Source organism: Dipteris shenzhenensis, chromosome 13 (assembly GCF_047967505.1).
Source record: "Dipteris shenzhenensis isolate YYH24624 ecotype China chromosome 13, Dip_SZ_1.0, whole genome shotgun sequence".
Lineage (NCBI taxonomy): Eukaryota > Viridiplantae > Streptophyta > Polypodiopsida > Gleicheniales > Dipteridaceae > Dipteris > Dipteris shenzhenensis.
Genome location: NC_141608.1, coordinates 52,980,255 through 53,124,433, shown reverse-complemented (window position 1 = coordinate 53,124,433; position 144,179 = coordinate 52,980,255). Strand labels below are relative to the sequence as shown.

Below are 144,179 nucleotides of genomic sequence, written 5' to 3'. Positions count from 1 at the left end.
ACCCTGTGGCATGTAACTGTGCGATACCTTGCTGCGCAACCTGCCTGAGTTGACGGAGGCTACGGGAGAGCTCGCGATGGGCTGAGCAGAGAGTCAACGGGATGAAATGTCCACTGAGTGACAGACTGAGTGATGGCCTAAACGATGGCCTGAGTGACAGGCTGAGCGACGACCTGAGTAATGGGATGGAGAGCGACGACCTGAGTAATGGGATGGGCTGAGCGACGACCTGAGTAATGGGATGGCCTGAGTGACGAGCTGAGCGACAGGCTGGAGCGATGACCTCAAAAAAGGGCTGGAGCGACGACCTGAGTAATGGGATGGAGAGAGAGAGAGAGAGAGAGAGAGAGAGAGAGAGAGAGAGGCCAAAATGACGGAATAGCAACTGTAAATTTCCAGGGATACAACCACTGCCAAGGGGCTGGCACAGAGAGAGAATGCTCCAAGAGAAGCCCCAATGTGAGAATCCAAGATATTGGAGAGAAAGCCCTATTTATAGGGCTGTACACTGGCCCACTCCAAGGGCTGTGTCAACCGACTCAGGTCAGGTCAGTTGACCCAACCCAGGTCAGCCAACTTGGGTGATCCGAAATGCTCAATTAGATCAAGTTGTGAGCACGCAAGCTGAGATGATTGGTAACCTGCAACAGAGAGTTTGACTTGGAAGAAAATAAGACCATACAACAGCAAGGGATGCATTCTGTTACTTGGGCTGAGATAGCCAAGGGTACAAATACAGAGGGGCATGGAAGCAATCAGGAAATTAGTAACAAAGAGGTGCATATTGAGCAAGGGATAGATGCAAAAGAATGCATTGAAAGGGAGAAAAGAGCACAAAATAAAGTCATACGAGGTATGACAGAAAAGGATGCAGAAACACCCTTGTCACTAGCCAAGGAAATTACAGATTTCTTTCAGGAACATTTTGCTATGCAGGATGTGACTGTTTTTGGAGCACACAGGGTTGGCAAGAAAAAGGAAGAGAAAGACTACCACCGGGCAATTGTATGCACGATGATGGATGCAAGGAAAAGAGCAATTATATTAGATAACAGCAGGATATAGCTACGAGGAACCTCTTACTTCATCATTGAAGATAGAACGCCCAAGCAACAAGCCGAAGGACGCCAATCCTACGAAGCATGCAAGAAGAGACAAGAGGCAAAAGAGGACACCACCCTCTAGGGATACGCGGCTCATGGGACCCAGAAGGAAATCAAAGTAATGTTTTGGAATTGCAGAGGTTTCCCCTGGCAGAAGGGGGCAGGCCTTAATGATGTGCTTGAGGATGCAGATGTAGTCTTTCTTGCAGAGACATGGGAGAGGGATACGCATAGACTACCTCCAATCAATGGATACGTAACACATTCAATATGCCAAACACACACTGGTACAAGAGGGCAAGGAGGAGTTGCATGCCTATACAAAGAACACTTACGAGATAATATAAGCATATGCAAAGATGACCCTCATAAACGGTTCATCTGGATCATGGTGAAAGCAGAGCCCCTACCACTTTACATAGTTGGGTGCTACATACCGCACTTAGGGTCGACGTACTATCAACGCTATGATAGAGATGCATCAAATCCATACGGAGACTTGTGCCCAGATTTGGTGGAATTCAATGCCAAGGGGAGAGTATTGATTCTAGGAGACATGAATGCACGCATTGGGGACACCCAGTTTCAGTCACTTATAGGGCATGAATATGACAAAGACAAATAAATTGAGATAGACCCCAAGTGGCACAGACACTCGGAGGACAAGGAAGTAAATGCACATGGAGAGGCATTGACAAGCCTAGTGAATGGGCTTCATATGATTGTGCTGAATGGATCAGACCTCTTTTCACATACAAGAGTTCCCACATGCTTTCCAGCTAGTGGAGGATCAAATGTGGTAGATTATGCTTTAATTTCACTTGATGCAGTAAATTTGGTACATGATTATTTAATTGGCCCAAAGTATCCAGAATCAGATCATACTCTCCTTTATCTCAAAATGCACATACCCCATTTGGCAGAAACTCTAGTCCATGCAGCAAAGAATTGGTCTTTTCGTATGGACATAGACAAGAGGGAGAAGTATGCGGACACTACCAATGCTCTTATTAAGGAGGTTTGCAGGCTGAACTGGAGCGAGATGAAAGAGACTTTACTCTCAGCTGCACATACAATCATGGGTCAAAAAAAGATCAAGAGAGTATGCACGAAGGGCTTACCACAAAACAAATGGTTTGATGATGAATGCATAAAAGCCAGGCTGAAAATTAAACAGATGCCAAATGACATGCAACGTAAAGAGGCTGAAAAACACTTCCATGCACTCACTCGGAGAAAAAAGAGGAAATATCAGCTAGACAAAGAGTGGAAAGATGCCATTGAGTTTGCTAAGAACCCGAGAGGAACGTGGAGGCAAACTAAAGGGAGATCAAAAGCAATCATGGGAGATTTCACAGATGAAGAAATGCTCCAATATGCCAAGCAACTCTACACCCACCCACATGCCTTACCTATGTCCACAGACATAGCTCACTACAATGGCCCACATATTTTCTGTCATGTGCACGGATCGGTATCTGACGTGTACTAGGTACACAGAACTAGCTCAGGTTAGCCTGGGGAGGCTTAGAGCTAGGCAGGCTTGATTCTCGGGTTGAGTGGCAAGGGTATGAACTATTTATAGGTCTTCGCTATTTTTGGCGCCGGGGCCCGAGTCTATAAAAGAGGCCCAGGGGGTTCAGTTCTCAGTGTGCAGATGGGAGCAAGTCTCGTTCCTAGGTGCTAGGTCTGATCCTGGATTGTGTCGCGGACGCGCGCCTGCATCTTAGCGTAGCCCAAGGCCCAGTGGCAGATCCAGGGCTTCACAGCGCCACCTGGTGGTATGGGACACCAGGCTGGTTGGGATCTGATTGGGAGTTCGTGCCAGTAGCTCAGCTCGTGGCTCGGGGGGACATCTTCTGATTCGGGATCATATCCCGTAGATGTCACGGTTGGGTGGTGAGCAGCCTGCTCAGTTCTGATGTTGTGTGTGGTTATTTTGCAGATCAGGGGTTTCAGGAGTGCTGGGATGTGTCAGTTGGTATCAGAGCCAACTCCTGAGGTAGGAACTTCTGATACGAGAAATTTGACGGATTTCTCTTCCAGGTATGCCCTAAAATTCGAGATTTCCTGCTGCGTGTTTTGCTGTCTACCTGGAGTAGGAGGGGTGAAGAGATATCTGGAAAAGGCAGGAAGAAGGAGAGACCTGATTTCGAAATTACTGAAGAGCCTAAGTGAGAGAGGGAGTGAAGTTCTAGCTAGGAGAGTGGAAGAGAGGCGAAACAGGGCTGTTAAGTAGGAGATGGAATCGGGATGCTGGTCAGGGCTGCACAGAGGTAAGTGTCGCTGGTAGGTGAGGCTGAGGAGTGCGCCATCTGATGGTGCAGAAATTGGCCCAGGCAGGGGGTGCGTCAGGCCGAGCAGGGTGCGCTCAGTTGCATCTAGGGGTGGCTGAGGTGCGAAAAAGCACCACCTTCCAAGCTTGGAAGGTGGCGCAGAAAAAAGCATCGACCCTCCAAGATTGGAGGGTGTGCATGCTAAATTTAGCCCCAAGCCCCAATTTTGGGAGGCCAGCTTTTCTGGAAAGCGTGGCTAGGCTTTTCTAGAAAGCACAGCCTCCAGAATAGCTGTGCTATCTTCTATAAAGACAGGCGAGACCTCAAGTCCAGCCATAGCCTCAAGCTTGACAGCGCAAGAACAGCCTACCCCTACCAGAGTTTCGCCATCTAGTTACGGCTGCAATAGCAGCAGCTCTGCGACCTGCCTCTGCTTGAGATCCGCCTCCACGAAACGGCTGCAACAGTAGCAGCTATTCCGTACTGTACGGCCTGCAGCGGACCTGCAGAAGGACCCCATCCCCTACGCGCGCTGATCGTTGGTGTACGATATCTTCTTTTTCCAGCCAGCTTCTCTGATTTCGCCACATCTTGGAGGGACGGTTTCTTTCCTCTACTCTTCTCCTTCCAGTTTCGATTCTCCCAGCTATTTCTCTCAGCCTGTAATCGAGTTAGTATTCAGCCATGTCTGATGCTCCGAATCCCGAGTTCATTATGGGAGAGCAGGAATTAGATTACACTCCAGTGGGAGAGGATGATCAGGGTCTCTATGACGACCTGATCACTAAGAAAGCCTTCAGTGAGTTCACGACTGCTCTAGATGGTAAATTTGAGCAGGTCAACGCTAATCAATTGGGGTTGACACAGCAACTCCAAGGGATACAAGCTACCTTGACTCTTCTGGCTAGCACGGTTCAGGCACTCACGCATGTGGATGCCATGGCCTCCGTGCTAGGCCCGAATATCACTCCGGATCCCTTTCCAGGTGACCAGAAATCAAGAACAAAGGAGGTGGTTGACACTTGGTTGCACAAGTGGCAAGTACACTTCCAATTTCACCCCTATCCAGACGAGAAAAAGATTCAGCTAGCAGCAGGGTTTATGTCAGGTAAAGCCTTGCTTTGGTGGAAAGAACTCCAGCCTAAGCCTGACACTTGGACAGAATTTGAGGGTATCTTCAGGAAGGAGTTCCTGAAGAAGGAAGATGACTACGATATCGTCGGCAAGCTCAAAGCCCTCGATATGTCAAAATTGAACTTAACTTTTGAAGTCTATCTTCAGAGATTTAGGGATCTGCAAACCAGGGCCACCAAAATGGATCCTGTAACCTTGTTAGGTTTTTTTGTGGATGGTTTGCCAGACTCCTATAAGTTACAGATTAAAAATAACAAGTGCACAACATTGCAGGAGGCCATGACATATGCGCGCATATATGATGATACCATGGCCGGAACCAAGGCAACCACAGTTACCGAGACCAGCGGAAAGAACAAACGCAAGTTCTTTCAGCATGCAACTGGTATTGGGGAGACGAAGTCTACGGACAACGCCTCCAGGAAAAGCTTAACTCCTGCGAAGAATGGTAAGGCCCGTTTCCTTCGCACTCTCAGGCTCAAGAAAGAGGGCCGGTGTTTTTATTGCGAGGAGCGGGGCCACACGAAGAATGAGTGTCCTAAGCGGAAGAACCAGAAATTGGTGCTAGGACCGAAGCTCCAGGCAGGTCCGCGTACCGCAGCCAAGGGAGCCAACCTGGTTACGATGACAGGTATTTCAGTAAATGTCATTACCTGCCCCCTTTCTTGTAATTGTACCTTTAATACTTCGTTGTTTGGTTCCCATGATCTTTTCCGAGTTTATGGAGAAGTTAGGGACCAACAGGTTCACATTCTCTTTGATCCGGGCAGCTCTCACAATTTTGTTAATTACAAATTTGTGCAGAAGATGGGGCTGTCCACAGTACCTAGCGACCACACCTACGAGGTGCAGCTTCCAGCCGGGAAGCAGTTTTGGGATCGCAAGGTTGAAGCGCTTCCCATCCGGATTCAAGCCTACACGGGAGCTCTCACATGTTATGTTATGCATTTAGAGCATGTAGACTTGCTGATCGGGATAGAGTGGTTTAAAACCCACAATATCCAGATCGGATGGACGGAGCATACGCTTTCTTTTGAAGACAAAGGCACCCAATTTTGTATTCAGTGTGATAAGATTATCCCTTCTCAGGGGCCTATTGTATCTGCGATGCAGCTGCGGAATATATTGAACACTTCTCATTATGATGTCTATCAGTGTGTTTTGATTCCACTTTCTACATTTGTTGTTTCGGTAATTAACAAAAATGACTTAAGTGTGTTTGAACACCGAGAATTGAGAATGTTGTTAGATAATTTTAAGGACGTATTCCCAGCTCAACTGCCGGAAGGGTTACCTCCAGAAAGGGCAGTAGATCATCGCATAGACTTAGTCCCAGGGGCTCAACCTATCAGTGTACCACCGTATAGGATGAGCCAGGTAGAGGAGAATGAGTTAGCTATCCAGCTTCAGGATTACCTGAATATGGGCTATATCCGCCCAAGTAAATCTCCTTGGGGTGCACCTGTCCTCTTAAGAAAGAAGAAGGATTCTTCCTGGAGGATGTGTATAGATTATAAACGACTAAATAAAGTTACAATTAAGAACCGCTATCCTTTACCTCGTTCTGATGATTTGATAGACCGTTTGGCCGGAGCGAAGTATTTCACTAAGATTGATTTGCGTACGGGTTATCACCAAATCCGTATCTATGCTAAACACATAGATAGGACCGCATTCCGGACTAGGTATGGTCATTACGAGTTCCTCGTATTACCTTTTGGTTTGACCAATGCTCCTGCTACTTTTCAGCAGATGATGAACGATTTGTTCAGAGATTATCTGGGCAAATTTGTTGTCGTGTTCTTAGATGATATCTTGGTATATAGTAAAACGCTTGAGGATCATATAGGACACCTTCGGGTTGTCTTACTTGTTCTAAGACAGCATAAGCTTTATGCCAAGATGAGTAAATGTGACTTCTTTATGAAGGAGATCATTTACTTAGGACACAAGATTTCTTCTGAAGGTATTAGCATTGATCTGGATCGTATCCAGAAGGTTTTAGAATGGCCTATCCCTCAGACTGTGAAACAACTTCGCTCTTTCCTAGGATTTACGGTATTTCTTCGAAAGTCAGTCCGTGATTATTCACAAATCACGGTACCCTTGACCAACATATTGAAAGGTCGTGGACGCAGGTCTACTCAACCGATCCCTTGGAATGATGCAATGAACAAGGCTTTTGAAACCTTGAAGTTATCTATCAAGGAAGCACCCGTTCTTGCATTACCCGATCCTACCCGGCCTTATGTTTTAGAGGCCGATGCGAGTGATTATGCGATTGGGGCAGCTCTATTCCAAGAAGGTAGACCTGTAGCTTTTGAGAGTAAGAAGCTAGACGACACTCAGTATCGTTGGCCCACACTTGAGAAGGAACTTTATGCGGTAGTGTATGCTCTCAAGGTTTGGCGACACTACTTGTATGGTTCAAAGTTCCTTATATTGACTGATCACCAGTCAATTAAGTATGTGTGTGATGGATCAGAATTGAGAGGAAGGAAAGCTAGATGGGCAGAGTTAATGCAGGATTTTGATTTCGAAATACGTTATCGTAAGGGTTCGTTGAATAGTGTGGCGGATGCCTTAAGTCGAGTTAAGTTTGTAAATGCTTTGTCATTTACGGAAATATCCTCAGACCTATTTCAATCCTTGAGAGGGCTATACGCAACTGATAGTCATTTCAGTTCTTATTGGCAGAGAGTCCAGGATGGGAGCTCCATGGTTGACCAGGACTCAGGGATTGTGCCACCTAGGATACAGGCGGCGGGAGGTCAGTGGATGATTAGGAACGGCTTGCTGTTCCGGAATGAAAAGATTTGTGTGCCTGATGTTCTGGACCTTAAATCCAAGATTCTCTGGGAGTGTCATGATGCTCCTAGTGCGGGACATCCAGGTATACATAGGACTCTGTCTCTTGTGAAGCATACCTTTTATTGGCCTAAGATGCGTGCATTCGTAGAGAACTATGTGGTAGGTTGCCGAGTTTGTCAGGTTACTAAGGCTGAACGCCTTAGGAGCGCGGGCTTATTACAGCCATTACAGATTCCAGGTAATAAGTGGGAAAGTATTTCCATGGATTTTATTACTGGTTTGCCTCGAACGCGCAAGGGTCATGACTCTATTTGGGTCATAGTCGACCGTTTGACAAAAATGGCTAGATTCTTACCTACAAGAACAACTATTTCAGCTGTTCAGCTGGCTCACGAGTTTGTGGACCACTTGTTCAAGCTGTATGGTTTGCCATCTGACATAGTCAGTGACAGGGACTCAAAGTTTACAAGTAACTTTTGGACACTTGTATTTGAGAAGTTGGAAACTACTCTAAGTATGAGTTCCTCGGATCATGCACAATCCGATGGCAGTACAGAGAAGGTCAACCAGTTGGTTGAAGACATGCTTCGGGCATATGTATCTAAGAGACAGTCTTCGTGGGAAGATTATCTACCCATGATTGAATTTGCTTACAACAGTGCAAAGCATTCTAGTACAGGTTATAGTCCTTTTATGCTTATGTACGGGTTTCAACCTAAGTCACCAGTTATGGTTGGATTAAAAGGGATTCAAAATGATGCTGCTAAGAACTTCTTGCAAGACATGCAGGAAATGTTGCAGTTTGCCAAGGAGTCTATTAGAAGTGCCCAAGATCGGGACAGATTTTATGCTAATAGACATCGTTCACCTAGAGAGTTCTCTGAAGGAACGATGGTATATTTGAGAATTCCTAAGGAATCCAAGAGCCTAAGTATTGGTTTGGTTCCGAAATTATCCCCCAGATACTGTGGCCCATTCAAGGTCATTAAAAGAATTGGACCAGTTGCATATCGACTAGAATTGCCTCCTGATGTTAAAGTACATCCAGTCTTTCATGTCAGTAGACTGAAAGAAGTATTGGGTGCAGATGATCAAATTGTTTCTCCTCATGAGATTATAGAAGTTACAGATTTAACTTTTATTCCTCACGAACCTGAATCTATTCTTGAATTCCGTGAAAGACAGATTCGAAATCGTACTATCACGGAATACAAGATTAAGTGGAAGGATCGTGTTGAGGAGGATGCAACATGGGAGACATTACAAAACCTCCAAAGAACATTTCCCGATTTCTTAGCGAACTCAGGAGTGAGTTCTTAGAGGAGGGGGAGTATGTCATGTGCACGGATCGGTATCTGACGTGTACTAGGTACACAGAACTAGCTCAGGTTAGCCTGGGGAGGCTTAGAGCTAGGCAGGCTTGATTCTCGGGTTGAGTGGCAAGGGTATGAACTATTTATAGGTCTTCGCTATTTTTGGCGCCGGGGCCCGAGTCTATAAAAGAGGCCCAGGGGGTTCAGTTCTCAGTGTGCAGATGGGAGCAAGTCTCGTTCCCAGGTGCTAGGTCTGATCCTGGATTGTGTCGCGGACGCGCGCCTGCATCTTAGCGTAGCCCAAGGCCCAGTGGCATATCCAGGGCTTCACAGCACCACCTGGTGGTATGGGACACCAGGCTGGTTGGGATCTGATTGGGAGTTCGTGCCAGTAGCTCAGCTCGTGGCTCGGGGGGACATCTTCTGATTCGGGATCATATCCCGTAGATGTCACGGTTGGGTGGTGAGCAGCCTGCTCAGTTCTGATGTTGTGTGTGGTTATTTTGCAGATCAGGGGTTTCAGGAGTGCTGGGATGTGTCATTTTCTCTGTGGACGATGTGAATGAGGGCTTGAAGAAAATGGCCAATGGAAAAGCAGATGACACATTGCATATAAAGGCTGAGCTACTAAAATGGGCAGGTGACTACACACGAATTTGCCTAGTTTCTTTGCTTAATGATGCAATTGCTAATGGTTTCCCCCCAGAGTGGCAAGAAAATTGGGTGAAACCAATATATAAAGGTGGGGATCGTAACCAGCTTTCCAACTATAGAACCATTATGGTGGGATCCACCATGGCCAAGCTCTTTAGCACAATCGTTGAGACAGAACTTAGTCTTATGGGCAGAACTGAATGGAAAGAGGGCCATTGGACAAGCTGGTTTTCGAAGAAACCATAGCACTGTGGATCACTTGGTCACATTACGGGTTCTAATGGAAGAGAGCCGGCTACAAGGAAAGCCTCTCTATTGCTGCTTCATAGATTTTAAGAAGGCATTTGACACAGTGCCTAGAAACAATTTGTGGGAAAGAATGGGCTACTTAAGAGTGCCAAATCACTTGAAAATAGCAGTCTTCAGATTATATGAGAGAGTAACTTGCCAACTCAAAGGTAGAAACGGATTGTCAACTACATTCCATAGTAATATGGGGGTTAAACAGGGTTGCCCTCTGTCACCAACATTATTTGGACTATGTATTGACAGATTGGAGGAGTTGGTCAAAGAAATGATGCAAGAGCAGCAACTAGAGAGCCCCCAAATCTGTGCATGCACCGTACTACTGTTGTTATATGCAGATGATGTTGTCTTTTTCTCATACACAGCAGAAAATATGCAGCGGATGATGCACATTCTACACAAGTTTTGTGCAGAGAGCGGCCTCATGGTAAATGTCACCAAAACTAAAATGATGATAGTAAAAACAAAGCAGCCTGCAAACACCCCAAGTATTATGTACAATGAGCAGGAAATCGAGAGAGTAAACACATTCAAATACCTGGGAATAGATGTGCCAGCAAATCATAGATGGAATGATTGTGTCCACAGAAGGATTGATGCCGGGTGGGGAAAATATTATCATTTTGAAAATGATTGCAGAAATAGTGACACTAAGAGATGGAGCATCAGACGGATTTTATTTGATGCTTATGTGGTGCAAACAGTCCTATATGCAGTAGAAGTATGAGGAGGTACCATCTCAGCATCAAAATGGAATGATATTGAAAAAATACAGAAATCATTTCTAAGACGGCATCTGGGAGTTATAATTACTACACTATACTCAATCATGCTTATTGAGACTGGTACAAGGCCCATTGAACTGAGAGCACTACGAAGGGTTTTCAAATACATAAAGAAGGTCAAGTCCATGGGGTCGCAGAGATTACCAATGAAAGCATGGAAAGCAAGTAAAAGGCCTCAAAAGACAAACAAAAGCAAGATGCTATCATCTGGTTGGTGGCAAGACATATTAGAGATGGTTCCAAAGATGGAGAGTAACATCCTACCTGGAGATGTCATCCGGGGAAATGGATGAGAAGGCATTTCATAAAGCTTTGTTGGGAGTATTGCAGCAAAAATGGCAATCAGCTGAAAAAAGGGCTAAATATGAGTACTATTGTACGCATGTCAATCCCATTTATTGGGACACCTACTCCAAGGAGGAAGAAAATGCACAAAAATAACCTGCAAATGCAAGGAGGAGCATTGCACTCATCCGCACCCGATCACACACTCTGGAGATAGAGAAAGGTGCTTGGGAGAGATGTTTCAAGGGAACAAAGATTTTGCAAGCTGTGTGACTTAGAACAAGTAGAGACAGAAGCACATGTCCTCCTTACATGCACATGGTATGCCTGCATAAGGAGGGACTTTAACAATATTACAGAGGAACACGACACCCTAGCAAGCTTGCTCTCACATAGCCATATAGCCACTCTGGGTAACTATATTGCCAAGGTTCTTAAATATCGTGAATGTTGTATTACTCAATGTATTTCAAAATAATTGTTCTCCGTCCCTTTCATAAAAGGAAGGAGACACTTGTATCGTGACTTTTATGGGTCCCATGGGTCGGTATTTCGGCCCCCAGAGGACGGTAATACATTCTTCTTCTTCTTCTTCTTCTTCTCTCTCTCTCTCTCTCTCTCTCTCTTTTCTATACGCTTCTGCACATGCACAACTCTGACTAAAACCACCTTACCAAGAACACCATAGGTCCATTATATTCTTCCTAGTTCGCCAACAGAGCAGAGGTCTTGCAGAAGATCCCTAAGTGCATCTATTATGAATATTATGATATGATGAGAAAGCAACCTTCTATTTCATCAATAGGACTCCTATGTTCAAGATCTGTAAATAATGCTATGAGTGCACGACAAATACACTCTTTGTAGAAAAGGGTTAGAAGAGAGAGGAAAGTTGGGGGGGGAGAGAGAGAGAGAGAGAGAGAGAGAGAGAGACGTCCTCGAGAGGCCTCACCGGCCTATGGGGACAAAGTACACCAAGAAGGAAACTCATACAAGCCTCAATGGGCTGGAGCAAAGGGTGCGTTGGGGTCCTTGCTGAGTACTAAGCTATGCTAAGCTAAAGAGCTCAAGCAAAATCAAATACAAATTGAAGTGAATTGAGAGCTGAGACTCAAAAGCTGAAGCCCGGCATCGTGGTTCCTCTCCAGTGAGTTGTGAACATATCTTGGATCTACGTGTGTTGAGCTGTCTCACATTGTGGCAGGGGATGTGGTCTCCTCGATCTATGAACCGGCTGAGCTTTGTTCAGAGTGACTCCTCGTCTCTGGCGGTGTGCTATGAGGAAAGTTGAGATAAGCCGGACCTCAATAGTGTGTGCTCTAGTCGTTCTCTATGTCGCGTGTGCTCTTTGCGTCCCTCTCTTGGTAGCACCCCGTCGGCTCTCTTTGCTGATCCAGACTGCCCCATATCAAATAGCTCCTCCTTCTCCACTCCGCTGTGTCCTGGAGCTGACTCAAATGCATAGAAGTATGTGACGTATCGCTGTGCTTGGTTTGCCTCTGTATCCTTTGGCCTGGTCGTCTTCTGTTGCTCTCATTTGTCGCAACAGTGTCCTTGTGTCAGCGCATCTCAGTTAGATAGAGCCCAATGCATGCCTGACAATGGAAGTGGATCAGTTGTGAGAGTGGACCGAAGCTGCTCCCCTCGTGATAGAGACTGTGGTATTGCTCCCGGAGCTCATAGTAGGCTGGGCAGGCACATAGAAAATGCTGTTTTGTCTCAACCCTCCCCCAATGTGCATAACGTACAGATCCGCTGCTCTCTGGGTATACCAGCAACTCTCCCTGCCTTATCCTCAGTTGATGGGACGAGAGTATCTATCCAATGGCGATCTTGAGTGCATGTGACACTCCTCTGTCCTCGAGATACGGGGGTATGAAGGTGAATCCCTCCTAAAATACTCTCAGGAAGTGGTCGCGATAGAAGTGGATCTTAGTATGGAACTCTTGGTTCCCCCCCAAGTTCGAGATGTATGCAGCTGGAGGAGATCAAACCCTATGATATGGTTAATCTCGTCTTGTGGGATCGACTAAGGTGGTGCGTCCATGCTGTACTGAAAGGGGGGAAGCCTATCCATCTGAATATTGTGCCTAGCAAACCATGTGGATATAAGTGCATACCATGTGTCTGCCCCGCTCTCTGCTACTTTAAGGCCAGCCTCGGTAGTCTCCAATGAGGTAGGGCCCGAACTCTGTGGATGAATGTCACTGCTCCTCTGCTGAAGATGATATAAGGACTATATCGATAGTGTATAGCAATATCTGTATCATGAGGTCAGCCAAAAGTGTAAACCCCCCCCTTCCCCCTAGGCGATCTATGAAGGATGTGATCCCATCAATGCAGAGTCTGAAAAGAGTCGGCGAAAGGGAGCAACCTTGCTTCACCCCTATCGTGCTCTCGACCCAATCCGATAAGCCTCTTGGGGCACGAACTCTTTCTTTGATAGACTCATATAGGCTCATCCCAGTCTACCGATCATGTAGTGTGGAAGGCCTTCCGAAAGTCTACAAAGCAAGCATAGACTTTTTGGCGTTTGGACCTCACCTATCTCAATGATAGTCCTCTAAGTGAAGATGTGATCTAGAGTGGAATGCTGCTTCTTGAATCGTGCTTGTCCTAATGTCCGCTGCCCTCGAGCCTTTGTATGACTGCTGATCTCCCTCTCTAGTACTGATCCATAAATCTTGGCCAATGTGTGGCTAATCATGAGGGTGCGGTTGTTCCTAGTATCCATGGGGTCTCCTACTTTTGTGGATGCTTTGGGCTAAATATGCAATGGCACAACGCATTTTCAAAACACGGGAGGGTACATATGCAAGACAGCTCAAGAATTAAGTGTAGTTGATTATGTGATCACAAACTCACATGCAAAGCATATGATTGATTACATCAAGATAAAGGATGAGTCTCTTGAGTCGGATTATAGAGCAATGCCTATAGGTATAATGGGGACAAGGAAGGCTGCAAAATAACAGAATGTTGCTGCACATCCCAGGCTAAGAAGGGACTAAAAAAAAGCGCACGTTCATGAAAAGGAGATAGACGCGGCAGTGGCACAATGGAAAATGCCTTCAACACGCCAAGAAATGAGCAAATACATAATTGATATGCTGCTATCAACAGCCCAAAAATGTTTCACTAAAAGCAAGTGCGGGGATGCCATGTAATCATTGGTATGACCAGGATTGCAAGGGTGCAAATACAGCCTGGAAAACAACAATTACAATAGGAAGGAGGCCAAAGCTTGAACATATAAACAGATGGTAAGGCACAAAAGAAATAAATATCTTAAGAGCAAACAGTTTAAGAGCTTTGAGGAGTTGAAACAAAATCCTAGGAAGTTTTTCAGAAACTACATGGCAACAAATCTTCTTAGTTGGTGAAGGCCTTTGCATGAGCAGGTTTCTCTTTAAGCTGGAAAGGAGAGCCTGCGAGCACATTTGGATGCACTGAGAGAATTCTGCAAACACTCGGGAATGCATGTCAATATGGACAACACAAAGGTAATGGTGATCGGGACACGTAACAAACAAGTGGATTTCACATTTGAAGGGCAGCCCCTGGAAACAGTCAACTCATAAATATTTAGGATTGGATTTCATGGACAACTACAAATGTAACGCATGCGTGGAAAGGATCTGTGGGATTTTAAAGCTCTACATAGCTTCCAAAATAAATGCGGGAAGGCGCATCTATGGAATTGGGAAGTGAGAATTTTTATGTACACCATGCGTGAAGTGGAGCCCCTGGAAATAATCAACTCATATTAATATTTAGGATTGGATTTCACGGACAACCACAAATGGAATGCATGCGTGGAAAGGATCTGGGGGATTTTAAAGCTCTATATAGCTTCCAGAATCCAAAATAAATGTAGGAAGGCGCATCTATGGAATTGGGAAATGAGACTTTTACAGCATGCTTGTGTTGACAATAATCCTTTACGGATTCCTTGCTTTGGCATCGGGGTTCTCTAGGATATACTGGGAAAGAATACAAACTTTAGATAAATAGTTTCTGATAGGGGAGTTAGGATCAAAAGCACAGACACCCTACTTCATCGTGCAGGTATGATCATAGTTGCCAGGAGTTTATGAAATGGCAGGTTTGAAACGGGTTTCGAAAAATGAATGAAACGGGTTTCATTCGGAATGTGAAAATATGTGCATTCATACCTAGGGTATGCATCATGCCATATACAAAAATGTGCAAATAAAGATTGTAAGTGACTCCATAGTGCAGACATGATACAAAAAACATACATATCAAGTATATCCTGAATCCTGATCATACAAAAAGCTAGTCATCAATGATCATACATTATACATATTAGAGTACTCAATGATCATCTTCACACATACATACTGAATGATCATACATATTGATAATTGAATCTTGATCATACTGATCACACATACTGAATACTGATAATAATAAAAACTAGAGTCATCAATGAACCTCCCAAGACCTCCATGGTGATGGACCATGAAGGTAAAAAGGTCAAACTACAACTGGAATTCAAAGTACTGTCTATCAATAATAAGTGACAAAGTCACAAATCAAAAGTCAAGCCTCATCATCAATGTCAGCGTCTTCCTCCTCAACCAAATCCATGTCCTTATCAGCCTCCTCCTCACTGCTATTGGAACTCCCAGAAGACTCATAAAAAGCATCCTCATGAGATGCAGGTGCAATTGAAGTATTGGCACCAGCTGCCTGGGAGGATTGGGTGTGGTGAGATGAAGCGGTGATCTCCTCGTACAACATGGCGTAGATATCCCCCTCCTCAGGTGGAATCACCGGCATCTCCTTGCACTTTGTGATGTCGATTTTGTAGGGATTCACCTGTCGAGGCTCAATGGGGTAGTTCGTTTGCTCGAGCAATCGTAGATTGCAGTGGCAAAAGACCAACCTCTCCAATTGCACAATGGACAATCTGTTCCTCTTCTTGGTATGGAGTAAGGCCCATGTACTCCAGTTTCTCTCACAAGGTCCAGAGCTACAGTCTTGTGAGAGAACTCACATCGCTATGCGTCTCTGAAACAAAACAAGAGACATTCTCAGACTTTACAGTTTAGTGGCAGCTTCCAATTGCTGAGCTATACCCACATGTTTTCAAGTAATAAGAAAGTATTGCCTCTAGGGTTAAGTATTACCAAGTGGGGTGTCTCAATGCCATATTTTTCCCACCAAGAAACTGCTGCTAGCTGAGTCTCCTCTCTCTGTGCATTGCGTGATCCAAAAACACCGCTTCGGTTGCGGAAAAGAAGACGCTCATCCTCCAGCTTCAAAAGCAAATCATCATCATCTCCCACGATCTTGCTCATATAAGGTGACCACCCATCCTCTAATTCTCTATCGAGATATTGCTGCTCATTCTTCCATAGAGGATGAAGGATATGAGCAACAGTATGGATTGGCCTATTAAACCAATCCCAATGCGTCTTCCAGATCTCCTTAAGGTCTTCAATCCTTCATGAGAAATTGAATCAAAGGCAAAACCAATAATGTTTAGAAAAAATGAAAACATAGATTAAAAGGAATTCTAAGCATGCCACTTTGCTAATTGGAAAAATGCTAAACTTCAAAGGATGACTCATGAGTACGGGATACCTGTCTGCAGATAGGTGAGTACATGCATCAAGGGCTTCCCCCACTTTGTCCATGAACTCATAGAGAAGCCCAATGGTGCTCCCCTCCATATCTGTCAATCGGAGAACGTTGTACATGGGGTTCATTGTCTTCACTAGAGCTGCAGCCTCCTCCCACCATGCATCTCTCATGACCATGTGGCTGAAACCAATTGCTTTGGGCTCATTCCTATCCCCCCGTTGCTGCCAATCACGGGAAACAACTGTACGCAGCAAGCCATGCCGCACTTGAACAACCCTCTCCAACATTATGAACATATAAGCAAACCGTGTCTTTGAGGGCTTTAAAAGGTCGAGGTCACTATTTTCCGTGAACATGCTCAAGACCTTGGGTCGTTTGGTTACAAAATTTACCATGCTCAAAGCTTTAGAAAATATATGAGAAACAAACTTTGCCATGTCCTCAATGGCAAGATCCAAATTATGAGAAGCACATGGTGTCCAAACAATAGTGGGAAACTCATCCTCAAGCATCCTTCCCATGGACACACAATTGGAGCCATTATCTGTGATCACCTGCACCACATTTGCTACACCAATCTCAAGAATAGCTGTGCGCAAATGAGACCATATATATGCACCTGCACAAAGGAATTGAAGGTGACATTGCTCCACAACGCACTACCTTTTCGAGGCAGCTTCTTGCTTGCAAAAAGCGATGTAGAACAGAAAAAGTAATTGCAGCTTTCTAGCCTACATCATGCATGCAAGATGAGTAGATGAATCAAGAGAGGAGCGTTAGATTTCAGAAACATCAGAAAGAGCAGATTTCAGCCTGCATGAAAGGATGCAGTGCCAAATTCTAGAAGAAGGGTAGACTGTAGAAAGGATGATTGAATGCACATTGGGGATGATTGGGGGCACAAACCTCGAGAATGAGCAAGAGGGAGCGTACGGGCTGCACGGATGGAGCGTACGGGAGTACGGAGTGCACGGGTACGGCGAAATGCGTGAAATGGCGATTTTGCCCCCTTTTGAACCCCACCCAAAAATTGGAGCTGTATGAAACGTTTACATGTTTCATACGGGTTTCATACAAGTATGAAACGGGTTTCTTATGCAACTATGGGTATGATACCTCTAGATGCAGAAGCATTGTGTCAATTCACGGCTTACCTCAACAGAAACCACACAAGGCGATGGAAGCTACACAAATCATGGGCTAGCATAGAGAGGGAATGAAGTGGATGGAATCATAGGGTATAAAAGCCGTTGATATACTAAAAGTTGCATGTGAAATAAGGAAGATTGTGACGCAGAAAATGCTATGGAAACTATGGCAAAACATATAAACAGGAAATTACCTCAATGGACAGCTATGGAATGCAGAAATACCTCGAATAAGATATATCAACATTTAAAAGGCATCTAATCTGCAAAATCAGAACTAGTTCACAGGATCTCGAGGTAGAGAGGGGTAGATGGGCAAGACCAAGGATCCCTAGAGAGGAAAGAACCTGCAAATCTTCCCCACAGTGAGGTAGAAAATGAGCAGAAAATGAGCAGCATGTACTCTGAGATGTAGAGCCTACACACACATCATAGAAGGCTATGGGGACAGTAGAGATCATGTTGGAGCAGCTAGCCAAAAAGCTAGGAAGCTACAGGAAAGAGATTTTGGAACACTGCAAGAACAAGGTACTTTGGACTAGCACACAAGCTAGCCCAACAAGTACTAACTACATGACAAGTTTGTAATATTTTCTCCCACTAGATGTAAGGGATCACTATTAGTTGATAGTGATCGCCAATCACACAGATCGTGAAGGGTCTCACGCGGACTTTAGTACACTCATATCATATCATCTCTCTCTCTCTCTCTCTCTCTCTCTCTCTCTCTCTCTTCTCTATCTCCATTGTTTTGGTGCGAAGGCCAGCAATATGGTAATCAAGAGGGAAGCATGTGCAAGCATACTCTACGTAAATCTTCTTAAAAGTCTTGATTCCTTTCTCTTCCACCTTGACATGTGTAGCTCTTTGTGGGATTTTTAAATGGTTCGATTAGTGATCTGCTGGTGTTCTCACTCCAGCACCAGGCATCTACTACAGCCCAAAGTAGCTTGGAAAGCGATTGTACCATTGGTGACCAATTTCCAGCATTCTCTCTTGTCTCGGCAATTAGTTTTTAGATCAGCATCATCTCTACAAACACAATGTATCTGGAACCGTCTACACCCTAAGCATGCATCACCTTAGGAAGTCTTGTCCACTCCACATCCATTGCCACAAGGGATCCCATGCCTTGGATGATGACAATGTCAATGCAGATGCAACAAACAAAGATTGCTAGGTTTTAGGCATGCTTTAGACACATATCATGCTTGAAGGGATCGATGCAAATCAATAAGAAAAAGGAGGAGAAGATTGCTATATTTAATGGACTATTTTACTAAAAAAACATGAGTCAAGTCTTCTAATCCAAAGAAAAGGTTAGGATAATTTAGACCAATCAAGTACCAAAATCGATAAAAAAAGTAACAATCTGCAAATATTAGATGCATATTGGTCTTGGTCTAGTGAGCGAAATTGCTTCCAAAGGATTTAATGCTTGCAAAAGAATGCTTGCCAAGTTGTCTACAAGCAAGGCACTTATCAGGAAGGTGAGTAGATAGTGATGAGGGGAATAATCTTTCCAAGGCCTACTCAGGTGAGGCGGTTCATGTAGCGTACACATTCTAAACAGGATGAAGACCAAGGTGGTTGTGTACACATTCTAAATAGGATGAAGACCAAGGTGGTTGTAGATATGACCCCTCATTACCTTTTGATCAATATAAGAAAGCTATGAAAGATGGACTATGTTTTAAATGTTCTAGTAAAGATCATATAGCTGCCAATCGCCCTAATTAACCTCATTGTAATAAAATCCCTTTGGATAAGGGTAAACAACCCATAAAGCAAGTCCACAGTGTACAACTTTTCCTTTTTTCTCAACACTTGGTATAAGAAACCATCACGATGAAGTGAATGCTTGCTTCTTTACTTCGGTCATATGGTAGTCTAGTTTTGGCTTCCATGATTTGTTAAGGATACCTGGAGTCTTTAACAAGGAGAGGTTTAGAGTTATGGTGGATGAGAGTGCCATCCATAACTTTTTATATTAAGAAGTGTAAGTTGCTTGAGAGCTGTATGGTACATAAGTATACAGTCTCATTGGCTAAAGATTGTGACAAGAAAGTCTAGGACACAATGGTTAATAATGTAAACTTGAAAATTCAATAACTGATGTGGCTTGGGTAGGGAATGGCTGTATGGGTTAGATCATACTTTAACAAAGAGGTATTTGAATAAGTCCCTCACCTTCCAAAAGATGGAGAGTTGATCCATCTTCAAGGTGAGATGCTCCTCTCATTAGTTGTATGCAGCAGGAGCACTTGGTCAAGCTGATAATGCCCATGTATTCCTTTGTGATTTTGGTTTTATTTATGATATTCAGTTGAAAATAAAAATGATAGTTTGTTGATACCTTACTGTTTAAATAAAACAGAAGAGAAAGAAGTAGGGCGGAATACCTTAGAGAAGTGGAAATTCAGCCAAGTAGTTATCCTTGGGTTGCCTTAGTTCTTTTAGTTAAAAAGAAAGATGGGGTCTATACGTTTGCGCATAGATTGTCGTGTCCTTAACAAGGTAACTTTTAAAAATAAATATCCAGTGCCTCACATTGATGAGCTCTCTACTTTGGTTTAACTAATGCTCTTGCTACTTTGATGAACAGTGTGCTTAGATCCTATCTAAGCAAATTTTTCATTGTCTTTTTGGATGACATTCTTATCTCTATTCAGTACGACTAAGCACACGCATTTAGAGCATCTGAAATTAGTGGTGAATTGCTCCAGTAACATAAATTGTACGCCAAGAAGTCCACAACCGTGACTTCTTTTGTAAAGACGGCAAGACATGAGACGATTGTCTCAAGGATGTATTCATGTGAGATGATCATCTTAAGAAAAGGCATAGTTAAATGAAAGAGGGACAAGGAGGGAAAGAGCAGACAAATGCAGTGGTATTGAAGGAGCGATGGAAAAAAAGCATTAGCGGAATAGAGAAGTAGAAGTAGAAGTAGAATTTATTAGCGTCCTCGGGGGGCCAAAAAATGACCCATGGGACCCGTCTCGATACAATGTAAAAAGAGTCTCCTCAAGGAGAGGGGAAATTATATACCTTTGTAAGACTAGAGAGAACATGGCGAGGGGAAATTATATACCTTTGTAAGACTAGAATATATCCAATTGTACAAATTCATGTCTAATGAGTTGTACGGAGCTACTCCCCATCATTTCTCATCCAAGCGATGTGTCTCTATCTCACTCAGAATAGACTGATTCTTAGGGTGTGAGACTGAAAGGAGAGATTCGATAAAAGATCCTCAATCTCAGAATCCATGGCTAGTTGGAACTTTAAGTAAAAAAGTTGTTTTGGGAATAGGTTTTACTGAGGGAGGAGATAGAGGGGCATTGAGAGAAGGGATCAAGGAAGAGGGCCTTGGAGTGGTGATCATCAAAGAGAGAGGAGTGCAAGTTCGACAGGGCATGAGATTGATCAAGTGGTTTTTATATGTCCACATATATTGTATCTGGCCTAATCTATTCTTTCTATTTTGTACTTTGGAAATGATTTCGTACAAAATAAATATCTTTTGTGTTTTTACTTGAACAAACTAGGCTTTAGAGTATTATCCTTTTTCATGGATGAAATCTGCCCTCGAAGATCATGCAACGTTTGTGCATTTTTGCATGTAAGGAGGCATGTAGGGTAAAGTAAAACATGTTTTGAATGTTGCATGTTTCAACAGAGTGATACAGGAAATGAAGTCATGTCAGGCAAGGATGTTGTCATAATGATAAATTTTAATTTGAAGATTTATTCCATTTCAACTTGGTGGGATTTGTCACTTAGGGCAGTGACTGGTTGTGCTATTTACTCTTGAAAGGCCCACAAATGAATCAGAAATGAATTATGATACAAGTTTTCCTGGAATTGGTATAAGATGGGTTCAGTGCTGATCTAGATTTAATTAATATGAATTGCTGCCAAAAAATATTTACTTGATTACATCATTTAGACCTAAAAGCACAAAATGCAAGTTTCTTAATTTGAATGCAGTGCTTGAAAATTCTTACTAATATAAAGGCGTCATTTACCCTTGTGTAAGATGAGAAAGGACATGGTTATTCAAGAGAGAAACAAAATATTGGTTTGATTGTCTGGTTGTGCAGCCATGGTCGGGGATGTGAATTTGTACATGAACGATATGGATGACACAACAACAGCAGAAATTGAGATTATGATAGCAGAGTCACAGTGGTATGAATTTTAATATTTTGAGGGTATTTCATGTGAGTTCTATTCATACATTGATCTGAGAATTTAGTATGGCTTTTATTTCTCATCGATCATACATTAGTTTTGTTTCAGTGGTCGTTAGTGAAAGTGGTATTCCTCGACTCAGCTGTTGTTTATGGAATTGGAGTGCAACTGTTGTATGATTGTATTGATGATCTTCCTGGACATTTATATGAAGCCAGTGAGGTTAAAGGTCCTGGTAGAGAATCTGTGCTATTAATGATGGTGAATGAGCTTGAACATCTGAACATCTGTTTGTTTAACTGTGTATGATTGTATTGATGATCTTCCTGGATGTTTATATGAAGCCAGTCGAGGAAAAGGTCTTGGTAAAGAATCTGTGCTATTAATGATGGTGTATGCGCTTGAACACCTGAACATCACAAGATTTGTAGCTAAGATTGGTGACTCGAATGTCATTTCTCTCAGTCTGTTTAGAAGTCTGGTAAGCTTTTTGTTGTCATGATGCTAAAGTTTGGTTAAGTTGCAATACTTGTACATTAAAAAAAAAACTTTTACATTTTTAGTCAGCTTGTTTCATTTCTATTACAGGATTCTTTTATTTTGGCATTTTGATTGGTATGCTGATGTTGTTTGAGGCTGTATCACCTTGTGCATTGCAATTATTCAGAATTCAGCTTTTGGTGCAGGGATTCAAGGATGTGAGCCACAGTCCTGTGTTCAACCAGGTACTATGTGTTTTCCATCCCTGTTCCTGAAAACTTGTTAATAGAACCTCTTTTGCCTCAATTTTGCGCCCTCAAAAATCTGAAGCTCTGTAATATGTTTTTATATAAATCTAGGCTCTAGCCATGTTCATGGATAGCTCAGGTTGTTCATGGCAAATCCCGGGCAGGATCCTGTTGGAGGTCAACCTGCTGGAGGTCAACATCTCCTGATGTCACCATAGAGAGAAATGGCCTTTGTTGTGGGTGTGCCCGCCTCCCTTGAGGGTAGAGTAGGATAGAGAGGTCCTTCCGGTGTTACGCTCAAGTTGAGGCAACATGACGTCGGAAGGGTCAGTCGACATTTTCCTTTAAAGGATCAATGCTTCATCTCCACAAGATGCAGTTGCAGAAGCAGGCGATAAACTGAGCGGGGGAGCGTGTAGAAATGCGCAGGGACTTTCTCCATGGCCTAGCAACTACATACGATGTCAAGAGCGTTGCTTCATCAGTTGCTGGTCGGCAGCTTCTCCAGATCTGGTGGGTGTGGAAGATAGGCATAGAAGCAAGTCGGCATCAAGATGGAAATGTGTCGATTATCTCCAGGCAATTCGTGCTCATGGCTTTGATACCAATTGTTGAAAATGGGGAGAGGGTGAGAGACACTCAATCACATGATTGGAGACAAGAGCTGAGACACGAACTGATGTTGATAGATGGTGAAATCATAGCAAGTACATGGCCTCATTTATAGGCTGGGCAAGCCTTATCTTCCCACACTGACACCTCATAGATGAGGTCACACACAAGAGAATCTAGGGGAGGAATCACACCTACCACATGAGGTGGCACAAGTGGCCTCAAGACTTCTTCACACTCACACAACTGTAGGACACTCCTAGGACTTTAGACCACACACATTAGGACTCCGATAGTTCCAACAGTTGGGTTGGCCCTTGTGGTCCTGCCAGGTCGGCCTCCAGGACAGACTGAGTCGGCCTATGGGCAGGAGGGGTCAGCCCCTTTGTAGGGCTGTGTGGCAGCCACTATGGACAGCATGGGGGGGGGGGGCGGGGGAGTTCAGCCCTACAGCAGGTGGTTCGGCCCACCTAGGCATGTTGGTCGGCCCTACCAAGACCAACTGACCGGGGTTGGGGCTATATATAGGCCCCCTTCTCCCCTCATTTTCCATCTCCGCTTGGAGCAGTTTTGTGCCTTCTTCAGCAGCATAGTTGCCAGGAGTTTCTGAAATGGGAGGTTTGAAATGGGTTTCATACGTTTGAAACGGGTTTCGAAAAATGAATGAAATGGGTTTCATTCGGAATGTGAAAATATGTGCATTCATACCTAGGGTATGCATCATGCCATATACAAAAATGTGCAAATAAAGATTGTAAGTGACTCCATAGTGCAGACATGATACAAAAAACATACATATCAAGTATATCCTGAATCCTGATCATACAAAAAGCTAGTCATCAATGATCATACATTATACATCTTAGAGTACTCAATGATCATCTTCACACATACATACTGAATGATCATACATATTGATAATTGAATCTTGATCATACTGATCACACATACTGAATACCGATAATAATAAAAACTAGAGTCATCAATGAACCTCCCAAGACCTCCATGGTGATGGACCATGAAGGTAAAAAGGTCAAACTACAACTGGAATTCAAAGTACTGTCTATCAATAATAAGTGACAAAGTCACAAATCAAAAGTCAAGCCTCATCATCAATGTCAGCGTCTTCCTCCTCAACCAAATCCATGTCCTCATCAGCCTCCTCCTCACTGCTACTGGAACTCCCAGAAGACTCATAAAAAGCATCCTCATGAGATGCAGGTGCAATTGAAGTACTGGCACCAGCTACCTGGGAGGATCGGGTGTGGTGAGATGAAGCCGTGATCTCCTCGTACAACATGGCGTAGATATCCCCCTCCTCAGGTGGAATCACCAGCATCTCCTTGCACTTTGTGATGTCGATTTTGTAGGGATTCACCTGTCGAGGCTCAATGGGGTAGTTCGTTTTCTCGAGCAATCGTAGATTGCAGTGGCAAAAGACCAACCTCTCCAATTGCACAATGGACAATCTGTTCCTCTTCTTGCTGAGCTATACCCACATGTTTTCAAGTTATGAGAAAGTATTGCCTCTAGGGTTAAGTATTACCAAGTGGGGTGTCTCAATGCCATATTTTTCCCACCAAGAAACTGCTGCTAGCTGAGTCTCCTCTCTCTGTGCATTGCGTGATCCAAAAACACCGCTTCGGTTGCGGAAAAGAAGACACTCATCCTCCAGCTTCAAAAGCAAATCATCATCATCTCCCACGATCTTGCTCATATAAGCTGACCACCCATCCTCTAATTCTCTATCGAGATATTGCTGCTCATTCCTCCATAGAGGATGAAGGATATGAGCAACAGTATGGATTGGCCTATTAAACCAATCCCAATGCGTCTTCCAGATCTCCTTAAGGTCTTCAATCCTTCATGAGAAATTGAATCAAAGGCAAAACCAATAATGTTTAGAAAAAATGAAAACATAGATTAAAAGGAATTCTAAGCATGCCACTTTGCTAATTGGAAAAATGCTAAACTTCAAAGGATGACTCATGAGTACGGGATACCTGTCTGCAGATAGGTGAGTACACGCATCAAGGGCTTCCCCCACTTTGTCCATGAACTCATAGAGAAGCCCAATGGTGCTCCCCTCCATATCTGTCAATCGGAGAACGTTGTACATGGGGTTCATTGTCTTCACTAGAGCTGCAGCCTCCTCCCACCATGCATCTCTCATGACCATGTGGCTGAAACCAATTGCTTTGGGCTCATTCCTATCCCCCCGTTGCTGCCAATCACGGGAAACAACTGTACGCAGCAAGCCATGCCGCACTTGAACAACCCTTTCCAACATTATGAACATATAAGCAAACCGTGCCTTTGAGGGCTTTAAAAGGTCGAGGTCACTATTTTCCGTGAACATGCTCAAGACCTTGGGTCTTTTGGTTACAAAATTTACCATGCTCAAAGCTTTAGAAAATATATGAGAAACCCAAGGCAACTTTGCCATGTCCTCAATGGCAAGATCCAAATTATGAGAAGCACATGGTGTCCAAACAATAGTGGGAAACTCATCCTCAAGCATCCTTCCCATGGACACACAATTGGAGCCATTATCTGTGATCACCTGCACCACATTTGCTACACCAATCTCAAGAATAGCTGTGCGCAAATGAGACCATATATATGCACCTGTCACCACTGTCCCTGAAGCTGATGCATCTATAGCACGAAGGAACATAGTTCCTTTGCAAGAGGAAACTAGAATGTTGTAGACATTTCTTTTCCTCACATCTGACCAGCCATCACAACCATACTTCTTCCATGTTCCCTTCAGAGGCTCTAGCTCTCTCATCAATGCTTCTTTCTCATGGCGAAGCTCTTTTGTACGCAATGTCTCATAGCTCGGACCCTCCCACTCACACCCAATACGCGAGATAGCTCGCATAGTAGACTTCCAACGAGCGGTTCGAGTAATATTGAAAGACAATGCACATTGCACAAACAACTTTGTTACCTCTCTAGTTGCCTCCTTCATAGCTGCCTTTTGCATGGCTGCCTTCATATCTCCTCGCTTAAACAAGGGAAGGGCACTTCTTTTAGCTGTGGGCGTGGAGTCTGAAGACTGCGACATCTGCAAAATGTCATTCTCCTCCCTCATTGATGTTGGAATAGCAGAGATATTTAATTCAAGCTCATCCCGTGCATTGACTCTATCAATTGGAATCCCTAGCATTTTAGCTTCCCAGGCCTTCAAGCCATCATACACCTCCTTTGGCACACGAGAACAAGGGCCAATACCAAAGCCCTTTGTTCGAGAAAAGTGAGCCTGCAATCTCTGAAATGTCCCATGATGCGGCTCAGCACAAAAGTTGCATGTCCACTTGCCTGTGCCACTCTTATCATAGTGTGCACCAAAGGCATTGAAGGTGACATTTCTCCACAACGCACTACCTTTTCAAGGCATCTTCTTGCTTGCAAAAAGCGATGTAGAACAGTAATTGCAGCTTTGCAGCCTACATCATGCATGCAAGATGAGCAGATGAATCAAGAGAGGAGCGTTAGATTTCGGAAACATCAGAAAGAGCAGATTTCAGCCTGCATGAAAGGATGCAGTGCCAAATTCAAGATGAAGGGTAGATTGTAGAAAGGACGATTGAATGCACATTGGGGATGATTGGGGGCACAAACCTCGAGAATGAGCAAAAGGGAGCGTACGGGCTGCACGAACGGAGCGTACGGGAGTACGGAGTGCACGGATACGGCGAAATGCGTGAAATGGCGATTTTGCCCCCTTTTGAACCCTACCCAAAAATTGGGTCTGTATGAAACGCGTTTCATACGTATGAAACGTTTACGTGTTTCATACGTATGAAACGTGTAAACGTTTCATACGGGTTTCATACAAGTATGAAACGCATTTCATATGCAAGTATGTTCAGTAGAGGTTTTCTGCAGCAGGCTGTGGGGTTTTGGGCTGAGATCTCTTGCATTCTGCTGTCCTTTTCTCTCTCTGTGAGCAGTTTGTGTGTGATGTTCAGATTCTGCTGCACTCTCACATGGTATCAGAGCCAAGGTTGGCTAGAGACCCGAGGGAGCGAGGAGCCAACAAACTGTGTAGAGGTGTAGGGTGCTGTTCGGAGGTGTTCGTGAGGAGGAGTGTGTAAGTTGTGGACTGTCTGGCAGTATAGGAAGGTACGCAGACTTTGAAGGGTGTGTTCAGATTCGAAGGGAGATTATCTGAAGCGTGGCATGAAGGTCTTGTAAGCTCACAGCCTCTTCTTCACCATATCGAGCCTCTTCCCCCCTTCTTTCCGTCCATCCCCTTCTCTCCTTCTATCCCATCCACTCTCTATTCTCAGTTTCATTCATTCCGACATGGCGACTTTGTCCGAGATGGCAGAGAACAAGACAAAAATTCCAGTTTTGCCCACGTTCCTGTTGATTGCCAATTGGATGGACTCAATTACGGAGCCTGGTGGGTCATGATGGAGTCTGTGTTACAGTCGTATGATCTTGCGGACTTCATTTTGGTGGGAGTTACCAAACCTGATCCCCTTGCATTCAACCTTGGCATCTTGGAGCAGGAGGCCGAGAACATGTCTCAGCTCTGGAACCGTGTCAATGCAAGGGTAAGGTTGTTTATATTTGTTAACTGTATCCCTCAGGGGATTAATCACAAGAAGCACATGACGGTGGCTGAGAGTATCTGGGAGCACTTGGCGTCCCTGTATAATCGAAGCTCCCCCATGAAGAGGGTTCCCTGGACGTCCAGATGAGATTGTTGGATCCCCAAAAGTCTTCATCAATGCGGGAGCACATGAACAAGTTACATGAACTTCACCAGGAGATCCTCCAGACAGGGAAGCAGATATCGTCCGAGGACATGGCCATAAGTCTACTGTCTCAGCTATCCTCTCATTATGGTGCCTTCTATTCGTCCTTGATAACAAGTGGAAGGATGAATGCATTGACGTAGGAGGAATTGGTCCCGATGGTGCTTGACCACGATGAGAGATTTATAGATTGTACCTATGAGCGTCAGTGTGAGGCTTTGGCAGTTGAGCAGAAAGGACAGAAGTAGTTGATAGCTGAGGAACGGGAAGCACTCAAGGCGTCACACACTTGTAACCGATGTGGCCAGAAAGGTCATTAGGTCATTATTGGCGGTAGTGTCCTCAAGGAATAGTGAGGGGACCAATAACCAGCAAGACCGTTAAAATGTTTATTCCAGCCTTCTAGTAGCACGCGGAAGGATGCGTTGCTAGCAGGCTTTGTGGATCTAGATAGAGGATTGCTTGCTTGCTTGTGGCAGCGGTACCTGCCAGACAAGTGCAGTAGGAAGGGAGTCTTACACCGAGGTAGGATTTCAGGCAGGACCTCGAGCCATGAGGAGCTTTTCCTGCTGACTCACGTGGCAATATATTATTAGTATGTATTTTGTTTGGACGTTATGACCTGGCAGATCCATAGGGGGTCTCTAGTGTTCTGCTACAGCTATTGTATGGTGAGCTGTTGGAGATCCGGATGGGTCAATAGATTGCAAGTGTGGGAATCCAGACACAGTTGATTGTTCCTTGTGAGCTGTTATATGCCCATTGAACCACTAAGGTTCATCGATCTAGAGTCAGTATACCAGTTTGGACCTGAGAGGGGGCTGAGATATAGGTGCCCAAGCAGGGAAGTAGACCTTGTGCCAAGGACAATATCAGTTGGATTATTGTTCTAGTACCTTGTGTTGGAGTGATGTACCAGTACCAGCAGTTGGATTGTTGTACCAGATGACTTATTGTACCAATTCCGGACCAGAGGAGTGTATCTAGCATGGGAGCAACAATACCGGGTTTCTAGTGATCGTGTTGAGGCGGTTCATGCCAAGAGGGGGCTTCTTCGACAGTATGTGTGGGCTGTGTGATGGAGTATCACACAATGGATTCCTCCAATTGTTTCAATGGCCCGGCCAGCTCCCTGGCGCTAGTGTTATATCTAGGAGCTGAGAGGGGGGTGTTGGAGGTCAACATCTCCTGATGTCCCACAGAGAGAGAGGGCCTTGTTGTGGGTGTGCCCGCCCGGAGAGAGGATAGGTTAGGGTATAGAGAGAGGACCTTGTTGTGGGTGTGAGCGCCCCCGGTGAGGATAGAGTAGGATAGAAAGGTCCTTCCGGGCCCACTTGCTACCTCGTTTCAGCCCCATGTGCAGGCGCACTGCAGGTAGAGGTTTCCAGGCAGGGGACAGGCTCTCTGGGTCAGCCTATGTGCTGCATGGCAGCTCTCGGAGGCGCCTAGGGTTGCGGGTCAGATCCCTGCAGATCAGGGCACCTCTTGGGCTTGTTTGTGTGCTGTGTGAGCAGCCCCTGGAGGTGTCCTCTGCTGTGCACTATGGAGAGCAGTGTGGAGGCCTTGTGTGGCTACATGCCCAGCATGATGTATTTCCGCTTCGAGCTTGCTCACGTGGGTTTCTTTCATACTTAATAGGGGCCTTTTTCATGGAAAAAAAAAGTGTGGCTGAGGTAAGTGATGATTTAAAATGAGATGTCCATTTGCATGAGTTTTGTTGCAAACTCTACTAGCATGATAACTATGCAAGATGGACTGTTTACATCATATGAGTCATGCAAGCAACATGACTTGTAGCCTCTCAAACCTAGCATATAATGCATCCTCTGTGTGTGTGTGTGTGTGTGTGTGAGAGAGAGAGAGAGAGAGAGAGAGAGATTAACGTCCTCGGGAGACACGGGCGTATGGGACAAAGCACACACCAAAAAAGATGACTTACAACATCTAGATACACCACAGGGTCGAGGAGTGCACATGGCGTCTCAGCTTGAGGTTATTATAGCACACATCTAGATTCTAGTATTATGATAAAAATGGCCTTTATTACATCAGTTTAAGACTGAGTGTCTTTGGGTTTGGATTTGAAGTCTCTAATAAGTGCTTTCCCATCTCTGTAAACAGCCCATTACCTTCCTTGCGAGCTTCCTTCACTTTAGTTAATTCTGTGGCTTTGATCTTGAGTTGAGTCAGGGTAAGTGAATTCTGTGGCTTTCATCTTGAGCTGAGTCGGGGTGAGCTACTCTGACATCCATATCTTGGTGCCTCTTAGCTTGTTGGTTTGCTTGAGAAGTTTACTTGCTAACTTGTCCTTCAGAACTTATTGGGCTTGTGTCCCTTGTTGGACACCAACCATATCTTGAGAGTCCCATTCAATCCGGGGGATTGCTCTGTGACATGTTCCAGCTTTTCTGCTATGCTCTCATCATGCCAGCCCACGGGTAATCCTCCTATGCATAGAATCCATCTGTTATTGGCTCTTTTCTCCTGTTCTTGTACTTCTTCATAAACATCCCATGTGTTGATTTTGTTGTCCATTTTTTCTGTAATTTGCTGTTTTACTGATTTGGCCTGAGTGGTAACTAAGTCCTGGACTTTGGTTGACAGCTATGGTTCGAGCGCTACTTCACTTTGTATCTGTAATACTTCTTGTATGATTTCCTGTTTTCCATATTGAAAACTTTCATCTCCAGAGAGGCGAGTCAAGCCTTAGCCTCTCTGAGTTCTTGTTGTAGATAATAGGCTTGTTCCTGTAGGTTCAAACCTGTGAGTTTACTTCGTTGCCTTTGATAGTTCTGATCATAAGGAGAGGGAATTTGGGGCAAAGCCAGTGATGGCAGCAAAGGAGAGTTTTCTTGTTGCAGGGGTTGAGGTCTTCTCCATGGTGGCTTGGCTGTAGAATGACTCTCCCCTGCTATACTCTAACCCCTAGAGCTAGGCTGGGGGAATCAGCCCAGCTCAGGGTCTGAAAGGTGTGCGGAGAGAGAGAGAGAGAGAGAGAGAGAGAGAGAGAGGTGTTTATTAACGTCTACGGAATGCCAAAAAAGCCTGAGACCAAAAAACTGAAGTCAACATGAGAGTACACAAGGTTGTGAGGGAAACTGGAGGTATCTCTCACACCTATTATATAAAGAGAGAAGGAGAGAGAGAGAGTAATAGTATTTTTTTCGTTTTTGGAGGTGTGAGAGATACCTCCAGTTTCCCTCACATATATTATATAAAGAGAGAAGGAGAGAGAGAGAGTAATAGTATTTTTTTCGTTTTTGGAGGGGTGAGAGATACCTCCAGTTTCCCTCACAACCTTGTGTACTCTCATGTTGACTTCAGTTTTTTGGTCTCAGGCTTTTTTGGCATTCCGTAGACGTTAATAGAGAGAGAGAGAGAGAGAGAGAGAGAGAGAGGGGGGGGGGGGGCATGACTCCGTGTAGTTGTTACTATGTCCTAATATGGATTATGTGTCTAAGCTTCATATGGGTCTGACTAGGACCCCATTGAGAGTCCTGACGTCTCTGGAACTTTGTCCGAGATCTGCTGTTGGCATCCTTGGCTCCTCTTCATAGGATGTACTCGAGAGCGGCGTGAGGCTGCCTGCTACTGAGATGCTTCAATGATGGTACCCTTGATAGGACGATGCTCACGAGGCTTGTATCAGATCTCCTGCTGACCTGGCATACCTGAAAATCAAGATCTCGGTCCCAACCTCCCCAGACCACTTTCTTTCCCATGAAAAAGAACTCCATGATCTCTCGTTGTCTAGGGCCATATCCTATGATGAGTCCCATGAATCGAGAGTGACCTCATATACCAAGATCTCTGGTCTAGGTAGCCTTGTTGTCAGCACATCTCTAGTCTAATGTAGTCAATGATGCTGCCCATATTGTGTATCCATGGGTGAAAAAGCAATCCAATCTGATAGTATTCTGGACATCATCAGGACATACTCCTCCGGCTCCTCCTCGTGAGTCACAGAGTGTGTAGAGTCTCAAGTATCAGCAGTATCAACTAGATACAATCTCACACTGTGCCTCAATCTGGAATCTATGGAATGAGGTCATGAACTGGCCCTGGTGATCCATATTTCATGAGAAAATCGTCTCTGTAGATACCCAAGTGCCTGGATGGATCCATCCTCATTTAGATGGAGGAAATGCTCTCCATAGAAGGCCATCTTGGTTGCGGGTGGCTGCAAGAGAGAGACTCATGTCCTGAGGATGTTTACCTGCCATAGATCGTCTCGAATTATCTGATGCTGCTGCAATGAAACTCTGTAAACGATTATTTGGCCTTAAATACTGCATGGGTGTGCACTTGTGCATCAATGCGTGATCATTAGCTGTGTAACAGTTCAAGAAATGCACATCGCTTGGGAAAGAGACACCTGTAAAGTTTCTCTGTACTTTCCTTATATATTTCATGTAGACCATTTTTGTGTCGTGTTATTTTCCTCATTTCCTGTTCCTGTACGTCCTCCCATCCCCCGTCTTAGCTTGCTGTCCACATTCCCATTTATGATCTTATGCAATTATGCCCAAGGTTGGCCTATACATGTTTTCCCTTCTTGTACTGAGTGCGTGTCAAGTTTCTGCATACGTTTTTGAAAAAACCCTCTTTCCCCCTCTACTCACTCTCACACACACACACACACACATTTTTTGGGTGAAATCCATTTGTTATCATATTACAAAGAACAGTCCTAAAGAATGAGACAGGCAAAACATCAGAGCATATCATTATATGACAAGAAGGCACGATAGTCTAGATCCCGTGCATAAAATGATTGTCGTAGCAATGCTCAGCAGAACTGATATTTAGACAGAGAAGGCAGGATAGTCTAGATACCGCGCATAAAATGATTGTTGTAGTGATGCTCGGAAGTAACTGATGGCGGTCCTTCCATAGGGTCCATAGTGCCCAAAAACGAACTCAATAAAAAAGATCATATCCCTGCATTACTGGACGAAAGCCAAACAGCCATAATTTTGTGCCAAAGCAACCATTGGGGAAACGAACCTGAAGCCGCTGCTGTAGCAGAAACAAGAAATCATGAGACTTTGGGCAATGCTAAAACAGATGAGGCATGGAGAGAGGCATTGTTGTCAAGTGGCAGGAGCAATGTGTCGACAAGCCAAGGTTTGTCCGAATGGGAGAAACCTAAGCATAACAAGGTCCGATAGCATTCAATGCTACACCACTATATATCTATGTGTGTGTGTGTAAGTCTGGATGCAGGTCATATGAATGCTGGTTCTAGTAATCTGCAACCAGGACTACAGGCAAAAGAAACTTCACATGAAGTGGCATGATTATATGCCTATAGGAGTCTATTTGATTTTGTATGATATTGGCAATTGCAGATAACGCTTGATCTGACGGGAGATGAGACGTTATGCAACACTCTAAAATTTTGGCTCGGCAATTTTGTTGTACATAATTGGAAGGTGCTGTCAACTTCAGCTAGCGTCAACCCAACATTGATAGAGGTATGAGCTGATTTGATGGATTTCCTGATGTTGGAATCTGTGCATGACAAAAATTGGAATAATAGGTGTGGTAGAATCCCATGACTCTTTCAAATGTATGGTAAAGATTTAAATACATGTAATGATATCTGGATGGACGCCTTATGACATAGCAAGTCACTTCTCTTGATTAGAGTAAATGACTGGTCACTTGCATCAGTTGCAAGCATTTGTAAGCGATGTTATTTGTAAAAAGATTATGCAGTTAGAGATGTTAAATCACCTTGTGAATCCAAGTCAATAGTTTGCTAATTTTTATGTTATAAGTTTTATTATTATAGAATTGATACAGCTTCAATCCCGTTTTGCTTCATAGGTTAAGAAGTGGGCATTTATCAATGCCCACAGAACGGATGTATAAATCAGGATGTTTAATTTAGTAATTCTTAGAATATAGTTGAAACACATTTCACATAAGATGGCAAGTAGGCAAGGGATTGGAGGTTTTGTGCAAGGGCTCCACAATTGTTGCTACAAAGATTATGGATCTTAAAAGATAGAGGCATTATGCTAAAGTGAGAAGATAACATTTTCCCTGATTTTTTCTTGTAGATTTCTCAACATAAAGCCAACTTTGGCAGCAAAAAAGGTCATCTTTTCACTGACTATGAAAGGCCTAAATAAAGATAGAAGAATTCTAGGGCAATTACATTTCTTAATTTGTCACAAGATTTCAATGAAATGTCATCTACCATAGGGTTATCACTTTTAAAAGAAATATTATGCATATCTATAACAAAAATGTGTACATAAAAAGTTTAATTTATAATCTCTAGAGTCTCTGTATACGAGATGAGTGACTTACCATTGGATTAAAACCATGCATGCATGTTGCATGGGGTGATATCCATGCATTGAGATCCACGTAAATTGTAATAGCTTGTGGTGTCATGAGGGTACAAGTACTCGTGAGCATTACCTTAGATAGCAAATTTGCAAGTTTTGCAAATACGATCAGACTGTTGATCATGAATGTTATGTTGTTACCATCACACTCATAGGTTAGTGCACTTAGTACTAAACACAACACAAATGCATTTTCAAGCGTGGGGTGTACATTTGTATAGATGTATCCATGCGTAGATGTAGATATGTGTATGTATGAATGGAAATTCCGTGTGTGTGCGTGCGTGAGAGAGAAGAGTCTGAGTGTGCGCTGATCAGCGTCGTTCGAGATCTTTTGGCGCGTGCCTTTTTGTCCGTACCTCCGTACAGCCGTCGTACGATTCCCGTACGGCTTTTGCGTCAGGCTACCTTACCATCGCGGCTCCGTTCAACCTTGCACGACAGTTCTTACCTGCAGTTTTCCTTCCCAAAGTTCGTACAGTCCGTCTGTACTGTTCCCGTGCAGTCGTCAAATCTTCCCGTCCGTACTGTCCCCGTACTAATTTTCGTACAGTCGTTAAATATTCCGTGCAGAGTGTCTATTGTCCCGTACAGCCTGTCAACAGTCCCGTACAGTTTGTCAGTTCCTTTCTTGCAACCTCTCAATCTGTCTGTACAGTTCTGTCAGTTTCTTCGTGCGTCCGTACAGTGCTTCAGTCCAGCGTCCGTATAGCCCGCCAGTCCTTTGTGCCCTGTCAGTTTCTCTCTGTTTGATATCTGTTGAATCCCTTAGCCTCCATGGCAGAAGCAAACAAGTACTATGTCAAGAGAGCCCTCTCTCGTGAACCCAAAAGACAATCAAGGGAAACCTCTTCCCCCATAGCTTCTTCTTCTAAAGATGCTTCCTATGTGTTTGATATGTTGAATGATGATTTTCAACAAAGTAGAAGGGAATGGATTCAACCTGCTCTGGAACTCACTTACAAAATGAAGTTGCCATCTCTTGTGCATCCTTTGAAGAAGCTCTCTCAAACTGCAGTTATCATCTTATTCCTAGGCAAAATTCCCTCTGCTAATGATGTGGGACAATGGGTGAATTCTCTCCTAGGTGGATGCTATGTAGAAGGAGTCTATTTTGCCTCCCGAGGATTTTATGAAGTTCATCTTTTGGATGCTTTGACAAAACAAAAGATGTTGGAAATGTCTCCTTTATTTTTTGGTCGCCAGATGGTGCATATCATGCCCTGGTCCCCTAATAAGGATTATCAGAACCTCATCAAGCATCATTGCCTTGTATGGGTTGAAGTGGTTGATTTTACAGATTATATGAGAACAGAGCTTCTAGGTTTAGCTATGACATTGGGACAAGTGATCTGTCCCCCTCGTCCCACAGGTAATAAAAATCGTTTTTGCATCTTATGGGATACTGATAGACCGACCCCCTCCTCTATTGCAGTTGAGATTGAGGGTGTTAATTTGGGAAAGAAATATTTCACTTTAAAATGGGGCATTTTTGCTGGAGCTTGTTTTTCTTGTCACAAGTTTGGGCATCTTGCTTCGGAGTGTCCCTCTATCCTTCATCCTCCTCCTCCAGCAACTATTCCTCTACCATCTAATAAAGGAGGTCAGAAGACATATGTGGAAAAGATTGAAGCTAAAGGAGCAAAGCCTTCAATTCATACAGGGAGCCAGGCCAATTCAGCTCAAAATAAGGATAAACGAAAAAGCAAGTTAGGGGAAAATAACTCATCTTCTCATGAGGGATGGCAGAGTGCAAAGAAGACGGTGCCTCTCAAACAAAGACCTCTCCAATCGCGTAATTGGGATGTCTCTGCTCCTTCTCCAGGACAATCTTCTACCTCTTCAAGCAACCCCATCTCAAAGGCATGGGTTAATGCAGTCAAGAAGGGTCTTTCCCTTTGTGAAGAAGATGATATTATCAGGGAATTGGATGCTGAGGGTCAGCAAGACCCTGTGGCAATGGCAGAGGCTTGAGGCCTCCCGTTCTTTTGGAGGACCGATCATCTCTTGTATATATTTTCATGCGTGCTTCTCTTAAATGTTTTTCCTATAATATACAGGGCCTCTGCAACCAGAATAAATGGAGGCTTCTTTGGCATTATATAAATACAACTCATCCAGATGTTATGTGTCTGCAAGAGCATAATTAGTATTTTTTTCTGGCTAGCATGGGTTTTTTTCTGGATATGATATATTTTATTCAGGATCTGAACAATTCTCTGGGCTGTGCATTTTAGTCAGACATGATCTGCAACCCTGGATAGCATATAATGATCTTGGTGGACGATGGATGATTATCCAATGTATGATCAATGGAGAGATTTTTGAAATAAGATCTTTGTATGTCTCTCAAAATTCAGCTTCCAGAGCTCAAATGTGGAACTCCATAAAGCAATATCCTTGGTCCTCTAATGCTCTACTATGTGGTGATTTTAACAATTCTCCTCAGTGGAAGGACAATACCACCCATAAATCCCATATGCAGCCCTGTGAAATCCAGCAATGGGAACATATGACATCATCACTTTAATTTGCAGATTTATGGACAGCAACTCACCCTTCAGTTATGGGATTTACATATCATCATAATGCTTTTACAGAATATTGGGCCAGGCTTGATAGATATTATCTCATTCATGCTCAGCAATATGATGAATATACATGTCAGATGTGGACTGATTATTCACAATAATTATTTGATCACACTCCACTTTGGCTCACCCTTTCTTTTGGTATACCTCTGGATGACTTGCAGCTCTCTTCAGTCAGAAATTTACAGGTCAATCAATTATATCTTTCTCATGAAAAATTTCAGCATATGATCAGACTGGCTTGTAGGCCATTGCTATCCCATGCTCAGGAGGATCTGGACTTTGCATGGACCTCTTTCATACATCGTATTCAAAATGTCATTAAGGAATATGGAAGATGGTACATGGCAGAAACCAGACAGCATATCCAGTGGGCAAAATCATACAAGCAGTATTTGGTACAGATTAGTCATCAAAGATCTCTATTTGCTTCTGAGCAGCATTTATTGTTTTGTGCTTCTTCCATAGTTGATGCCAATGATAAACGCAAGCTGTCCAAATGGCAGATCAGGGCCAGAGTTAAACCTATGCTAGACAAGGGCTGTTCCTCTAAATCTTTTTTTCGGAACTTACATGCACATAGACAAAGCCAATCTATCATGAGGGTCAGGAAATTAGACGGTCTTTAGACCCAGTCTCTCTCTCAGCTAGAAAAACAATGTTTGGATCATTTTCAGCTTCTTTTTTCTTAGCCATCTTCTTCTACACCACAGGTTGCATTGGCTCGTAACAGATTTACTGAGCTTGTTTCTCCTATTGTCTCCTTGCAAAAAGCCTCAATGATGGAAATGTCTTTTTCAGATGATGAATTGGATGAAGCCCTTAAGCATTTGGGTAAACATAAATCCCCTGGCTGGGATGGTCTGACGGTTGAATTTTTTGAAGCCTTTTGGCTTGAATTGAAGGGTCCAATTCTGCAGTTTATTAATGTAGCCTGGCAGCATCAACATCTTCCCTCAGCTTGGAAGCATGGTCTGGTTAAGCTTGTGCCCAAAAAACCTCTATGTGAGACTATGGATGACTGGAGGCCCATCACTTTGATGCCGGTCATATACAAACTGATTGCCAAAATGTTGGTACACTGGAGGAAGGATATCCTTCATGATGGACTTCATCCCAGGTAATATGGTTTTGTTCCAAGACGGCACATACATGACAATATCTCTAACACTCTCATCGCAATGGAATTTGCAAAATATTCAGATCAAGATGTGTTGGTCATGCAGGTGGATGTGGCGAAGGCATTTGATACAGTACAGTGGGATTATGTCTCTTAAATCATGTTAAAACTTGGTTTTGGGCCAAAGCTAGTTAATGTCATTTATTAGCTTTACTCAAATTCCATTGCATAATGCTTTATAGGGAATCATTTGTCTGAGTCTTGGACTCTCGAATGTTCAGTTCGACAAGGATGCCCTCTCAGTGCTTTGCTTTATGCCATCGCTTCACATCCTTTGCTTCTTTATATGGATCACATGGTTGATACTGGACTGCTAGAGGGGCTTCAGATTTCTATTTCACGACCCTTCATTGCACAGGCCTATGCAGATGAATCATTCTTCATGCCAAAGAACAGTCCATTGGAGATTCACCTCTTGATGGATACCCTTTCAGATTTTGGGTTGGCAGCTGGTCTTAAAATTAATTTTCAGAAATCAAAACTCTTGCCTCTCAAGCATTGTGACTGGCATGCTATCCTGTGGCCAGGCGAGATTATTCATCCAGAAAACATAGTAAGACATTTGGGCTATCCTATTGGCTGGAAAATTAGCAATAAGCAACAAATGTTGTGGGTGTCAAACAAAATTCAGGACAAATTAGAATATTGGAAGATCTCCACATGGCCTCTGCATGTACGGCTTCGAATTGTCCAGTCTATTGTTCTAGCTTATGTCCAGTTCTACCTTCCTCTATTACATTGGTCATCTCGAGATCTCACATCTTTTATGTCTCAAGCCATGGAGATTTTTTGGAAAACTAAGCTTCATAAAAAAGCTTTACGGTTGCTCAAAATGGACTTGCTTTGCTCACCAAGAATGCATGGTGGTTTGAATATAATAAACATCAAATATCATGTGTTGGCAAGAAAGATCACTATGCTCAAGACATTTTTTCAACAAGAGCAGCCTTGGTCTATCATGCTGGCAATTTTGTGTGGTCAGATGAGCACAAATGCTTATGGACATTGGCTAGTTGATCCATCGGAAGTAGTACTTGGAAAATTTCAAGGTAAAATCCCTGGTTGTTCATTTTCTAATTCCTTGATTCAGGACTGGAAGCAAGTACTCTCTCACATCAAATGGTCTCCTCATCCTGCTTCTATAGCTTCTTCACTCAGATTGGAAAGTATTCATTGGAGTGATGTGTTTTCCTCTCCCATTGCTGTTCAACAACCCATTAGAGCTTACAATCTTATGAAATTGGGTATCCGGTTCATTGATGACGTGGTAGATATGCAAGGAAATATTCTCACTTTTCCAGTAGCATGTCGACAATACAATCTGGGGATGCATCATAGACCTATTTGGAAAGCTATTGCTGATCTCCTACTCCCTCTGGTTCCGATTCCGACATTGAATGTCAGAGACAGGCTTCAAGATTGGTACCTTCAGTCTTCAAGTCCAAGCATATTCTCTAGGCCTTTGCAGTTATTGACTTCTATACAGGCTTATCGATTGATATTACCTCCTCCCTGGATTGCCCATCATGCTAATTCTCTATGGCATCTGAACAAATCATTAGCCTGGTGGAAAGGAAAATTGCAATTGATATGGAAGTTGAAAATGCCATTGAAGCAACGACTCTTTCTATGGAGATGTATTGTTGGTATTCTACCAGTGGGAGTGAAATTGGCTCAAAGACGGATAGCTTCACCTCTTTGTCCAAGATGTCACCTTACATCTGAGAGTATTCTGCATTTATTGTGGTTTTGTTCATATTCCAGAGACCTTCTAGACAGAATCTCCTATTTCTTATCTCTCAGATTTACAGCACACAGGTTCTACAGGTTTTTCTAGATGTATGGCAAACTATCAGCTTCTTTGTCACAGTATTCTCTCTTCTTCCACTGGATCAGATACTGGACCTTATGGACCCTCTGGCTACAGCGCAATCAAGCATTTCTGAATTCTCCCCTTCAGCATCCTTATGAGTTCTTCAGAGCCTCCTTACGGCAGTCTTTATACGATGCCTTACATGAGGAAGATTTGGATGTTTCTTGTATTCAACTTTTCTTTTACTGCTTCTGATGGATAGGGCTTTAGCTCTCTTTTGAGCACTGCTTGGATGTAAATGAATGTTTCATAATATAAGTATCTTGGTTTCACAAAAAAAAAAAAAAAGTATGTATGAATGCATGTGCATGGATATCTGAGTGTGCTCACACAATAGTTAAATTGTCACTAGTGAAATGTTTACATAAGCCCTTTCTAATTTACCTCCAAATGGATTGAATTGTTGAAGCCAACCACATAGTTCGTATGGATAAGCTTGATTTCCATGCACCATTCCTTTACATGGCTTGTAATCTTTGTTCATCCATGTGACGTTCAATGTAATGTGAACACTAGAGTAGAAAATGAATTATTGATGTGAGATTACAACTATTTTTTAAGTTAATCGTCAATTATAGATTGTTTTTGTACGATTTTTAGTAGATTATTTGTTGAGTAATATGTTGTGAATATGGAGATTTCACAAGTTCACAAAGTCTTTGCAAATCATTTGTCAAACACTTTGCTCTTCGATTTCTTAGGGATCTAAGAAGCATTTCTTAGGGGTCTAGAAGTTAACTGCAAAGCATGATAAGATTGAAAAGTAGAACCATTGCACTTGATGAGGATATCAATCTAGTTGAAAGATGAGTATTGTAATCATTCTTGTGGCAAAGGAAATAATCGTCCAAGAATAGAAACTAGGATTGTTTGGATATTGCTATCTTGATAGCCTCAGCTCACATGCAACAATGTAATAGTCTAGTCTCTAATTGCAATTCTCTAATTGCAATGTAATAGTCTAGTCTATAATTGCAACCTTATAACTCAATAAAAGAGATTGCGATTCGTCTTCAATTTTTCAAATGATACTGGTGACACCTATGAGAGTTATGACACTTCCACAATCAATACAACAATAAACATGTACATTGAAATTCCTCATTGAGCGATCTTATGCTACTTGATATAAAGTAAAGGGAATGCCATAACATCCCTTTCTCAAATTCTACTCCCCATGAGTAGCTATATATAGTAGTATTATTCTTGCCTACAACATGATGTTCATGGTGCTATTTCATGAAATGAATTTGGCAATATATAGTTTGTTGCCTCTCCAAAGTTGTAGCTAGCTAAATATTAGCACTTTGCAAATGTAGGCAAAATAGTTAGACCCTTTAATAAGGCCATTTGCGCAATAAGATAAACACTCTGGGCATCTTTGGATAATAGTCACTCAAGTATCACATAGTAGGTTGGTTTTACAATGACATGGATTTTCGAACTTAGGTTTCTAGTGGATGACATCTAAGCACAAGTCTTTTCCTTGGGAAACAACTCACACGACTATCTACAATAGCAATGATAACTCCCATGCAAAAATCGATAGTCTTGACAAGCGGTCCCTCTACAACCGACTCCTCATTAAATGCTCACCCTTGATGTTTTTTATGTGTATTCCATGTCACGTATCTCACCTTTGATGTTGCTCAATCATCATTGTGGTAGATGCTTTGAGACTTGAGTTGGTCTTGCCAAAATTGTAGGCACGATTTCTTCATGGTGTCTTCCGTTTAGCACATTGTTGTCCTCGTGGTTCAACCCTTAGTATGGTCCAATCTAGATAAGTCATACTTTGGCCAACAGATCGCGTCAACTATGCTTGTCCCTTTGTTTTAAGGATTCAACAATCTCTATTCGTATCTTGATGTTTCTCTTTCTAGCAATCAATCTTGGTGAAATTGATACTTTTTAGAGTGTCATGAGATTTGTTAGAGACTTTGCAAGCCATTGCCATGAGCTTTTATAGCCTCAACCTAAAAATGTGGTCAATTGATATAAAGTACACCTCTCTCTCTCTCTCTCTCTCTCTCTCTCTCTCTCTCTCTCTCACACACACACACACACACACACAGCAACAAAGAAATAGCAAACAAAGACTCATTACAAGAAAGATTCTTATCAAGTAGAAAATAATAAATTCTTTATTCTTTGACATCAAACAATTGTGGCTTATGGTGGCAAATTGAAACTCAGTCTTCCACATTGATTTTGGGGAACCCTTTATAGCTAAATAGTGAGCCCACCAACAAGCATCCTCGATAAAAGTGTTAGCAATGAAAATGGAAAATATACGAATAAAAGTTAACGTAATTTTTATTTTAAGTCATTTAAAAAAATATCCTTAGAACATTTAAAACAATACTTTTTTTTTCTCCACTCTCCTTAGCCTCATCTAGTAACATTTCAAAACAAATCACATTTAAAAGTCCTATCTTAGGTACCATAACATTTTCTCTCTCATCAATGTCATCATCACATCCCATAACATTTTTTGCATTATTACTTCGATCATCTCATCTACTTCATCAACTTGATCGTCACTTTCATGTAAATAACGTCCTCCTTCTTGTTTAATTCGAATCATTATTGGGGGGTTTGTCTCCTTCATATTCAACATCATCATCCTCATCCTTTGAGGAAGGATCTATTTGGAAGAATCCTTCCTAATAATGCTTCAAGCAACACAAATGTTCATAAGAGAACTAGAGCTCATTCAAAGAATCAATAACAAGAAAACCATCGTTCTCCCTTCTAGATGTTGCATTGGAAACTTTGTAAATTACTTAGAACCGACATGCCTTGAATAGCACAATCTTGAAAAGCCTATAATTACTTAAGTATTTGCTTAAATACTCCAACATAATTTAGCTTACTTCAAGTATTTGTGCTAATACTTAGCTCATTGGCAATTGCATTTGTGTCTCTTATGCTTGTATGACGTTCTTGTTGAAATAATACAAGATCAGAGTCCATGGTTACTTGCCGTTGATCGATTCTCTCAATGCAATGATGGTAAGGCCTATATACTACCATAGACACGTGCCTGTAATATTAGAAAGACACAATTAAATTCTTACACATGCAAGAGATGGAATGTGAAAAGAAAGAACCATAAAGAAACAAATTCAACTTACATGCCATCCCAATGATATCTCCTCCTCCTACTCTAGAAGACACTTTTCTAGAAGTATCTCTAACTCAAGAGGACATCTTACGTGCTTGCTACCCCTTTTGATTTGTTGATAGCTTTTTTATCAATTGATCCCTTTTTGGTGCAAGTTATCCTCCTCGATTTCATACAATATGCATTTTTGCAAATTCTTTGCATGGGCACAGACTAGTCATGCACTAGAGTAAACAAATCCAAAGAAGAAATAGATGATGGTCTCTCTGAGGCAAGGTTGTTCACTATGTCAATGTATCAAGAGAAGCATGAACAAGTCATGTAGTACCTCTCCATAGCCAAATTCCCTGCAGATGTATCCATAGACAAGCAGTGAAGGATCTCACTCAAATTCTAGAAATACACATTGATGGTGTTGGCCACCTATATAGAAAAGACGTGGATATGGTCCTCCATTTTCCACATGAGAGAGCAATCATCAGCCCATCAAGGAGTGGCAAGAGGTCACTTTTACATCGACATCAGAGTAAGAAAAAATTTGAGTTTGGGATCATTCTGGATACAATATATGTAGACGTCTCATGGCACCATAAAAACTATGAACCATATTAATGAGTGGGAAGATTGAATTTTTAGTATTAAAAACCATTGAAGCCTCCTACTTATCCATGGGAACCTATCTGAAAATGGCAATTAGATGTCATCTACCCATCTAGAGTGCAACAAGTAAAATAATAGTGGTGGCAACCGATTATGTCACCAAATGGGCTGAAGCAAAAGCCTTGTATGACAACATATCAAGAATCACATCAAACTTTCTATGAGAACGTTGTTTGTAGATTTAGGTGCCCCATTTCAATCATGTGAGACTAATGGATTCACTTCATGAACTCGGTGATTGAAATCATGGTGAAAGAATTCCTTATTCAGCATAAGAAATCAACAACCTACTACCCAAGGGAGAATGGTCAAGACAAAGCCATAAATGATGTTCTCAAAATGATTCTTCACAAAACTATAAACGGACACACAATGTGGCTCTTTGGGCCTACTGAATGGCATTCAAGATCACAATGAAGCACACTCCCTTCTACTTGGGATTTGGTCTTACAGCAATGGTACTTGTAGAATTTCTTGTGCTTAGTTTAAGGGGTGCCATCCAACATATATGGAAATGATTGGATGAATTGTCCAAGTTGATATATTGCAATTGAGGGTAGTTTGGTTGCAAAGCATAAGTAAGAGTAGGAGAAAGGCATGGTATGGCCACCATATCAAGAAAAGAGTATTCAAAGAAGGCTATTATATAGCAATCCATTAAGAGCAAGGAAGCAAACCCTCCTTCACATATGGGTTGAACCATATCAAATCAAAAAGTGTTTTGATAATGGGACAATCACCTTGGAAGACCTAGAAGGGGATGAATTGCCAAAATGAAATAATCAAATGATACCAAGGAGCTTTGGCCATAGGCACGATTCATCAATAGTAGCATGATCAGCCATCAAATGGGCACAATCTCCAAGGGCTATTATTACATATCAAATCTGGATTAAAGCACAAATAAACATAATCATGAATGGAGGAAGTGCCAAATCAAGCCACAGTTTCTCAAAAGTAAGAAGTATTAAATGGCCACAATGCCATGAAACAAACACAATATGTAGGTAGAACAAATGTGTTTGTTTGATCAACCCAAGGGAGTCTCATGAGTAAAGGGGGTAGTGAGCAGTTAATGGGTAGATGTAGAAGGTTCCCTTGGGTTGACCAAACAAATACATTTGTTCTACCTACATATTGTAAGCTGGTAACATCCTAGCTTACGATTTTGGATTGCAAATATGTGCTAATTTCTCTTTCCCATGCAACTACGAAGAGCTATTTACAATGGGTTGTTTTCCAACCCTACCAGTTGGATAGCAAGTGCTAGTACATGCTTCCAAATGCATCTTTTTAAAAAAAAGATCAATTTGAGGAAACACAAATGTTGATGATAGCTAACATGTAGGCAATTGCCTCCATCTCCACTTCAGGTGAACACCCCACATGTATAGTAGAAGCTTCATCTCAGGTGACTTTATTGATGATGTTATCGGAGGCTTGGCACTACCCTTCACGGCACACATGACATTTAGTAGTAGAGGAAGACAATGACAAGCAAAATGATAGCTAGAGGCATAGTCTTAGAGGGTTCAATCAAAGAGTTATAATTCCATTTTTGCATTATGTGTATGTATATCAGAATTTTCAAGGAGAGAGTGATAATTCAATTTTAGGTACTATCATCAAATATGAATGCTATCGAAACTAATTTTATTGTCGCTATAACTTAGTCCCACAATGTGTACAAATCTTAGCTGCATGAAGATGAGCTAATGAAAACCTAGAAAGCATGTTGCCAGAATGTACCATTGTGCACATTGTATTATACTCAACAATTTCACGATTATGTTCAACAATGACCAGAGCCAATACATGCCCTTAACTATAGTAAAAGCCTTCTCTCTGATGGATCATGAATTAAAGAAACAATTATATGCTATAAATAAAGATTTCAAAGCCTTGAGAGTAACTCTAGTTTTACAATTATTATCTTCAAATATACTTTATATGAAATTATATAAAAAATGAAATACATTTTCTATAGTTCATTGTGTTTGTTACTGTTGTTCTTGTTGATGTAGGAAATTCCAAAAAGCCATGTTTATGTCAAGAAAGGAAATTTACCACATATTTTGTATTGAAAATATAGATGCACGAAGAAAATGCATTATTGAAACAAGTGATTAACTTAGACATCTAAAATAAGGTGAATGAGCTCTTTAAGAGTGAGGGGTTTTTATGACTCATTAGGAAGTAACATCTAAAACAAGGTGCATGAGCACCTTCTTGAAGCAATGATTAATATCTGGGACTGGTGTGAGTATGCAAAGGACTCAAAGCAGGACATTTGCTTTCTTAAAGTTGACTTTGACAAGGCATATGACTGTTTGGACTAGGACTTCCTTATTCAGGTGCTCTAGGACATAGGCCTTCCCTCGACTTTTGTGTCTTTTGTAAGGCTACTCCTTACTAATGCTTCAGCCAAAGTTTATGTCAATGGGGAGATGAGTCACTCCTTCCCGCTCAAAAGATCCATTAGACAAGGCTGCCCTATTACTCTCCTCCTTTTTGCAATTGCTGCAAATTCTCTGGGATGGCTTTTCAAAATGAAACTGGAGGTGGTACCCTCAAAGTTATTGAGCTCCCTTTAGGCAAACAACTCATCTGTCAGCAGTTTGCAGATGACACTAACTTCACATCGAAAAACACAAGACAAGATATTCAAAAAGTTTTGAAATGTCTTGATGTCTTCTATGAAGCCTTGGGATCCCTCATCAATCATTCAAAAATTGGATATGCAACTTTAAGTGGAAAGGAACAAGATGACTTAAGGGATTTTGGGTGTTTGACGATACCCCATGGCTCAGTTTTTCGCATGCTAGGGATTCCAATGGGGTTTGAAATTTCAATGAAGCAAAGATGGGATTTGTTTCTTTGCCAATTCAAGAAAAAGTTTGATAGATGGAGTAGATATCAAGCCAACCTAGCTAGGAGGAGATTGGTTCTTATTCATTGCCTCTACCTAGTGGCCATCTTTTACTTATCCTGCTGCGTGCCCTCAAGAGCTAGGTTTGAAAGCTTTATCAACGTGTGTAGAGACTTTCTATGGGGAGGGACTTCTAGATTGTCAAAAGTGAGGCTATCTTTTTACTCTAAGCACAAAGGTGAGGGAGGTTTGGGGATAGTGGATAACAAGATGTGGGAAAACATGCGTGCCTCAAGATCAATGGAGGGCTCTAAGGTGGATGGAACCTATGTGTAAACCTAACAAAGAGAGTGCTCATGATATGCAACTCAATTCAATTAGGTTTCAAGATAGATTAGCTTGGACTCGTAAAGAGAATCTTGAGTGTATGTGTATTTCAACAATACAAGAAGGATTCTTATATAGAGAGATCCTTTAGAATAGTCAACACTTGTGGGATCCTCTGATCCACATCTCTCCTAGTAGATGTCCTTGCTCCACATCTTCTCATCATGTAGTCCACATCCTTGGGTGGCTACTTTAATTCTTTATACACCATACCTTAGCCTCTAATCTATGTGAACATGGCACCATATCTCAACACCTCCCTCCCCTTAGTGCATACCTTGCTACTTAAGGTGTCAAGTGTGGTTTTTACATGTCAATACCTCCCCTGAGTGCTTACATGGCTACTTGCAGCTAGTCAGGTTTGATTCCAAGAAAATAGGCTAAAGGTGGAAAGACTTTTGCTTCTCCATACATGTTGTTGTTGTCATTCCGCTCATTGCTTGATGACGACACTCGATTTTTTTGCTCCTTGGATTGACTTGGGCTTCATGCTGTTTGAATGATGCTTTGCTCTTGATTTTCTTTACTTCATTTTACGTGGATGCCATGCTATGTGCTATGGTCATCTCATACGTTTGTGCATTGTAGAGGTCTTACTGTTTGAGCTTTTGAGCTTCAATGCCGACAATGTCCGATTGCATACATTTGACTTGACAAGCGCGTAGAGCTCGAAAAAAGGGTCACTTTTCGTTTTTTGAGCGAGTGCAAATTCCTTCTAAATTGCAAATTATGGCTTGTTGAAGTTTTAATGAAAAAGAGGCCTTTGATGATGTGGCACAAGGATTCATGTGTTGAATGCAAAACTGTGCTTAATAGGGAGCTGTGTGCTTTGTGGCAATGTGTGGAGAGGCTAATATGCCATGTGGCAATCTATTGACTATATCCAGTTGGCTTTTAAGGAGTGGCCTTTCCACGTGGCCTGAGAACTTAGAGGAAGACTTGACCTTATGGCGGGCGACGACGAACTCAACCGAGATGGTTGTGTGAGTCGGTGCTCAATTCAGAACTCGCCTCGTGCTTGTGTCTGTTCCTGCGACTCTTCTCCTTCGTCCCAGAATGCGTCCAGTCGATGTTGCTGTTGCTGTTGCTATTGCTGCTCTTGGGCTATTTGTCGTGGGTCTGTTGGCTGTCTAGCTATGACTTATCGTTGCTGTGGCAGCTTCTTATGGCGTTTGAGTTGTTGAAGCACTGAGCCTGCCTTTGCCTTGGCTATTTGCCTGAGTCAAGCTCGCCTGGTCATACGCTGTTGTTTTGTCTTGTGTAACTTTGCTGTAGCTCGTCGCTGTAGTTGATTGGCGTTTGATGCAGTTCCTATTGTTTGAATCGTAGCCGTTTTGCAGAGATGGTGTTAAGCGGTTCGTTGGTCATTGCATGCAAGCCGTGGTAATCTAGCCGTTCTGTTTGCTAGAGTCGGGATGCTAGCCAGAGGCGTTGTAGATCACTTGTCCTTGGAGTCGTTGCTGCTAGCGCTGTTTTCTGTAGCTGAACACGTTGGTGGTGTTGAAGCTAGAGTCAATGTGGCTGAAGGCGGGTGGGTGTTTCTCACAATGCGTCTTGAAGAAGGCATCGATGGAAGCACAGGTCGGGGTCATCTCCAGTCTTGGAGATTAGCTGTTTGCTTTCTTGCTGTAGGTAGTCAGTCTCGCGGGTAGCATTGAGAATGCCTTTGTCTCTGGTTTGCTCTCAAGTCCTGCTTCTATGCTTTTGGTGGAGTCGATTATACAGTAGTTCTCTATATCTATTTACCTTCTCTCTCACCACTAACTCTCATGGAGGTAGGATAGCATTAATGAAGTCTCTAAAAAGAACGGAGTTCTTCCAATGAACATAAATTCTCTCTTACAATGGAAATTTCTCAAAGAAAATCTCTCAATCTAAAACTAAAACTAACCTAGGAGAAAATATGTGCTCCTAAGGCATGCCTACAACTAATCTAGGAGTCTAGGCCTAAGCTTTGATACCATGTGAAAACATGCGTGCCTCAGGATCGATGGAGCACTCTAAGGTAGATAGAACCTATGTGTAAACATGATGAAGAGAGTGCTCATAACATGCAACTCAAGTTAATTAGGTTCCAAGATAAATTAGCTTGGACTCATAAAGAGAATCTTGAGCGTATGTGTATTTCAACAATAGAAGAAGGCTTCTTATAAAGAGAGAGCCTTTAGAATAGTCAACACTTGTGGGATCCTCTGATCCACATCTCTCCTAGTAGATGTCCTTGCTCCATATGTTCTCATCATGTAGTCCACATCCTTGGTTAGCTACTTTAATTCTTTCTACACCATAGCTTAGCCTCTAATCTATGTGCACATGGCACCATATCTCAACAAGCTGCTCATAAGCTTGGGGCCTCCTGGATTGTTAAAGCTATTCTTAATATCCTTGAAGATTGGGCCTAGCTCTTACTCAGAAACAGAGTCCATATCCGTCCTCTCAGAGCGCCGAAGTGAAAAAGTTTTCCTCTTCTATCTGCTTTGTGCATTCCAGAACCCTGTACCACAAAAGGGAGCCCGATGGAGGTCTCTTTGGTTTGCATTTGAGTGGATCAAGAGCTTTATTGTTTTCTTAGGTAAAGGTTCTTTTATGGCTCTTGATTCCATTTGGGTCTCGGTGGTTTTCAATGATAAACCTATGAATGATGAAGACTTCATTAGAGCCATCTTCCTCTTTAAAAGGCTTACAACGTTGGGGTCAGCTTTGGGACAGAGGAAATCTCAAGTGGAAGAGCTGGCCAGAAATCCGGTGGGAATTTTTGCTTGTTAAGAACCAGCAAGGTCTAGTTATGAACAGACTCACCCTCTTGCAAGGAGAAACACAATGGAAGGGTGGGTCTCAATTGGTCTACATGAAAGAATTTATCTAGGAGGGCAGCTCTCTGTTTTTTCCCATCCCTATGCCAACTTCCACCATTAATGAGGTTACAAGGAACTGAATGGAAGATGGAAGCTTGGTGATAGTGCGGTCACTAGGAAGAGTAGATTTGAGAACTTTTGGGTCAAAAAATTACCAGAAAAAGTCTCTACTCTCTTATGGATGATTCTTCATATGGCTGTGTGGACAAATGTCAGGAGCCTTAGAATTGGGAAAGGGGACGAACGTTGCAAAAGATGCCTAGGAGTGAGTCATTATATCTTCCATCTTTTTGTGCCCTATCCTCATGCATGGAAAGCTTAGAAACTGGTTCACTTGGTTACTGGGGAAAGAAAGTCAGATGCTCAAAGTCTTTTGTTTCTTGTTTGTCTCAGTGAACACTTCATTTGTGAAGGACTCTGTTTTGGTGAATCTTTTATAGATTCATGTGATGTAAACTGATTATGTAAATAATATACAACCTTTTTTTGCGCAAAAAATAAAACAAGGTGAATGAAGTTATTCTTATCATTCAAAAGGCCTACCCAAAAGAGAGATGGCAAACTTGGGGGAGAACCGAAGTGTGGTCGATGATGAGAATAGATAGAGAAACAAAGACTAGTGGGATCATTCAAATGAGGCTTCAATCCCCTGGAAGAAACTCTCCTATCCTCCTTGCTAAAACCCGCTCTTCAATCTGCCACAAAGCTTGCTGCTACTACATACCACCCTCAAACAACCAAATGCAATCCTTAAACTCCACAAACTTTTATGGTGTAATAGAAGCGAGACAAAATCAAGAAATGCACCCACAATGTCCTCGTAATGCAGGAAGAAAAAACTAGAGAACGGCGAGCGGCCCTACGTCCTCATCGTGTCTCTTAACAAAAGCAACTTTCCAAGCCCCTGAGAGGAGGAAGCACAGTCTCCTTGGAGAAGCAAGTTCAAGGAAGCTAAAAAAGGAGTGGAATCCAAGCTCGTCATGTAGGTATGGACTATCTGACAGCAGCAACCAAGGAGATTCATTCAAAATCATCTTCTATGCAAGCAAAGATAAACATCTCCAGAGAATCAGTTAGATGATGATGGAATCTTCAAGGAGATTTCAATGCCACTAGACTCGACACTAATGACTACAACATGCAATTGGAGGAGTGAATGAAGAGTAGAACACAGACAAGAATGATGCATGATACTCACCGCATATAAATCAGGGGAGGAGCTAAAGAAAGGTAGCTGCCAATGAGAGCACACATGGGGAGCAATCAATTAGAATTTTAAAAAATACGAAATACAAAATAGACCACAAAAACGTCCATAAAATTAATTTTCCCTTTTGAGAAGTCGAGTCATTAGTTAGTCCTTCTACCCAAGGTAGGCAAAAAGTCAACAAACATGGGACAGGATGTATTTAAATATCAATTATTCTTGGCCTTAATTGGCAAAGAACTTTGAAGAAAAATTCATTCACAATGATAACACAACATTTTATGCACTTAATATAATATCTCATCAAGTTTCAAGAAGTATTATTTATTAAAAGCAAAAGAGATCATTTAAATATATAATCGCTATTTCTTATACTACTTTAAATATATCATTGCTATTTCTTATACTGCTTTAAATATATCATTGCTAATTTAAAACACTTATAACGATATAAACAAATCATTTTATTAAATTTATTTATTATCAAATAAATGTTTCTTAAGCACATTGTTGATAAAGTAAAAAAATCAAATGAATTTATTACTTTGTCTATATAATCTTTCACCTCGACTTTTTAGTACATGTTTTTTTCCTTATGTAAATGCAATCCAGTAATGCTAATAAGTTAATTAAATCATAATACTATTTATATTAGTTATAATTTATCAATTTGCATTCCTACAAAGAATGCAAAAGTATAAGAGTTAAATTATCCATACTATTTTAATAAAATTGGCAAAGGTAGGAAGAGATAAAGGTGAAATTTAAAAAATGACGATATAAGAAAATGGGTCTATCCAAAAGCTTACAACTAAAACACTAAACATACTTTAAATAAAGTTTATTAATTTGCATTTCTAAAAAGAATGCAAAAGTATAAGAGCTAAATCATTCATTTTCATATTATTTTAATAAAATTGGCATAGATGGAAAGAGAGAAAGGTGAAGTTAAAAAGATATAAGAAAATGTGTCTATCCAAAAGCACTTTTGAACAAGAGTTAAAAAAATTCAACGACATGTTATTATGATTTGTAAAAGGCATGCAACTATAGATGAATCATTTTAATTGAGATTTTCTTTCGAGCACCCTGCAAGCAGCAAAGTGTGATGATAGACAACCAACAATGATAACAAAGAATAATGAAAGCAATGATGGGTTTGTTCCAACATGATGTTGATTAAGAAGATGCCTCATTGGGACTAAATTTACCATGTTGTCTTTGTTTGAAATAGATGTTGTTAATCCTCAAATAAAGGGAGACAACATTCTTGCGAGATCGATATCTCCCTTGTGAGTGTTCATGTTATTAGTCCTCTCATAGGTGGGGTTGCATCCCTTCTAAGTTGCTCACCGCCCCCGTTATGAAAGCCCTTGTGATCACGAAGGTATCTCCAAAACAAAAGTTGTTTGAAATAGATCCTTCTGATGACAAGAAGCCCAAATTAGTTGAGGTAAAAGACGAGTACCCCCCATGTGTAGAGAATATTAATGCATCTGCTTTGCATGAGGCACATAATTAGTGTGGAGATAGAGCCAGTTGTCAAAGTCCTCCAGGTTTCTGAAATTGACCTTACTGTTAAGAACTGCTTCTTTGATGGGAAGGTCTTGAACAAATATGGAGCTTTTATGTTGAACAATGTGAACTATCAAAGATGCTTCAAAATAGATCTAGTTGATAGGGTTGGGCTTATGACCTTACATATTGATGAACTCTACTATGGGGAGTTCGTGAAGTTGTTGAACATAGGTGGCTGCATCAAAGTAAGTAACTTCTCCGTTTGCCCTAGAAACCCAAAGAATGATGGTGGCACCACTAACTACAGCATTGCTTTCAACCTTTCAACTAGGGTTGACAGGATAGAACCCTTTGGTGTAGTCCTAGAAATCTACCCTCAAGGAACCACCTACCAATATAAACGGAGATGTAGGAATTTGATAAATAAGGGTGAGGGAAATCAATTGCCTTTGGTCACTCTAGCCATGACTGTCATAAAGCTAGGTGCTTCTTATAAGCAACATGACGAGCTTATTGTGGGAGATGGAGACCTCCTAGAAGATCTTATGATAGTAATACCTTTGCACTGACTTTGAATACATCAATTACTATTGGTCCTTTCCTCTATGTTTATGTTTAAATTGAAGTCATCTATTTCGAAATGTGCATACAACTTACCTTTTGGAGCAATCATTGTTTCGACTTTCTTAAGGTCGCCAAAAAATTTAAGGTTTTTGGAGAAGCCCAATTCATATTGCACAATGTTGGTTGCAAGAAGAACACCCAACCGATTGTGTTAAATATGTTGAAAATGACTATAATTGTACCCTTGAAGGAGTCATCACTTGGAGCCTACCTATCGCATGTGTTTAATTGTACCCTTGAAGGAGTCATCACTTGGAGCCTACCTATCGCATGTGTTCAGTGACCACATCCAGCATATCGGCTATGGTAACCAGGTTTTGTCCTATGCAAGAGGCTTGTAATCCAAGTAGTTTCACACTTGAATTTGCATGGGGATATTAATAAAACCATTTCAATACTTTGTAGGTGATTGAGACTTTGATAGTGACAGGTATTAATTCGGTAATGTATGAGAGTGCATGTGGCAAATGTAGGGGAAGCAAAATATCAAGAGATGCAGACAATGTATTTTTCCTATCTTGTGATAAAGCATGTTCTTTAATCACGATCCCCAAGGTGAAGTCCCTCATAACAATAGCCGAAGGTGCAACAATCGATGCCATCCTCAAGGACGCAATTGTTGACAAAGTCTTGAAGCTTCCTCATCCATTTGTGGATTTGGTTCATGGTAACACTTCCTTACTAAAATCATACCTTTTTGGCAAGATGGTTGAAGGACGTTTTCGAACAAACATGTTTGGTTGTATCACCGATTTTAATCCCCCTGCTGTTGAGGACACAAAGTGAACAGCTCAGCTAATACAAGTAGAAGTCCCATGAGAGAAGCGCTTTGTATGTACTCTTTGTTTGCTAATAAAGACTTCTGTAGAGTGTGTGCGTTTCTATATCATAAAAGTTTAATTTCCTCCTGCAAAATCTTGATTGTGTCCTTCCCTTGAGAGGTATTTGTAATAGTTCTTTTTGTTGCACCATTCCCTTAACTTAAGCATGGATTCCATCATAGGGAGAGGATGTCCAACCATCAACGTAGGCTTCCTGGAGAAATTTCCAACAAAAAAGTGTGTTTTCTTATGCATATCATATTCCCTTTGCTACAACATTTCAACCTTCGCCTTGAAATCATCCAGATGACATTAAAATACAGGAGCTTTGCTGAATGGAAAAAAAAGTTTTGAAAGTGCAACATTTGAGACCATATATCCAAGAATGAATGATTTTGAAAGCTATATTTAGTACATGGAAGATGAAAACTTCGAGCTAAGCCCTATTGACTCATTTGCATTGTCTGCTTTAGTGACCACGTACGCATTTAGGCTGGAACTATATCCCAAGAGTGATGACATGATGCACATATTGCATGAGCACAACAACCATTTTGCTACGAATCTTACCATGTGTATTTTGATTCTATGGCCCAATATGATCGTTTGTCCTTGCATGCTTGTGGAACGCGAGAGTAAAAGGAAATGATGGACTATGAATATGGAGGGTTGCTTAGAAGAGCTCGTGCTGTAGCAAGGGCACATAAAAACCACAACTATTGGGAAATGCATGTAGAAAGAATACCCTTCATATAACATTTCTCTTTCTAGTATCAAAAGTCCTGCAGCTAAAGAAAGTCACAAATGCTGTCGATGGAAGAAGGAGCAAAGAAGTGTAGTGTTCAGGTCCACAGAGTTTCCCTTTGGCACCTATTGTCTAGCAAAAGTCAGAGCGATGGATTTCCATTGACGTGAACATGAGTATCAGCCAATTCAAGGAAATGTTTGGAAGTTGCTCCTGCCAGGTGCAAAAATATCTGAAGAACATCAATGGGACATACCGTCACACGAGTGCTTTTCTTGCGAGTGAATGTTTTTCAAGAAACAAAGTGTGCATCTTAGCAGAATAGCATTTGAATGGGCCGAAAATAAAAGAGAAGCTGCAAACATCGAATTCAGAGAAAAATATTACAAAATATGCCATGAATGCAGTAGAGCAATCAAAGCGAATGTTATGCCCAAATGTTTTGTGCCAACAAATATATCATTGAACATGCCGTTATGATAAATGATGTGGAGGAGCGATTGGTGGCACCTAGGCTTGCTTTGGGACAAATCAAGGAAATGGATTTCAACGGCCAACTAGGTATTGTCGGCAACATCATCAATGTGCTAGCGGTGGACACAAGTAAAATACAATGCGTCTTACCATGCTTCCTATGATAGTCGTTGGAATAAAAAGAAAAATGCAATAAGGTCGAGTTTTACGATTGGTAAGGTCCGACCATATAAACGCTCATAAAAGCACTGAAGGTACTAGTAGATACACCATTATATAAAGCTAACAACGTCACTATTAAAAGTAATTGGTATAAAGACGTGCTCACAACAGGCCTCACAGAAATCCATTCTTTCGATTAAGATTACGTGGACATCGAGGTTCCCATTGAGGAAGAAGAGGTACAGACTGACACATTGGTGCATAATCTTATTAGTGTAGAGCAAGTCATAGACTTTGAAACAAAAGCTATCTATGTGGCTCCTTGAGAAAATAAAAAAGCTCTAGGTATTTTCAAGGATGCTCATAGCGAGGAGTTGAATTTCCTGACACTATATTTTAGGTCTCCACACGCAATTGGCAATAATAGACTAACCTATCTGGACATAGTGAAATGGGAAATAACACACAAATGAATGAGATTCGCTCATAACATTACGAATCTTTTCTTCAAAGCTATCAAAGTTTTGATCCACCATGTAATGCAATCTATATGGTAATGGTTAAGAGGCATGTTGAAGAATCGAATACTATGCATAAGGGACGTCAAGAACAACACCAACATCGAGTAGATACTGAAATAAAAAATAGGTTATAGGGATTTTGAGAACCTCCGCACCTCTCTCCCGATCACAAGGAGAAACTACACAAGGAAGCATTTTCTATGATGCAGCAATTGGGTCGACCTTCCTTCTTCGTAACTTTTTCATGCACAGAACGGATGTGGGATCCTTTGGTTAGTGCATTGCAATCAACGAATAGCAAAACAATGGCCCTGTCCTCCCTTGTACCAAAAGAACCCAAGATCATATGGTTGGTGAGGCGAAACCCTACATTGTGTGCCCGGTACTACACCTATAGTCTACAAAACATGCTCTCACTACTAGTCAAAGATAGTTCCATACTTGGTGGAGTTGTGGATTACTTCTTTGTGACAGATTCCAGAGTTGGGGGAGTCAACACGAGCAAGGAATCCTATGGGCCAACGGGCCCCCAGGCCCTAGCAAGAATAAGGGGCTCCCACACAATCACCTTTCTACCATCAACAATCTCATTGATTGACCTCATCTGACATGCAAGTCCATCCAGTGTCCTAGGCTCACACATGGCTTCTCCTCATATGGGAGCCTTACAACTTGAGCATCTTGGACCACTGGTGGTTACCAGGAGGGTGGGGCATTGAGCATATCTAACAGAACTATGGTGCTAGTTCTTAAGACGTGAGCTTGGCCATTGACACTTATAGCATCCCTTTGTCATTCGGGTCTTTCCTTCTATGGGGTACACCTGGGTGCTTCTTAGGTTGGTCCAATTCTTGTAAGAGGGGTTAAATTTGCTTGAGTTTGGTCACCCTATACTGCAGCAATTCATTCTCTACTCAACTCTACTGCAACTTGATCTCTGATCCCCTTAGCACCTTGGTGTGCTCTTTTCGGTATGTCATCAGCTTTCTTTGACATGCTATGGTTTCCTTGGATACCTTAAGGGCCTCATTATAGTGTTGTAATACTAGGTCATGTTCAAGTTAGAGTTGCTTAAGTGGAGTCCTTAGGGTGAATTTATCATGTCTTTTTTTCTTGCCAATTTAGAAGCTTGGCAATGTCATCATACCAGTTTCTTAGCTCTTTGGCATATCGCTCATGGTCTTGATGTTTGTAAAATAGAGCCTATGAAGGAACCCATGCATGAGCCACATGATGTGTGGTCTAAGCTGCCTCCATGGCTGATTCCTTGAGCTGTTGCCTCTTCCTTGCAAGTGCCTCTGAACTTGTTAAATCTTATAATAGAAGAGGGGATTAATACACTCACCTGGTGAAAAGATTTTGAGGCAAAGGCAAGTGTGGTATGTGCCTAATAGTTTTTGGGGAGAGAAGTCATAATCATTGAGTCTATTGTTGAGCTTCTTCTTCTTCTAGGACCTTTCCTTTTCGCTTGTCAGCTTCCTACTTCTCTATAGCATTTGATTCCAAAGCTGGGATCTTTGAAGCATTTAGCTCCTCTGGTTGGCTATCAAAACTTGGGGTGTGAAAGTTGATGACCTCATCTCAAGGCTCACTGGTTGTATGCTCAAGTCAAGCTACAATGGTCTCCACATCATCGAGGGGCACAACATATATACTGGAACTTAGAATGTCAGAATTGCTGACAATGGTCTAGACCTTTGTTGCCACTTCAATTGCTATCCTCCATATCTTAACTGCACATTCCTTTGAGCTTGTGGGTTCAATAGGTGCCTTGGCTTGAGTGGTTGTCATGTTGAGCTCGGTGATGGGGTCTTACCTCTTCCATACTCTCACTTGGGGTGAAGTTAGTGCTCTAGTTGCTTCTCTGCAGTTCCCTTGGCAGTCTCCTCTATGACTTATTTATATGTTTCTCCTATGCTCATGATGCTAGTTTCCATCTCATCATTTGGGTAACGATCACATGTATAATCTTGCTCTCTTATTGTGGTCTCCTAGCGACTTGGCAAGGCTTGGGTATGAGGCAGAGAAGGATGAGTGTCAAGGTTGTTGGGGAAAGCTGGAGGAGTGAGAGGAGCTTGTTAAAATTCAAGTGTAGAGAAGAGGCTATCAAAATAGTGGAGGAAGGAGGATGTAGATTCTCTAGGATAGGATTCAGGGTCTGCAGTCTATGAAGAAAGTCTGTGGTGGAATGAGTTTTTTGAATAAAACTCAACACTGGAGGAGGTGGAGGCCCCAAGTGGGATTCAACAATAATAACCTCCAAGTCATCTATCATAGAGCCAGCTCCAGTTGCTACACCCAAGCCACCTACTTCTGCCATGGCCACTTATCTCTTTGTTTTGGTCAAAGACTTGCCTGATCCATTTGTTGTGATAGTGAGCAACAAACTCAGTGTTGGGCCTTTGAGACGAGCTTGTTCAAAGTCGAGGTCTAGAGAAGAGACACTCACAATAGTGGAAGAAGGAGGATGTGGATTCTCCAAGATAGGAGTCAGGGTCTATTTGTGAAGAAAGGCTATGGTGGAATGATTTTTTTGAATAAAATTCGAGACTAGAGGAGGTGGAGGCGATTCGACACTTGCTCGATCCACTTGCTGTGCTAGTGAGCAGCAACCTCGGTGTTGGGCCTTCGAGACAAGATCCCTCTACTCTTAATTCGAGCCAATGCCTAATCATACATAGGTGTGGCCCAAGCTTGCAATGAGCTTGGTGCACCACACAAACACTCTTAGGCTACTTGTCAAAAGTGTCTATGAAGATCTCCAACCAATCAATGTGCACCCTTGTTCTCATATACTGCCATGGATTTAGCCACCATGAACTTCCTTGGGATATACCCAAGACTCTTCTTCAACATAATAACTCTATTAGGAACTGGAAGAAGGGTTGTGCCACATCCTTCACGTTGGTAATGAGGTACCCTTATGATTGATGAAAGGTATTGTCTTCGAACATTTAATCACATTCGGTCGTGGTGGCTGCCTATTGGTCCCTTTTAGAATGGTTGATGGGCATCGGCACCAGCATGAAGATTTTTGCATATAACCACTTATCCATTTAAATCTAGTGACCTTGAACATTGATATTTTGTGTGTCAACTTCATACAAGCTGAGGAGCTCCTACACCACTTTGGGACTCTACACGTCAAATCATGGCAGATTTGCCATGTCCAATAGCTTGTTGCATTTATTACCATTGCAGGGCATTCAATCGAGAATGGCCCCTACTATTGGAACCATCTTTTATCATTTAGTTTGTAGCAGAGTGCAATGATTGGTTTATGTCATTTTTGCAGTGATTGCATTGTGCAATCAATGGCATTGCAGAGCAGCCAGTCGTACTTTGCATTTGCAGCAAGCATTAGTTTGGGATTTGCATGCACATTTGTAGTAGCCAGTTGCACTTTTGGGACTTGCAGTTCTTTTTGCAGGTACATTTGTAGCTTGTGGGTATCCCATTTTGCATCACGTCGACTCTTTCAGACAATTTTGGCAATTTTTTCGAGGGTGACAAGCTGGAGGGACCAAACTATGCCTTGTGGTCATTCATGCTTAAGAACATCTTGGTTGGTAAGGGCTTGTCGGATATTATTAGTGGGGATGAGGTGAGGCCACCAGGCTCATCTACATCCAGCACAGCTTCTTCGGGTTAGACTATAGGCAAACAGCCGTCTACTACATCCCCTCTTGCTATTCCCATAGCATCGACGGAGGAGTAGAATTTTGACCGCCGCAGTTTCCAAGCAATGTTTTTGATTGCCACCAATGTAAAGAGGAACATTATGACAACTATTAAGTCATGCAAGGATGCAAATGCAGCATGGGGAAAATTGGCAAACATGTATCGTGTTAAGAATGAGGTAAGGGCCATTGCCTTGACAAATCAGCTCAAGGATCTCAACATGCAGGAAGGCTAGTCCATCACTGATCATATTGCTAGGATCACTAATCTATGTGATCAGCTTGCAAGTATTGATAGGAAATAGAAGATAAGAAGCTCATCTTTATTACTCTCAGTAGCTTAGTGCCCTTATATGGCACATTCGTCACTTCATTGACCATTGTTCTCAAGGCAGCCCCACTCTCGTTCAATGAGTTAGTTGGGCTTTTGTTGCAGGAAGAGGAGTGATGTTCAAATTTTGCCCAAGCCTCTCATTAGAGTGAGCAAGTGCTTGCCATGGGTGGAAAGGGCAAATTTCAAAAAAAGTTTGAGCCAAAACATAGCCATACAACTCAGCCTAAGGAGGGGAATGCAAGCAGTTCAAGAAAAAATAAAAAAAAGGGCAAATGCAACTATTGCAAGAAGGCATGACATTGCATCGCACAGTGTCAAAAAAGGATTGCCAATGAAAAGCAAAGGCAACGGGAAAGCTCTAGCAGTAATTTTGCTGCCCCCACTAAAACTTGTGCTTTAGATGCACATGGTGAAGCTCATCTTACCCAAGGTGATAAAGATTTTGTATCTATTGTAATTAATGAGAAGATGGATGCCAGGGGGGATTTGAATGCTGAAAATCAATCAAGGGATGCTTCCCTTGTTACAAGTACTACATGGTATATCGACAGTGGTGCTACTAAGCACATGGCTCCTCGCTAGGAGTGGTTTGAGAGCATCACACCTGTTCATGGTAGACAAGTTACATGTGCCAATGATGCTTCTCAAGACATCATCGGAGTTGGGCACATTCCCATTCAACTTGATAATGGGAAAGTTAAGTATATCCGAGATGTTTGGTATGTTTCAAATTTGAGGCAAAATCTGATTTCAGTTTCAAACATTGGTTTCAGGAGTTCAAAGCTATGGCTGAGTACCAAACCAATTCTAGAATTGGAACACTCAACTCAGATAAAGGGGGAGAGTACATGTCACATGCATTCCATGGATTTTTGAAGCAGCATGGGATTAAACATCACTTGATATGCCCTTACACACCACATCATAATCTACTCTTTGAGAGGAAGAATCGTACCCTTATGGAGATGACGAGATGCATGCTGAAATTCAAGAGAGTCTCAAAGCCTTTTTGGAGAGAAGAAGTTGTGACAGCCACTTATATTTAGAACAGATGCCCTACCAAAGCTTTGGTTAATGTGACTCCATTTGAGGCTTTTTATGGCTTTAAGCCAAAGGTTAGTCATTTCAGAGTTTTTGGCTCAGTGGCATATGCTTTGGTTCCAAATGCACATCTGACAAAGCTTGATGACAAGTGTGTCAAATGCATTTTCGTGGGGTATAACACTAAAAGCAAGGGATTCATGCTTTATAATCCCGCTACCAGGAAGGTAATAATCAGTAGAGATGTTCTCTTTGTTGAGAATGAGTGCATGTAGCCCGCTAGTGCAAACTTGCCACCATACGATGACACCCCTTTGGACATCATCTAGTTTGAGGATGATGAGATGGAGTCTTTTGATGCTTCCCCTTCTACTTCTCATAGTTCATATGGCTTGCCACATGTTGAGGATGGCTATCCCTCAAATGTTTCAGATTTGCAACCAATCATTGAGAATAGACAACCTCATGTTTGGAAACATTATCAATGTCATGAGGCCACTAAAGATGATGCAGCCCGAAGTGGTACAATAGAGAAATCTATTCCATGCTGGGCAAGGTTGACCATTCAAGATGCTAAGGATCCCTACTTTGGGGAAAACCAGGGCCAACACTCAAAAAAATCAGAAAAAGGTCAATTTTGCTTTGATGACCTTAGTGATGAAAGCTGAAAATGAGCCTCAAAGCTTCAAGGATGCTCAGCATAATCCGGCATGGCAGAAAGCTATGGAAGCTAAGATTAAATCCATTGAGAAGAATGCCACATGGGACTTGGTTGATGCGCCCGTTGGGAAAAATCTGGTTGGCATGAAATGGATTTATAAGGTGAAATACCATTCAGATGGCACAGTTGAGAAATACAAAGCCCGTTTGGTTGCGAAGGGGTATGCACAAGAGGAGGGGATAGATTATGAGGAGACTTTTAATCGAGTGGTCAAGATGACCCCCATTCATTCTATCATCTCTCTTGTTGCGTTTTATGGTTGGTCACTGTACCAGATGGATGTCAAGACCGCTTTCCTCAATGGAGATCTTAAAGAGGAGGTCTATGTACATCAACCCCAAGGTTTTGAGGTGAAGGGACAAGAGCACAAGGTATGCAAGCTCAGGAAGGCTCTATATGGGCTGAAGCAAGCACCTTGTGTGTGGTATCAAAAGATACATCAGTTTTTGATGTCACAGGACTTCGTACACTCATACTTAGACAAATTTGTATGTTCTGGAGCAAAAATCAGAATTGATCATGTTGGTACTATATGTGGATGACATCATACTCACTGGTAGTGATTTGCAACAAAGCAGTGCAGTTTGCTTTATGCCACAAGTTTGACATGACAGATTTGGGCCTATTGCATTATTGTCTTAGCATTGAGTTTTGGCAGACCCATGATGGGATTTTTATATCACAGACAAAGTATTCGAAGGGGTTGTTGCAGAACTTTAAAATGGAGAACTATAAGCCTGTGGCTACTCCATTGGAAAAGCGACTCAAGCTGAGTAAGCATGATGCTACTAATACGTTTGATGGCACTTTGTACAGGCGATTGGTTGGCAGTTTGATATATCTATGCTCCACACGGCTTGATATTGCCTATACCACAGGGCTTTTGAGCCAGTTCATGCATTGTCCCATGATCACACATTGGAATGCAGCAAAGAGGGTTCTCAGATATGCCCATGGCACTCTCTCTTGGCTTGCATTATGCTTCAGATTGTGATCTAGAGCTGAGTGGTTTCACCGTTTCAGCTGATCAGGAGGTTACACGAGTTGCATCTCCCAAACATCGTGATTTGGAGGGTGATGAGTCTATATGAGTCCGTCAGAGGGAGAGTACGTGCCTTGGTAGGTCTATTAGACTAGGTTGAGAGCACTATTGGAGTGAATCGAGGCTACTCCCTCTCATCAACTCTCTTTGGGCTCTATATTGTTGAGAGTACATGCTTCGTAGATCATCTAAGTGGAGAGGGTTCACTTCTGGTTGACCTGATGGTGTAGATACTACTGTTCGCAGATGACATTGTCCTCATATCATCCTTAGTAGAGGGATTGCATAAACATCTAGAGGCTCTGGAGATGTTATGTAGAGAGAGACTTTTAACCTTGAAAAGACCAAGGTTATGATCTTCAATACCTCATGAGCAATGTCTAGTCGCCCCATAGCTTCACGTACCAAGGTGAGCTAGTGGCGATAGTGCAGTCTTACACATATTTGGGGGTAGTGTTCACCGGGCCAGGTTTCACGATGACCCATGCAGAGATAGCACGACTCACACGAGGGTGGGGTGCTTTGGCCTGACTAGGGAGGCACTGCTTTTGGGCACACTTCCAGGACCTCCGATGAAGGGTTGGCTTTTTGATACCCTACTCAGACCAACTGCCGTGTATGTAGCACCTTTATAGGGTAGTGTCATTTCAACAATAGAATGGAAGAGATTTGAGAGGCTACATGCAAAAATGGGATCTAGGATGATTTGGAGTAAGCATTTGATCCCCCATTGAATTTTACAGGTGACGTTTGCCATGATGCTATCTTTCAAACAATGACATTCCTCCACAAAGTCTGGGCCTTACCCCAGTGGAGATTACCGAGGCTAGCATTGGAGTCTTCTAGGTGATTGGTAGAGAGCCGTGCTGACATGATGCTGCTCTTGCACAACTCAAAACTTGGACCAAGAAACCAAATCTAGAGCTAGGAATAATTACTAGGATGAAGGTGAAAGAATGACTAAGGAAACTTTACTCCAAGTAATTGACATAGTAGAAAAACCAGTAAAAGAAAAACCATACCAATACTTGACATAGTAGTGATTGAAGAAGATCATGTTGCAACTCTCCAAATGAGAGGCCTGTTACATCAATCTTTAACCTATTAACCATGGACACGAGGGAAAAAAATGAGGAAACGTGACAGCTTGGAGGAGAAGAGCCTGCCACGTGTCATAAAGAAGGAGCTCTTGGATGGAGGCTTGGAGAGGGAAGGAGGTGGAAAGACAAGAGGCAAGTTTTGAGTGGGGAGGAGGTGGAAAGACAAGAGGCAACTTTGGGAGGAAGGAGCAGATAGAAGGTCAATGGAATGGAGGAGATGGACATTCACCTTTGGGAGGAAGGAGGAGATAGAAGGTCAGTGGAATGAAAGGGGGAGATGGAAGGTCTCAGAGCGATGGGTTAAGACTTAGCCAAAATTTCAAAAGCCAATCCAAGTACACTAGGTGAATTGATTAGCAATTTAAGAACCGATCAATGCATGTGCCAAAAGGAGCTTCAAGTGTTTAAAACATGCATTTGTTTTGGCCTTGGCCATTTCTCAATTACTTTTTGGTTGATCCATTTCCTTGATCCCAGCAAAGTAGACAAACGAGAGCTCCATTGGATCCAGACAAAGAAAGCACATTGGATTCCTAAATCTAGCATTGATGAAAGAAGCCAGCAAGAGATCGTTCAGTATCTAGGGGAGAAGGAGGCCTACCTTGCGGCATTTAATTCAAAATCCACCTTTGCTGGAATACTAGAAACTTTTCTATTGAACTAATAGTATAATTTGTAGAAGAATAGAGTTGCATTTACAGATGGAGCTAAATGGAGCGATCATATGCATGCTTTTGCACAAAGTACTTGATGCGCTCCACCTGATGTTGAGATGATAGTCACAAAGTGGATCTATTGCAACCACTTGCATTACTCTTAAGCCGTACTTTAGCCAGTTATGAGATCATTCACATAAGAAACTGATCGAATGATGGGAGCATAACTCCCTGAAGCAAATGCTTGTGCTGGTTGGCTGAGGGAAGATCCGCCTTCAGATTGATTGAGGGTGGTCATGTATCTTTGCCAGTGCAAAGCACGGGTTTCAGTATGTGTAGATCTAATGAATATATAATCAGAATACTAAGAAACCTCATTGCTGTGCTAATGCTTCTCTCTCGCATATTGTAATATAGGCCTCAATTTTATGTTGGGATAAGTGTGATCAAGGGCTTGCTCTATGGTGCATGTGTGCATCTAGGGGAGTCACATGTGTGTTTGTGTGTGTTGTAGAGGTACATCAAGTGCTATGATGTGTCTAGTGTGTGACCTAAGTGATGATGTAAGCCAAAGGCCCCCACATGGGAGGTTCCTTTGATTTAGGCCAGTCCCACTGATGTAGGGGCTGATTGCCACTGATGTAGGGAAGGTGCCACCTTCTCCCCATTTCTATAAGAGAGAGTCACCTCTCTCACAATCTATAGAGAACAACATTTTTGGTTACATCTTGTGCTCTCAATCCTCTTCCAAGATGCATCTATTCTATCCCATGTGACTCTACACTTGGTATCAGAGCTTTAGGTTCTAGATCTAGCTTAGCCTAGCATTAGATGCTCCCTAGAAGGAATTCTTAGACTTTCTCAAGCTTGTACCATCTTTACCATTTCTTCCCCAAATTTGTGAGAGCTTAGTTCTCCCATTACATGCGAATTGTTCAAATCCCCTAAGCTGTAGACTCCTCTTGTACGGGCGACCCTCCAGTTGCAAGCAATTAGCCAGATATTTCCTGTACGTGCAATGCCGACACAAACTTCACTTGCCGAACAGTCGATCAATTCTGTCGACAGAGAAGAAAGATCTTTAATTGCTTCTAGCCATAGTTGGGCGACACTACAAGCAAGCTGCTGATGAAGTTTGAGCCCGTTTGGTTAAGTATTGGAGGAGAAACAGACAAAAGACCAGTCGATTTTACTAAGCTCGGCTATGGTGACCTGGCACAACATTGCACGCTTCCTTGGTCGAGGACCTTCTCTTGTATAAGGCCTTTATTTCTACATAAAAATCCCCTTCAATAGAGCTACGAGCTATGCGAATTGTGGCCTCCAATCTACCTTGGTCTCTGCTGACAGAATTCTGCATATTTTGGTCAAAGGGTGTTGAGCAATCACCATAAGTATGGGGCTTCTATTATTTACTGCAAATTTTCATTGTTTTGCTTATACTTGAGTAGTAGAACTCAGTCATGGAGCTCATAAGTGTCCTTATACTTTGCATTTAGAATGATGACTATGTGATTCTCATGATTGATGAGTATTTGAATTGTAAACATGACTAAGCCCGAGCAAGTAGAGAAGTTTGATGGAACTAGTTTCCATACTTGGCAAACAAAAGCTAAGTTTGTGCTTATGAAAAAGGGGATATGGAATGTTGTGAATGGAAAGGAAAAGAAGTCTACAAAAGAAGAAGCTAATTGGTTGATCAAAGACAAGAAGGCTCTTGCTATCATTGCTTTGTGATTAAGTGACTCATACATTCACCACATTGATGGCTTTCAAACTTCACATGAAGCTTGGGATCATCTTCTCACAGTATTTGGTACACAAGGGAAATGCTTCAAATATATCTTGCTTATTAAGTTCCTTTGGCTACAATTGGAAAAGGGAATGTGTTATTCCATGAAGAACAACAACTCCAAAGAGAATGAAGCATTTCTTGTGAAGAAGGGCTACTTCAACAACAAAGCAAATCTGGCTGAAGGAAGAACTCCATCAGCAAATGAAGAATCAAACTTTGAAGATAAAGACTATGCTTTTTGAGCACTTTGTCTTTTGAATTTTTGTTTATCATCACTTGGTCAAATTTTGAGGTTCTTTGCCTGGAGTAGTACTCCAAAAAGAATGTCATATGTTTTGTCTTTTATAAATCACCTCTGATCACCATATGATGTAGGCCATGTGATGTGTGTTTGATCCCATGGTACCTCTTGCAGACATGAGAAACTAGGTCCACACAAAGGCTTATGATTAATCCTTGTACATGCAAGAGAGATAACCATTTGGGGGGGTCTATCCCATTTTTGTAAACCTCACACCCTTGGGAACCCTTGCTAGCATGAGATCCTAGCCATAGATTTATCCTTGACCACCATGAGATGGCATGAGAAACTATGAGACTAGATGTATCCTTGACATTGCAAGAGGCAACACCTTGAGGGGAGGTATGTTGGGATAAGTGTGATCAAGGGCTTGCTCTATGGTGCATGTGTGCATCTAGGGGAGTCACATGTGTGCTTGTGTGTGTTGTAGAGGCACATCAAGTGCTATGATGTGTCTAGTGTGTGACCTAAGCGATGATGTAAGCCAAAGGCCCCCACATGGGAGGTTCCTTTGATTTAGGCCAGTCCCACTAATGTAGGGGCTGATTGCCACTGATGTAGGAAAGGTGCCACCTTCTCCCCATTTCTATAAGAGAGAGTCACCTCTCTCACAATCTATAGAGAACAACATTTTTTGTTACATCTTGTGCTCTCACTCCTCTTCCAAGATGCATCTATTCTATCCCACGTGATTCTACATTTTACTGTCTTCACTTGCAATTTTCTCTCTAGTTCCTTGCTCGCATTTTTAAAAGCAATGTACCAACCTTCTTAGTCCCAAGCAGCGCATAGGAGAAAATGGACTAATATGGGGCCAAAATCATACATCGGCTCTAGGTAAACATGCATCTCAATGTGTATAGGATAGAGGATTTGATCCCAAAGAAGGTGCACAAGGGTCTACGAGAAGAAGTGGCTTCTCCAGTGTCACAATAGGGTGAACAAGTATGATGAGCTTGTAGAGAAGCATGAGAAATGCAAGGGGATAATGACATGCAAGTGTATCACACTACCAATTTCTTTGCCATTGCCAAGCAAAAGTGCCCTTGAGAGAGATGGATAAGAAGTGCTTAAGGCAAAAGTGGAGTTTGCCGTGGACTAGAGGTTAAGCCAAGGCAAATTCAAAGCATGCATGTAAATCGAGTGCTCGTTACATGGCATAGAAGGTCACCAATCGCTTATCATTCACTTATATGCTTGGCTAATAGTGCTATTGCAAACATTGAAGGTATCTGTATAAGTAGAGTGTTCATGTGTATTTTAAGGGCGTATTTTACGGAAGTGCTGTTGTGGTTTAAAGAAGGCTATATTGTGAAACCCATAGTCTTTATGTTTAAGACCATACCAGGACAATTTTAAGATACAAGCTAAAGGGGTAATGATATGGTGGGAAATTGAGAGCATGGGAAATAGTAATATTTCCCACCATTTCTAGACTTTCCTATGATGTGGACATGTTTGCATGTCATAAGGAGGAGGCCCTCACTCTTTTCCAACAAATACAAAATGCTTTGGGGAAAGGTGGGAAATTACAACCTTCCACATAGGATGAATGACCCACCAAATTCCCCGAAAAACCATATGGGAAATACAATTTCCCACAAAACCCCTCCGGGCCAAAAAAAAAAAAAACATGGACCGCGTTCGAGTCAACGCTTAACCTGGGTTAACGACCTCTCTCTGTGTGTTTTGAGCCAAATTCCTTTTTCTCCATCGTGCCAACATTCTCATTGCTAGCGCTGTCATCTACGTTAAGGTCCGGTTAGAGCATCTCATTTTATCTACTGCGCATTCAAATCCAGAGTACGTTCCACTTTCGTCTTTCCATTTGCTACTTACAGTTACGTCCACTTGTGCGTTGAGCCCTGTAAACTGGATACCGCTTTTGTTTCCTCCTTCCCACTAACTGCCTATGCTTGGTGACAGTAGAAGACGGCTAGAAAGCCAGAGACTTTGGTGACCTAAGTAGGCCGGAACATAAATTTGTGGTTCGTCTGACGGAAAGTCCGTTCGGCGCGGAAAGTTGTTTGTCACAAGTGTACCTTAACTAATCGGCAACTCTTCGAATGACATTCTTCACGTAGTCCTCTAGTTTTCGTATGAGTCAAGGTTCCCTGTTCCATGTTTCTTATAATGCTAAATCAAGGCACTTGTGGGCCTGCAAACATAATTCTCATGTTCTTTTTTCCATTAGGTGGACGATGTGGTTGATACGTTGTGGTGCGACTGCCCAGAATTTCTAAACGGATGTGCTCTCCTAAAAACATAGATATCCAAAGGATGGATGCAGGATTGGCGGAGCGGCCTCAACTTGCCAGGCTATCTCGCATATCATCGGAGAAAAAGTGTTTCACTGAAAATGGTGGTTGGGTGGCGGCTTCATTGCTGAAAAGCCACTCTTGGAATTCTTCTTATTCTCCATTGATGGACTTCAGTGCACCTCTTCCTCGTGTTCAATTTGTTAATGTGAGTTTTTCCTAGCCTGTCTACAGGATGGCAATTTAGGCAAGGAAGCTATAGCTCAGTCTTGTCTTTGAACCACTTTAATTTGCAAGCTTGAAAGCATTTGAGGAGTAAACCCTGCATGCTGTTTGCTTGCTGCAGGTTCCTCATGTTCGTCAATTGTGCAGCTGGGATTGTGGTTTGGCGTGTGTATTGATGGTCTTGAAAACAATGGGTATAGAAGGTTATGACATTAGGTCGTTGGGTCAGCTATGTTGTACTTCAAGGTATGGAATGGTCTCAAGGTTGAAAAATTCACTCTCTCATAATCTGGTGGATCTGAAAAATGGCATCGAGTGAGCCTGAAGGTCGGGCACATTGGATTGACCTTACACATATATAAAGTACACAAAAATAAAGGTTATGAGGTGTGCACTTTTTATTTCGTATGGTACCACAGGCAGAATGACACTCCTCACTGAGTTCTTCTGATAGTTTGTATGGATTGGGCTGAAAGGATGAATTTTTACAAGACGATTAGTTGCACGGGTTGGTTTGTACAGGGGAATAGGGAGATATGATTGTACCTCAAGATTTGGTACAGCAATACAAGTTGCCGAAGACATGGGTTACTTGCTTGTTGATGTATCAGAAAAATGTTGGGATTGTTTTGCGTAGGGGAGAACATGGGTTTAGTAATGGGATGAAACTCAGTAAAATGGTTGAGATAGGCAATACGTTTGGGCTTATATATGTTGTATGTACAGCAGCAGTCAAATATACTGAAGCTTCATTTGCTTGAAATGTACGCAGCATCTGGACAGTTGATTTGGCACATTTGTTGCGACTGTTTGCAGTGGAGGTGGCATTCCTTACAGTGACCATAGGAGCAAATCCGAACTTTGCAGTGGAAACGTTTTACAAGGTGTGAAGGCATTTAATCTGATTCGTTGGACACCAATTGGGATACATTGGTTTTTCGACATTTTAAGCTCATCTTGTAGCATTTGTGTGAGCGAGTTAACTCTGCACAAGCAATGTTTGTACATGCGATCTTCTTTGTTTTCTGCGAGTTTGGATTGAAGGCTACCACAATATGATAGGTGCAGGGAGTAGGTCAACTTACCTAAGGATTGTTCCATACCATCATAATTGCTGTTGTAGAGCATTTGGGTGTTCTCAAGGAAGATATACACACACGCACCTGCATTGGCCCCCTTACATAGCTGGTTTTGTTTGCATGGTTGTATGCATATCTATGCTCCAAAGGCTGCCAAACAGCTTGGGAAAGCTGTCAATGGTTGAGGGAAAGGATTCCCGACTTGCTCTGATACCAATGTTGGGTGTTGGAAGCAATGGAAGCTCAAAAATGGAAGTGCAAAGGAGAAAAACGAGATGCTGTAATAGATTCTTGCAAAACTGAAGTGTGGAGGCTCAAGGGAGAGCCAACATAACAAAACCCTAGGGCTAACTGCCCTAACTGAACTAAGTGTCCTAACTAACCTAGATGGTACATAAACTAACTGTACCAATAGTCCTAACTGACTATAACTAGGCCTACAAGGCTCATACCAAGGTATAAGTGGCATCTATGGATAGCCCATGAGATGGCCTACAACACACGCGCACACACACACACGCATTTTTTGGTGTGCTAATACTTTATATTACTGTGTGGGAATCCTAAAAAAGAGGTGAAACCCACCATGAAGTACAAAAGAGAAAAGTACAAAAGGAACACCTATCTAGTAGAGATAGGGAATGCAGATAACAAAAAACCCCCAAAAACGAAAGGAGGAAAATATGAATTTACACGCCTCCAGGTGGTGACATAAAGACAATATCCTCCTTGTTGTACCAAAAAAGCATTGAGTGAAGTAGCAGTGCCATCAATAAAATGTAATTTTTAAAGACCTTTGTGATTCTTCTTGACATAAGTAGGAAGACGGAACCGTTCAATCATTGGGTCAAAAACCTGTTGCAACATAGGATGCATATCCTCAATTATAAAGGTTGAGGAGAAGCATCTGTAGTATCTTGCACTCTCCAATCCATAGTCTTTTCCACTGTATCATCATCAACTAAATCGGAAGGAGAGAGATCCACCTGTGTGTCCTGTTCTTTCAAATCCATGTTCAAATCCTCATGACCATCAGGAACTATATCCGAGGGAGATATATCCACATGTAACTCAAAAGTCTGCGGTGCAGGCTCCTGAAGATCAGAGATATCAACAATGGAAGATATGGAAGCCATGGAGGAAGAAGGATCATCAAGAGGAGCCATTTGAGACTTCTGCAACTGAGAGTCTGGCATAAGGGTATTTTGGAAAGAAAGAGTCTGGAATGGATTTGACAAAGGAACCGACGAAGACACTGCAACATAAGCTTTCCCTTGAGGGTTCACCCGTCTCCATTCTTTTTTATGCTTGGGCTGTACTAACTTTTCATGCTGGAGAGGAGTAGGAACTTGAGGGAGGGGCAAAGCGCCTTTTACACAGTTCGATTGACTTAAGGATGCAGGGCAATACCGAGGAAAATGACCAACCTGCTTGAATTTGTAACACGCATTCGGGAAGGAAGCAAATTTTAACTGAATGCGAAAAGGATGGGCCAGACCAAAATCAAGATCTAAACATGAAGGTATGGCCTGCTCCATATCCCACAAGACAGATTCGGACGTCCCTACTCAAAACCACAAAATCCTGCTTGGGAAGATGCAACACTTTGCCCAAGAGAGCTGTAATAGAGGAGATATGTGGGAGCAGAAAGACACACACACACACACACTTTTTTTTAATAATGAAATCTTATATTTTTGTGTGGGTAACCTCAAAAGAGGTAAAAACCCACCAATAAGTATAAGGAAAAAATTTACAAGTAAAGCCTGAGAGCAAAAGTCATGAGGCAGCCAAGTAAAAAGTTACATATCAAGCTGGAGGAGGATCAAACACAGCATCCTCCAGCTTCAAATTATTGCTCTGTAAAAACTGATGCAATGATGAAACCACACCATCAATAAAAACAAGTGTTTTTTGTCCTTGTGATTCTTCTTGATATAAGCTGGTACTCGAAATTTTTGAATCATAGGGTCAAAAACCTATTGTAACATGGGATGAAAAGATTCCAGTAAAAAAGGTACCTCTGCATCCCTGACAGAAGAAAACTCTGGCACAGGCATCAAAGGCAGAGAGGCTAAATCAACATCGGTATCTTCCGACGAAAAAGCTGCATCTGATAAAGCAAGACTTAGCATTTGAGCTTCATTCTGAGGATCAACGTGAGTAAGAGCAGGGGCAGCATCTTGAGAGAGAGCATGCATATCATCCTGTAAAATCCCCTTTGCAAGGGGTACATCCATGTCCTGAGTAGAAGGAGACTGATGGTGCTCAACAGGGGTGCAATCGTGAGCTTCTTCAGTAAGAGGAAGATTTGCCTGTGATTTATCTACCTTCCTCCAGTAGTGCTTCGGAGCAGTAGAAGGCTTCTCCAAAGAAGCCATAGCCGAAACCAGAGAAGGGAGAGTAACCTTGACAGCTAAAGGAGCAGGAGGAATGGGCCTGGATGTAGAAGGGCAATCACGTGCAAAATGACCAACATGGCGGCACCGATAACATGCAGTGGGAAAAGATGCAAAATATAGCCTGATGCGCATTGGATGGGCAATTCCCAAATCAAGATTTAGAGTAGATGGCATGGGCTGCATCATATCCCACAATGCAAAGGCGAACATCACGGGAAGCTTGCAAGAACTCCTGTCTCAGAACATGAAGAGGCCTTCCCAAAAAACCTGCAAGAGTTGGAAGATGCTAAAGAAGATTTTTGGCACCTTCTGCAGCCTGCTGGTTTGGGTGACGAGCATCAACGTTGGAGGCTGGGGAGCTCAGCCTGCCTTCAGGTTCGCATTGTGCACACTGCATCATTTGCTTCAGCCTTCTTTTATCTCGTTATATAGTGCTGTTTTTGAAGGCTCCACTCTGCATCTTGCTTTCTCCTTTCCCAAAAAATTGGGGCAATTATGGGCTGATTCCTGAAAGCCCTAAGAAAGTTGGCCCCCTTCTGGGTTTGTTTCATATAAGAGCCTGCTAGTATAACAGTAAATTTAAAGGGGGCAAAGTATGGGCTGAAAGCCCTAATTAATTTGGCCTCCTTAGGGCTGCATAGCACCTTATGTATGAGACTTGTTACTGCTTAATGCTTGAGCCTTGAAGCTTCTATTGCAGCTTGCTTGGCATGTGCATTTCTCAACACAATTAGTCTATAGATTGTAGTTTACTTGCTTGTTCTACTTCTCCCAAAATTTATATTGAATTATGCTCGTGTGCATGCCAACATGACAGGTCGCAGGTCATAGCAGCAGAGAATTACAGCATAGCAACAGAGAATTACAGCATAGCAGCAGAGATTTACCATGCCTAAACCTCCAAATCCACTTTGGGGGATCCATACCACTATGATTAACCCCGCTGTGGCAACGGGGTCAGGAAACAAAGAGTGGAAATGCAATTATTGTGGCGAGCCTTTTGTGAGCTCAGCGACACGTCTTATTCTCCATGTGTCTGGACTTGGTGGTAGGGGAATTGGTGGATGTACTTCTGTTCCTTTTGAGATTGCGCAGAAAGTTATCAGGGATCATCCAAAACTTTGTGGTGGACCTAGTACCATGCCTGCTGCCTTGCAAGATGAGGATTTGTTGGGGCGTGAGTCTCACACTATCAACCTTGATGATGCTATGGATAGTGACTCTAGTGCTATTGGTTCCTCTCATGCAGAGAAGAGGGCCAGGAAAGAGGGCATTGCTTTTGCTACATCCTCACCACCATCCACCACTATGGCTACTTCGAAAAAGCACCAGGGGACTTTATCAGGTGCATTGTCCACACAGTCTTGGCAAAAAGAGCGGCAGCGTTTGGCAGATATTGAAATTGGGAGGACTGTGATTGAATGCAATTTTGCTTTCAATGTCCTACAAACACCACAGTGGAAGAGGATGATCAAGGCAGTGGCAGCTGTGGGAGCTACAGATACATGGACAGGTGTGACATGGTGCGATCAGGACATCTGTGTTGGAGGAGGAGATAGGTAGAATTAACAAAGCTCTTGATCCTATCAAGGAGGGATGGAAGAAATTTGGTTGCAGCATTCTGTCTGATGGTTGGAGTGATGTTAGGAGGAGGGGCATCATTAATATATTGGTATCCTCATGCCTTGGTACCTATTTTTTGAAAGCTGTTGATACAGGTCGAGGAGGTGCTAGCACTACAGGTGAAGTCATTTTTCAGCATATCCGAGCAACTATCATCGAGATAGGGCCTGAGAATGTGGTCCAAGTTGTTACAGACAATGCAAGTAATGGAGAGCTTGTGGAGGCAGAGTTTCCTTCCATTGTATGGACTCCTTGTGCTTCACATTGCCTAGGTCTTCTCATGGAGGACATCGGTCGGCTCCCTTGGATTGCTAGTGTGATGCAGACTGCTAGTACCATTGCAGCCTTCTTTAAGAAGAAGCCCAAGGCCTTGGCCATATTCAGGGAGCATAGCAACTTGGAAATTGTCTGGCCATCGAAGACACGCTTTGCATACATGCACATTGTTTTGGAGCGCCTTCTTGCAGTGCATGCAGCTCTTCGATAGACAGTGGTGTCTCGGATGTGGTTAGAGTGGCTTGACTCTACCAGGGCAGAGAGCATGACAGTACAGAGGATGTGCTTGGATCACTCACTTTGGACTGACATGGAGTCCATAGTGAAAGCTCTCCATCCTTTATTCGCTGTCTTGCGGGTGACTGATATGGAGGGAAGTACTCTTGGCTTGGTCCATCATTTCATGGAGCAGTTGCGTGTTTCGCTGAGTACATGTAACTCCCTCGCACCTGAGAGGTAAGGTTGGTCTATGTCCATTATATTAATAAGTAATGAATCATCACTTATCATAAATCCATTATCAGTGTTTATTATAATTTACAAATTATGTTGATATGTAGATTGGAAGAAATAAGGTCTCTAGTGGATACGAGATGGCAGTTCATGTGTAGGCCCATCCATGGGCTTGCAACACTTTTGCATCCACTGTTTAAGTCAGCTGATTTATTCAATAAGCCAGAGTTATTGGCGGATAGAGATGCCTACATAGGGAGGGTTTTTTCAGAGAATGAGCAATTGGAGCTGGACTTGGAGCTTTCGTAGTATCAGAATAGTGTGGGTGTCTTCTCTAGACCCACGTCTAGAAGGAAAGAGATTTGTGTGAAGCCAATTGAGTGGTGGGAGACATATGGCTACTCCACTCCTCGAGTGCGGAAGTTGGCTCTCCGGATTTTATCTCAGGTGAGAGCTGAGACATATATCTTTGAAGTTTGGCATTTGCTATTCTTGGTTAGGTAAACTGTAAATGTAGATGATGATTGATCTTGATTCTCACTCCTTTAATCTCGATTTGTAAATGCCAATCGGGATTTGGAACCAAATGGCAAAAGGAATGTGCAGCAGGAGCATGCGAGAGGAACTGGAGCTCCTACTCTTTGATCCATACGAAAATAAGGAACAAGTTAAGCACAAGGCAACTCGAGCGCTTAGTATACTGCCGTGCAAACTTGAGGCTTATAAGAAAGCTTAAAAACTTGGCAGGTCCAATGCAGGTAACATTGGTAGCTTGAGTCTATTGTAACATGTTCACAGTTCTATCATCTATGATTTCGATTCTAAATATATCTAGGAAATTGAAATCATAACAATGAACATTGAACATAATAACATATGCTTCTAAATGTTGTTGCAGGTGGATCCTACAAGCATTGACATAACCAAGTTGCCTACTTATGCTAGAGTTGAAGCTGATGAGGAGGAGATATATGCACAGCTACATAGAGAGCTAGAGACCATAGATAGACGAGTCACTCGTTCACGTTGTAGATCAGCATCATCAGCCATTGCTATTCCAGCACAGAGGGACACATCAGAGGGCAGGGGCAGAGGTAGAGGCAGAGTCAGAGGCAGGAGTGGTGGAAGAGGAGCACGAGGTCGTGGTCGTGCCATCCGACGTGGCCATGGGAGAGCCGTGGCTATGGCCAGTACCTCGTCAGATACACCTATGCGGTCTGCCTTGGACGAGGAGGAGGGGGAGGATGAGGAGGAGGAGGAGGAGGATGAGGTGCCTGAGGAGCCACAGTATGATAGTGAGGGTAAGACTATCACTGATGGTGACTTTGGATCCAGCAGTGGCAGTGACCTAGCAGATTCAGACTAGGATGAGTCTTGAGAGACTTGACTCTTGAGATTCAAAAGTTTTCCATTCAGTTATATGCATGAGGATTCAGATTTCATTCAAGTTTCATGTGGCATTGGCCGAGTTATTTATGACATATGTTTAAACTTTATTGATCTATGATGATTGACTATCAGTCTATCATCTATGTAGCCCTCCGGCCTCTAGGCTCTTTTTAAGTTGTAATTTGGAATTTTGAATGTCAAATTGTTGGTTTGCACTTTAAACCTTAAAGTTGTGAGTCATGACTTGCAAGCCCATGAGTCTCGAGTCTTAACTTTTAACTTTTAAGTCTCGAGTCTTGGCATTTAACTTTTAAGTCTTAATTGACAAGTGAGCATTGAGAAGTCTTCACTCTCAACTACATTGTACTTCTAAAATGTTAAAACTTAAAACTAGCAGCTAGTCATGCAGCATGCTACCAAGTTGTACTTATACATACTTCTATTTTTAAATTTAATATTTATTTAATATTATTATAACTGGAAAACGTGTCTTACGTGTCTTATCTTTAAGACACTTTAGACACTCGTGTCTAAAGCATGTCTAACGTGTCGTGTCTTAACGTGCCTTACAACTATGATCCTAGGGCATCACATAAGCGAAGAAACCAGCCCCAGGAACACCAGCACGATTGACTAGCCGCTCCACCACATCAGTCAAAGAAACGTGGGCATAATAAAATCCTTTGTCCAGAAAGACAAAGGAGGAAATTCAATCCGGACCCATTGCAGCTTCAGCCCAACGACGAAGTTGAGCGGCAGAAAGAACCCTGCCCATAAAGTAGAGACAGACTCCAAACTGCTGAGCGTGTCGGACCTGAAACTAGAAGGGCAGAATCCAAAGAACAAACAAATGGGGAAACTGATGAAGGGACCTCTGTGACAGAGGCTGAGCATAATTGAACGCAGAAGATCCAGTTGCAGGGAAGAAGAAGGGCCATCTGCGAGATCAAGCTTTGCCGATTTGAAAGAGGATGAAGAAGGCAAAGCACCGTGCTTTCGTTGAATGAAGACTCGAGCAGGAGGAATAGAGGAAGCAGAAAAAACAAAAGATGTTTGGGGATCCTGTACGGGCTGTACGGGCGGGGAAACCTGTACAGATTTTGTAGGTACGGGCGTTTGCACCACGTCTGCCTGGACAGAGGGTTGTACGAAGGGCTGAACCGAAGGCTGTGTAGATAATTGCAGGGGTCGGGGGGGTATTCTGTACAGCTGAGAGGAGCTGTACGGATGGCGATGAAGGCTGCAAGGTGGAAGATGGGGGCTGTACAGGCAAAACGAGGGAGGGAACAGAGGGGGATGGAGGGTTGACCAGGGCTGCAGGGGCTTCAAAGCTCTCCATTGGACTCTCTCACACCACACACACACACACATACACACACACACACTTTTTTTTCTTAGTGAAATCTTTATATTTCTGTGTGGGAAACCTCAAAAGAGGTAAAAACCCACCAATAAGTACAAGAAAAAAGTTTTACAATTAAAACCTTAGAGCAAAAGTCATGAGTTAGCCAAGTAAAAGTGACATATTAAGCTGGAGGAGGATCAAACACAGCATCCTCCAGCTTCAAGTTGTTGCTTTGTAAAAACTTTTGTAGTGATGAAACCACACCATCAATAAAAACAAGCTGTTTTCTGCCCTTATGATTCTTCTTGATACAGGCTGGTATGCGAAACTTTTGAATCAGAGGGTCAAAAACCTGTTGTAACATGGGATGAAAAGATTCCAGTAAAAAGGGTACTTCTGCATCCCTGACAGAAGAAAACTCTGGCACAGGCAGCAAAGGCTGAGAAGCTGAATCAACATCCGTATCTTCCGATGAAGAGGCTGCAGCTGATAAAACAGGGATTAACATTTGAGCTTCATTCGGAGGATCAATCTGAGTGAGAGCAGAAGCAGCATCCTGAGAGAGAGCCTGTAAATCATCCTGTAAAATGCCCTCTGCAAGAGGTACCTCCATATCCCGAGTAGAAAGAAACTGATGGTGCTCAACAAGGGTGCAATCTTGAGCTTCTTCAGCAAGAGGGAGATTTGCCTGTGATTTATCAACCTTCCTCTAGTAGTGCTTCAGTGCAGTAGAGGGCTTTACCAAAGAAGCCTTAGTAGAAACCAGAGGAGAAGGGAGAGTAACCTTGACAGTTGAAGGAGCAGGAGGACTGGGTCTGGATGTAGAAGGGCAAGCACGGGCAAAATGGCCAACCTGTTGGCACCGATAACATGCAGTGGGAAAAGATGCAAAGTGGAGTCTGATGCGAAGCAGATGGGCAAATCCCAAATCAAGATCCAAAGTAGATGGTACAGGCTGCATCATGTCCCACAAAATGCAAAAATGAACATCATGGGAGGCTTGCAAGAACTCCTGTCTCGGAACATGAAGAGGCCTTCCCAGAAAAGCTGTAAGAGTTGGAAGATGCTGAAAGAGAGGCATAGGCAGCGCTTTGAGAGTAATCCAAACTGGACAATGAGTCAGAAGGGTTGCAGAAGGATCGAAAAGTGGATCCTAGGGCATAACATAGGCGAAGAAACCAGCCCCGGGAACACCAGCATGACTGACAAGGCGCTCTACCACCTCAGTCGAAGAGCAGTGGGCATAATATAATCCTTTGCCCAGAAAGACAAAGGAAGAAATACAATCCGGACCCACTGCAACATAATATAATCCTTTGCCCAGAAAGACAAAGGAAGAAATACAATCCGGACCCACTGCAACATCAGCCCAAAGACGAATCTGAGCCGAAGATAAAACCCTGCCCATGAAGTAGAGGCAGACGCCAAATTGCTGAGCCTGTCGAAGACCAGAGACCAAAAGGGCAGAATCCAAGGAACAAACAAGTGGAGAATTCGATGAAGGAACTTCTGCGACTGAGGTAGAGCACAATTGGCGAAGAAGATCCAGCTGGAGGGAAGAAGAAGGGCCATCGGAAATATCCAGCTTTGCTAATTTGATCAAAGGCGAGGCAGACAAACCACCATGCTTCCGCCGAAGAAAGACACGAGTGGGAGAGGCAGAGGTAGAAGACAAAAGAGGAGGAAAGGGGCTGCACAATTGGCCGTACAGGCTGTACGGTTGACCGTACAGCATGTACGGATGGCCGTACAGTGGGTACGGAAGGCCGTACGGGGGGCTGCAAGGGGTACAGAGGCTGTACAGGAAATTGTTTAGGGGTCTGTACGGTCGACCGTACATCTTGTACGGATGGCCATACAACAGGTATGGAAGTCCGTACTTGAGGTTGCAAAGGGTACGGAGATTGGACAGGAAACTGTACGGGGGTCTGGACGGGGGGTAGCGGGCTGCACAGAAACGGTATGGAAGAGTGTACAGCTGACGGCAGCTATACGGAAGGCAGAAAAGATGACGAAGCTGGCTGTACGGACAGGAGCGGGGAGGGAGACGAGGCTAGTGAGGTAGAGGAGGAGGGCTCCATCGCTCGTTTCCACTCTACCACACACACACACACACACACACACCACACACACACACACACATTTTTAAATAGTGAAAGTTTTGATTGATTATATTACAAGAATAGTCACCTCAAAAAAGAGGCGTTAGAAAAAGCATCAACTGAAGATGTCAGTATAAGCCAAATATACATCCTGATCTATCTGGCGAGTCTGCAAGCAATCAAAGAAAGATTGTTGCAGAGAACGCTTAAAGAAACCAAACAAAGAAAAATTGGGATCACTAAAGACTTTACAGTTGGAGTCTGTCCATAAAGTTCAAAGTGCCCGATAGCAAGCCCAAACAAAGAGAAGATGAAACTCTGGTCGCTGTGGATGAAAACCAAAGAGCTAGAAAAATTTCCCAAAGAGAAAAGTTCGGAATCTCGCTCGTAGCCTCTATCGAAGAGAATCCAGAAACTGCCGAGAAGACAGGCAATGCCAGAATAAATGAGGCACAGTCTCCTGAGAAATCAGACAGCGATGACAAAGCAGGAGCAATGTGCCTACGGGCCAGCAACTGTCCAGATGGAAAAATTCCCAGAAGCACTCGTCATAAAAAAAGCTGTTGCCGAAGTGGAACCTTGTATGCTCAAAGTTCCCGCAGTCTTTTCCTCTACCACTTAGCTGGCCGATTCAGTCGCCAAACAGAATTACCCCTTTCTAAAACCCAAGGTTAATGCAAAAGGATTTTGTATAATGTAGGCATAGTAATCTAAGATAGCCTTAAAGGATGAGAGGAGGACCCAAGGGAAGTCAATGTCCAATCCTCTAATGGATCCTGGATTTCCAAAGGGGGAATTGGGACCAAAGGTGAAAGCATACAAGTGATTTGCTGCCACAAAGTACGATAATGAGAACCCAAACCATACTGTGTGGCTGCCAGAGAAAAGGGAAGCATAGAGCCATCATCATGAATAACATCAACAACAATATTGATCCCTTTAAACGAAATAAAGTAAGGACGGCGAGGTTCTTGTAAAGCAAGCGGATACACACACACACACACACACACACACACACAAATATTAAGCATTCTTCAAGGAGAGGAGATGTTGCAAAATTAGAAAAGTTCATTGTACGACAAAAGACGCTCGAAAGAAGGGAGGGAAGTCACCAAAAACCCTATGGTTCCGATCCTTCCATAGAGTCCATAGTGCCCAATAGTGTACCAAGCCAAGCACTAGTGAAGTGATATGAGGTCGTTCTTGCAAGAAGAGAAGAAGTCACGAGTGTGAGGGCAATGCCAAAAAAGATGAGACATTGATTCTCGAGAAGATAGACATAGGTGATAAATATCCCGAGCAATATGCCAAGTCCGAAAGGCACAACCCCTAGCAAAACTCGCCAAAAGAAAAGCTGCTGACAAAGAGGGATTTTGGAATCCTAAATTTGTCACGACCTTTTTCTCCACCACCGAGGAGGACGATTCATAGACCAAATCCGGTTTGCATGAACCCAAGGTGGAGGGAGTAGAACCCTGGACAAGGTTGCAACTGTGATATCTGTCAACAACAACGATTGACAAGCCGGATCATCGGATTGAATGACCCAATCTTTCAGACGGTCTATAATCTGAAGACGTGGTATTGTTGGATATTATATAACATATGAGATAATATGTGCCATAAGGGTCTATAATGCTATCCCAACCCAAACTGTTCGATTGTAGCTGGGAAGGTTAAGACCATGCCATTTGCATCTAATACATCATCCACAAGGCATATGCCTTTCAAACATATAAAATAAGAACGATGAGACTATTGTAAGACCAAAGGAATTGCAAAGGCCTCGGACCAATGTAGGCACTCAGCCCTCAAAGAGTTTCCAAGCAAGGCATCCTGCCATTCCATTTGAGATGAGAAAGTATATGCTTTCAATATGAAAGAATGCAAGGGATAAAAGAACCACCAAAAGCATCTGTGGTCATAGTAGTCAAGGAGTTTCAAGAATCAAAACGGGTTTTGGGTTTCGGAAACATTCTAGGGCCATCTCGAAACGTCTGTGAAAACGTTTAGTGCATAATAGGGTATTTTATTTTTATATTTTTTCCCAATAAAATTATGAACTAACATAAAATAATTGAATTATAAAAATAAATTAATTAATATTAAAAAGTAATTACTTAAGTAATTAATATTATGTCTTCCCAACCTCTTTCCCTTATCCCTCGACCCCTCCCTCTCCCCCCTTCCCCTTATGCCCTGGCTGCCGCGGCTGTCGAGGAGGGCCCCCCCCCCCCTTCCCCTTACTCCTCGGTGGCCGCGGCCGTGGCTGCCAGGGGTAAGGAGAGGGGGGTTATGGGGAGGAGGAGATGTCGATCAGGAGGGGAGGAGGAGACGATTAGGAGGGAAGGAGGAGACGCCGATTAGGAGGGGAGGAGGAGAGACGTCGATTAGGAGGAGAAGAGTGTTAGAAATGACCCAACAGAGGGTACACACAGTGGAAGACTTATAGTAATGTCTAGGAGCTCACACAGTGTGGTGTGGGTGTGGAATCACAAACTTCTTAACTTAATGTGCATAATATAGATGTGCAGACTCATCAATAGACAATGAACCAGCTAGATAGAGAAACCACCAAAATATATATTTCCGTCCAAAACTATGGACACAATACAAAATAGATAGATCCAGAGTCCCACCAATGGTGTGGTCCTCTGATCTAACCACAAGGTCCTTCTCCAATCTGCTGGCTATCTCTAGACTCGAGCCCGCGTGCTCCACCTCGAGCGTCTGTAGACTTTCCGTCCAGTGTGTTCTTCTCCACCTTACTGCCTGTGAATCAGCCTAGGTGGGCAGCCCCTGCCAAGCTTTGTCTGCAGCACACAGGTCCCTGTTCCACTGCTCCAACCTGCTTGTGAATGGCTGCTCCAGAAGGTATGATGATCTCAGCACCTTGCTGCCCTAGAAGACAGCCAAGGTCCAGCCTCTCCCTAGAGCTAAGTCTGCAGCACCTGTTGCACTCTCTCACCTCCTGTAGATAGGCCCAGAGAGTAGGCTTCCTGCTGCTCCTTTCTGCCCTGGAACTGCTGGCTATGCTAGATATTAAATGAGGCCAAGAGCCTCTCCTTATATAGGCCCTAAGGCCTGCTGAGAAAACCGACCAGCCAGCCTAATACTGGCCGACCAGTCTGCTGCTGGTCCAGCCCTTTAAGGGCTCACAAAACTAGGCCTTTATGGCCCACACTTTTAGGGCTTTTGGCCCTCCAATCTAGGCAAGGGCCCAGCCCCTAGGTCAGCCCTATATAAGGCCTGGTTGGCTGCCTCAAAGCAGCCCAACCAGCCTCTCTCCTGGCCGACCCATGTGCTGGTCTGTCTGGCCGACCAGTCTGCTGCTGGTCCAGCCCTTTAAGGGCTCACAAAACTAGGCCTTTATGGCCCACACTATTAGGGCTTTTGGCCCTCCAATCTAGGCAAGGGCCCAGCCCCTAGGTCAGCCCTATATAAGGCCTGGTTGGCTGCCTCAAAGCAGCCCAACCAGCCTCTCTCCTGGCCGACCCATGTGCTGGTCTGTCCCGCCTCTGCTGCGCCACTCTGATCTGCCCACTTGCAGGCCCGCTCCATCACTTGGATGCCCCGCCATCTGCACTATAGTTCGCGCCATCTGTTGCAGCCTTCTTCTCTTGTGAGGTGCTGCCCATGTGGCAGCCCCCTCTCTCTATCTTCTCTGGGCATCTTCTGCCCTAGGTCTCCCTCCCCCACGCTCCCTCATTTGGGGGCTTACAGATGGGGAGGTGACCTTTCCAACAAAGAGGAGAGAGGTCGATTAGGTGGGGAGGAGGAGAGGCGTGGGGTGAGGGAGGAGGTAATCGGGTAAAGAGAGGATAGGGTTAAGAAGCTGGGTTCTACAACATCACTAATTTGTAGAGGGAGTTAGGGAGTTACAAAAGAGAAATTTGAAGAGAGTCGGAAGCTTACCAAAAGAGAATCCAAATGAGAGAGAAGTGAAAGAAAGTTAGAATTGAAATGAGAGGGATTCTAATTTATAAAGAGATTGGGAGAAAATTTCCCCGGGAGATTCAAATTTGAACTTACAAAATAGAAGTGCGGGACGATTTAAATTTAAAGTGCAAACAAAAGTGCGGGAGGATTTGAATTTAAAGTACAAACAAAAAAAGTTGACATTCTCCTAAACATTCCTTCACGCTAAGACATTCTTCCATCCAATTTCGCTTCATCCCTTCCTCACTGAACGACACACGACATTCTCTTTCCCAAGAGCTCTCTTTCCGACAATAGTACAAGGGGTAGTCCAAGCGGATGCAAGTACATCAAAACTATGGCATGAGAGGTTTGGGCATGTGGGCTATGGAACCCTTGGAGAGATGTAGAAAGCTGGATTGGGGATGGATTTCCACATATGGTAGACAAGTTAGATGTTTGCCAAGCTTGCATGGAGGCCAAGCAGCTTGGGGAGGCATTCCCAAAGGAGCGTGCATAGTGAGTCTAGGTTTCACTTGAGTTGGTGCAGTGACTATACGGCGACCACAGCCCGTATGTTGGGCTGTGGCGGCTAGAAGCGAAGGGAGGCAGTCACGGGATCAGTGCGCCTCTACCCTGGTGTCCTTGATGTAGGATCGATAAACGAGAGCAAGTACAAGGTACAAGAGTCGAAGGATATCAGCTGTCACGTCAAAACTAGAGTATTATGAAAAGAAAGTACATAGTACTTGTAGCTAGACCCTAGGACTAAGTGCCCTAGGTGTCACATAGGACTGTGGCATAAAAGGCACAAAATAAACTAAGTGCCTATAACTATGCCTACAGGGCACATACCAGGGCCCATAGGGCATCACTAGAACTGGGTGAAGATGGCCTACAAACCCCCCTCCATGGTATGGGCTGAAGTATTCTGGAAACGTCTCAGAATACCTGGTATTTTTTGGTCATGGTGGCACATGTTCATCCCAAAAAGATATAGCCACCTATGAATGTACAAGGTATGTCAGATCACGTAACAAAGGGAACCAAGTGTAAAGCATGTCGGAAGACTTCGAACTTGGGACGAGGAAGTGCCTTTGTAAACAGATCTGCTATGTTGTCCTCTGTGGGAAGATAGGACAACTCTATGTCTCGTGTTGACAACCGCTTTCGAACATAATGATAGTGAACTTCAATGTGCTTGGTACGCGCATGAAACACTGGGTTACGCGCAATGGCCAAAGCACTCTGGCTGTCAGTGTAGACCATAGTGGAGGATGTCTGGCGAATACCAAGATCTATAAGTAACTGTCGAAGCCAGACACACTCTACTGTAGCGGTGAAGGCTGCCCTATTACAACCGAACTGGAGGGGAATAAAACAACTATGGCTTCACGTCAACGACGGAATTAAACTGTCCACAGCTCTCCCTCACTCCCTCTCTCTAATCATACATTAGGGCCTAGGACAAATTTGTCGGGCTGGACCCCCCCGAAGGTCTTTATTACTTTCAGAAAAACTGTTACAAAAGTTCAGCATGAAGCTGTCTCGTAAGTCTCTCATACCAATACGTGAAAAGAATTCTTTCTTTTACAAGAGCTTCAAGCCCCATTCAAATTGGCAACATGCCACTTGTCTAAAATCTAGACTAAATCCTATTACAAGCCTCTAAGGGCCATTCTGGAGTCTTCAAAGCTCTCGGTCACACGAACCGCCTCCTAGGTGCTTGTCAGGCTCCCATTTCGCTTAGGAAAAAAAAATAATCTTTCCTAGTACCTGCAACAATTAATTAAAGCGCACCACCATGGTACCCATTAATTGTTAGCGCTTTGCATGCAAATAATACACTGTGGACTAATCCTAGTCACGGTGGGCGTCCCCACTGAACACATGTGCACATCTAAACAAATATATATATATATATAAATAAATATATATATATTTTCTCTGGTTGACCGGAGTCAACACTCTTGATTATAATTAAAGAGCTTCGACCCAAGGTCAAGGCGCCTTAATTATAGCCAAGTCTCTCCAACCGAGGTTGGCACATCTTGGTTAACCGGGGTTAACCCCTCTTGGCGCATGCCAAGTCTTGTTGACCGAAGTCAACATTCTCTGGCCGCAGTCAGGTTTTCTTGACTGGAGTCAAGTATCTTTGACCGTAGTCAATCCTTTGACCATTAAAATGACTCTTTGACCGTAATTAACACATATAAAACTCTTTAATTATGATCAAATAAATGGTCAACTGTACTTTGACTTAGGATATTTACATTATGGTGACATCCCCTCGGCTTCTATTCAGTTGACCTCAACTGAAAAGCTTCCTTGTAAACACCCAAAAGCTGTGGATGATCGGATAACATGTCTTCGTCCATCCACTTGGCATCTAATGCGGTATAATTCTTGAATTTTACAAGATACCTGTAAAATTCCTTACCCTGAGGGCCTTTACGTACAGTATGGTACACAATTTGCTCTGGCTGAAGGACTTCCTCCAGCTCATCCACTTCTGGTGGATCTTCTGATACTGGTTCTGTAGGCTCTGGTCCTTGAAATTTCTTTAGAAGACTCACATGGAATGCATTGTGAATCCTCCAATGCTTTGGCAATGCTAATCTGTATGCAACCTCATTTATTCTCTCTGTAACCCTGAAAGGGCCATAATATCTGGGAGATAACTTTGCATACACTTTCTGTTTGCCTTTAAACTTGCGGAGCCTAGCTTTTTCAAACCTCAAAAGTATCCAGTCCCCTTCCTTGAGATCTAGCTGTCTCCTATGTTTATCTGCAGCCCTTTTATGTTTCTCTTGAGACCTTTCAATTGCTGTCCGGACTTGGCTGAAAGCTGTCTGGAGGTCTCTTACAAACTGATCAGCTGCAAATATTTCATCTTTAGTCCTCAATATAGGTGGCAAAATCACCTTCCCATATATGACTTCAAAAGGGGCTTTCCTTGTAGAGCTATGTACTGTATTATTGTAAGCAAACTCTACTAAGGGTAGGTACTTTTCCCAGTCTGAACTCTGGTCACCCACGTAGCATTTCAGCATATCCAAAATGGTAGAATTTGCTACTTCACTTTGACCATCTGTCTGGGGATGAAAAGAAGAAGAAAAATTCAGATTCGTCCCCATGTTATCAAATAAAGCTCTCCAGAATAGACTGGTCATTCTGGGATCTCGATCACTAACAATGGACTTAGGCATACCATGATGTTTAAAGATCTGTGCCATGAACAGCTTAGCCATATGATCTGCCTTTATGGTTTTGCGAACCGGAATGAAATGAGCTTGCTTGCTGAATCTATCAATGATAGTCCAAATCCCATCATTCCCTGACTTTGATCTCGGCAAATCAAAAATAAAGTCCATTGTAATATTTTCCCATGGTGCCTGAGGCACGGGAAGAGGCATAAGTAGACCAGGTGCCTTCTGTCTATCATACTTCATTTTCTGACACGTAAGGCATTCAGTAACAAACTGATGTATATCTTTCCGCATTCCTGGCCAAAAGAAATACCTCTCTAGTGCTAGAGTTGTTGCTGTAATTCCTCTGTGTCCAGCATAGGGAGGTGCATGGCATTCCCCCAAAATCTTTTTCCTCATCTCCTGGGTGATGCATAGGCAATCATCTTTCATTAAATACCCATCTTTCAGGGAATAGTGACTGGTAGATTGTCCTTCTTGCATCTGCTGTAAAATTTCACCAAAATCAGAATCATGAGCATATTGTTCCCTCATGCCTTCCAGGTCCTGATGATATGCAATAGTTACATTATTGACCTGGGGTCTTCGGGACAAGGCATCTGCCACTCTGTTCCGAATGCCTGGGGTATGGACAATCTGAAAATGATACATTGACAGCATGTTTGCCCATTTCATATGCTTCTCTGAAAGCTTGGTCTGAGTCAAAAAGTATTTCAGACTTTGGTGATCTGTTTTGACAGTAAAATCTGCACCCAAAAGATAATGTTTCCATGTATGGATGGCATGAATTACAGCCAATAACTCTTTCTCATAGATTCCTAAATATCTTTCCGCATCCCGAAGTCGTCTGCTTTCATAGGCTACTACATGACCATTCTGATGCAATGCAGCCCCAACACATTCTCCACAAGCATCGCAATCCACATCAAAAGACTGATACAGATCCGGAACTACCAGGATAGGCTCTGTAGTCAACTTTTCCTTGAGTGTATTGAATGCTTTCTTCTGTGATAATCCCCATGTGAAGGCTGCATTTTTCTTAGTGAGGTCATGTAATGGAGCTGCGATATCAGCAAAATGTCTGATAAACCTTCTGTAGTAAGAACACAAGCCTAAGAAGCTTCGAACTTCATGCACAGTTTTGAGCTCTGGCCATTCCTGAATGGCACGGATCTTCGCTGGATCCATTTGTATCCCATTCTTGGATATTATATGCCCCAGATAGTGGATTTCTTCCAAGAAGAACTCACTTTTCTTGCTGTTTGCATAGAGCTGATGATTTCTCAGCTCTTGAAACACTATAGCAAGATGTTCTCTGTGGTCTTCCTCTGTCTTAGAAAAAACTAAGATATCGTCAAAGAAAGTACCCGTAAAATGCCTGTACTTCCGGAAGATGCGATCCATCATTCTATTGAATGTGGCTGGAGCATTTGTCAACCCAAAAGGCATCACTAAGTATTCATACAACCCGAATGTAGTGCGGAATGCTGTCTTGTGCACATCCTGAGGCTGTATCCTCACTTGGTGGTAGCCACTCTTTAAGTCTATCCTGCTGAAAACTGAAGCTCCATTTAATTGATCCAAGACATCATCAATACGCGGAATAGGGAATCTATTCTTGATGGTCATTTTGTTCAGTGCGCGATAATCCACACACATTCGGAATGAACCATCTTTCTTCTGTACTAACAGTACAGGGGAACAGAAAGGAGACGAGCTGGGCTGAATCAAGCCTTTGGACAGCAAGTCCTGTACCTGAGCCATAATCTCCTCTCTCTGAGTCGCACTGACTCTATAAGGGGGTCTGTTTGGTGGCTCACTACCAGGCATTAATTCTATCTGATGATCTTCTGGTCTCTCTGGGGGTAATTCCCCTGGCAAAACATCAGAAAAGCAATCTTTAAAGTTTACCAAAAACTGAAACTTATCTTTGTCTGCATCATTCATTTCAGCATACATATCAGTCTCTTTTTCTTTTACAAAAACCATGTACGCAGAAATTGCAGACTTTATTGCTTTACCACATGAAACATCAGATACAATGGGGATAGTGTCCCCTTTATTCCTGGCAATTACACGCTGATTTTTCCCCCTATGCACAAATTCCAGCACTCTTTCAGGAAGAGTCAACTTCACTGCCTTGCGGTGAAACCAAGGCATCCCCAAAACTACATCATAATGTTTCAGTGGAGAAATGAAGAAGTCTTCCTGATCCACATAACTCTGAACATGTAGACGGAGCTTCCCTATCAAGGGAGTAACTGGCACAGGATTCCCACAAAACATTTGATCGGCATCCAAAGCCCTGCCTAGCTCTTCCGTCTTTATTCCCAGCCTCAGGGCTAGATCCTCTGATATGAAATTATCAGTAGCCCCTGGATCAAATAAAATTAGCGCTTGCTGGTCTCTAACTTTGCCCCATGATAGCAGCAATTCTCGTTCTTCTGGGTTCAAAGCATGACCCAGTATATCAGGAATTCCCCCCGCCATTGGCTTTTGCGGTCCTCGTGGCTTCTCTGCCTCTTTTCCCTTCGATGTTGAAGGCTTTTCTGGGCACTGGGCAGCCACATGCCCCTCTTTACCGCACCTGAAGCATTTCCCATCTCTACGGAATTCCGCTATCTGTTCAGGGGTAAATAGAGATTTGCCCTTATAGGTCTTTGAGAACTGAGTACCCCTCGGCTTCTGGGATTGAAACCCTTTCTTTTCAGCCTTAGGGGACTCTTTCTTTTCTGATTTTTGAAAATCAGTTTTCTTTTTATCAGCACGTCCTGCATGCAAGGATGGCACTGTAGATGGATCTTGTAGCGGCACAAGACTCGCTACTGAGGCTGAATGCATAAGATCTTGAATATTCTTTGCCCCCAAAGCATTCACTACTGCTTGAATTCTTGGAGTGAGACCTGCTCTGTACTTCCTCATCTGGGTACCTTTGGAGATCTTTTTGAACGGTGCAACCTGCAAATAAGCATTCCATCAAAAATCACTCTGAAACCTGAAGTGGCAATTGCTGAAATCGAAATCAAGTTGACTTCAATTCCAAGCACAAAGAGAACATTTGTCAAAGTGACAGGATGACTTGAAATGGATGTGAGCTGCACATCTCCAATTCCTTTTATAGCATAGGAGGCATTATTAGCACATGTGACAGTTTCCCCACGAGGTGCATTAGCTAAGGAATGAAACAACTGTCTGCAAGATGTGACGTGCTTGGAAACACCACTATTAAAATACCAAGACTGAGCATCATTAGCAGTAAAGAGTGCATCAACTTTGGAGGGATCAAATGAGCAATGGACAGTCCATGCCCAATCATCCTGAAGAGCATGTGCATGTGAAGCATCTGCTGGCTCGTGGGATTCAATTGCATGTGAGGCATTAACTGTCAATCTTGCTTTCTTTTTCTCCGAAGCAATGCACTTCCTGCATTCTGAAATGTCATGTCCAGGCTTGCGACAATAGTTGCATCTTTTCTTCTTTGACTTATTTGCTGTATTTTTAGATGCATTGGAGGAATTGCCACTGTTAGGCGCAGATTTAGGCTTGCCCATAGGCTTGGAAGCCTTGTCTCTTCCTGTCTGCTGTGAAGCAAATGCATGATCAGGAATAATAGCTTGTCTATTAGCTCGACTTTGCTCTTCTTGCAAAAGCAATGTGACTAGCTGATCAAAAGAGTAGTGGTCTGGATTACCCATGGCCACTAATCGAAGGGTTGTAGCAAACCCTTGATATGTATCCGGCAATCCATTCAATGTGGTACTGACAAGCTGAGAATTTGGCACCACCTCATCAATATTGGCACGTTGTTCCGTGAGGTCCTTGACCTTTGTCAGGTATGCATCCATAGAGTCATCTTCATTCATACTGATTTCCTGCAATTGCCTTCTTAAAAATGCAACACATGCCTCATTGCAAATCTGATAAAGAGAAGCCAATTTGTCCCAAGCATCCTTTGCTGTCCTGCAAGACCGGATGTGTGGAATAATGATTCTCTTGCATGATAAAGCAATATAAGAATGTGCATTTGCATCTCTTGCATCCCATCTTGATTGTTCCTGAGTTGGGGGAGCAGCAGCAGGGGTGCTAGAAGATAAGGCATCAGGAGGAGTACCCTCTGCAGAGGGACCAGCAGTAGAGGCAACCACTGTAGCATTGGCTGGCCTCAGATCAACCCCAGAAACAATATTCCAAAAGTGCCTTGCAACAAGAATATGTTTCATGAGATAAGACCACATCCGATAGTTGGTGCCATCCAACTTATCATCTTCACGAAGAATGCCAAATAGATCATGATTGTTGCCAGCCATTGCAAATGGGATACCCTGAAAAAGACCTGAAAACCCAAAAGCCTCAAGGCTATCACTGCAAAGAGCTGGCTGTCCAAAAATGACAGCAAATATCTGCAAATAAATGTTCAACAAATTTCCAACCCAAATCAAAGGGCAAATGCAGATTTGACCCACATGTGACTGTGTCAGGCAATGTTCGCTGCAAAAAAACAGCAAATCTGGTAAAAGCTCCAAATTTAATGAGGGGCAATAGGCCAAAGAGAGGGCAAATGCAGAAAAGCCCCAAATTTTGTTGAGATTTTTGCAAGTGTGATCCAATGTAGGATAATCTGACCCAATGTCTTGCAAATGTGATTCAATATCCTGCAATCTGACCCAAAATCTGACCCAAATATACTGCAATCAAACAAGAAATTGTGGACCAAATCCCAAATCTCTAGTGTTCTTGCAAGAAGTTGTAACTAGAGGAGATGAAAGGTATTGAAAGCCCCAAAATTTTGCCAAAGTCTTGTAAATGACTTCACACATGCCAAACCTTGTACGGAACTCTCGGGACAAGTACGGGCTGTACGGACAGCTGCTGTGTACGGACAGTACAAGTGTTCAATGTACAGTGTATGTACAACGTACGAAGCAAGTACGATGTACGTCGCGAGTACAATGTACGATGAAAGTACGTGGCTGTACGGAGCAGGTACGATGTATGGAGCAAATACGTAACTATACGAAACGCAGATACAATGTACGGAATAGGTTCAAAGCACAGTACAAAGCAAAGCGTATGGCTGTACGGAAAGTGTACGACACAGTATGGAGCAGGTACGGGGCCTTCTGTACGGCTGTATGTCTTGTGTGCAGGCTGTGTGTATGAGTGTCAGTACAGTCGTACGGGGACTGTACGGATGAAGGAGTGGATGCAAATCTGGAGGCAGGATACAAGTCGAACCAAGCCTTGATACCATTGTAGGATCGATAAACGAGAGAGCAAGTACAAGGTACAAGAGTCGAAGGATATCAGCTGTCACGTCAAAACTAGAGTATTATGAGAAGAAAGTACATAGTACTTGTAGCTAGACCCTAGGACTAAGTGTCCTAGGTGTCGCATAGGACTAAGTGTCCTATGTGGCATAAAAGGCACAAAATAAACTAAGTGCCTATAACTATGCCTACAAGGTACATACCAGGGCCCAAAGGGCATCACTAGAACTGGGTGAAGATGGCCTACATTTGACGTTCGTGTGGCCGAGTAGCAGGCTGGACGAGGCATATTATAAGAGCAGAGCCGGGGGAGGTGGCTTTGGAGGTGTAGCTCGCAGGTAGAGGTAGTGTTCTACGTGTTCATATTTTCTCAAGCAATATTCGAGTTTTTCTACGTTTGTGTCCACCAAAGCATCTTTGGCTTGTGAACTCCCTTTCAATTGGCCTTTTTGTATGCGAACCCACATTGCGGATGGTACTTGGCGGACCATAATTTGATTGAAAAAGAGGTTCTCTTTTGACATAGCAAAGCGTCTGTGTCATTAGTGAGCTCCCATCGTGCTATGTCTTGATAAGTGGCGCGCTCAGTTATGTCGTAGTCGTGTTGTGCCCATAAAACAATGCTTGACATGCTAGCTCCTCACATAATTTGTCTTTGAAGATGCTAAGTGGTGAGGATCCCTCAGACGGAGCAATGACTATGGGTTTGTCTTCAAAGTCAACAACTTGTTGGCTAGTGTATATCCCATGGACTGGAGTAGCTCTTTCAAACTCTTGTTGTAAAGTGTTAGCTGAATTGTTTAGTGCCTCAATATGTTGTTGTTTTTGTGATGCTTGCAAGGTCGCTATGTACTCCATCTAGGCAGGGTTTACTTGCACATTGTTTCGTTGTTGTCAAGTTGTTTATGCAATGCTCGAATTGTCAAAGTTGGACGCTTGAGGCCACTCATGTACTCGTGTGCATATTCGAGTTTTCGTTTAATTTCAATGATTCCTGTGGCACCATTTGTGAGGAACACTGTGAGAGCACTTGTGCTCGATCGATGTCTGGGAAAATGCTTACAACGCTTTCAACGCAAGTCAAACTGTCCATCATAGGTCAATTCACGAATTTGGGCGAAGGTCATTCTGAGTGCCACCAGGCAGACCTCAATGTCATTAAGCATGCATGTGTGTCATAGTAGCTAGTCCCTGCTATGCATGATGGAGTTTATGGTTTTCAACCTTGTGAGTGACTCTCATGAGATTGAAACTGCACTATGTTGTGTTTTTAGAGGATGAGTTTGGGAATGTTCCTGGATTCATCTAGGTATAAGCGTGCATGTGTGTTTGGTTTTTGATGCAGGGTCAAAGTATTTGGAGCTTGTTCTTGCGTACGTGTACCAAGAAAAGGAGCACAAACTTCTTTGCTTTAAGGAGATGTCAAGAGTTATCATGTCTTGTTGATTACAAATGTTGCAGCTAGCTTCTTCAATTTCCAATGGAATGTCAAACAACTACAGCAAACACTAAGAAATCTAGGGGTCGTCTTGCATACAAGAATTGTGCAGAGCTCGCAGCTCTTTTCCTTTTCTTAGGTCTTTCTTGTTTGCTGGCCTTCACCGAGTGTTTACTCTAGAGTATTGCAGGGTCTAGCGATGGTTTGAGCTGGTTGGCAAAGAGAAGGAGAAATGACATTATATGTGACTGCTTTTGTTGTGTTGGCCATTCTCATTCTATATAGTTTTTTGCAATTGCTTGAAGAGTATATCCCTTTTGCGGGATTGTGCATTATACGAGATGTCAGTGTCTTTGGTAGGCATGCTAGGAGAACTTGCAATTAGCTGCTGTAGTCGCTGTTCATGCTCCTCAATCCACACAATGTAAGTCCGTTTCGTACTGGGTGAAAACAATGGTGCTAAAGTATGGCGAGCACATGACTCATCAAGCAAACAATGTGGCAGTGATGCTTGCCATGAAGGTTCATGCTGAAGCCTCACACCATTGAAGCCTAGTATCATAAATGTGCTGTCAAATGCATTCAAGAAGTGCTTCAACCATTAAAAAACCAAAGCTCTTGAAGTGGAGGCAGTTTTAACTAATCGAGCGATGCACTCTCTGCATAAAAGCTGACACCTGACATAGGCAAACGTTGGAATTAGGATAGACAATGCTGCAGTGCTTGGTTTGAGGCTGCTGAAAGAGAGTTGCAAAGGATATCAGGCATGAGTTATAAGTAAAGGACAAATAAAATTCTGATAAGCATTTCAAGACATCTGTATTGTGTGTGTTGTTCTCATGAAATGCTTCCTTTTTTTCAAGATTGTATGCGTCCTAGACTTTCATTCTCCTCCATTTTAAATGATAATTAGTTTGCTTACTGACATGCCTCCAAGATTAGCATATATAAGAGTGTTTTAAAAAGCAAGCATATAGAATACAAAGAGTCATAGAATACCATTATTGAGATAATTGCCGTTTGTGAGATAATTTCTGCTTTGCATGCTTTCTTTGGGGTGCTGTTTTTGACAAAATTGAATCAAATTTTTCGACAGGAAAACATGGAAGAAGATGGTGAGCGTGTAAACAAGCTATTTGAAAAAGCGCCACATGTTGGCATTCAAGTGCAGGTGAATGTCCTCTTTGGTAAAAGTCTTATGTTCATTTGTTGCGAGATGTTAAAAGAAAACTCTTGGATATGATTAGTCTTTTTTCCGAGCTTAATTCAGCTGCTCCATTTCTCATTCCTGTTTCTTTGAAGCTTGTTATCTCCACTTATTGAAGCATCTTTAAGCTGGTTCATTGATGATCCAGTCTACCTGGATAGTTATTGTACCGAGATATTCAGATGCTATACTCTAAGCTCCCAATGAAGTGGAAGGGACTGGAAAAGTAAGCCACAGATTATGAAGTAGCAAAAGTTGAAACCATACTCAGGAATACCAGATTTGGAAGGGACAGGAAAGAGTAAGCCGCAAGGTGAGCACTCAAGTCGTCAGCAGAAGGAACGAGAAAGGAGGCAAGAACAATTGTTCTACAAATTTAGCGGCTGGAAAAGGATAAGATAGACATTTCTCAACCATCTGGCCTTCATGCCGCTAGAGCTGTGCTTTTAATGCCCATCCATGCAATCATGATGGGCAATGCTTGTAGCCATTTCTCTCTGTGCACCCAGCCCATCTGGCTGAGCTTATTAGGTTGCCTACATTTCCACCTTGTTGCTGCCTGCGTAGCCTTACATACAGACCATAGATCTCCTTTCTCTTGCTGCCCATGTGGCCTTACATGCAGACCATGGATCTCCCTTCTCTCATAGCCCATGTGGCAGCCAGCACGCTGCACATGTTAGGAGCTCTCTTGCCATGTCCATGTGTCCATATTGCATCTACAGGTTGTGCCCATATGATACACCTCTCACCTATGTCTCCTACACAAGCATCAAGCCCTGGGTCCTCTTATCAGGGCTTACAAGTCGGTTGTGACCTTCTACCCCAACACGGTGGATGTTCCTCTCAGCATGGCCCAATCCTAGATGTAGAACAGGGATGACAAAATTTTATATGTGGATGATATGCTTATCACGGGCCCAGATACTCAGCAAATTGCAGCCTTCAAGGCTGATTTGCAGCAGATTTTTGACATGTCACACATGGGACGGCTCCATTATTTTTTGGGCAATCAGTTTGCTCATGTTGAGGGGGGTATCATGATGTCTCAGTCCAAGTATATTGGACAGCTCCTTGATCGTTTTCAGTTTGAGGATTGCAAGCCAATCTCTACTCCAGTGGACCCTGGCTTCAAATTCTCAGCTCATGATGGGAGCCCACCATGTGATATCACTCTTTATCAGCAGGCTGTTGGATGCCTTATTTATTTATGTCATACCAGACCTAACTTGCAGTATGCAGTATCTCAGCTCAGCAGATTCATGCACATGCCCAGTTCACAGCATTGGCAGGCAGTGAAGAGAGTCTTCAGATATATCAGAGGCACTCAGGATTTAGCCCTCTTCTACGGTGATCAGGGTTCACTTACCATGCATGCTTACACGGATAGTGACTGGGCAGGATGTTCCGACACCAGAGTGTCACATACTGGCAATTGTTTTTTGCTTGGCAATTCATGTATTTCTTGGCTCAGCAAGAAGCAGTGACCATGGGAGTTGGAAGGCTTGGAAAGACCCAACCCAAGGCCTGAGCTAGATAGTGGCTAGAATAATGTTACATTGCACTTGCCACGAGAGGGGAGCTCATCTCCCATTGTGTGTCTGATTTTCTCACGTTTTGTAATCAGCCTGTGAGCTGCAGATCTGGAACTTTTATAAATCGTTTATTGTGAAATAAAGAACCTACAGGGGGTCCAGCCCAATTTGGTTCCAGGTCCTAATGCTGTGTAGAGAGAGAGAGAGAGAGAGAGAGAGAGAGAGAAAGAAAGAAAGAAAGAAAGTCTATTAACGTCCACTAGAGACCTAAAGGTCTATGGGACAGCAAGAAACCCTCTAGTACATCTGCTTTAGGGAGGGCACATGGCAGCTCCCAAGGAGTGCAAAAGCAATCCCAATTATTTAGAGTACCTACATGATATTCTGGAGAGTAAACAGTCATACATCAGTTTAAGACTGAGAGTCTTTTGGTTTTGATTTAAACTCTCTGATTAGTGCTACCCCTTCACGGTAAACTGCCCATTTTCCATCCTTTCTGGCAGCCCTGACTTTAGCTAATTCAGTTTCCTTAATCTTGAGTTGGGTTTGTGTAAGCTCCTCTGCTATCCATACTTTGGTGCCCTTCAGCTTGTAAGATTGTTGAAGAAGCTTGATCCGCATATCTTTTGACTTCAGTGAAAGGATTGCATGACCTCTATAGTGTAAAATAGAAGCTGGCCTGGAGTCGTCATCATCCTGCTCATCATCATTCACCCATTCGATGTTGGGCAAACTTGATTTGATCTTTGTCAATATTTCACTATATGTATCCTGCTCTTTGTACCAATCTTTTGGGAGCCCCCCTATTCTAATCTTCAGCGCATTATCACATCTAGCTTCGTGTTCTTTAATCTCTGCTTAGATATCAGACTTGCTTGCTTTGTTGTCCACTTCCACAAACACTTCCTTCCTAGTAGTTTGTACTTCAGTGTGAACAAGATCTTTCTGTACAGACTAGCTGCGGGGTAGGGGGGGAATCCTTACAAGATTTTACAGCCTCATCAATTACTGCCTGCTTACCAGGCCCTTCCGAGATGTGAAGTCAGGCCTTTACTTCTGCTAGCTCCAATCATAGCTCTCTCACTGCCTGCTGCAGATAAAAAATCTGATCTTGTTGCCCGAGGATGGGCCGTTTTGAGCCTTCTTGTTGGTAATTCTGTGCGTATGGAGAGGGTGTCATGGCCGCAACTGTAGAGTACCGAGTCCTGGTGGATGTTGAAGGAGTTGAGGGGGACTTGGAGGAGAGAGAGAGAGAGAGAGAGGCTAAAGAAAATTCATAGTTTGTTTTTCTTACGGAAGATAAGCATTGTCCAAAATTGCCTCCATCCATTATACTATGAATGCAATCTGACCAGACTTATATAATTGAGGTGCCTCAACCTCTCATGCCATAAATGTGTCTGAAATGACAGATTCAGCAGCATATGCCAGCGTATTAGCTTCAATAGCTGGCTGTTTGCATATGCATCCAGTTGTTACAGCCCCCGTGAAAGTGTCTCAGTAAGCACAATGCAGTTATTATGCCGATTGTCTTAAACGACACACAGATAACCATCAAAGACAACCCTGAAGCCATTGGTAGAAATGGTGCTGAGATGGAAATCAAATTTTTCTTTATGCATGGAACAAACAAGACTTGCAAAACAGTGATTGTATCCCCTGACACATAATAACCTCAACCCTTTGACAGGATAAGAGGCATTGTTTGCACAAGTGACAATGCCCCCCTAGGGAGCATCACTTAATGTCTAAAATAAATGTCTGCAGGATGTGATATGCTTTGAAGCACCACTATCAAAATACCTGTCTGAGTCAGAATCTGAAAGTGATAAAACTGAAGCATCCAATGACGGATTGTAATGGCATGTCACAACAAATGCCCACTCATCAAAATGTGCTGCTTGTCATGGCTATGATCATGGGTAGCTGGTTCTTTTATGACTGCAACTCCCTGCTCTCCCTGTTGTTGCTTCTTCTTAACAGAAGCAATGCACTTCTGGCACTTAGAGATGTCATGACTTGGTTTGAAGATGATGTGGTGCCAGATGAAGGTTTGGGCTTATTTTTGTCCCTCCTTTGTCTTTCCCTCTCTATGGCAAACGCCTGATTTGCATGAGTTGAAGCAGCCTGTTTTGATGACTCTGCTCCTCCTATAGGAGCAGGGAAACGAGCTGATCGAAGGAATAGTGGTTGGGATTACCCATGGCCACCAACCTCAATATCGTAGTAAATCCTTGGTATGAGTCAGAGCCCATCAAGTGTCGTGGACTCTACCTGTGCACTTGGGACAATCTCTTCAACATTAGTGAGCTTCTCTCTAAAGTCCTTGACCTGTGTGAGACAGGTATCTATGCTGTCTCCTTCGTTCATCTTAACATTATCCAGTTGCCTGGGCAGATAGGCAATATTGGCCTCATTCTGAATGTGATAGACAAGTGTCCCATGCAGCCTTAGCTCTCTTGCAAGGTGAATTTGAGGTATAACAACCCTCTTGCTATTCATAGCAATCACTGCATGGACATGTGCATCTCTCTGATCCCAACATATCTGTTTAGGCACTGTGGCCACATTGGTAGATGAATTAGATGTGGCAGTAGCAGCGGCAAAGCTGCAAATGCCAATCCAAAAATGACAGCAAAAGGTTTGCGAGTGTAAATGTCAAGTAGGCTGCTCAAACACTGAGCCAAATGCAAAAGACTGCCATGCAAGATCTGATTGCACGGAATGTGCAAATGTGAATGCATCAAAAGCATAAACCTGCCCTGCAAATGCTCAAGATATGACCTGAAATTGAACCCCAAGGCAAAGGGGATAACTGCAAGTGTCAATTGTGCAAAAGCCGCAAATTTCTAAAAAAGAAAAATATGCCTAAAAAGAGGGAAAATTGAAATTTTTGCTCAATGTCACTGTACCAGCATGTGATGTTTGCAATAAACTGTCACTTGTGTCAAAAAACCCCAAAATATGTCAAATCATATTGAAAAAATAGCAAATGTCTGAAATTCTCACTCACACTGAGTGGCAAGATGCCAAAAAAGCTGCCAAATGCCTCGTTGCGTAAAAATTTTCAGTCCAATGCTAAAAGTTCAATCGCAGATTGTGCGGGCGTGTGGTAGACTTGTGCGTGCGAATGTATGGGCGACGTGATACATGATTGTACGGTAAAATATTCCGTGCAGACATGGACGTCCGTACGATTGTATGGACAAATTATTTTCATGTACTAAGTGGCAACACATATGTTGTACATCCCTTATATGGGAGTGTCAGCAAGTAGGTACTACGATTGTAGCAACAATGTGCTAGTTGATTCTATTGAGCGACGTGCTCTATTCTGCAAGGCTTGGCCTGCAGGAGTCTTCTACATCTTCACTCCGCGAGGGATTCACTGGTTGTATAGCCCCCACTTGGCTGTTAGCCACAGTATCAGAGATTCCCTAGGCAGTGAGCTGGGTTTCTCTAGAACAGGCCGGTTTTTCTTTCAGCATTTTCCTGATTTTTTTCCATACTCAGCACCTTCGGGGCTGCTGTTTTGTATAAAGTCTTTCAAGCATTAATAGAAGGTTCCTTTCTTGAAAAAAAAATAACAATGTGTTAGTCGATTTGATGGATGGCGTTGTGCGGCTGTGCTCAACGGTGCTTCAAAAACAATCTATACGACGCTATTGTATGGACAACTTGATGACGACCCTGAACTATATGGATGATTTGACGATTAGTACACATAGCAGATGAGAAGTTGCAAGCCAGAGTGAGCAAGTACAGTAGCATTGAAGTATTGAGAGCTAAGTAGACACAACTACACAAGGTATGGTTGTGGGAGAGGTGCCACCGGAAGTTGGGGCTACCCGACGCTATGGGCTGAAAAAATTAAACTGCTTGGTAAGCTGAGCTGAAGGTCCAAGCAAGCAGAGCAAGAAGTAAGTTGGGAATGTAGGCAAGAGCAAGAACCTGTTTTGATACCACTATTGAGTGCGGGGAGCAATGGAATGTGAGTGGAATGCAAGAGAGCAAACAACAGCTAAAGAAACTGAGAGTACTTGCAAATGGATAAAGAAGAAAGTACAAGAGTAACCACCATATGGTCCCAAAGTCAATTGTTGACCATGACCAAATGCCCTAACTAGCCTACAAGGCCATACTAGGGCTAAGTAATAACAAATTTCTCATTTTTATTTACACAAGGATGCCAGGTAATTTTCCTGCTAGTATTCTAGGAGTCCTTGTTTTATGGCAAAGTTAAACATATTTGTGACCTAGAGGATTTACCTTGTCACGTGCCCACTTGATCGTCTCAGCATTAAACCTTGCAGCCTCTGTATGCCTCTCTATATCTTCTTGGGTGAAAAGTTGGAGCTCCTTCCTATCTTGAATCCATGGGCTCCCTTGCCTCTCATAGATGGCCTTGGCACAATCAATCATTTGTTCCTCTATTATGTCCTTCATGTGGTATGCATAGTCCCTTGTGTCCCCTTCTTTGGGATCACTCGCGATCTGCTTACCTCTCTTTTTATGTATCTCTTCTTTAGAGTTCGTGCGTCCTCTTATGAGCAAGTCGAATGCGCATTTTCTGTCTCCTTCTTGCCATTTGATTTTGTAATCTTCTTGCTTCTTGCTTTGCTGTCAATATTGAACCATCAAAAGTCCTTTCTCTTTTAGCCTTCCTTCATCCTTGAAAAGCATGCATGCATGGTTGCCTCTGTTGAGGCTTGCGATCTCTCCTCTAGGTGGAGCCTTTCAGTTCTTATGTTTCTAGTCTTCCCTTCATGATCTTGGAAGTTGGCATATCATTCTTGTCTATGATCTATTTTATAGAGGTAGCAAGTAGAAAGTTGTCACTTGGGATCTGCTTCATGGTCCACATTTGATACAAAATCTTAATTTTGAGACTTGTAATGTGATTGCACTTGCAATGCTCCAAGAATGAAGTCATGGATCTTGTCCATGGTCCCATTTGAAACTGGCAAGTAATCAATTCCTCTTTGGATTTTGTTGGTTGCATAAGTGTAGGTATGCATGTCTCCACCATTTGCATTTAGATTTTTCGTTTCAAGTGCATAGGTGGTCAGTGAGTGTTATTTACCTTATAGCCTTCTCCTTTAGTGCTAGCCTTCATCATGGCTGAGCCTGCCCTTCACCTCCGGAGTGCCGACAGAAACTTAGTACGAAGACTTTGTATAAATGGATGCTCAAGTATGTGTGGGTGTGTGGATTTGTATGTGTGAGAGCATATTTTTATACTATGGTCTACACCCACTGTTGGGCGCTGATGACGTCAGTGGGGATGTCATAGTAGCTAGTCCCTGCTATGCATGATGGAGTCTGCCCAGAGAAGAAAGAGAGAGGGGGCTGCCACATGGGCAGCACCTCACATGGGCAGCACCTCACAAGAGAAGAAAGCTGCAAAGGACGGAACCTGTGGAAGGAGCAGAAGGCGGGGACAGCAAGCCCTAGATCTAGCAGGGCGCGATGACATCAGCAGTGTACGGCGCAGGACACGTGGCTGGGAAGAGGGCCTGGCAGAGGCGCAGATATGGCAGGATGTGCAGGCCCAGATCTGCAGCAGAAACTGTGGCTGTCAGTGGGCAGGAGGCAGGCCTTTTATAGGCTGGAGACCTGCCTTGAAAGGAGGGCCAAAGCCCTAGTGTTGTGGGCCAAGGGCCCTTGTAATGAGAGCCCTTTAAGGGCGGTTTTCCAGCAGACTGGTCGGCCTGTTTGGGTCGGCCAGAATGATGCTGCTGGTCGGTTTTTTGGGGCAGGCCTGGGGCCTATATAAAGAGGCCATTTAGCCTCATTCATTCATCATCTGGAGCAGCCAATCCACCAGCAGGAGGAGCAGCAGCAGGGCTACCTTTGGGCCTATAGTCAGGAGGAGAAAGAAGTACCTTGTGCTGCAGACCTAGCTTGCAGGAGGCTGCCCACCTAGGCTGGTTTCCAGACAGGAAGGTGGAGAGGATCATTCTAGACGGAAAGTCTACTTACGCTCAAGGTGGAGCACGCGGGCTCGAGTCTAGAGATAGCCAGCAGATAGGAGAAGGACCTTGTGGTAAGATTAGAGGACCACATCATTGGTGGGACTCTGGATCTGTCTCTTTTGTATTGTGTCCATATTTGTGGACGGAAATATATATTCTTGGTGGTTTCTCTATCCGGTTGGTTCATTGTCTATTGATGAGTCTGCACACCTATTGTATGCACATAAGTAAAGAAGTTTGTGATTCCACACCCACACCACACACTGTGTGAGCTCCTGGGCATTACTATAAGTCTTCCGCTCGTGTACCCTCTGTTGGGTATTTTCTAACAGAGAGGGGGAGTGGCAACGCTACGACAGAGGGGGGGGGGGGAAGCGGCAACACTGAGAGAGAGAGAGAGAGAGAGAGAGAGAGAGAGAGAGAGAGACTTGGTTTTCAAATGTTACAAGGAATTGAATACATTTTTTAAAGAGAGCCTATTCATAGTGTTATTCTGTTATGACAATCATGTAAACATCTAGGCCCTGCTGGCCTAAACCAATGAGCCTAACTAAGGCCAAATATCACGGTCATCTTTGCAAGACGATGGCAATCATCTCTTGGAGGAGGATACTTCTAAAGGAGGCTATATTGCACACTCCCACAGCACCTTCATGTGCACCATTACACTGCTTAGGAGTGTGATGTTGTGAATCAGAAGTTTTATTGCTGGTGATAGTTGGAATTGGTTGTCAAGTTTTTGGCCCTTCCCCCAACTTGCTAGTCAAATGATTTGTGGGTCCATCGGTTAAAAGAATATGCTAGTGTGACAGTTTAATAATGTCACTAGGGGCTAAGCTTTGTTAGGGGGAGTAGCTAAGTCTTAGGAGATTCCAGATTGCGTAGAAGTCAGATTACCAGGCATTAGGTAAATGTTATTATGGCAAAGTCTAAAATAAAGGTTTGGACTACATCTCTGCAGGGGGTAGCTGGCATGTCAGTTTTTATGCCAGCTACCCCTAGCAGAGTCCAAACCTTTATTTTACATCTGAATAATGTGCATTTAAAAAAATGTCTTTCCTTGAATAGAGATTATTTGATTTAGGTGCAGCAATTTTTCAAAACATGAATCCTCTATCACCTTTTGATAAAATATTAAGAAAAACAAAGTTCCGCCGGTGGCAAATTACATTTTAACTGCAGCAGGGGCATTATACTTGTTGATGCAGCGGAGATCGATTACTTCACAAGAACTGTCAATGCTTATCTTATCTGGGCGGTACCTTGTCATTGCTTTGGTAGACAAGCGAAAGCTTAGGTGTGTGATGACCTCATGCAAGCTAATTGTTTATTATTTTCTACTAAAAAATCTTTCATGTCTAAAAGAGAAGTGAATTTTCATATTCATTTATTTGATAGAAATAGGGTTGCAAGAGAAAAAAGGCTCATGGGGAAAGTTGGGATCTTGTATGAGTGCCTAGTGCAGTTATCCCTGGCTAGAGGAGCTGTGTCTCTCAGATTGCTGCGGTATTAGTACTGGATATACTGGTAAGGCCTTTTCAATTTATGACCATAGGTAGAAGAATTTGAGTGATGTGGCTTTCAGATGTATTTGATTCACACTAATGTAAAAAGGGGATATGTCAGCTAGCTTGAGCAGATCCATTTGATCTGATACACAGCTGTCCCTCTGAGCTTCATATGCTTTTTGGAGAGGCACTTACTGTGAACAGTGATAGGAATAATTGTTGTGTTCTATCATTCTGCCTATCAGGTTGTCACTTGCTTAAGTAGTTTCTGTTGCTTGCAGGTCATTATGTCGTAATCTGTGGCTATGATATGGATGTGGACGAGTTTGAGATCCGGGACCCTGCTAGTGCAAGGTTGTCACAAGGGCTTTGTGCCTCGTATATACAAGCTAGAGGCTTGAAATTTACCTATTTTTGAATACAAAGATGATTTGTTTTCCCATTTGCAGTGAACATGGACGGATATCTTCAAATGCGCTTGACGAAGCTCGCAAAGCTTTTGGTACAGATGAGGATATCCTTCTGGTGGGTCTTTCTATTGAAAAGACTCCTTGTTTCTTTTTCCCATTGAGCTTCAGTAATGGCTTAACTTAATGCAAGCCTGAGGATTTATATTTCTCCTAGGTGGAAGGTTCATTTAGAGGAGTCTGTTGAGGCTTAAGAGATGTCTCGTAACATGTTTGCATAGCTGTTCCCTTTAACTTGAATGTTTATTCTAACAATAGACCAGATGCCTTGTTTAAGCGTCTTTCTGATTTGCCTCAAATTGCTGCTTGGGGTCCACCATGAAGATTCAGTTCTTTGGGTCTTGGCTTATATCTATGGTTTCATGGTGTAAGGATAGATATAGGGAAAGCGCAGAAATGGGGAATCTGTAAAATTTCTCGACATTAAAAATTACATATCATAAATTTGTTTTAACAGTGATTCAGCTTTGTTATCAAGTGTCTCTCAAAGCTTGCCTACAGGCGTTCCAAGTCCGTGCACAAACCCTTGCCTTTATTCAACGTCCTCTTAGAGATAATTCAATGTTGTCCATGGGTTTTGTCTTGCAGATATCTCTTGACAGCCATGACAAAACGACAGAAATCAAAATAGCAATGCCATTGAAACCTTCGGCATAATTGCATTGCTGTACTGGGTTTCTAAAAGGTCATCAGTGGCTCACAGTAACTCATGTAACATTAATTCTTTATAGCAGGAAGTCCTTAAGGTTCCTGTTGGTGTCACTCATAAATTCTTTGGAGTACTCGATGGAAGTGACAAACCTCTCCGGTTATGATTGAGCAAAGAACACAAGTGACAGTGCAGAGAAGTGTGTTGATTTTCTCACGAGGGCAATATAGTACGGAAGGCTTGGAGTATGGTAGTAGTCACAGTGAATCATCTTGGTCATCAAAGCAGATATGGTACATATGTGGCTATTGTGGATTACGTATGAGATTGATACTAGCTTTTATCATTTTATACATATTTTTTATTACATTCCATGTATTAGCAAAATTCACAGGGCAAATGTGGAATTGAGAATACTTCACATGATGGATAAATCTTCGTCTTTTTTGGGACTGTTAGCATGCAATTACATTGATTCATGTGATTCTTTTCAGGGCAGTCGTCCATATAATGCCAACCCTGTAGTAGTAGTTCCAAGAGCTTAAGTAATACTTTAGAGCATTGCTAGCAATTTTGAAGTACAATCATTTGTGAAATCAAGCCCTGAAATGACGGCAAAGATAAATCCATTTGCCATAGTGATAGCTTTTTGAAATGCTGGATCTGCACTAATCAAGCAGTAGGTATCTTGCTCATCCATAATTCATATTTATAACCAATAGGTCCATTTGCAATTGTACATGTATTTGCCGTAGTGTGATAGCTTTTTGAAATGCTGGATCAGCACTAATTCAAGCAGTAGGCATCTGCTCATCCATAATTCATATTTATAATCAATAGGTCCATTGTACTATGATAAAAATAGAATTGTAGATAGATTACAATTGTAGCATCTGTGGGATTTTAGCCCACATAGTTTTTCTCCAACAGTCAAAACACCCTCCAAAGAAAGCTTCTAAATACTATTCTAAATTGATACAGCTGAAAGTTTGAATATATGCATCAAATCTAAGAGATAAACTAGTTTTAGATGCTTCTAATAAAGGAACTTCCATTTCTATAACCAATCACACTATCTCATTATTGGAAGCTCCTCATATTTTAAGTCCAGAAAAGCCAGTACTTGAGGATGATCAATAGGAATGTACTTTGGACGGTATTTGTACATGTTTTCCTTGAGGGCCCTTTGAGTGTATTTTCAAAGTCTTTAAACACCTTTTACAAGGATGATCAATAGGAATGTATTTTCGACGAAATGTTCTTTGTATACATTTTCCTTAAGGCCCTTTTGAGTGTAGGGACCTCAATTTGGGGCTACTCATGGGGCAAGCATAACTATGAGCTATGAGAAAGACAATGCTAATATTAGGTAGCATAAACGAGTATTTTATCAAGGCATTGAGAAAGGAAATCAAAGAAGCTAGGGTGCACATTAGGACTACCCTTCCCATTGAACACGGTCTACCGAATCCGTGCACTTTAAAATGCCCTTCAATGCCTAATTGTTTAGAAATGTCATGGACCATTTGTTGGCCCACAATTGTTACAACTCGACCGCTAATAAAGCAAGACAAGGATCCTCGGACTTTGGAGTGCTTAGTACTATGAGTGCCAACATGAGGTGTCCCTTCATTATTATGAGCCATGGCTAGTAAACCATAGTATTGGTCATGGTGGATTTTAGACAACGATTCACCTATTCCACCAATCCAAGGGGGGCTATCAAACAGAGGGATTCACATAGTCCATTAGCATTCCAAAGGTTGATATTAGACAAAGGAATTCAGTTAGTCCATTACTAATCCAAGTGGCAAATGCTATGGACCCTCTACACTCTTTTCATTGGTTTTGCACATGCCTTTCGAACTTTTTGTCATCATAGATCTATAATATAGTGCCGAAGATTGAGCATTTTGAGCATGCCAATCTATAAGCTAGGCCAATGGTGGACAACAAATAGGTGTCTTATGTTGGGTAGAATGGGAATATGTATAGCTTCCTTGGTATTTTCTCTCCTTGTGTGTCTTACCTATATTGCAATGCTTTGCATGTAGGATATTGTGTTTCTCCTTGTACTCTTTTCTATAGAGGATACTATTATTTGGACAAGCAAGAATTGAGTTGTATTCCAGATCAGGAAAACACGACCACCTTTGGATCTACACTTGAGTTTGGCATTGGATTGCCTTTAAGAAATCTTATGCCAAGCAACATGGAGGCAACATTGATTAAATAACTCTATATTAGAAATATACTAGAGAATGTGTATAGGATTGGACAACATTACTCACCAAAAGACAGTAATCATTCAGTAAAACTTAAGACCAAGAGGATCAATGCTAGGACGGATGTTCTAGACCCTTTGACCAAGAGGATCAATGCTAGGAGGGATGTCCTACACCCTTTGTACAAGATGGCACTTGCCAATTTTCATAACCTTTTGTCATCTTTCAGTCTTTGCCTCTTTGTCCATTCTCTCCTCTCATGGTATTTTTTTGGGAGCTCTTCTTTGAGGGCTACTCAAACATCTTATCCACAATAGAATGCATGTATCAATCGATCCATTAACTCATCACAAATCAACCTCATTTGGCTATCCATCTTCATGATCATGGATACCCTCCTTTCCTTGTACACCTTCTTTGTGCACATTAATTGTGCACTCTCCTCTCAGCATTGCTTGCCTATGGCTGATAGGAGGATGATTAGCAATGCCACTCTTTTCCTTAGGCCATCCATATATTATTCCTTCTTCATCCTAGAATGTCATATAACATTAATGCTATAAGAACATGTATGGGGGGATCTCAATGTGGTCGATGGCCTTATGTGAAATTTTTTATTCTAGAATTAGAAGTGGGTTAATTAGACTATACTTTTAGGATATGATCATCATTGGGACATCATTATACTACATTGTCACTTGTCCTACACCCTAGAATCCATACATGGTATCTTCTCATTTGGCCTAGTCGTTGCAAACTACCTTGTGAATCCATACATTGACATCGTATCCTCTCACTTGGCCTAGCCATTGCAAAGTACACATTTACACGGTATCCTCTCACTAAGATAAGATATATCTCTCTTGCTCTTAAATTTGGTTGACCTTCTAACTCCAAGGATTATGTCAAAATTTGAAAAACTCTTATAAGGTAGTAACTGAACTCGAATATTATCTTGTACCAACTCTACTAGAGAAGAGATCCTTTTTTCTTGTCCAACTTAACCTACCGTGGCCTTTTTTAGTAATTTCTGTACTAAGTCAACCAATTTTCACTAAATTTATGGGCATATAGCACGGGTAAGACTATCAAGTTGGACAAAATTTGTGAAAGACATCGATAGGATTACCATATATAGACACTAAAATCCATTATCTCATCCAATTCAACCAACCATGATCTTTTTATTACTCTCTAAACCAAACAAGTTTTTTTTCACTAAATTGGTCATGCTTATTAAGCCTTCTTTTAAAACTAAAGTGACCATATGGGTGGCTAAAGACCATGACGTTTGGAAAATTGTGTGAAAGGCCATTGTAATTGATGGGACTAATCTTGCTCTACTAGAGTATTGGATCCTTTTTTCTTGTCCAACTTAACCTACCATGGCCTTTTTTAGTAATTTTTGTACCAAGTCAACCAATTTTCACTAAATTTATGGGCATATAGCACGGGTAAGACTATCAAGTTGGACAAAAATTGTGAAAGACATTGATAGAATTACCATATAAAAAAATGTCTTAGCCTATATAGACACTAAAATCCATTATCTCTTCCAATTCAACCAACCATGATCTTTTTATTACTCTCTAAACCAAACAAGTTTTTTTTCACTAAATTGGTCATATGGGGATAGTAAATACCATTAACTTGGAAAAACAGAGGACAAATCCCTTTTCCTTGATGGTGATTTTTTGTTCCATGGGATATGTTTGATTCAACAATGGGGTAAATGGTTAGGAGCATAGAGAAATCCAAAAGGGACCTAAGGTTGCATGAGAGTAGTCACATTACAATTCAATATATATTGTATCGTATTTGCTTTTGTTAGTGAGAGAGATGAGTGTACATTTTGTAAAACCTACACGCTAGTGCCTCTTGCCTCCCTCTTCATTATATGTGTTGAGTGTGTGAGCTATGTATTCACTAAGTGAAGACTGATTAAGCAAAATCTTGTGTTAATCCCCCTCTCTTTACTTTGAATTCCTTATTTAAAATGTGTGAGGGTGAAGGTATCTCATTTTTGGTTTCATATTTAACTTTGTGTGAGCCCTCTCTCCCTTGACTATGTGTCAATTTCCTATCTATGTTCTCCAGTTTCCTCGGGCTACATGCTCTTGCTAAGTGTGTGCGGGAGAGGTGGGTGTTGTATTTTTAAAACTCTATGAGTTTCAATGTGTGGGATTGGATTGTGTGCCTTGGGAATGTGTTTCCCTCCCCTATGTTTCGTTTCTTCTTCTTCTTCTTTTTCTGTGTGAGAGATTCCACAACTGAACATTTGCAAAGGGTTGTTAAGTGAGTCTTTGCTTGCTCTCTTGAGTGAGGTTTTTCAATTCTTTTACACTATCTATTTACTTCAAGTTTAATGGCTCGTTTCTCAAGCAATAGTATTTTGAAAAGGCCTCAGTGGGCACTATGATGTGAAACTCAATAAAGGGGTTATTAAGCCCTCAAAGTCTAGCAAAGACATTGGAAGAAGAAGACATTGAAGCTCATGTGATTGAGTTAAGAGGAAGAAGAAGCATAGATTTTTTAAATTGCAAGTGCTATTAGTGATGAGGTAGTAGGGTGTCGTATCTATATGTGTGATTTTCTTGCGACTTTTATTGTGATCTTTTTATTGCGAGCATTTTATCATGCGCTTTTTGTCAGTCCCTAATTTTTGTGAAGTTTTTTGATACTTCAATATTAACCATCCCCTATATATACCAACATAGACAAAGTAGGAGGGCACCTTTAGAGCCACAATGCATATTTCATTGTAAGTAGTAGCCTTTCCCCTTTCTTATCCATGCACAAGTACTTGAGCATTAAATTTCTTTAACCACTATTTTATTCATATTTTTGAGATTATGGGCCATTCAACGCTTTACACTCTTGGTCAAGTCAATATTAGAAGGTATATCATGAACACAAATCTTACAATGCATGACTTTCTAGTTATTTGATGCTCATACAGATAATACCAAACATATTGTGGCTACACATAATCCATCCATAATGCAAAGCTATGCGGACTGGTACTCAATTCTCACCTTACAAAATTAAGCTTGCAAAAACACTAGGTAATGCAAGGAGGTACAGAAGAATAAGCATAAATACATGACTTAAAAAGTATCGAAATTTCAAGATTTCACCCTTGGAACCTAGATTCCTTGTCCACTTCCAATCGTTTTCACTTCATATATGGCCATATTTTGATTAAAAATGAGGAAGCTATGCCATTTTTAAGGCTACGTGGGAGATTGCTTTGAGTCTACGCATGATCCAATGGCATTATTGAAAATGGGATAGCTTCCTTTTTATTAAAATGTGGCCATGTATTAAGTCAAAACAACCAAAATTGGATGGGGAATTCAAATCCAATGATAAAATCTTGAAATTTTGATACTTTGTTACCTTTATTATTCCTACACTTATTATTTCCTTCCTATGTTAGAATGCTCTTAGATTGACGTGGGAGTGATTGTCCAAATCATCAAGTATAAAAACTCTTGGACATTATTACAAGGTCAAAATATGGACCAATTGTAACCTTTTTTGGCAGGAAAAGTGAACATTACTTGGTCATTTGAAGCGAGAATTGAATGCAACCTTTGCCAGCACCTTCAACATAAAAAACCTTCAAAAAATTTATTTAAAAAAAAGTTCAAAACCATTATCAAACACTACATATTTTGCACAATATGATCCAAATTGAAGCATATTGACATCGAAACATGTCGACATTAAGCAACGTCAACCTACAATCTTTAATAGAGCATGAAAAATAACTATGGTATATGGAAATACAAAATAAAACCCAGATGGGAATATGTTGATGGGAGTCTACCTAAATGCACACCGTTACCCAAGCACAACAAGATTGGGACACAAAGGATAAATATGCATATCATTTTATCAAACAACATGCATGAGATGCATTGCTTGAATAATTGAACATAGTCAAGTGTATGAAATCAATGACATCAAGAATCTTGACACTAGGGAATAAAATCAATCAAAGATTTGACAAAGCACTGACATTGGACATGCATATGTGTTGACGATCACATATATCAACACTTAAATTGAAGTAGCAAGTTCAAGTCATCATCAATGGACTTTGAGAAAGTTATTAGAATCTAGGTACAAAGCATAGGCATTCAAAAAGTGAGTACCAACACTAGAAGAGCTACAATTAGTTCTATTGGGTGAAATTATGGACCTAGGAAATTCAAGAAAGGTAAGGAAAAACAAGCGGGGAAACCCCAAACAAAGGTAGAGGAGGAGGTAGGTTATCACATAGAGGTGGTGGTCATGATCATCAACACTAACAATCAAATCATCAATAAAAAGATATAAATCAAGGAAATAATCATTTGCATTCAAGAGGTAATTATCAAAATCCGTACAATTCTTTAGATAGACGAGACTTTCAAGGCAAAGAAAATCTTTCAAGATATGTGACTAGTGCAGTTATTGTCATAAATTTGGACATATAGCTTTCAAGGCAAAAGAAATCTATTAAGAAATATGATAAGTATGCAATGCAAATACTCTCATAAATTTGGATATTATGAAACATATTGTGGAAAGGAGCAAAATGAGGAGGACATAAGAAAAACCATAATACAAGAGATTACAAAGGAAAGGAAATTATCACCGACAAAATCAAAATCACAGTCACTATGCAAATCAAAAAAATGATCAATCGAGAAAACATGTAAATTATAATCAAAAGCATGAAAGAGTCAAACCTGTAATCACGTACTTCAATGAATGCAATCATCATGTCAATCATGTAGAGGGAGAAAATAAGGACCCATGGTGTATTGACAATAGAGCATCATCCCACATCACATCATAAAAGTTAATAGAAACAAAGTGTCCATGATTTAAAGCATGAATAACAACATATGACTTGTTTGTGAATTGGCTAATTTTTCCAAGAAGGAGAGAATTTCTTGCTTTTGAAGGCAACTGGCCTTCCCTCTTTCAAGTAACACCCCTCCTCCTATATGACCACTTGCATCGGTCTATTAGAAATGGCTTTTGAGGATCAACTATCTTGAACACAAGACCTTGGGATCTATTTACTATGTTAAAAATCTATTGTTTTGAGGTCAACTTAGTCAATGGTGAGGTGGTATAAGAAAGAATTTAATATGTATTCTATAAAACTTAAGTTGTCACATTCTTAGGTATTAGCTATACTAAAATGGTATAAAAAAGAATTTAATATGTATTCTATAAAGCTTAAGAGGTCTCATTCTTATGCATTGGCCATACTAAAATGGTACACCTTTTTAAGATCCATTTCAACACCATCATGAGTTATAATGGACCCCAAGTATTGCAACTTAACCATGAACATGATTTTCTTTTTGCTAACAAAGAGAGTAGCCTGTCTTAACGTGCTAAACACCTTCTCAAGTGTTCCTTATGTTCAACAAAGCTTTCACTATGGACTAATGTATCATCAATGAAACGTATTACAGACTTCCCAATAGCTTGAATTTTGATCTATCAATACCCAAACATGAGACCAATCTTACTAGAGATTATGGCTCCACAGAAGGCAACCGCATCCTTGTGTGTTAGAGCACATAAAGGAAAGCTCAAATACCACGAAGGAACTACATGTTAAAGGGAGTGAAGCCAATGAGAGGTAAGAGTAGACACATACAATTAACCATGAGTAATTCAGTCAAATGGTATCCATTTATATTGTTACAATTTTGAGTGGGAGGATCTGACATAACTCTACATAGATCCATAACAATCAGGAAAATATTTAATACAAGTTACAACGTGACCAACAAGGACTCTACTACGATCTCCTATGATGTTGTGAATAGATGCTCGAGATGATACTTCCAAGACAATAAGGCCGCGAACACAATTCTCATCAAGACTATTCTACATATAGCAAACCACCATGCGGGCCTATAAAAAAGGAAGATGAAATCACCATTTCTCTGTGTTTGTAGAAGCCAAGGTCACTAACATCGAGCCACCATGTTGGAACCACTAGTTAAGGCTCACCAATCAATGCCATGTGCTATTCATGCATTAGTCAAGCTATCCAGCCTATAATAGCCTCATCCATGTCCTACTAGCCAATCAACCTAGTGAAACTGCCTAAATCATGTGTGTTCAGATTACACCCCTCCACCCATGATGGATTAACCCCAACATGTCCCCCTAATGCCAAATGGTGGAGTAACATAAAAGTACCAAACCTAAACAATAAGAAGTACCATCAAACAAGGAAGACATTGAGCTAAACACACAAACTCAATAGAAAATGACCTACTCACTAAGAGCCAAAGCCATCATAACCGACTGCACACTTACTAAAAGCCTTAGCAATCCTAACCCAAGTTTTAGAAAGCCCAATTTTGATCATCAACCTCTGTGTCTACGGAACCTGTGATTTCTTTCTTGATTGGATAATCCTCAAGTACACAATTCCCTCGAAGTGATCTTCACCTACTCACCTTTCTACTTCTTGTAACAAAACATCTCAACATGTCCCTCTCTTATGCAATAATGACATTTAGGACTATCTCAATTTCCATTCTTTGTAACTCTCTTTCTCGCCTTCATAGCATACATACATTCTTTGATTGACGACAAAGATTCAAAGTGTTTTTCCTCACATAGAAACATAGATATAGCATGTAGAAAATGTATGTCATTATCCATTCTTAAGATAGTGACAATCTTAGAGTACCACGAGGGCAAGCTCGCTAGTAGTACGCCCTTAGCATCACGTTTGTCTACTTTTGAACTGAGAAAAATTAATTGCCTCAGAAGTTCAATAAGGATTTCATTTTCTCTCATTTGAAAACACCAGAGTTCCTACTTGAGGATTCTGAATGCAACCTTCAAGTTGGGTGCTCCCCTCCCATACTTCCCTTACTGAGTACATCACAAGCTTTAGTTGCACCTCCCTAAGGGTTGCCTTTTGACGTGCCAAATTCACTTTCATCCTCAATCCAAGCATGTGAGGGCAATGAAAGGGTAAGCAAGCTAAGTTTTGAAGTTTTCAAGAGCTCATGGGTAGCATGCTTTCCATATATTGCTAAGGCATTATGCTTGCGTGTGACAAACGCTACCAATATTGCATGCTTTTTGGAGTATTACATGCACATCCAATGAAATGGAAGCAAGAGTCTCAAGAGAACACCAAGCTGAAGGAAACTGAAATGAGATATGGCAACAAGAATGAAAGAGTACACTAGGGTAGTCACTAGGATGGACCCTAACTAGGGTCAAAACATGTGTGATGACTAACTCACCCACAAACTCAACCTCTAACTCAGGTTTTGGTGGTAACTTTAAAAAGGGAAAAAGTGCTACTAGCCCCTTAGCCCCTTATTACATTGGCCCATGCCTTTAGAGATTAATATTTCTAACACCCCTTGTAGCAATAAGCTAAAAATGTACAAGGTATAATATTGACCATAATTTTGAAGCTTTGCAGAAAGTCTCAAACTTTAGACAATGTAATGTGTAATGCTTTGGTGAAAAGATCTGCCACATTTTGATGTGTACGGTAGAAGACTAAGTCGATCTCTCCTATGTAACCATTCCTTGACATAGAGATAATGTATCTCAATGTCTTTCCTACGTACATGAAACATACGATTCTGTGCCACAACAATGGCACTCTTAGCTCTCAGGAGTAGGCTCCTCCAATGATGCATGTAGATTGGCCGACAAACACACTCCACTATGGTTGACCTATATTCAGCCTCATAAGATGAGGTTACTTAACCAAGAAATGCATGAGTGTTTGAGAAATAAATAGTTTACCACTACTTGGTTACCTAGCATCAAAGTCGCAAGCACAATTTGAATCGCTTGGAGTTAAACCCCCCCCCCTAAGAAATAGAAAACCAAAAGGCCAAGTGGCTTGCAAGTATCTGAACACATGCTTCATTCTTAGGACTGTGCATACTACATAGTAAATGTTTGTCCTTGTATTACACAAGTAGAGATGAGGCATCCCACAGCCTGCTTGTAAATGGTGGCATCAAATAGTTCACTATCATCATGCATGGATAGCTGCAACGCTACCTCCATAAGAGTTGAGATTTTGAAATGTGAACCGTTCAAGTAGTTTCCCAATGTACTTGGACTGCAGCAAACCAATGCCTTTCTCATCTTGCACAAATTGAGTGCTCAAGTAATGTAGTAGCCCCAAACCAGACTTTTAAATGTGCAATTTTGACGACATATGTACCCATGAGCAGTATGTCATTTGTACCCATTTTTACAACATTTATATCCATGAGCAACATGTCATTAACATATAAAACAAGAATGAGCAAATCACCTCCTCCTTTCTTAACATAGAGAGTGCTCTCATTCAGACAATGTTGCATTACCTAGCTGGTTGAAAAGGCATCAATTTTTGCATACTAGGCTCTAGGAGAGTGCTTCAAGCCATACAAGGCCTTCTTCAAGTTGCAAACCTTTGTTTCCTTGGTAGGTACCAGAAGAGGTGTAGGAGCTTTGTACTTTCTTCAAGCAAAAACCAGAAGACTTTATTGTGTTTAAGCACATTGTTGCCTTGGTGGAGAATCAATATGAATGCAAGATACAAATTTTGTGTTCAAATCAAAAGGGGGAGTATATGTCCAAGGAGTTAGCAACCTTCTTGGTTGAGACAGTCATCCTGCATCAATGCATGGTCCGATATACTCCTCAATATAATGGAGTGGCTGAGTGGAAGAACAAGACACTCATGGAGATGGGGAGATGCGTACTTAAGGCCAAAGGACTACCGCATAAGTTTTGGATGGAAGTAACAAGATGCTCCAATCATATTTTGAATAGGTGTCCCACTTAAGGTGATGACACCATATCAAGCTTGGCGTGACAAAAAACTCGATGTGGGTTATTTCTATACATGTGCATGTGCCACCTATGCATATGTGCCTTATGTTCTACAAGGGAAACTTGATGATAAGGCTAAAAAATGCATATGTTCGGCTATAGTAGTGGGCAAAGACCCAAGTGAATCTAGCAACAAAATGGAAATGCTAAATTGTGTTCGCATAGGACTGCAAATATCCTTATGGATGAGTTGTAATGTCTTTGTAGCCTCGACTGCACCATCCTTAGAAAAAGAAATTCTATCCACTTCACCCAAAACACATTCCTCACTTATGTGTTTAAAAGGGGCTTCCAAACGAGGTAGGGCATCCAACGTTTGAAATCTATGCAATAACGAGAGTCTAAAGTAGCTGCAGCGAATATGGAATGACCTATATATTCGAAAGTCACTCAAGAAAATCTTTAAAGTTTTGTGACATGGTCTACCATAGAATCTCCTTCATCCATCTACAACAAATCATAGTAGAAACAAGTTGCAAATTTAGAATTGCCATCTATATAGATCAAAGCTAAGGCCTGTGCAAATAGAGTATCCCATCTCCTCTACTTAGGAGTGACATTTGTAGCTACTTGCGCTTGTACTTGGTGCCCATGACGTAGTCCCAAAGTCCCTAGGCAAACAAAAGACTTCTTAACCATAACTCGAGAAAGAATAATTAGAGTCAAGTCCATAGTAGCTTGTTTCAGATTTCCTAATCTTTGGTAACTCTTGTAAGTTTTACTTGTTGGACAATGTTACTTAAATCTACTTTACAAAAGCTAAAATCTTCTAAAATCTTTATTAATAATTAAAAATGAGCCACAACATATGCGAGCTGAAACATGTTTTATTGTTTCGACTTTATGACTCCTACTTGTAAGGTTGTATTTTTTGAATTGAAACCAACATGTGAATCGGTTCAATTGTTTTAGGTTTTAAGTTTTGGGTTCAATTCTTTTGGGTTTCGAGTTCAATTGTTTGAAATCCATCGACACAGGTTTCAAGTTCACTTGTTTTGGATTTTGGGTTCCGCATTCACTTGTTTTGAATTTCATGGATAACCTATTTTGGATTCCTGAGTCCTAGCTCGTCTCACTATAAATTCGAGTTGGAAGTTTCAAGTTGCCACTTGCACGATGCAAGCATGACTTTTTGCATGCTTTGGATCCCAAATTTATATGTTGCCTAAGCTTATGGGGTATAATGGGCATATCTTGCACACGAACAGGTTTTCTGAAACGTTCAAACATCTCTAATGAGCACCCTCTCTAACACTTGGAACCCGACTTTCAACTACACCCTCTTAGCATATCCTCCCTCCCCTACACCTCTAAACACCCCTCATTGTGAAAATAATTCAGTGCACCTGATGATATATACCTGCACATCCCTTGCCAACCCATTTCAAGGACAACCACCTGTGTACTACAACAAACAGTGCACCCCTATTTAAATCCTCCAATGATTACTTGGCACTGATGAGGCCTTCACGTGGATACTCATCTAGTTTTCTCTACAAAAGAGGGCAAAAGACGAGATTTGAAGATAAGATTCCCAGCTCCTCCACTGTAGCCAGTTATGCAAGCTAACTACCTTCTTTCTGGTCCACCCCCAGTCCTCGCTCCCTGTCCCATGTGTTGCTTGCAACCTGTTTATAGCTGAGGCTATCGTGCCCAGAGTTTCTATTGATCAGCTTGCACCTACCCATCGCCCGCAGAAGAGCTTCATTGCAGCACTCCAAAACAAAAGGTGTTCTTGGCTACAACATCCTGGAGCTTCTCCAAAACAGACTTCTGCCCCAAAAGAAATAGCCCTTCCGTTGCGGCCTCCTGGTGCTACTCCCTATTTACAACAGCTATCTGCCTGAGGTGCTATGCTCCAGCACAATTTCAAGTCTTTCACAATCCTATATAGGCAAACATGCTTCCTACCACAAGTCATGAGTTTGGGATTAGAACCAAGTCAACGCTCCGCGCTTTTCTTCTAGCTGTTCATATGGTAGCTTGCTTGGCAAGCCACTAACCATGGGATAAGGTGAGGCTCCCAATGCATTTGATCATTTAACATCTCCAAGCAAAATCTCACCACGATTAAGGTAAGTTTTGGGCACACCCTTCTACATGCACACAATCAAACTGCAAAGATATGAAGAAGAAACACACCACATGCCGTGTATGACATCAAAAGTGTGCAACACTTTCATAATTGAGAAAATGCTCTCCACAAAATACACTGGATCGTGTTCTTATACAGAAACCAAAAAAGGTGGGTAACCCTTAATTGCGACTCTTGAATATAGTACGTATGCACAAAGAAAAGTATATGATAGAGAAAAGGAAATACATCTAGAAACCCAAGAAATACCCTCAAGAATTCCATAACTTGGAACCATGCTCACAAGCCATCCAGAAAACTAGTCCACACTAAGACACTCGTTTTTAATAACACTCATCAATCAAAATTCAGGTACTCCTGGGTGTAGATTGTGAGAAAAGATCATTCAGGAGTTCAACAATGATGTTATCCATACATTACTCTTCCTCTGTTGATAAACCATTCAAGCCAACCAGAAGACCCATAATACTACTCTTCAAAATGAATTTACTGAAAAGAGAAGATAAGGAAGAAATGAACAAAAACAGAGTCTTTGGCAGGGCGTCTCTACAAATGTTGCAAAACAAAACTCAAACTGGACAAGAATAACTCAGTAAGCAAAGGCAAATGTATGATCTCACCAGCACCCAAGCATAAGCTGCTGTTTGGGTTTTGAGAAGAAACCTCTCAGAAAGAGGGACACAAGGTGGGTACATACACACTAGTACAACCAGATGCCTCAAGCAGAATAGCCCTGTGACCTGAAATCTGGAATAGCAGCCCCACAGGTTGGGACTAGAAAATTGTGACCCAAGGTTGCAGAAACATGTAGGAGTACTTCAGTGAGCAAGCAGGGAGGCAAAAGTGTGTGTGTGTCTTTGAAGGTTCAGCTTCCAGTGCATTTCTTTATATTCATAATTTAATTCTATGGCCTCCACCCTTTTGTGTAGCCATCTGCCTCATGGTGTTTTTACTCACCTGGATCGAGACTTCTCTCCTTTTCCCTTTCCCTCAACACACACACACACACACACACACGCACGCACGCACGCACGCACAAGCAATAAAGTCAACTATGCAAAATGTGAGCCCAAAACATTGGCAGACGAGAAAAACACCTTGCGAAAGACTTCAACTAGACTCCACATAAAGAAATTAAAAATACAGAAACACATTGTCCATTAATTAGGATGAGATACTGCAAAGGTTAGATGTGATAAGCCTCTTCATCAATACACCATTCTTAACTGCATAATGCAGCATAGCAAACAAACGAAAGGCTAATGTACAAAGTGTTTATCTGACATGTCATGTATATCAATGGCACCAATTCACCCTTACCTGTTCATTCAACTTGCCTAAAAGGGAAAATATCAGCCATTCTTTGGAAAGCTTCCCCAACACACATCCACAGCAATTCATAAATTGATCTTATTCCAGAAGACGTTTCCATTTGCACCAGCCAATAACTAGTGTGTATACGAAAACACAAGCAACCGCAGATCCGCCTATTGTCCACAAAAATTGACTGAAGGTCCCTGTGGTAAAAATATCAATGTGAATGTTCATGCCAAAAATTCCTGTGACCACAATAAATCCACTAAGAACAAGTGTAGCTGTGGTAAGCATGACCCCCATCTGGAGAAGATGATTTTGCTTGTCATCAAGCATGATGTTGATGTAATCCTCAGTATCGTCAACATACTCACGGAGCTGCAGTGTTTCACAAGAAACTCAGTCTCTCTCTCTCTCTCTCTCTCTCTGGCTTGAGATAAAACCATGCACCCAAAGCCGAAATTTCAAAGATATAACAACTACAATGTAGTGTTTCTTCATTACTTTTCTGGTATTATAGAAGTAATAGGATTAAATTACTAAATTGAGGGATAAATGCAATCATATTTGTGCAAAGACTAGAATTGGGAAGTAAGCACCAAAATCAAAGATATGAGTCGATGTGAGGCATTACTATGATGTTCACCACGGCATACTCAGGTTGCTGCCGTTTATCCTACATATCAGCTTCTAAACCTAAGATTAAGATCCAAGAGACTATAATAGCTTCCGATAGATGTATAATTAAGTTCACAAAACTCTCAAGAATCTATTCCTCCACAAAAAGAACTTGGATCTTTGTATATAAAATGTTTAAAAGTTTGGAATGTCTGGGACAGATAAGTCATTATGTATCTCCTAGCCTTGACAAAGTTTGTGCAACAATTGATCTTTTGTGAGGCGTTCTTCATAAAGTCAAATTCATAAGTATAAAGGTACAAGTCTGATAAGGAAACAACACAATTAGTGCCCATTGGAATAAATTGCAATATGCTTTGTTGAAATGACGAGTCTCCTAGAGTTATACACGAGTTATCTAGAAGGAAGTTTAACCAACAAAGGGCATCTTCAGCATGTACAACCTTTGTGCACCTTTTCTTTTTCAAATCAAGGTCTTGCTTTTTCGATAAATTGCAAGGCTGATTTTTCATCTTAAAACTTTAAATCATTCTTTTTCGCATCTGTAATTGAAAACTTGTTAAACCAGCTTTCTTGTTCCTGACTTCAAATCGTCCAAATCTATCCGAGTGCAGAGAGTAGTGAAATCAAGTGTTTCATGTAGGATATGGAGTACACGTGTCTTCTACTCTGAGAAGAGTTTAAAAACTTTATGACTGGTATAACTTCCATCGAATCATACAAAATCCAACTTAAATCTCTACTAGAACATCTACCTCTCTCAATAGGTTTCTCCAAAGATCATGGACAGTTGGCCTTTGAAAGCAGGAAGTTTGATGCCAAAGAACTCAATTTCCATGTTTATGATCAAGAGATGCTGGCTATCTTGCATGCTTTCAAGAAATGGCACCACTATTTGTACGAAAGTAAAATTAAGGTAAAACAGATCATAGGACACTCAGATTCTTCCTCACCCAGCCAAATTTGTCATATAAGTAGAAGAGATGGTTGGCTGCAGTCCAATCCTATGATTTTGACATTGAGTACAAAAAAGGGAAGGAAAATGTGGTTGCAGATGCCTTGTCCAGGATGTGGGCTTGCAATTTGTCTGCTATCTCTACCATATATAATGAGTGGATTCATGATTCAAAAGCAGCTCCCATATTTTCAGATTTGCAGAAGCCTTCTAGTCAAGGTCATCCGGATTTCAAATTGCATAATGGGCTGTTGTGGTGCCAAGACAAGATTCATGTAGTGCTAGACTCAAAATACCGCCAGCTGGTTTTGCAAGAAATGCACTCTTCTCCCATGGCTGGACATGCAAGTATCACTACAACACATGAAAGAATCAAGTAGAGATTTACCTGGGAAGGCATGTGGAGAGATGTGGTTAAATAAGTGGCTGAATGCTTGCCTTGCCAACAGAATAAAGTGGACAGCAAATTACCCGCAGGTCTCTTGCAGCCATTACCCATTCCAGAGGGCAAATGGATGCACATAGCAATGGATTTCATCACAAGATTTTCTTATACAGAGAGGGGATGGGCCATCATCTTTGTTGTGGTGGATAGAATGACAAATTCATACCCACTAAGACCCGCTATTCAACATCACAAGTTGCTTGGCAATTCATTGAGCATGTCTTTAAGCATCATGGTTTCCCTCAGGAAATTGTCAGTGACATAGATGCAAAGTTTATGGGTCACTTTTGGCAAGAGATATTTACAGCAGTGGGTACTTTACTCACACCTAGCACTGCTTACCATCCTGAGACTAATAGACAGTCGGAAAGGGTGAACAAATGGGTGGAGGAATATTTGAGGCATTTTTGTCATGATACTCAGATAAATGGTTGTCACTTGCTGAATTTTGCTACAATAGTACCAAGCATCTCTCCATTGGCATGAGCCCGTTTGAGGCAATGTGTCGAGATGCCTTCTTCAATTGCTGGCATGGCTGTGAAAAATCAGCAAGCACGGAATGACTTGGAGAGGATGGATGCCCTTCTACAGTTGGCAAAAGGGAATATGCAGGATGCCCAAATATTCTTTCTATAGAATGTGAATGAAAGATTTGCATTTACATTCACTCATTATTACATTTTCTTTTGAATGAGGTTGGAGAGGTAGCATATCAGTCGGAGCTACCCAATACCTCCAAGATCCATGATGTTTTCCATGTGTCTTTGCTGAAACCACATGTTGGACAGCATGTCCATGTTCTTCCAGAGTTGCCACCTATGGATGAAGAGGGCCACATCCTCTATGTTCCGGAGCGCATCGTGGGTTTCACAGACCATGTACTCCGAAACAAGGCCTACGTAGAGTATCTTATCAAGTGGCAGGGTCTTCCTAAGGATGAAAATTCATGGCAGACAGAAAGCATCGTCCAGGACCACACCTATATCCTATCGGATTGATTAGTAGTTGCTATTTGCTTGCACTTTTGGACAGCCATGCTGTGAAAATTTTGAGGGCAAAATTCTATGGGAAGGGATGGCTGTCATGAAGGGGAGAAAGGGCCAAGTTAGAGGTCCTTTAGGTGGAAAATGTGGAGGACTATGTAAGTCCCCATCCACCCCCTAATCCTATCTACTCTCCCTTCCTCCTTCCTGCCTATGCTCACTCACTCTCTCTCTCTTCCCTACTCCCTCTCAATCTCTCCCTCTCTTTCCTACCTCATTCTCTCTCTCCTACCCCTCCTCCTCCCTTCTTCCCCTATCTCTCCCCCCTTCCGCTAGTCTATCCCCCTTTCTCCAAATCTGCCCCTACCCCCTTTTCTACTGAGGGATACCTAGAGCATGTGCCCGGGGGCTGCCACATGAGCAGCACCTCACAAGGTCAGGACAGCCAAAGGGGCTGCCACATGGGCAGCAAACAAGCTGCCATATGGGCAGCACACAGCAGGCTGACAAAGGAGCATCATGGCAGGCCAAAAGGCGCCTGCATGGCGGGCTATCTGGCAAGAGAAGATGGTGCAGAAGGACGGGGAAGATCAGCAATGGGGTCAGCCACATGGAGGCGAGGTGGAGCAGCAAAGGGGGGCTGCTAGTGGGCAGTGGCATGCCTTATATAGGGCTGGTCCCTTGCCTTCATTGGAGGGCCAAGGCCCTAGAAGTGTGGGCCCCGGTTTGAGAGCCCTTAAAGGGCTGGACCAGCAGTAGACTGGTCGGCCAGTCTGGTCAGCCAGAATGAAGCTGACTGAGTCGGTTTTTGCAGCAGGCCCTGGGCCTATAAAAGGAGGGCCTCCAGGCCCTTATTAATCATTCTTTGGAGCAGCCTTCACACAAGCAGCAGGAGCAGTCTTCTACCCATCTTGGAGCCTATACTTTGGAGGACCAAGAGACCTAGAGAAGCTGCAGACGGAGCTTGAAGGGTTGCCCACCTAGGCTGATCTATAGGCGGCAAGGTGGAGAGGATCATTCTGGACGGAAAGTCTACAGACGCTCGAGGTGGAGCACACGGGCTCGAGTCTAGAGATAGCCAGCAGATAGGAGGAGTACCTTGTGGTAAGATCAGAGGACCACACCATTGGTGGGAATCTGGATCTATCCCTTTTGCATTGTGTCCATAGCTTTGGACGGGAACATATTATTTTGGTGGTTTCTTTATCTGGCTGGTTCATTGTCTATTGATGAGTTTGCACATCTATTCTATGCACATAAGTTTAAGAAGTTTGTGATTCCACACCCCACACCACACTATGTGAGCTCTTGGGCAATTCTATCAGTCCTCCTTGTGCGTACCCTCTGTTGAGTGATTTCTAACACCACACGTGAGTTTTCTTTGTGTGAGTTCTTGTGACAAGATATCACACCCCAGCCGGTTATCTTCTACAAATCATGTTCGCATGGTTATTCACAGTTCAAAGCTCTTACCTAATACCATGGCTGATCACCATGTACGCTATCTTCAATATAGCTTCTGTCACCTTCAACGAGACCACATTATTTATAGTGCTAGCATATAACACCTTCCGCGTGCCTACATCACCTCTGGTGTGACTCTATCACCTTTAGAATGATCTATCACCTTCAGTGTGATTTGTCATCTTTAGTATGACTGTACCATCTTCAATATGGTTTACTTTTGCCGTCTTTAGTACGGAATTATTTACACCATCTTCAATATGGTGATGGATCCATATTAGTCACATCTAATGACAGGATGCTGAAAGATAGTACATGCGGTGGACTTCACATCAGTGAAGCTATGAATCGTTTGACTATTTCCTACCGGATCACCCTCCACCTAATATTAAGTTATTAACATGCCGTACGAGATCGATGATGCTTCGCACATCCACAAGGGTTTTCCATAACACCAAATGGGTGTTCAGTACCCATGGTTTATTCCTAACAGCTTCAAATTGGCTTTGGGGGTGAGCCTTGGTGTGTTGGGCAATGATGCTTTAAGCTTAATGAGGGCAAATCAAGATCACATAGTGTTTAACCGCGTGAGGCGGATGTGATCTTCGGAACCCTTAATATTTGAGTTTAGGTTTAGCACCTTGGTCACTCACATGCGCATTAGATTGAGCACATGGAGGTCTAAAGGATGGATTAAGATTGGGTAAATTTTGAGTTGTCTAGGTCAAGTTATGAGCCTAGCAAACCTGGGATGTGCATTTGATCCAAGATTATTAATTTAACTAATTGTGTGCATGGGTAGAGGGTTCATAAATTTTTAAGAGACCTAATTAAAAGATTAAAATAATTCCTAATAACTATTCTAACCTAGAATATGTGCTTAAGATGCGCCGACACAACTACCACAGATCAGAGACCAGCAAGAGGCGACCAGACTACAAGATACAAAGACTGACCAGACACATCTAATTATCACATATTTTTATGAGCCAATCAAATACTATAATTAGAAAATAAGATATTACAAATCATTTTTCAGCTTTTTCATCGTGATTTTTGTGTTTTCAATAGCTCTCGATAGCTTTTTTTTTCCCCCCAAGGTCTAAGCAAACACAATTGCTCTCTCTGCAAATTTGCACCCTCTTCCTGCTGCTCTCTTTGCAAATTCGCCCTCTTCCTAGCCATCCTCCTACTATCCAACTTGATGAATTGTTGGAATCTCTCCTTCAGCCTACGTTTCTTCCTTTCCAACAACCAATACGAGTCACCGGAGCCTAGCAAATAGATTGATGCTAGAATAACAATTCCGGAGAGCTTTTACACAGACTGGCAAGTTTTGGGTCTCTTTTCGCCTGGTTTTTACTAGGGGCTGCCAGTGGGTACTTTTTCTACAGTGTTTCTACAGCTATGTATTGAGTTCTTCTATTTTTCATCCACGGGAAGCTAATTGTACATGTTTTGGACTACTTATTCATGTCCTAGGATTTCTAGGTTACCTTGAGATCTGTTCCTGGGTCTGCGTTACTAATTGAAGCTCAGAATCATTGAGGGGGTGCACCTCATTCACACCCCATCAGGTGCCGGACTTCTTTTCCCTTCTTTTCCCGTTCCTTTGTGTGAAACTTGAATGATATGTGTGTGGATGTTCATTTTAAATAATGGCTATTTGAAGTTCTAAGTTTATTGAGTAATTTAACTGGAAATTGTGCTTCCGCATAAGCTCGACTCAGATAGGAAAAATTGATGAGTGATAGGACGGTCCGTTGAGACTTGGAAAAGGTCCTCACAAGAAGAAAGTCAAAAATTTGTGCCTTTTAAGAACAGCACCCTTAGAAAGGCAGTAGGAAGAAGAGAAGTATCAGCAGTAACATGTCCCTAAAGTACGGCAATGAGTGCGTATTTTTCCAAGGTTCTCAAACTTAGGCCAGCCTTCACTCAGAGCTCATGAGGGCAGCCAGCCTCTAGCATTGTAGCAGTAATGTTGACTGTTTCGTGTTCACACAGCGCATAGCATGATTTAAGCACTACTTCAAGAGAGATACCACATCTTGCAATCAGGTTTCACTCGCAGCACAAAAGCACAATTAGCTTCCCTATGGTGATGTCACAAGAGAGGGCAGAGGTTTTGTTTGTTTGTTTTTTGTTTTTTTTTTGGGGGGGGGTTGCAGCGCAGTTAACTGGAGGGGGAAGCTAGTGGGGAGGGTGGCACAGGATTATATCTGCCTTTGATTCAATAACACATTTTTTGGTCTGCCATGACATATAGATTGATTTAATAAAAAATACTTCTTCCTTTGCAGATATCAACACGATCAAACCCCGCACAGATCTAAATTTGTCAATTCATCAAGTTCCTTTCAGAGAGATTTTAAAATACGAAACATAGGACAAAAACATTCCTCCCTTGCCATTTTTTATGTGCATTATTTTTGCCTTCGTACAACTCAAAACATGGCCAAATCCATTGAGATACTGACTCATTCAGGTTCATACAAAGAGCATGCCAATCCTGATGAATCGAGCTATTATTTGCTTCATTTTTATACTGATGAACAGCTGCTTGTTATGCTTACAAACAGAACACTTGCCAGAAGTTAAATGGCTAAGGCCAAAATAGGTAGGAAGACCTCTCGAGCTTACCGCAGACAGCTTATTCAAGGTACCATCAATCTGTACAAAGTAGGCCTCCAAAAGCATTTCAAGCTCTTCAACATCAAGATGCTTGGAATCACCACTGCTGCTACTGTTGCTGCTGTTAGTGCTTCCACCATCGATACCAGGACCCCGGGCAGTTGAACCATCCCGCATTAAAGCCTCATCAAAAACCCCCGACGATGTGCCCTGCAAGCTGTGTACTTGGTCTACAGGAACCCTGTATCCAAATAAAGCTTTGGTCAGGAACAAAATTTAAACTTTTCCAGCAGCAAAAATATTTTCCACATTTGTTCAGCATATGATGCTGTCATTACAAAAAAGGCATCAAAAAGTGCCATCCCACCATCTGTTGAAACCGGGCGAGCAGACAAATATTCACGTTTCAAGTAGCTTCCAAGAACTTGGTGGCAACTTCAATAGTTCTTGCTAGTCTTTGAGCTATCAAATAAAAAATGGAAAAAGTGACAGAGAACTAGAATCAAGTGGCAGCATCTAATATATTCTTTTTGTCCAATTATATTGTCACAATAGCATGATTGATCAGACTGAAACCAAGGGGGTAATATTGTTGCAAGCAGTGCCATCTACTTGAGAGTAGTGTAAAATGATTATGGAATTGTTAGTATAGGTGTTATTTGCAAGGAGTAGTACAGGAAAGGGACAACGACTATTGTGCCGGCCCTTTAATGAGAGTCTGGACCTGGCACTGGTCATCTTTTATAGGCCACTTAGGTGCCCATCTAGGAGCTCGGACTCAAGCCCAAACTGGTCGGGTCATCCCCCCAATTGACCAGTATGAAGGGGGGAAGACTGCGTCCCACCCTTACGTAGGTGGTGAGAAGACGCAGGTTGTGCACTTCGTATACAGGAACCTTGTACCCACATAAAGTTTTGGTCAGGAACCAAACCAGCAGCAAAAATATTTTTCACATTGTTCAGCTTATGACACTGTCATACCACAAAAGGCATAAAAAGCCACCGTCCCACCATCTGTTGAAACCAGCCCAGCTGACATGTATTCGCATTTCAAGGAGCTTCAGGAACTTGATGGCAACTTCATTTGTTCTTTGCTAGACATCGAGCTATCAAATCAAAATGGAAAAAGTGACAAAGAACTAGAATCAAGTGGCAGTATCTAATATATTCTTTTTGCTCAATTATAACAATAGCATGATTGATCAGACCTAAATCAAGGGGGTAATATCCTTGCAAGTAGTGCCATGTAGAGGAGAGTAGTGGTAAATGATGATGGATTGCTGTTATTTGCAAGAGGAAAGAGGGCACAAAGTGCAGGCCCTTTAATGAAAAAGTCTGGACCTGGCACTGGCCATCCTTTATAGGCCATGTAGGTGCCCATCTAGGAGCCCCCACGGAAGCAGAACCTGGTTGGTCTAGAGCATACAGCCAGCCCTAGAATGAATACAGGTAGCCAAATTGCTGCCCGCATGGCACCCCTAATCTAATCCATATTATCCCTGCCTATGCTCTAGTCATCCTCCCAATGGTTTAGCCTTGGCGTCCTGAACTTCCAAGATACGTAGTAAATATGGCATCACTAGTAGGAGCACCATAAACAGTTGAGTCATGGCCTTCCATACCACCAGGACGTACTACAGGGGCTATGAAAAGTATCACCATTCACGCATACAGAAACAACGGAAGTAAATATCACCAAGACATGTTCACATATTTTTGTGTGTGTGTGTGTGTGTGTGTGTGTGTGTGTGTGTGAGAGAGAGAGAGAGAGAGAGAGAAAGATGTATTAACGTCCGCAGAAGACCTAACGGGCCTATAAGACAAGGTACAAAGTACACCAAGAGGGCTGAGTTCTAATACTGCTAAACTGAAAAATGGAAAACCTAATAAGCTGATCAATAGCTTGAACAAAATCAGATATAATATAATCCAGAGACTAGCTGAGAGCTGTAGCATGCTGAGGTCTAAGCTCTAAGACTCAGGCTCAAAAGCCAAAGCCCAGCACCGTGGTGGCTCGCTTGTGAGCACTGAAAATGTCTTGGATCTGCGTCTGTTGGGCTGTGTCATGCTGTGGTGGCGGAGGGGGATGTGGTCTCCTCGATCTCTAAAGCCACTGAGCTATATTTAGGGTAACCCCTTGCCTCGGGCGGTCTCTCTTGAGGAAAGCTGTGATAGGACGGACCTCAATAGAGTGTGCTCTGGTCACTCTCCATGCTGTAGGTGGTCTCTGCATCCCTCTATCAGTAATCCAGGATCCCCACATGTTAGCTATCTCCTCCACCTCCATCCCGATGTGTCCTGGAGGTGACTCAAATCAATAGAAGTTTGTGACGTGACGTTGTGCTCTATTAGACTCTCTGTCCTGTGGTCTAATCGCCTCTTGCTGCTCTCTAATCTATCGTAGTAGGGTCTCCCTGTGTCGGCGCATCTCAAGTAGATAGAGCCCAATGCAGACCTGATCCTGGAAGTGGATCAATCGTGAGTGTGGACCGAAGACATTCCCCTCCTGGTAGAGGCAATGGTATTGTCCCCTGATCTCATAAAAGGTTGGGCATACACATAGGAAACGCTCCTCTGTCTCAATCACTCCTAGTGTGCAAAGCATACATAGCCGCTGCTCCTTGAGTATGCCTGCTACTCTCCCTATCTCAATCCTTAGCTGATGAGATGAGACACGGATCTGTCCAATGGCAATCCTTAGTGCATGCGAGACTCCTTTGTCCTCGAGATACTGCGGTCTGATAATGAATCCCTCCTCCGATACTCTCAAGAAGTGGTCACGCTAGGGTGTCTGACTCTTTTCCCTTCTCTCCCCGTATAGATGTTCAAAATAATGGGTATTTGAAGTTAAGTGTATTGAGTAATTTGTTAACTGGAAATTGCGCTTCCACATAAGCACAACTCTAACATCAAAGCATATATCTCAAGCACATACCTCTAATTCATCATCCTCTTCAAGGAGATCCTCTCAACCTGACATAGAGGCCGGACTACGAAGCGTAGAAGATCTCCTAGCTCCAACTCATCATCTTCTAGCAACTTTTCTTCCACGACATCCAGGAAGCAATCTCCGCATGGTTGAAAAAGGAGGAGATCCAGATCCAGAAGTAGAGATTTTAAAGAAGGTGGTAAGTCCATTCGGTTCACTACTTTTGATGCAACGAATGGCGGAAGTGACAATTCTTCTCCTAGTTTGACATAGCTTTTAAGACAGGGCATTATCGAGAGAAGCCAAAGCTGAAGATAGCAAGTTTACATCTTACAAGAAGCGCATGTGCATGGTGGGAAGCTCTCCTTGTTAGAGATGAGGTAGTAGAAAGACTTTAAGAAACAGTTCTATGATCAATTTTTGCCCAAAAATTTCTATGATGATGTTCATACAACATGGGAGAGCTTAAGCATGACAGCTTCAGATACTATCAAGATTTACAACAAGACCTTTTTGGAAGCTTATCTTCAGATTACTCCCTTCAAAGATGTTCAAAAAAGACAAAGCTTCGGGACTACAGGGCTGGTTCGCAACTAGTATTTGTGCCCAAGTGAGCATTTATTTCAAGACAAAACTTTGAGATTTGATGTGTTCAAATTTAATAGTTGAGTTAATGAAATAAGATTTGCTACAGTCAGTAGCGGCATCAAAAAGCAAGAATGGGGACACCATCAAGAAGTATCTGCCCGAGGTCAAAGGAAGGACTTTCAGCCACAGAAGCCGAGGGGTGAACCAAAGCCCTACAAAGGAAAGCCTAGATTCACTCCCAAACAGATTGAGAAATTCCGAAAAGAGGGGAAGTGTTTGGGCACTGATGACGACATAAGTGTTGCTTTGCTTGCTAAGTATGTCTTCCTTTTGTTTTTCATAAAAGTTTTTATTTACCTCTTTTTTGCTTTTTTTTTTCTCCTCTTTCATTTTCTCTTTTTTCTCTTTTATTTTCTATGTAGATTTTTTATCTTTAGAACAACAAAAAATTTAAATTTGTATGATTGGACTTATTCTAGTCTTACAAAGGTATATGTTTTGATGGAGCAACAAATAAATTTATTTATCATGACCTAACCATGCGGCTAGGAATTAAGACCCAAGAGCTAGGGCAATCTCTTGATGCTCATCAGATTTTCCAGGGATAGTCAGAACCAATGACATAGTTCATTGGAAAGCTTAGGATCCATATTCAGGATTATGTGGATCACAAGGACTTTATTTTACCTTTGGAACAATACGATGTAGTTTTGGGTATGCCTTGATTCTATTGGAAAGAAGTGCATCTCACGATGCTTGAAAAGACAACTTGTTTTCAATCATAGAGCAAGAGAACATTGTATTGTTGCTAAAGGGAAAGGGGAAACTATTCGTGTTGTATCCAAATCTCAGCTTTATGTCAAAGCAAAAGAGAATGCAACGAAAGTTAAGCTAGACTCTTCAGATCAATAAATTATTTAGCCTCCAGATGCTTTTAAAGGTTATTTTTCAGATTCGTTGCCAAGAGAGTTCCTCTTGAGCGGCCAGAGGACCATGTCACCAAGCTCATTCCAAAAAGTGAGCCTCCTAACCGACCACCTTATCAGGTGAGTGCAGCCCAGACCATGGCTCAGGTACAAGAATTGCTTTCCAAAAGACTAATCTGACCTAGTTCTTCTCCTTTTTGCTCACATGTGTTGTTGGTCCAGAAGAAAAACGAGCCTTGTAGAATGTGTGTAGACCATAGAACCCTCAACAAGATGACTATCAAGAACAGGCTTCCAATTCCACACATTGATGATGTGTTGGATCGATTGGCGGGAGCCACTATTTTCAGCAGGACTAACTTGAAGAGTGGCGATCATCAAATCAAGGTTCATCCCTAGGACATTCATAAAACAGAATTTCAGACGACTTTTGGGTTATACGAGTTCTTGGTCATTCCTTTTGGCTTGGCAAACGTTCCTGCTACTTTCAATAGAAAAACATTTTGAGAAGGGCAAACTTTCTGTCCATATTCATTTCAGATTGTCTGTACTCCAAGAGCACAAAACCGAGTAGCAGATGCCCTTTCCAGGAGGCCCCAAGCAAATAATGTCATCATCATCGCTCATCGTAGGAACCTTGGAAACATGAAAGAGCACTATTTATTGGACATATACTTTGGGAAGATCATGGAAAATATTCAGCAAGGCCAGTCAACCAGCTCGTATTTGTTGAAGAAGTGAAAGGAAAGCATGAAACTGAACACAAAATGAGAGAATTGCATTAGAATGAAGAAGGGTGAGGTCCATATGTAGGCACCTCTACATGAGCCACCAAGCTCCACAATCATCTCCTCAATCAGCTCCTAGAATCTCTCAATCATCCTATGTGGCATCTACCACCACCTAACAGTGCTGATGGACACCTAACTGTGCCTCTAGCACACACACATAGAACCTAAGGTGTGCCTGGGGCATACACCTTGAGATATCCCATTTAACCCCCCTCAAGGGAATGCCTCAGGCTATGTCAAGGATACATCTAGTCTCATAGTTTCTCATGCCATCTCATGGTGGTCAAGGATAAATCTATGGCTAGGATCTCATGCTAGCAAGGGTTCCCAAGGGTGTGGTGTAAACAAAGGGATACATAAGACCTTCCAATGGTTATCTCCCCTGCTTGTACATGCACATAATGTTTGCAGGAGGTACCATGGAGCAAAACACATACACATGGCCTACATCATATGGTGACCAGAGGTGTTTACAAAGAACACAATAGTTTATTCCATTCATTTTGGAGGACTATCCAGGCAAAGTACCTTGACTCAACATAAAAGAGAGATCTGGAGCATATATGGAGATGGTTCAAAAAGCATAATCTTCATAGGAGGCCTCATCTTGTGGAGGCACATCAACTGAAAGTAAATTGGCAGTTTTTGGTTTTATAGTTGCTTCCTTTTTGGCCTTACAAAACTTTTCATGGTGATTGTTTTTGCCATAATATTTGCAAGGATTGATCTTAAAGCAATCTTTTGAGAGGTGATTAGTCTTCCCACAATGTTTGCAAGGTGAAAACTTGCCCTTTTGAGTTTTTATGGCATAGGCTGTGTCATTACCTCTCCGGAGTTCCATGTGCCTTTCTTCTTCTTAAAGAGCAGTAATAAGACCTTCAAGAGTAGGATTAGGAAGATTTTTCAAAGTGGTAACAACATGATCATAATCTTCAAGCATACTTTTGAGCAATACTGCCATTGCATCATCTGTAGTGATTGGAGAGTTGATAGAAGCAAGTTGAGTCATAAGACTCCGCATGTGATTGACATGGGCAGCCAAGGGAGTGCCACTAGCCATCTTCAATTCAAAGAAAGCAATCTTAAGTGACAATTTTGAGATGTGAGAGCTAGCACCAAAAATAATATCAAGCTTTTGCCAAGCTTCAGAAGGAGACTCCAAATCAGAAATGTGATGAATATAGTCATCTCCTAAGCCAAGAGCAATAATGCCATAGGATTTCTCCTCTCTAGCAAGATCTCGTGCCGCGGGCGTGTAGGAGCTGAGGATTCTCCAGCATTAGAGGCTGTTGAAGAAGAAGTTGAAGCAGGTTTGACAAGCCCCCAGAGGTTTCCCCTCATCAATGCAAACTTAACTTTCATCTGCCATGTGTGAAAGCCTTTACCATTGAACTTATCCATATTCAAGAAGATAGCCATGAGAGGGTCTAACCCAAAATGGGCAGTGTCTACTCTCTTACAAGGCTAGAAAGAGTTGAAGAGCTTCAAAGTACAAGCATTTAGAGTAGCAAAGACTTGTAACCAAATTCCATACTACAAATCATAATGGAAATGATGCTTCAACTTGCATGCTTCATAGAGATGGCTAAATGAAAGTATTCCAAGCAAATCCAGGTATAGCAACCTAAAGGAAAGTTGTAGCCACAATTGTACTGATGCTATTCAACACTTTAAAACATCAGAAATGCTAAAGTAGCATCTAATGTAGCATCAAACTCACAACATTGTCAAAATTGTCCCAAACAGAGGCCTGAACTTGGAGGGCTTGTATCTCCTTCTTCAGAGAAAGAAAACAGGGCTTTCTGGCTCAAATGAAAGCTCACATATGGGCGAATTTCTGGTGTAGAGGTCATACGTAATGTCGCGCGGTGTTGCTGGCTGGAACGTCGTCAAAGTCAACTGGTTTTTAGCTTTGTTCTCCTCGAATATACAGCCATTGCTGCTCAAACTTGAACACAAGAGAGTCCAAAGTATGGAGAAGCTTTCCCTAAAAGGAATTAGAAAGAGGTGGAGCAGAGAAGGAGAATACGCGACAGAGAGCTTCGACAGAATTCGCGGAATGGCGACCAGCAGCGACAATCATTCTTTAATTCTTTGCAGGTGGAAGTTCGCCCATACGAAGGGTCTCTCCAGCCAGAAGGACTTGGAGAATGGTGAGACGACGAGGGACAACAAGCTCTCACAAGTTTGGGGAAGAAATGGTGAAGATGAAGAAGAAGAAGATGATGAGGATGAACCCATAGAACTAGACAAGAAGACTCACCAAAGATGGAAGAAATGGAGGAGATCCTCATACCCAAAACAAATTGTGTATCACACTAAGAAGAAAGGACACGGAGGCAAGGTTACCCCCACTTGGCATCAAGGGCCGAGTAATTCTTAAACTTGATATGGTACCTATTTGGATGAAGAGTTTTTCTCAATATACCCTCAAGTTCTATAGTTGTACCAAGAAACAAAGGGGATGTCACGCATTTGTACTTCTCCCAAGAAACAAAGAGAAATCCTTATATTGACTTTGGTCAAAGAGAGTTGACTCTGGTTAACTAGAATTAGTTTCATTTTCAGTTGTGCTACATTGGTTAGTGAACACCGTGGGGACGCCCACAAGGGACTAGGAATAGTCCAATGACTAGAATGCATACATTTGACTAACCTCTAATGGGTAAAGTGTTGGATATTGTTTGTGCAAGGTGCAAGACTTTGGAGAGTGCTTAATTCCCCACATTTTTAAGGGGAAAAGCACAAGACAAGGCCCACTTGAGCTAAAAGCAATAAAGGTGCCTTACTTGATGGAGAAAAGTACTTGCTTTTGGGGATAGCCCATGCCTTATAAAAAAGCCTAGCATGTAGGAATATAAAAGCAAGAACTAGAAACTAGAAAACTAGAAGTAAAATAAGAACAAGATTGAAAGACAATGAGTTACCTTGTAGATGAGTGTAGACAAGACACAAGCTAGATAGATTGCAATGATGTGACCCATGAATATATGGGCCAAAGTACAAGACATGGAGCAAGAGTGCTTATGGGATAATTGTAGAGGTGCCACATGGCACACACTTAAGACACAAAGACTAGACTAGACAAATGTAGACTAGGGAAATAGTACACTTAGTGTGCGCACTTATCTCCAACACCCTCCTTAAGTGGACACTAGGAGGAAGACAGAAAGACAAGACTAGAAGACAGACATAAAGACCGATAGACTGAGAGACAAGATAGAAGACATGACAGACAAAGATCCTGAGACACCCCTCCTCAAGTGATATCCTCATATGGGTCCACAAGGGTAGGGACAAGATGGATCTAAAAATACAGTCAGATTGATAGACAAATAGACAGACAGACAAGACTAGATAGACAGAAGACTGACTGTAGACAAATAGATAGACCTTGGAGACATTCCCTCCTCAGGTCCAAAAGCAGAATGAGTAAGACACTAGAACCCCTTGACCTACATCATCGGTGGTCAAAGTGGTAGACAAGAAATATGAAGTAATCAGAAAGCCCACTTCTCATCATATGAGGAAGGAACAGCAAGATCTGCTGATGGAGATGTTGCAGCAACATGGGCTGAGGTAGATGCAGGGGCTGATGTAGAGGGTTTGGAGTAGCAGTCCTTCTCCCGGTGATTATCACGGCCACAAATGGTGCATGGATGAGCCTTGAAACAGTCCTTCTCCATATGATTAGTTTTGCCACAATGGGTGCAAGGATTTCTTACCTTAGAACTTCCTTTCTTTGCTAAAAATGCAGTGTCAGTTACCTTTCGTTGTTGCGTTCTTTCTTCTTCTTGGAGAGCATTGATGATCGCTTCAAGAGTAGGACTATTGTGATACTTGAAGGTAGTGACAAGAGTAGCATAGGTGTCAGGTAAGCTTTTGATAAGCACAGCAATAGCAATATCTTCGGAGATGGGGGACTTCACTGATGCAAGCTGAACCATAAGACTGCGAAGATAATTGACATGAGAGGCTATAGTAGCTCCTTCCTGCATATGTAGATCAAAGAATGAGATCATAAGTGCAATCTTAGAGTTTTTAGATCGGGGTCCAAAAAGGGTATCCAAAGTGATCCATGCTTGAGAAGCAAACTGTATGTCGGAGATGTGATGAATGTAATCATCTCCAAGACCGAGCAAGATGATAGCATAGGCTTTGTCGTTCTTGGCAGTGACAACTTGCTCAATGTTGGAATCTTCGGGAGCAGCACAGTGAACAACGTCCCAAAGACCTTCTTTCATAAGATGGCACTTGATTTTGATTTGCCAAGTATGAAATTTGGACCCATTGAATTTGTCGATAGACATGAGAGAATGAGTAGAAGAGGCCATGTGGGAAGGTCTTACCTCTTGCTAAGATGCAAGGGCAGTGTCTATTCCCTTACAATATTGCAGAAATAAATGAAAGAAGAGATCCAAGAAGCCGGCTCGCTCACCACTTGTAGACTCTTCAGCTCCAAAGCAATGCCGTAGGGAAGACGTGGGCAGCTCTTCAGCATGAACAGGGGCGGCAGCTCACAGGCGATCTCCGTGGTTCGCAGCAGCAAGACTTTGAGTTTGAGCATCAAGGGAGAAGATGGCGCAGATCACGAACAGCAGCTAGAGAGGTGCGACCTGTTGAAAGAGGTGAGCGTGCAGATCTGGCAGAGAGCGGAACTGCGCAGCAATGGCGCGCAGATCTGGCAGAGATGGCACGCTGAGTGCAGCAATGGCGCGCAGATCTGGCAGAGAGATGGTGGGGCAGAAAGAAGCGGTGGCGCAGAGAGTGGCAGGGCAGACAGGAGCAGCCCGTGGTGCAGAGAATGGCAGGGCAGACAGGAGCAGCCCGTTTCGGAGATGATGGCGACCAGCTGAGCGGGGCAGAAATCTGAGAAGAGGCGACTCCTTCAGCTCACGAGATCGGGGTAGAAGCAGAGGATAGCTGGGAGAGGTGCGGCTATGGCTACAGCAGACTGAGGGGAGAGAAGAGGGATCTACATGGCTCTGATACCATGTAGGAATATAAAAGCAAGAACTAGAAACTAGAAAACTAGAAGTAAAATAAGAACAAGATTGAAAGACAATGAGTTACCTTGTAGATGAGTGTAGACAAGATACAAGCTAGATAGATTGCAATGATGTGACCCATGAATATATGGGCCAAAGTACAAGACATAGAGCAAGAGTGCTTATGGGATAATTGTAGAGGTGCCACATGGCACATACTTAAGACACAAAGACTAGACTAGACAAATGTAGACTAGGGAAATAGTACACTTAGTGTGCACTTATCTCCAACATAGCTTTCTAGGAGAAATCGCCTACTCTATGCAAGAAAGCAAGTCCTAGCTTTTGGAAAGCACCTGCTTTTGGAGAGCACCTGCTTTCTAGCTGGCTGGGCTAGTCTATAAATTAAGGCCTCTAGGCTCCCATTGGTATTGAGAATTGTACCTACCTCTGCTCCCTCGTAAGCCACCTTGTACAAAGAGATTTCTATTGCAACAAAAACCTTCGGAGGGTGGAACAGCTTATTTTTTGCCCCTGTTGCTGCGTTCTTTCTTCTTTCTCACCCTCCTACGTTCTATCTCTACAGCGATTTACTTGCCAGCCCCATCGTTGAGCTTCTATCGCACTATTCAGAGTTTGCGGCTTCCAAACGAAGTCCATCCCTATCTCCGATTTGTGCCAAGCAGCTGCGATTGACTTCCCTTGCTGCAAATTTAAGTACAGCCTGTTCCAGAGCTCATTTTCCTAGTGTGAACAATCATGGAGCTGCAAGAGTTGAGTTTGGGGTTTGGTTAAAGTTTGACATTGTACTCGAGTTCAGCCTTTTGACCAGTGAGCAGAAATACTCTACATAATGGGGCCAATTTCACCCAAGATAGAGTCTCACCACACTCACAAGTACATATTCACATGTGAATACACTCTATTCCAATCAATATATACCTAGATGAATCGAGAAACATTCCCAAACTCATCCTCTAAAAACACAACATAATGCAGTTTCAATCTCATGATAGTCACTCACAAGGTTGAAAACCATAAACTCCATCATGCATAGCAGGGACTAGCTACTATGACATCCCCACTGACGTCATCACCACCCAATAGTGGGTGTAGACCATAGTACAAAAATATGCTCTCACACATACAAATCCACACACCCACACATACTTGACCATCCATTTATACAAAGTCTTCGTACTAAGTTTCTGAAGGCACTCCGGAGGTGAAGGGCAGACTCAGCCATGACGAAGGCTAGCACTAAAGGAGAAGGCTAATCAAAAGGTAGTCCAAAATCTCTTCGTAGTCCAAAATCTCTTCATTCAAGCTACAACTGCTTGTGAAGTCTATAAATGTTTTCATTTTAGTCTCTCCCCAACGAGCATCTAAATATAAATCTAGCTGATAGGGCAATGCACCATTTGAGATAGAAAGAATTATCACAATACCAGCAGGCCGCAACTTGGACGAAAACTTCACAAGGTGAAATTTGCATGTCCACTAATACGGCAGAAGCATATACCTAGATGAATCCAGGAACATTCCCAAACTCATCCTCTAAAAACACAACATAGTGCAGTTTCAATCTCATGATAGTTACTTACAAGGTTGAAAACCATAAACTCCATCATGCATAGTAGGGACTAGCTACTATGACATCCCCACTGATGTCATCAGCCCCCAACAGTGGGTGTAGACCATGGTATAAAAATATGCTCTCACACATACAAATCCACACACCCACACATACTTGAGCATCCATTTATACAAAGTCTTCGTACTGAGTTTCTGTCGGCACTCCGGAGGTGAAGGGCAAACTCAGCCATGACGAAGGCTAGCACTAAAGGAGAAGGCTAATCAAAAGGTAGTCCAAAATCTCTTCATTCAAGCTACAACTACTTGTGGAGTCTATAAACGTTTTCATTTTAGTCTCTCCCCAACGAGCATCTAAATCTAAATCTAGCTTATAGGGCAATGCACCATTTAAGATAGAAAGAATTATCATAATACTAGCAGGCCGCAACTTGGACGAAAACTTCACAAGGTGAAATTTGCATGTCCGCTAATATGGCAGAAGCATATACCTAGATGAATCCAGAAACATTCCCAAACTCATCCTCTAAAAACACAACATAGTGCAGTTTCAATCTCATGATAGTCACTCACAAGGTTGAAAACCATAAACTCCATCATGCATAGCAGGGACTAGCTACTATGACATCCCCACTGACGTCATCAGCGCCCAACAGTGGGTGTAGACCATAGTATAAAAATATGCTCTCACACATATAAATCCACACACCCACACAGCATCCATTTATACAAAGTCTTCGTACTGAGTTTCTGTTGGCACTCCAGAGGTGAAGGGCAGACTCAACCATGACGAAGGCTAGCACTAAAGGAGAAGGCTAATCAAAAGGTAGTCCAAAATCTCTTCATTCAAGCTACAACTGCTTGTGAAGTCTATAAACGTTTTCATTTTAGTCTCTCCCCAACGAGCATCTAAATCTAAATCTATTCCAGTCAAACTTTTGACACTTCCAATGTCAGTCAAGTTGTGAGAGAAGATATCAACTTCTTGCAGTTCTGTGGCAAATGATTAAGGTCTACAATGCCAACAAGATAGAAGGTCAAAATACACTGGTTAAATTCTCACCGCAGCCCAGCCGCCCAGAAGACAAAACAAAAGCTCATTCAAATACATTTGCAATGCATGGAAGAAGCTTGGGACCTGCCACTTTGTAATCCATTGCACAGTAACCTCAATGGTAGACAAGTTTGTTACTAAAAGTAATTTCTGCATTACTCACATATCCCCCTCGATGTCTAATGACTCCTGATCAGGTTCAAGCTGACTTGCAAATTCATCTGCACCATCCAACGACATTCGTGAAGAATGTCCATCCAAATGCTGGCCCATAAGTTTGTCCGTCAAATACATCTCTGCCATATCCCCGTCATCGTCAAGCAGCTGTTCAAGCTCATCCCTCACCTAACACCATTAAGATTGCTTAATATAATCAGGACGCATCTTTCTCCACGGATATGAAAAGCCTTGCACAATTACTACGAAAAGCAACTCCAAAGAATTAAGATGGTCAAGTCTCGTTTAGTAGAGTATTGAAGTTCTAAGATGCATCACAAATAATTGGAGCGAGCGAGCTTACTTACTAAGAAAAGCAACTCCAAAGAATTAAGTTGGTCAAGTCTCATTTAGTAGAGTATTGAAATTCTAAGATGCATCACGATTAATTGGAGCGAGCGAGTTTTGCACCTTCTGTACTCTCCCAGAGATGGTCACTAACCGACTTTTAATCTGGCGGACTCGTTCCAGATTCAAGGTGCTGATCTTTGATGTCAATTCATCTAAAGCTGGATATGCCTCTTGCTCCAAATTTGTTGTCTGCACGATATAGATCAGTGAAGTGGTCAATTCTATCTCACTTGCTACATCCTTGCTTTGTAATCAAAGAGCGGGAGAGTACCTCAGAGTCAAGAGCACTGCAAGCTGCTTCGAGGCAAACTTCCAAAGCACAAAATTCAAATGGTAAAACCTTTGGGCCAATCCTGTTCTCGAGACCTTCCAGTCCATGCTTCATTTGTGTTTCATCCAACTGAGAAATTTTCCAAGGACCCGATGCATCTTGAAGCAAGGGGCCTGCAGATCTATTCCTCAGGGTAGTCCCCGGAGGAGACATTTTGTTCCCAGTCTCTCCGTCAAAATCACTGAGCCCACCTTCCCCACCACCTGGTTCCTTTGATTCAGCAGATAGAATTTTATCATTCAGTTCCTCATGTCTATACAAAGATGCAAAGATTTTGATGAGGAAGACAAGAAACTCAAATTGTCAACATTTATAATCGTATCACTCAACATACAATCCATTAAGGAAATATGGTCCTTCAAAGCATCAGGTGGTTAGTAATCAAGCCGAGAAAACCACACTAATACTTGCAAGGAGTTTCGGAAACGGGCAAATTTACCTTTAGAAGCCGGCGTCGTAAATCTGCCACAAAGGGAGCAGCTAAAGGATCCGTAGAATTCAACAGGAGGACTTCTTGCGCAGTAATAATGGCTTTGATATGCTCCAGATTGACGACGATGGCTCGCTCACGACCGAGAATCGTAGACGGGTAGGACAATATAGGATCAAGAATCCGCAGATCACGCGCTGGAAGGCCAGTTCGCCTCATAATAGCATGTTTACCCGCTTCAACTACTTGAGCACCTCCGGTGGTATCTATGAGCAACCATGCCCTCAAGCCCAGACCTTTCTTCCTCATGCCAATGGTGGTCCGGACACCGTCGGGCCTTTCCTTTTCTTCATCTGCAGCGCCTGAATTGTGTCCTGCTTTCAAAACCGTACGAGACCTCATTGTGCTGTTGTTGAAGAGGACCAACGCTAGTGCTCCAAACTTATTAGATGCTTAACTCAGATGAATGAGGCTGCACAACAAAAAGCGAGGGTCGAGGCCAAAATGAGGACAAACATTCCTATTAAGGGAGCTCAATCTTTTGTTTTTGCCCATGTATTAAACAAGAGGACACAATTTGTGTGCCCCCATTATCTATTATCTATAATGAACTCGAAAGCTTGGAAATTATCTATGACCTATAAATAATGAATGGTGGAAGCTTTGAAATTATATATGATCTAATAGGGGGGCTATGAGGATGAGATAAAGTGGCATAAGGTGCATGAGGAAGGTTGCATGCCACAACTTCCAGAAAATTGGAGACTCACTAGGTACATGGCCAACAAGTGTCACCACATAACCCGATGCGTCCGTGGCACTATCAGTTCGGTACCTCCAGTCGTGGTCCCCATGTCATGTGTGTGCATGGTTGCCAGGTCGGACGACAATTGCCACGTGTGTGCATGGTTACCAGGTTGGATGACAATTGCAGATGTGACTGCGGGCATCTATTGATCTTTGCATACATGGCGACCATGCGTTCCTACATGGCTCCTAAGTTCGACGAGCATCTGCCACGTGGCGAGGGACATCTCTAGTCATCTCAAGTTAATGAGGTCGTTGGTTGTTCATATTGGCACGTGTTGGTACTATCTGCATGAGGTGGTTATGTGTATGGATTGTCGAGGTGTGGTGTTTTCTTATGATATGGGAGGTTTTTTCGGAGACGACATACGCTGGGACGGGGAAGTCTGTAGAGGCAGGTGTCATAAGTTGTGGTGTTGTGTTCGGACATGTGAGGGTGTTTCGCCGAGTATGGAGGCAGTGATTCTTTGGTTTGTGGAAGGAGCTGTCAGATTCGAGCTTTTCTCAGAGAATGATGGTCTAAGAGGCGATTTTGAGATGCATGTGGAGCTCTACGATTCGATGGATGTTTGGCGGATGTGTAGAGCTTGTGGATGGCTTGCTGTGTATTTGAAAAGACACAGCCTGAAGCAACGATTGGGTTTTCGAAGTGTAGAACCGAATATTAAGACGCAGGTGTTTCTTTCGGGTTGGATAGAGCTTTGGCGCAAGAGTGGAAGCAGCCCATGCTTGACTATTACTTGTGATGCACGTGAGCTAAGCTGCCTTCGAGAGGTTCTTTGTATAGGTTTATATGTGGCCTGCTTCAATGATTGGATGAATGTTTGTCTGTTTGATGAAGACTATGGATTGATTCGGAGGCAGTCGGGCTATGGGCTTCCTATTTTTTCGAGGGGTAGTCTTAGCTTAATTCTCATCGAGACAGAGATTGCTTGCGGCTCTTATATTATGCATGATTGTTGGCATAAGAGTTCTCTCGATCTGTTCATTCTTTTATCCACCGGTGAAAATCTCAGTCGTCAAATGGAAGAGATGAAACCCACTCAACTATCACTGTCTAGAGACTCAATGGATACCACTGCTTTCGTCTTAGCTCACTAATGTCTTGGAAGTATTTGGGTGCAGAGTTGCTAAAGTTTGTAGAAAACAAGAATGAAATCGCTAATGACGCTTCTTCCTCTCTCGATGGGAAGTGTGGGCTGTAGTTGTTGTAAAGATTGTGTGTTTCCAAAACGGCACACGCATTTGCTGCTCGTGATTGATCGTAATGTAGGTAATGTCGATGTAGTTCTTCCTCTTCCACATCAATTTCTTGAATCCACTGCTTAGTCTCATGGATCAATTAGAGCCTCATAAGCATTATTTGTCTCAACTGTGCTACAAGGGGCCTTCAATACCTGCTAGGTGCAGGTGTTAGATTCACTTGGGCCAAGGATCCATCAGACTAAGATTTGTTAGCTTTAACAATCCATCTAGTATTTTAGGAGGTTGAGGAATAGTAGTAGGTTCCCTATTAGGTTTAGCTTTATCCCTCTTCGAAGGACACTTTTTTCTTGTGTGTGAGGACAGATAACATAGAAAGCATGAGTTGGACAAGTTTTTAAATTAAAGGTTGCTCCTTATAAATGCCACCATTTCTATTAAGAATAACAAGGGGATGAGGGAGCTCCTCACAACAACATCCAATTTTACACAAACTTGTGGATTGCCCCTAGGGTGGATAAATTGCTCCTTCTCTACTTGAAATATATCCCCCTAAGCTTCTACAAATATTTGCTTTATGGACAAGGGAAAAGGCGAGATCAGGTAATTCCACCCAAACTAAGATAGTAGACCTATCTAGGTTAAATTTGGGGCCTATCTAGGCATCATAAGCCATTTCCTCACTTTCAAGTAAGAAAAAATAAAAAGCCCTTTCTTAAGAATCTAACTCTAGTAACAACTAAGCCTCTTCTAACCCAATTTGTTCAAAGCCAATTCTCTAGAAAGGTAGCAATAGGTTTAGGACTAGGAAGAAATGGACTAATGCAATCGAGAGCCATTCAATGGACTCCTCATGTAGATCCTCATCCAAGAAAGTAGTAACCCTACCTTTTGAATATGATTCTGCCTCCTTCCGAGATTTCGCACTCTTCTTAGATATCTCTTATGAAAATCTTATGGTCTAGTTCCACCTTCATGGGATTGTTTTCCTTACTCATTGTTGCTGACTGGGATGGCTCGCTTTCCAAAATGGTTGGGAGGGAGGGCCTTGGTCTATGCACCAGACCATTCTGGTTCTCTTTCTCCTCGTTGTGCAATACCTTTGTCTCTGTGGCCTCCCACGCCTCTTGTAGATTTAGAAAGTTGGTTGTCTCATTGTCTATGGCATTCTTTTTCTCTTGTGCTTTGAGGTTCATGCCCTGCATGATAGGACTTTAGGGGCATCCTCCAAATCTCGAGGGGGATTCTCCACCTAGCTCATTCCTTTGAACTGGGAGTGTGAGAATAGTTCCAAGAAAAGGGGGGAGAGAAGAGCAACCACTATAATACCCCCTTTTAAGAGATTTGTTGATCTTTTGTTGTGTTTCCAATGGTAGATTTATCGCTATCTGTCCTACTTCAAGGAACTCATCTTCTCTCACATTTTTGTTGCTTTCTCCATGGCTTCCACTATCTTTCTAAGTTGACAGAGGAGGGATGTTGCCAATGGAGAGTAAATCCTTGGTCCAACCAATTTTGTGAAATTGGATTCTCCACACTCCATTCTCCTCATGCAACATGTAAGGAAGAGGAATGATGTGACTGGAGTCGTATCAGGAGATCTTTTCTTAAGTGTCACATCACC

The 144,179-nt window shown here is 42.3% G+C and overlaps 4 protein-coding genes and 2 pseudogenes across 13 annotated transcripts in view; 3 read left to right on the top strand and 3 right to left on the bottom strand.

Moving 5' to 3' along the window:
- The window catches only part of LOC147895576 (Acyl-CoA N-acyltransferases (NAT) superfamily protein), a 52,134-nt gene extending 18,659 nt beyond the window's left edge, over positions 1 to 33,475 (top strand). For 2 of the 3 annotated variants that reach the window (XM_087383558.1, XM_087383556.1), the window contains exons 3-6: positions 21,535 to 21,622; positions 21,974 to 22,106; positions 22,300 to 22,350; positions 33,089 to 33,475. In XM_087383558.1, the coding sequence (XP_087239684.1) occupies positions 21,535 to 21,622; positions 21,974 to 22,106; positions 22,300 to 22,350; positions 33,089 to 33,220 (404 nt within the window). In that variant the 3' untranslated portion in view covers positions 33,221 to 33,475. The remainder of the gene's footprint in view (positions 1 to 21,534; positions 21,623 to 21,973; positions 22,107 to 22,299; positions 22,351 to 33,088) is intronic. The other variant, XM_087383557.1, reaches the window with a different exon arrangement.
- Positions 15,234 to 16,816, bottom strand: LOC147895578 (uncharacterized; annotated as a pseudogene).
- On the bottom strand, positions 24,636 to 26,077 carry LOC147895577 (uncharacterized). Its single transcript, XM_087383555.1, has 3 exons — positions 24,969 to 26,077; positions 24,809 to 24,827; positions 24,636 to 24,747 (listed from the first exon to the last, which is right to left on the bottom strand). Exons 1-3 carry the CDS (start codon positions 26,060 to 26,062, stop codon positions 24,703 to 24,705), a joined length of 1,158 nt encoding a protein of 385 aa, XP_087239681.1. The 5' UTR covers positions 26,063 to 26,077; the 3' UTR covers positions 24,636 to 24,702.
- A 34,606-nt stretch (positions 33,476 to 68,081) lies between the features above and the next one.
- Positions 68,082 to 105,131, top strand: LOC147895574 (guanylyl cyclase 1). 7 transcript variants are annotated; one of them, XM_087383385.1, is made up of 11 exons: positions 68,082 to 68,186; positions 68,310 to 68,463; positions 68,578 to 68,849; positions 68,988 to 69,112; positions 69,639 to 69,750; positions 94,464 to 94,538; positions 103,293 to 103,381; positions 103,550 to 103,611; positions 103,874 to 103,946; positions 104,042 to 104,117; positions 104,648 to 105,131. In XM_087383385.1, exons 3-11 carry the CDS (start codon positions 68,631 to 68,633, stop codon positions 104,714 to 104,716), a joined length of 900 nt encoding a protein of 299 aa, XP_087239511.1. In that variant the 5' UTR covers positions 68,082 to 68,186; positions 68,310 to 68,463; positions 68,578 to 68,630; the 3' UTR covers positions 104,717 to 105,131. The 7 variants fall into 7 exon arrangements, 5 of the variants coding, with proteins under 5 accessions (XP_087239511.1, XP_087239510.1, XP_087239512.1 ...); XM_087383386.1 differs by having other exon boundaries at positions 68,103 to 68,186; positions 68,313 to 68,463; XM_087383384.1 differs by lacking the exon at positions 68,310 to 68,463 and having other exon boundaries at positions 68,085 to 68,186.
- On the top strand, positions 73,278 to 74,879 carry LOC147895575 (uncharacterized; annotated as a pseudogene).
- A 13,947-nt stretch (positions 105,132 to 119,078) lies between the features above and the next one.
- Positions 119,079 to 141,102, bottom strand: LOC147895573 (magnesium transporter MRS2-3-like). 2 transcript variants are annotated; one of them, XM_087383308.1, is made up of 6 exons: positions 140,555 to 141,100; positions 140,056 to 140,325; positions 139,845 to 139,973; positions 139,381 to 139,562; positions 126,358 to 126,589; positions 119,079 to 119,609 (listed from the first exon to the last, which is right to left on the bottom strand). In XM_087383308.1, exons 1-6 carry the CDS (start codon positions 140,945 to 140,947, stop codon positions 119,328 to 119,330), a joined length of 1,488 nt encoding a protein of 495 aa, XP_087239434.1. In that variant the 5' UTR covers positions 140,948 to 141,100; the 3' UTR covers positions 119,079 to 119,327. The 2 variants fall into 2 exon arrangements, with proteins under 2 accessions (XP_087239434.1, XP_087239435.1); XM_087383309.1 differs by lacking the exon at positions 119,079 to 119,609 and adding an exon at positions 124,902 to 126,163 and having other exon boundaries at positions 126,326 to 126,589; positions 140,555 to 141,102.
- Between the last annotated feature and the right edge of the window lie 3,077 nt (positions 141,103 to 144,179).

What these genes read in the sequence shown, in the direction of transcription:
- LOC147895577 (XM_087383555.1), bottom strand. Translation starts at nt 26,062, where the DNA reads ATGAGGGAGGAGAATGACATTTTGCAGATGTCGCAGTCTTCAGACTCC.
- LOC147895574 (XM_087383385.1), top strand. Translation starts at nt 68,631, where the DNA reads ATGTGCTCTCCTAAAAACATAGATATCCAAAGGATGGATGCAGGATTG. An exon ending in CTCGTGTTCAATTTGTTAAT is followed by an intron (nt 68,850 to 68,987) that starts GTGAGTTTTTCC and finishes TGCTTGCTGCAG; the next exon opens with GTTCCTCATGTTCGTCAATT. An exon ending in ATGTTGGCATTCAAGTGCAG is followed by an intron (nt 94,539 to 103,292) that starts GTGAATGTCCTC and finishes TTGTTGATGCAG; the next exon opens with CGGAGATCGATTACTTCACA.
- LOC147895573 (XM_087383308.1), bottom strand. Translation starts at nt 140,947, where the DNA reads ATGAGGTCTCGTACGGTTTTGAAAGCAGGACACAATTCAGGCGCTGCA. An exon ending in TCTCTGGGAGAGTACAGAAG is followed by an intron (nt 139,563 to 139,844) that starts GTGCAAAACTCG and finishes TAATGGTGTTAG; the next exon opens with GTGAGGGATGAGCTTGAACA. An exon ending in TTAGACATCGAGGGGGATAT is followed by an intron (nt 126,590 to 139,380) that starts GTGAGTAATGCA and finishes ATTTGGATACAG; the next exon opens with GGTTCCTGTAGACCAAGTAC.